The 138,849-nt window shown below is 41.8% G+C and overlaps 2 protein-coding genes across 2 annotated transcripts; both read right to left on the bottom strand.

Annotated features, from left to right (window-relative positions):
* Positions 1–47,770: 47,770 nt before the first annotated feature.
* Positions 47,771–78,671, bottom strand: LOC311063007 (uncharacterized protein; the record flags this gene model as incomplete). Its single annotated transcript, XM_084082224.1, has 17 exons — positions 78,233–78,671; positions 71,743–71,829; positions 71,086–71,235; positions 69,937–70,101; positions 68,743–68,892; positions 68,024–68,173; positions 67,351–67,491; positions 57,960–59,710; positions 57,265–57,582; positions 56,753–56,807; positions 56,280–56,433; positions 54,101–54,216; positions 50,640–51,232; positions 49,956–50,273; positions 49,339–49,393; positions 48,879–49,032; positions 47,771–47,912 (listed from the first exon to the last, which is right to left on the bottom strand). Exons 1-17 carry the CDS (start codon positions 78,480–78,482, stop codon positions 47,771–47,773), a joined length of 4,749 nt encoding a protein of 1,582 aa, XP_083938350.1. The 5' UTR covers positions 78,483–78,671.
* A 3,661-nt stretch (positions 78,672–82,332) lies between these two features.
* Positions 82,333–104,731, bottom strand: rhag (Rh associated glycoprotein). The gene is made up of 10 exons (XM_084083321.1): positions 104,389–104,731; positions 93,481–93,664; positions 92,878–93,028; positions 91,830–91,977; positions 89,923–90,089; positions 89,210–89,347; positions 87,437–87,558; positions 86,057–86,136; positions 85,856–85,929; positions 82,333–83,980 (listed from the first exon to the last, which is right to left on the bottom strand). The coding sequence occupies exons 1-10, from the start codon at positions 104,570–104,572 to the stop codon at positions 83,921–83,923; spliced, it is 1,308 nt and encodes a 435-aa protein (XP_083939447.1). The 5' UTR covers positions 104,573–104,731; the 3' UTR covers positions 82,333–83,920.
* Between the last annotated feature and the right edge of the window lie 34,118 nt (positions 104,732–138,849).

The raw sequence follows: 138,849 nt of genomic DNA, 5'->3' as shown, positions 1-138,849 counted from the left end.
CCTGTCAGAGACCTTTGCTCTGAGGAGCACACTTTTCTAGTTTATCCTGTAAAATAGGCTAAACGCACATTGAGATTGTCATCTCTTTTTTCACATGGGCCCTGTTCAAGAAGGCAAGCATGTATAGTTTTACATATAAAAACAACATTAAAACAAACACAAACAAAATCAAGATAATGATAGATAATAAAGTAGAGAATTTAAATAAAAACAGGAGCACTCCATGGCAAGCAGGTGTCCAATTTTGTTTTGTTAAAATAATAATTTCCAACAAGCAAGTCTAGATTCAAATTGTTTTGTAGTAGACTCCAAGAGAATGGGCCGCCATAGCTCAAAGCATGTTTCACAAATTCAGTTCTCAAAGTGGAAACATCAGATGAGATATACTTTTGTAATATCCAATCCACCCATTACTCTAATCAATGAGCAATGTGTTTATGTAAATCGATAGCTGCCCCGGGATAGCTTTATACAAACAAAGACAAATGTGTCTTAGACTCTTATGGTCAAAGTTGACTGACAATTCATACAATACACAATATGTGTAGGATTAACTATTTGTTACAAATCATAAGGCAGTAGGCCTATGACATAGTGTTTCTGAAGTAGGAACACTACATCATAGGCATTCATAGAATGTCACCACAATCCAATAGGCAAAAACGTAGCCGCTTTTGCTGCTTGAAAGCTGAAACAAGCCTTGATTTCAAAGTAAAAAAAAACAATAGCATTATGTACAGCATACATGGGCAACTGGCGGCCCGGGGGCCACATGCGGCCCCCACCTTCACTTAATGCGGCCCACAGGTTAATATCGGAATACTGATATATTGATTTCAGCTGTTTCAATTACAAACATGCAATCATGATCCGCTTTAATTACTTCAGTGAAGAAGTGAAATACAACTGCTCATCAAACCTAAATAGTTCAGATGAGACCACCCTGTTTTACATTGTAGTGATTTGAGACATAGTGGAACACTGGATTTTTGGAATAAGAAAAAACAGTCAACTATCAACAATCTTTATCCAAACACATTAAAACCGGTAAAGCATCTGCGTCATTTTATATTTTTGTGTTGGCTGTTGAAAAATAGCAGATCTACATCTGCTTTTTTTGAACATTCTGGAAAAATCTTGAAAGTATTAGAAGCACTGATTTAGAAGGCATTTGTAGAAACGGCCTCAGGTCTTAATGGGTTAATTTCGAATGTGTGAATATATTTTTGTCAGCTTATAGTATGGGAATCCAGTACACTGCCCTCACAAACATATATTAATAGGGATACAACGTTTCGGTCACTCGGACCTTCATCAGGCCTCAAATGTTGCATAATATGACACTGAATAATAATAACACCACCACCCGCCACCACCAACAATACAAACTAAAATGCATCAATTAATTCGCTTTTCTCAAGTTAATAGATAATGAATAGAGCAGTCACCTGTTTCTGATAACCTGTGTCTCTGTCTCTGTCTCCTGTATTGATGAATCTTTGAGTGTGTCAGAGTCTCAGAGCCACTGAGCTGTCAGGGCATTTATGAGATGGAATGCTACAGATCCACAAACAAGTTGCTGCACCAGTTAACAAAACTCAATTAAAAGTCTTACCTTTTTAAATATACTGTATTGGAATTATTAAGGGTTTACAAAATATATAAATACATTTACATGACATGTTAATAAGCATTTCAATACATATTAATAAGCATTTTAAATACAATGTCAATATGTGCCATGGCTTCAGCTTTTTTTGTGAGGAGTCAAGTGTTCTTTGCCTTTGTAGTTCAGTTTTAATTTGTTTGAAGACCACCTCTCCAGAGATTGACTCCTGATGTATGACCATGGCACATTTGGTTGACCACAGTGCACATAACAAACCAATGGAACTCCTGATCCATGGCAGACATTTTTTTCCTCAAAAACCCCATACATTGCAGCATAGCATTATACCTGACATTTACACGACAAAAAAATGTGTGCCATTTTCCACCAAACATATTGTGACCTCTGACAAATTGTGACAATCTACAAGCAGGTGTTCTATTAATTTGTCCTCATTGCAGTTCTCAATAGGGCATTTAACGGTTGTCACAAAGCAGCTCCATTTGACTACTGCTCTTACAGCCAGTCTCCTCACTGAGACCAGCCACATGACATCCCTCTTTTTTTCAGTAATGTTTTTACTCCAAATATTTTTTATACACACCTGCTTTTGAGGGTCGTCTAGACGTTTGTAGGGGGAAATGCCACCATAAAGATCATCACACAGCTTAAAGGAGACACACCATGAATAAAAATAAAAAAAAAGATATTTAATATCATATGGTGTATGTCCCTCAAACCATTTTCAAAAGGTTTGAGCCTAAATCAACACTCAGATATACTCATCCCAAGTCAATTCTCTCAGGCTTATAAAGCACTTTCAGCAGCAATACCAAAACGTCCTGTTGGGCAGAGGGGTGCTACTAAGCAGAATTGCTCAGTAGCACCCCTGTCAAAATACATGGGCAGAAAGTTTCGTGAGGTAAGCAAACTTGCCATTCTGAGATGGCCTGTTCAGACACGCCCATTCTCAAAATCTCTGAAATGAGAATGAATGACTGAATGTTAAAAAAAAATGTTTTTGGGGTACAAGAGACACTGGGGAGCCCAAAAAAATCAAAAAAAAAGTGAAATTCATGGTGTGTCTCCTTTAACATAAATGTTTTTTACTGGACCTTTCAGGACAGTCAATATTTAAATGTGCAACTTTGCTGACTAAGTCTCCATAAATCATTTTAAAATAAGGCACAGAGCTCCTTGCACGACCCTCATTTTTGTTCCAACTCAAGGCCTCACCTATCCAGAAGGCTCTTCTTTTCATACCAGATGCTACATTTTGGAAAATGAGATTCTTGATTTGAGTCCAAAGTCCACGTTCGCAAGCCCTCCATCTTTTTTGTTTTTATACAACAAGCTTCTTTTTGTATAACCTCCCTAGTAGTTCCCTATATAAAGTTAACTAACATTTTATTTTTTATTTTTTCAGTGTCTGGTCCTTAGGAGGAAAAATGGTTGCTAAGAATAAAAGTTTTGCCACAATACATGATTTTATAATTAGAATCTGTGTTCCATAACAACATGATTTGTTTTCCCATTTCTCCAATTCTTCCTATATTTATTTTTATTTATCTTCCCAGTTTTTCCCATAACAGTTGTTATTACCAAATGGTATGCCCAGAACTGTCATTGTGGCTGTATCCTTTATATTAACTGTAGGCCGAGCTTCACTCCCCCGAACCAGACACCTTTAATAGCCCTTTGCTACTCTACTGTAGGTAGCATATCATTAACATTTACTGTGTATGACTAGCTGCCATACCCGAAAATTAACTCTGTTCATGGTAGGTGGTCTCAAAGATAAAAGGTAAGTTCGGTATTATGTGTCAACTTTATGTGCTATCAACACATAATGGTTCAATTAATTAACCACTTCTCCAACCCTGTATCCGTAACTGAAGACATCTTGCACTCCTCAGCCCTTGTTACAGTAGAGTAAAATTGCACTCAAATGAAAGTGGCTCAAGTCATTATCCAAAGGTTGAATAGTATCTTGCTAATTGTTATGAACAGCAGCTTTCAACTCATCAACTTAAACTTGATAGTGTTCCAGTTCCAATTTTGCTTGGTCATTTCTTTGTGTCATCACTTACACTTTAACATATTTAATCTGTATCCTGTGTGAGTTCTCTGCCTTGATTGGATCAAATTGGTGTGTCCCGACCTAAAAATACATGTTCTGTTTACTAAAGAGCTGGGGAGACAGGGTGACTCCTGTTACTGAACAAACACTCTATAGTAATAAGTACTATCAGAATATAGAGCTATATTTGGCAACTCAAACAATCAATGTGTGTGTGTGTGTGTGTGTGTGTGTGTGTGTGTGTGTGTGTGTGTGTGTGTGTGTGTGTGTGTGTGTGTGTGTGTGTGTGTGTGTGTGTGTGTCTGTGTCTGTGTCTGTGTGTGTGTGTGTGTGTGTGTGTGTGTGTGTGTGTGTGTAAACTAAACGCGATGAAGTGCTGGCTGCTGGTTAACTTGTGTGATGCTTTAGGCTGACCTAGGATCAGGTTAGTGGAGCAGCGAGCCAGCGACATGAATGGCCGTGATTATGCTGGTTCAGGATCAGATTACTGCAATGCTACGCAATGCACATGCGTACAATGGAAGGCAAGCCAAGCCAGACTCATTTGAAAACACCGCCGTGCAATTTTGCAATGATGGATCCGTCGGATATTATCCTCAGCGAGGTGAAATCAAAGCTCAAAACAAATGAATACAAGGAGGTTAAAGTTACTGGTAACTCTTCTGCGTGGGCTCAATTCATCCAAATCGTGGATAAAGACGAGAGGAAAGTAGGAGCTGTTAAATGCATTACGTGTGGCGCGCTGTTAAAGTTCAACTCGGTCAAGACAGGCACATCGCATCTGTTAAAACATGTCAGGCTATGCTCCTCAACCAAGCCAAATGTCAATAACATCATTTGTCAAAACGGGTACAGTTCCGAAAAGAACAAAGCACCTTGTCTTAGAAAAATGCACAAAAGTCAGTGTGTAGGCTTTAAGGGCTTTTAGAATGTTTGAGTCACCTGCATTCAAGGAGTTGGCGCAGACAATACTGGACACAGTAGCACAACAAGCTCTGTGTGATGTGAAAGACCTTCTTCCCTCTGGTGTGACAGTGTCTCGTTTCACACATAAGAAATACGACAGTGTCAGAGCAGAGCTGCCAGTGATTAAGAAAGCCTTAGGCGATGGACTGGCATGGGGAGCATCCACAGACATGTGGACAGACGACTTTAGGAAGGTCAGCTATACCTGTATCACGCTGCATTACATAGATGACAATTGGGAGTTTAATAGTAAGATCATATGTACATGCGCATTCCCACTCGGTGCAAAGAAGACAGCCGTAAGCCTAAAGGGGGAATTGCTAAAGCAACTGGACGACTTTGGTCTTACCACAGAAGAGATCGAGAGACTGGTGTTTGTCAGTGACCAAGCAGCAAATATACAGTCAGCCCTCACCCAGTGAACGCACTGCAGCTGTGTGGCACACGTGTTGAATACTGTGCTGAAGCACACATTCAAGAAGTCTACTACGGAAGGTGATGGTGATGAGGATTGAAGATTTGCAGCAAGTAAGAGCCTGTATTGAGCAATGCAAGTCTCTGACAACATTATTTAAACACTCACGATTACAACTACGACTCAAGCAGTCTTTAAAGCAAGAATGCGAAACGAGGTGGAATACCAAACTGGAGATGATCGATTCTGTGCTCCGTGGATTTGATGACATCCAGAAAATTTTGGTTGAACGGGCAGAGATGCATCGCATGAATTGTATATCCAAAGACACACTTCAGAAGCTTGTATATTTTCAGCAACCTTTCAAGCAGGCTACCGGAGAGTTAAGTGGCTCAAACTATCCTACTATCAACTTGGTGGCCCTCTGGAAAACCACGCTGATCAACCACTGTCAAGTCAGCCCAGCCGATCCAGTACCCCTTGAGATACTGAAGCGCAGCTAACTAGAGACACCATGATTGATATACTGATATCTGTTTGGTGCATCTCATTATGTTTGGTAGTTGAAGAAACTCAACATTTAAAAGAACTGAAACAATGTCCTTCATTAGTAAACACTCCCACACTCTGTGTGCAGTGCAAAGGGCCTTGATCAACCAGATCCTGAAAAGACAGGAGAGGAGAGGAGGTTTATTAGAAAAAAATATATTAGGCAGTATCGTCTCAACACCCTAAGAGTCTCCATATAAATATAAACCCCTGTCTGCAGATTGTACTCTAGTTTAAAAACAATAAAAGACTAGGGGTCCTTTAGTTTAGGGTGTTTCAGAGTTGAAAACTTTATTAAATCAAACAACCAAAAACATTATCAACATGCATTTCCCCATGGTATAAAATAGTTTCTTTCAGTTCAGAAAAACAGAGCAAATGTAAATAAGTAATCTGTAAAAACAATTCCGTAAACAAGATCAAAAGTCAACTGTCTCTGGCATCTACCAAATATGTACTATGATCATTTAACAATCCACACAACACACATGTCAACACACAGTGAACAGCTAGACAAAACCAGCAGCTTGTCAGCACTGGACTGCACCATTATTGCATGCATATCAATGAAAATAATAATGCACAAGACTATTTTTAATCCTGACAAATGTGGACAGACAGTGGTGCTCAGTGGTTGTTCTACCAATAACCTATAAGCTGGAGGGAATAATACAAGATTATAAAAAACAAGCAAATTAAATGTCATCATGTTGAATGGATAATAAGATCCATACACAAGTCATGTTGATATTGTCAGATTATATGATTCCTCTGCTTTAGAATCTTTGTCACTGTCATCCTGGATTAGACTGAATGATATGTGTCTGTGTGTGACTAACTAAAGGCTTCACCCCCTGTATGTGTCCTCATGTCCTCATGTGTCTTTTTAGATGATCCATTACAGCAAAGCCATTACCACAAACTGTACAAGAAAAGGGATTTCACCTGTATGCGTCCTCATGTGTCTGTTTAGAGTACTTTTTTATCGCAAAGCCCTAACTACATTACTGTACTATAAGAAAGAAAAGGGCTTTTCGCCTGTATGAGTCATCGTGTGTGTTTTTAGATTACTTCTCTGAGTAAAGCCTTTACCACATACTGTAGAAGAAAAGGGCTTTTCGCCTGTATGAGTCTTCATGTGTAGTTTAATAGTACCTTTCTGAGTAAAACCTTTACCACATACTGTACAAGAAAATGGCTTTTCACCTGTATGAGTCCTCATGTGTGTTTTTAGATGATTCTTGTCAGCAAAGCCTTTATCACAAACTGTACAAGCACAGGGTTTTTCCCCTCTGTGAATCATTGTGTGTCTCTTCAGAGATCCCATTCGATTAAACATTTTGCCACACTCTGTACAACTAAAACTTTTCATTCCTGTGTGACCTCTCATGGAATGAGTTTGTTTCGGTGATTTCAGGTCATTGGAAAGCTTACGGCTCAAAGACAGTCTTTGTCCTCCAACATTTTGTTTGTTTTGTGATTTCAGTATGTTTAAAGCTGACTGATCTACACCACCTTTTGTTTTCATGTGTTCAGTTGAGGTGCCGGCTACAGGCTCTGTCTCTCTGTTTTCTTCATCATCATCTTCACTTTTTACTGCTAGTAATGTCAACGTTGACCCACCAGCCTCTTCTGGTCTTTGAAGTAGCTCCTCCTGTTCCTCTTTAATCTGTGGACGTTGTGGTTCCTCCTGGACCAGACTGGGGCTCCTCTCATGTTTTGGAGATTGTGGTTCCTCCTGGACCAGACTGGGGCTCATCTCCTCTTCAGGGGAAACCTCCTCTTTAGACACAGGGACATGCAGTAAGTCTAGGAAAAGATACGATGAGACTCAATAAAAGGTTTGAACTTTTCATGCCGTGTTCCCTCTGTTTTATGAAAAGATGGTGCTCACACATCAACTTTAGTACCCAGGTGCAGGACAAACAAGTCCAACAAAAGAAAACGTGAGTAAGTGAGGCTGAGCAAAAAAAGAAAAGCTCAGTTGTTTTAATTGCTTTATTTTCCTATGTTTCCTGTTTTATGTCTTTGATAGTTGGAGGGACTTCACCTGTAAATAGATTCTCCATTTCCAAACCTGAGTCAATCCTCATTTATCGCTGGTGCTCCGGCATCTGCCATCAGACCTCTGGAGCTTGTTCTGGTGCGGCTCGTCTGGTGTTCAACCGCCCCAAGTTCTCCCACACAACTATCCTTCTCCGATCTCTACACTGGCTCCCCATAGCGGCTCGCATCCAGTTTAAAACCCTGGTGCTATAGGGCAGTGAAAGGAACAGCTCCTTCCTACTTCCGGGCTATGGTCGATGCCTACACCCATGCCTGACCACTTCGGTCTGCCACCTCGGGGCGGCCTCGTCACTCAGTGGTCCTTCTGGCCGATCCACGCGGTCACAACTTTTTTTCTGTTCTGGCCCCACAGTGGTGGAATGGACTTCCCACTGATGTCAGGACTGTCATCAGTCACTGCCCATCTTTCGCCGCAGGCTGAAAACCCACCTCTTCAGGAAACACTACCCTTCCTCTTTGCCTGGCCTACTTGTTGTTAACTAGTTGTACGAACGCTTGTTTTATTGTTGTATTGTTTTATTAGATCTTGTTTAGTCGATACAATTATTTGTTTTAGCTCCTGCTCATTTGACTTAGCTATTTTGTCTCATCTGTTTAAGGAAGTAGGTAGCTGATATATTGCACTTTTACCTTAGCGCTAGGTATACTCTTGGTTGCTTGTTTTTGCAGGAAATGCACTTAAGACTTCTGGTGATTAGTAGTTTTGTTCCCTACCTATGTTGAATGCACTTATTGTAAGTCGCTTTGGATAAAAGAGTCTGCTAAATGACTGTAATGTAATTTATCAAAGACACTTGTTATTGGCCGCAAACATTCTAGGCAGCCTGAAGAGGAAAAAAAGGTCAAAACGTTGTTCTTTTGTTTGTTGCAGAAAATGAAGCTGGAGCATTATAAGTGAGTTGTGAGTATCCTTTCTTTATGATCCTGCTTTTTGCACAGCATTAAGGACGGAGGGTGTGTGTTATTATTGTCTTTGACCACTTTGACATGCAAATACAAACTGTAAAAAAAAAAAAAAAGAAAGAAAACAATATGGACGAAGGGAGCGTGGTGTCACCCATTGGTTTCTACAGACCTGTTTTGAAGCCTGTAGTTCAGTGAATTCATATCTTAGATTTCCGGTTCCAGAAACCTAATGGTATTACTTTGGAAGGGGAGCAACCCTTCTTTATAATACATTTTAAAATGAATGGGAGCATAATTTACAAAAACACATGTTCTTTGAAAGAAGACTTGAAATTAGCAAATGAAAGTCAAATCAAAGTATTTATGAAAAGGTTTTCCAGTAATAAAACCAAGAGTAGAGTTACATTCCCATTGACTTAATTGGAATTATTATTTTTCTTGCTGGAGTGGAATTAGCAGGAATTAGCACCACCTGCCAATAAGAGAAATGCAGCGGTTTCAAATTATGTCCATGACAGTGTGCTGACTACGCTCTGGTATGTACATAGTGTGGCCGTTGTCTGATACAATGGAAGATGCGAGACGAGCTGAATGAGAGGCGGTCCTTATTATTATTTTCAAAGTAATGACTTGTAAATGTTAGATCAGTGTGTCTTCTGCAGCAAGTTAGTTTATACTGAATTAGAATTAACTGCAAAGCTTCAGTGAACCCATTAATAATTTTACAACCAAACCATCATGGTACATTTAGATAGATGCAGGGGTCCATACATCGATGTAGTCACATTGTTAATGCTTAAGTCGATAACCGATTCATATCGGTTCATCATTACACTCTCAGAACCGGCCCACTTTCACCAATATAAGAAATAAAGAGAGAGTGCTTGAAACTTACTAAGATCCAAGTGGTCTTCAGGTTCCTGTTTAATAGAAACAGTCCTGGCTGGAGAACTGATCTTCACCTGCAGACTGGACTCCACACACTGATCTGGAATGAAGGAATACAATACACACTTTATAAACAGCTGCTATAATAGAACAGTGAGAATCATGTAGATCTCAGGATTCAAATGGGAACGGTGTGGCTCCAATGATGATCTCTGACTTCATGTGACCACATGGATTAAGATTAATTGTGGAGACAGATTTACATATTTATACCTGTAGAGTGTAGTTTGATGTTTTGTGTAACAGTCAGACATACCTGCAGTGTGTAGTTTGATGTTATGTGTGTAACAGATAGATAGATAGATAGATATTTTATTTCTGTGTCCTGCACACAAAGTGCCCAACCCTCATGGGTTTATAAGACACCATTTTACATTTATAACATGTTTTACAATGTATTCACGTAGTACATTCAATTACATCTCAGAATTATACCTCAGAATTATACAGACTGTTCTGTCTTCTCTCCCAAGCTTGACAAATAAAGTCTGCAACAACAAAAGCTCCTTTAACAAAACATATTTCAATTTTTTCATAATCATCTAACTCAAGGAAATTTCCACAAATAGAAGACTTACTAACAAATACCTCTCTTATATCATCATACTTTGAGCAATAAAACAAAAAGTGTACCTCATTTTCAATTTCCCCAAGTTCACAAAACAAACAATATCTCTCTTCCTCTGGAGTGGCATTAAACCTGCCAGTCTCCAGAGCTAATGGTAGTGTTCCTGAACGTATTTGTGCACATAGAGATCGTTCTTTTGCTTAAATTATACTTCACATACGGTTCTACAATGTACCTGTCTTTTATGAGACAATAGGTTCGTAATTTGGGCTTATACCATATATTACTACACCATTGCTCTTTATATCTGGAAAACATTGTACTTCTAATTTTGTGAACGTCACATATTAACTTATTTTGAAAAATAAAAAACAAATCATTTGAATAAAATAAAGATCTCAATTCTTTTGTCCAAGAGTGACCAAATCTAAAGTCCCAGTTAAAAATCTTTTTTGTGAGTCTCTGGTCAGACATCTTCACAAGCCTGTTCCATAGCCGAACCATTTCACATTTGTGTCTGATGCTTGGAGGTTCCCATCCCATATCCCCGTTAATTGCCAACACTGGAGTCAATTTATGGACTCCCAAAAAGGATCTAATAGCTCTATGATGCACAGTGTTACAACTTGTATGTTCCCGGAAACCCCAAACCCCAGAAGCGTAGTCAGACACCGAACATACCCCTGATTCATAGAGTTGTGTATAGGTGTTGAATCCTAAATTACCACAGTGTTTAACTTTGTTCATGACAGAGCCCAGTGCCCTGCCCGCTGACTGAGCTAGGACACCAACAGCATCATTAAATGTCATGTGCTCATCCAATGTCAATCCAAGATACTTATACTGGTCAGTATATGACAACCTTATTGACCCAAAATTAAACACAACTGAACTTCTCTGTATTGATTTTTGTCTGAAGTGTACTATTTGGGTTTTGTCCTGGTTTGTCTCCATTTCCAGCACCATTCTGCAACAATGTTCAGCATCTCGGCTAACATCGCATCAGTGACACGGTCCTGCAGATTCCTCCTCTACAACATCAGGAGAATTCGGCCCTTCCTCACGGAGAAGGCAGCCCAGGTGCTCATCCAGGCTCTTGTCATCTCCCGCCTGGACTACTGCAACTCCCTCCTGGCTGGCGCTCCGGCATCTGCCATCAGACCCCTGGAGCTTGTTCAGAAAGCTGCGGCTCGTCTGGTGTTCAACCGCCCCAAGTTCTCTCACACAACTATCCTTCTCCGTTCCCTGCACTGGCTCCCCGTAGCGGCTCGCATTCAGTTTAAAACCCTGGTGCTAGCCTATAGGGCAGCGAAAGGAACAGCTCCCTCTTACCTCCGGGTATTGGTCAATGCCCACAACCCTTCCCGACCACTCCGGTCGGCCACCAAGGGGCGACTGACTCCCCCGCCACTCAACGGTCCTTCTGGTCGATCGACACGGTCACGACTTTTTTCTGTTCTGGCCCCACAGTGGTGGAATGAACTTCCCACTGATGTCAGGACAGCAGAGTCACTGCCCATCTTTCGCCGCAGGCTGAAAACCCACCTCTTCAGGAAACACTACCCTTCCTCTTTGCCTGGCCTACTTGTTGTTAACTAGTTGTACGAATGCTTGTTTTATTGTTGAATTGTTTATTGGATCTTGTTTAGTCAATACAATTATTTGTTTTTAGCTCCTGCTCATCTGACTACTTTGTCTCATCTGTTTAAGGAAATAGGTAGCTGATATATTGCACTTTTACCTTAGCGCTAGGTATGCTCTTGGTTGCTTGTTATTGCAGAAAATGCACTTATAACCTCTGGTGATTAGTAGCTTTCGTTCCCTACCTTTGTTGATTGCACTTATTGTAAGTCGCTTTGGATAAAAGCGTCTGCTAAATGACTGTAATGTAATGTAATGTAATTAACTGCAGATCGCTCTCATGTTCAGCAAGTAAGACTATGTCGTCCGCATACAACAATATGCCTAAACTTTGATCATCAACAGTGATTCCCAAGCCAGAATCCTTAATTTTAAGGGCTAAGTCATTCACATAAATTGAGAACAATATTGGAGATAAAATGTCTCCTTGTTTCACCCCAAATTGTTGAGGGAACCATCCAGTTCTGTATTCATTAATCTGAACACAGGCAACAGGTGCTTGGTAAAGAGACTTGATGGCATTATAAAATTTTCCATTGACACCAGATTTTAACAACCTATACTGTAGAAAATCTCTATTAATCCAATCAAACGCCTTCTTGAAATCGATAAAACAAGCAAAGTTGGATTTATTCTGCTTAATTCTTGTATGTGTAATAGTAGAGACTACATATATGTGATCAATACATGCTCTTCCTTTTCTAAAGCCATTTTGCTCATCGACAAGCAAACCTGTCCTCTCAAGATGGTCTACAAGTCTACTGTTTAAAAGTGAAGAGTACAGTTTATATATACAGCTAATAAGACTTATACCCCTATAGCTGAGTGGTAATTTTGGATAATTCTTTGAAGACTTTGGGATAGGTTTAATGATACTCTTATTCCACTGTGTAGGAATGATGCCACTGTCAAAACAAGACTGAAACAATTCAAATAAAACATTAAACAACCTTGGTGACTTCAGCACCTCATTGGAAATTTCATCAATTCCCGTAGCTTTTTTCATTTTACATTTGTCTATTGCATTTTGTACCTCTTCTCTTGAAAAATTGGCATTCAAAAACATGTTGCTACTGGTTATATCAGAATTAATTTGAGTTTCCATTACCTCTTTTAAACCAATGATTTCTTTCAAAAAGGTTTCATCAAATAAAGTATTGCAACCAGAAAACAAATTAGCAAAATCCTGTCCCCATTTTTGCAAAACAACCTCTAATACTGAGCTACATTCACCATTCTCTAGTCTTACTTCCATTGGTATTTCCCTAGATTTTCTTGGTCCCAGCTTATTTATTTCGCTCCAAAACTGTTGGGGATTATGAGTGTGTAAATAATCAATTTGCAATGAAAGACCTCTATTAAAGTTGCGTTTTACATTATGTATCCTCTTGTCAAATTCAGTTTGCCTTTTCTTAAATCCTATCTTCAGTCCTTCTCTCAGATTTTTATTTTTACATCTTAGAAATTCTCTCTCTGCTGATCTTAAATTGTCCCACAAGGTCTGAAGATCTTGATTCCAGTAGGGTTTGTAAGATTTTCAGAACTTTTTATGACTGGCTTTCCGCTTACAATTTTGCAATTCTGTATAGACACATCCCCAAAGTTTATCATACCAAGCATCTAAATCCTTTTGACTAAACTTTATACCTCCCAATTGCTCAGTTAGACCCAACAGTATAGTGTTGTATTGTCTAGAGGCCAAAAACGACTCAGGGAGTTGCCTTGGTAACACATTTCTACTAGGATGCTGCAGTGAATCTTCTTTAACAAAATATGGTCTCACTTGGAACTTTAACAACAGTAAAGAATGGTCAGGTAATTTACACCTATCACCCAATAAAGAAAAACCCTCACTCCCTATTCTCTCAATTAACTCATTTGGGGTAAAAACACAAAATGTAACACAATTATTTAAACCTTCATGTGGAACAATAATATAATCAACTACTGCTTTACCTCTAATTGAGACTGAAGTAAAGTTGTCATTGCCCAAAGGCATTCTACCATTGAGTACACAGCCCTTAACATCTCTCAAAAACTCAATTAATATTTCCCCATAACTATTAACGGTGCTGTCTAAATTAACCCTGGTAGGAATGTTATCCACTTCATTAATAAAGTCATCAAGGTTACCAATTCGGCCATTTAAGTCCCCACACAAATAGATAGCGTCCACATCAGACAGTATAAACATCTGAGCTGTTAAGGACCCAAAGAAAGAATGAGACCCAGTTGATCTTGTAGATCCTTCTGGAGGTAAGTAGCAGGTGAAGATAACAAAACAGTAGTCAGAAAATCTATCCTTAAATTGTAGTGCAAGTATTCCTTCCACTGATTTATCCTTTATTTTAATTTCATAAACCTCAAATAATGTATTCTTAACGAAAAAACCAACACCCCCCGATCCTTTAACTGCTTTGATGTGCATGGGTCGATTGTGACCAAACCAAGAATAGCCCTGTAGTTCAATGACTTCATTTCGTTTTAAATGTGTTTCATTCAGTGAAATAATATCAGGGCTATAGTCAAATAATATTATTTTTCTAAGTTCACTGTTCCATACAGTCCAACCGTTTATATTCCAATGTACTAATGTGAGATTGTCCGCATTTCGCACTTTAAAACTATTTGGGGGCTGGGCAGTTACCTCTCAGTGGTCACCCCCGTGTTGGACCCCCGTCTTGTAGGTCCGTTGCCATCCAGGCTGGCACTGTTCTGGTGCTCCTGCTGGTCACGTTTCACCAGTCTCCCATTACCAGTCAGGAAATACTCCTTTCCAGACGGGAGTTCACTGAGAATGGTTCTGAAGTTCAAGTTGATCAACCTCTCTGTGTGTGACTTAGCAGAGTGAATGAAAACTCGGCCAAATCCTTCCTTGTCCCTCAGGTTTTTCTTACGACGCAACACAGCCACTTTGTCCTGTAGAGCTCGGAACTCCACCTTGATTACAGACATACCTGCAGTGTGTAGTTTGATGTTGTGTGTAACAGACATACCTGCAGTGTGTAGTTTGATGTTGTGTGTGCAATAGATACCTGCAGTGTGTAGTTTGATGTTGTGTGTGCAATAGACATAGGCCTACCTGCAGTGTGTAGTTTGATGTTGTGTGTAACAGACATACCTGCAGGGTGTAGATCGATGTCCATATCAAAATCAATGTCCAGCAGTTTGTTTTGTTTCTCCAGCAGAGTTTGTAGTGTCTCTATCTCTCTCTGGAAGAGGTTGCACATTAACTCTGCAGCCGCACTGAGGCGCTCCAACACAAACACTCTGACAAGCTTCACACAACAAACATCAGCACCACGCTGCTGTTTGTCCAAAACACACAATATCTCCTCTCCCACCGACGACATGTGTTCATTTATCTTCAGCCGTACAGACTCCATTTGACACGATTGTATCTCCTTTATGACACGTTTTTTTTCACCGAAATCACAACACACATTTACTTCTGGGTCAACGTGTTTCACACATGCGCATTGAATGACCCACGGTCACCCACCGTTGCCTTCTTACTGCCTTTTACCCCCTGCTGGAAGAGGTGTGAAAGTGAAGATGGAGCCTCCTGTAGCTGTGGAAAGACAGTCTGTCCTCCCAGAGTTAAAAATAAGGTCCTCCCTCACTGTGAGTCCTGAGAGTTTAACTGTGGTGTAATAGTGGAGAATTGGAGTGAAAACACCTTTTATCTTGATGTGGAGAAACACCTCCTCACATTCTTCCAGTTCACTGCAGTCAATGGCCATTTCAATGTGAAAGGCTCACAACAAAAGACAGTGTACATGACAATGGCCGCGTTTCCCAAACGAATTTGAGCTCCTGCGTAGCCTAGAAGCTGCGTAGGTGCCTCCACGCATCTGCGCAGTAGCAACCCCGCTGCGCACTATCTTCGTTAGTAGCAGCTGTGTGTGCCCAACGTCTCATCTAAATTGGCTTCAGTAGACACCATCTTCGTAGGTTCCGTTTCGTCTGTGCTAAAACTACATTCGTGAGACAGCATGCACGTGAAGAGATCCTGGACGTAGCCTACGTAAAGCCTACGTCAACTACGTAGTGCTATCCTACTATAGTTTAAACACCCTTTGCATACATATATCTATATATACAGGATTTTGCAAAAATACTAAGATAAAGTCGCACCTTTATCTAACTTACCTTTATATGAATTGGACACTTACATTTTTATAGGTACATTCTGTAATGTATGAAAATGCATTTTTTAAGGTGACATTTCAATGATCTTAAATAAACACTGCGGCCATTGTTCGCCGTTCCAAAACATTCAGAGGATAGAGGGGGCGTCCCCCTGCATGATTGACAGCTTAACGCGTAACGGGCGACGCCTCCCCAAAAAAACAGACATATATACAACAAACACACTGCGACATGCCGTGTTGATAGCTTGCAGATCTGTTATTTTGGGTAGGTCGAGCGGCTGCAGTGCTTCGTCCTCTATGCATGAACCCGAAGTTTACAAATTGTACAAATTGTGCTGTTGCGCTCGGCGAGCGCAACAGCTCGCCATGTTTATGAATGGTTAAAACATCTTTTGAAAATAGCAGATCTACAAGCTCACAACGTGTCACAAGCTTGTAGATGCGCTGTTGCGCTCGCCGAGCGCAACAGCTGTCACTTTGTGAGAGGAACTGCACTTTCATCATAACGTTTAACTATAAAACTTCGAAATCAAGGAAACATATTTAGCTCAGCATCATTTATATACCTTTAGTTAACTTGGCATGTGCTTAATATTTTTATTAGATGATCGGATCATCCGTGAGAGTACGATTTGTAAACTTCGGGTTCATGCATAGAGGATGAAGCACTGCAGCCGCTCGCCCTTTTACGCACCGGCCCGGCCCGGCCGTAATATATATATATATATATATATATATATATATATATATATATATATATATATATATATATATACATACACATACACACACACGTGTGTGTGTGTGTGTGTGTGTGTGTGTGTGTGTGTGTGTGTGTGTGTGTGTGTGTCGGTCTTTTCATAGATTTCATTGAACGATGGGTGTTACACGCGGCCCAGGGCGCTCGTTACAAAATGCTTCGTAGGACAGTACTCCCCTCCTACTGTGGGCGGGGAGTATGCTGCGCGCATTCTGTCTCACGAATGTACTTTTACCACAATCGCAGCCAGTTTAGATGGCACGCAGGGGCACAACCACCTGCTACTAATGAGGGTAGAGCGTAGGTTTGGCCGAGTCCCAGCTGTGTAGGAGACGCTTGCGCAAGCTGCGTACGGCCACGCATGACCTGAAATCTACGTGCCTGCTATGGTACTGCGAAGCATGTGACGTCACACGTTAGACCCGTCGTCGGAGCTGCGACGATGCTCTACGCACGAGCTCTTTGGGAAACCCGGCCAATGATGATTACAATGATACGCCATCATGCCACCCTTTTCCGTTTTAGAAAATTGAATTCTGGGTTTTATCAGCACTGCACACAGAGTGGGGAGTGTTTACTAATGAATTACATTATTTCGGTGTTTTTTTTCTTCTTTTTTACATGTTACATGTTTTAGCATGTGAATGAGTTTCATTCTTGAATTATCAAACATGTCTTTACTGACAGACAGACAGACAGACAGATGTACCTACAGCACATAGACTGTAAATGAATTCTGGACCAAATGACAAGACTGTGTAATATATTGCGGGCCCTATTTTCACCAGATCTTACCCATTATTTATCATTGCCATTTTTTAAAAACATTTCCAAATAGTTCAACTAGCTGATCTACATCGACACATTGTGAGCTTGTAGTACAAATAGTTTTTAAAAAATGGCAAAGAAGTTTAGGGATAGGCTAATGGTAAGGGACTGGTGAAAATAGGGCCCACAATATATTTACTGTGTAGCCTATAAATGTATGATCAACAAGTATCTTTTGTTTGTTTTTCTTTCGTCCTACACATTACTAGACTGGACATTGATGTGATTCTGATTAACTGTGACGTGACGGCTGGTCAACACAATTGTGTTGACATATGCTCTCCATTGTATCTGTATGTATACTCTTATTTTGAAGTGCAAAACAGGAAGTGCTTGTTACTGACACTATAAAAGAGTGACTAAATAAATATGCCCTAGTTCAAAGGGAATGGGTTGAGATGATGCCTGATGTCTCCTTGTCCTCCTTATTCCTCCGTTGGTATTCTTTTCACTTAAGTATTGTGGTACACATATGCAGTTGCTGTAGTGTTGCTCTGCCAACAGGTTATGGGCCCAGAGTGACCACATTTATTTCCGAGGTGAAATGTTTGTTGGCGTGCTAAAGCTAACAGGATAACAGCATGGCCATGAAGGGGGACTCCAGCAGTCGCTGGGCCAGGCTGTGTTTTGACGGAGACGAGCAGAGGTATGAGATTTGGGAGACGAAGTTCTTGGCCCATTTATTGTTATGAACTAATGCATGATCAATAACATGTAAACACTTTATATGAACTTTATATGAAGGCCTCTGAAGAGTAGGCAGAGAAGGGCTCTCTCTCTATTTCTCCATCTCTCTGTCTCTCCTTCTTGCTTCACAAGCACACACGCAGACTCATGACAGGAGTCAGGTAACAGAGCGGTGCCGTTCCTAAATAAGGGACATTCCAGAGCTGGTAGCTGGACAGAGAAGTGAGGTTAGACAGTGTTGCGATAGCATTCTGTATTGCTACACCGGTGAACGGGCGCATGATCTTGTTGTCTGTCTTCCAATCTGTTAGTTGATCTAATGACTGACCTTTTAGGTTGGTATAAAGTCTCTGACTTTAACCGTTGAGCCTTAAGCTTCCTTGGGCTGGTCATGACCAGTCCTTACTCTACTCTGCAAACCAGGCTGTGCTGTGAACCTTTTCTGTCTGCAAATAAACTGAAGCTACGATACAGTCGGTGTCCGCCTTTCTCTCTTTGCACGCATTCCACAATCTCATAACATTTGGCGTTGACGAAAAGGATTCACTAAGACGGAGGCAGGCGGTGGCAGGAAGTTCCGGCTTACATCTGAACAGGAAAAGATGCGCATCAAAGAATAGAAAAGGTCAGTTTATTGCTTTAGATATATTATTTATATATTTTTTTTACAATAAATAAAGAATAGACAAGGAGCAAGTGATAGTCCTGGTAAAGATATGTGGGAAAGTCCTGAACTGCCTAAAATCCGTTTTTAAAGTGATAAAACTGTGTGAAAGGATTATATAACCGTGATGTGGAAAATAATATGCTGGGGCTCGATACATAAGCAGTAGCAAATGTTTTAACCCTTTCAAAGGCCGAGCAGAGCTGTAAGATGATCATAAAGGGAACCCTGAAAATGGGTCCGTACAGCTCGGCACTATAATATACACAAAGCCTACTATAAGTCGTATCCATGCGCAACTGAATGGACAAGATTCCGGATTTATCGGAACGTACTAAGTAAAAAGTGCCTTCAGGATTTACGGGCCATATTGGTCAAGCGCGTTTGGATAAAAGTATAAAAATTATCTGACCTGAACAAAGGGATGCTACTGTTGTACGATAAGTGTTTAAAATTTATTGATAAAATGGGTATCGAGCCAGGGCATATTGTAAGAAAGGCTATAAATATGCTATAAATGTGCTATCAATGTGCTTTAAATGTAATGCCACAATTTGTGAAAGGGTAGCAGCACAGCCAACACCTGGAAGCCTAACCCAACCAGTCCCACACAAGCAACGCACACATAAACAGCCCATAAATCATACTCAAGAAGATGGCACGGTGTTAAGTTCGGGTTACCTGGTCCAGCACCGCGCCAGCTTTAAGCCAAAATAAAGTGTCGGGTAACTTACATAGCATTCCCGGTTTGGGAAAAATACCCATTAAAGTCTGTTAAAACACCTTTTCAACAGAGCAAAATTTAATTTACACTTACTCTGTGCCTAGCAAATTGATAAACCATACAAGGCTGCCTCCTGCTAGACACAGGGTGAAAGGACTAGTAAACTAAGTTACGAAACATAAACTGTGCAACGCTGCAGTACACCCGTTAACAGTGGCATATTGGTCAAAGAACCTATTATACGTCAAAGTGAAAATAATACATATGTTTAAATAAAAACATTTAACATACTAAGTGACAGATAACAATGTACTCTTCAAGCACTAAACATTGGGATTGTGTGCGCATCTTTTAAGGACATACAACATGCCCCAAAGTAGGGTAAAAAGGCTATCATATCCCAAGTACGCTTCTGGCAAACAGGCTGGGGCTATGGTAGAAAATCCTGGGTGAGGATAATAGTGTTACAAAGTTTAACAAACAAAGTCTGTATATAAAAAAACGGTTAACCAATTGTTTCAAAAATAAATAAATCAGGTAATGATTAATTAGAGATGTAAAATAAACTGAGTAATTGTCCTAAACTTAAGAAACAATAGTATGAAGTAATAACAAATATATAGCCTGTACCAAGCTAAGGGTAACAAGAATGTGTAGATATTGCAAGAATGAAATGGATAAGCTTTAATAAATGTCTACGCTTCAATAAATGTCTAAGCTTTAATAAAGGTTTAACAGCTAAAAACTTACATGCATGTGACATTCCTAAGTAATAAGAAATAAATAAATATTATATATATATATTTCCAGCCCATAGCATAAGAAATGAATGAGTTAATGTTCTAACATTATTGTCAATAATGCAGGAAAAAAGGGGCTGACCACTTTTTGTAAAAGACACAACTCGACCACATAAGGGCACATTAAAGGGCCGGGGGTAGCTGGCACCTGAAATAGATTATAAAGACCCTTGAAGAACAAAGAAAGAAAAAGACAGCGTCTTCTAAACAGTAAATTATACCCAAGTGTCTCAGTTAAAAATGTAATGGGTGTCATGTCACAAACCAAAGTAAAGTTTGAATTATGTTGCTGGTACTGTGGCAAATTTGGCCATGTACAAAGGAATTGTCGGAACCCAAAGAAATTGTCAAAGCACACCGACAAGCCTCCCACAGCCAGTAAAAAGGAGGGCCTGAAATTAATAAAAGATAATGAATCTCCAGGTGCTGATTGTTTCAAGATAGAAGTAGTTACAACATCAATAGCCACTAAGGAAGTTAACATAGTATTCACAGGAATCATGACAAAAATCTGTGAGACATAAACAGTAGGATCAATAGATCAATGATCGTAGATACTGTTTAAATCCCAGTAAGGTTTATTAAAAAGAGGCCACCACACAGCACATTAACACTGTTTAGGTAAAATGTATAATGACTAGAAGGTAAAATAATACAAGAAATGCATACATATTCATTAGTCCCTGATATATCTAAGCAATATGTTTATTAAATTAGATTAAAAAAGGCCAGTTAAAACATAATTTGGAGAAATTAGTGATAAAGGAGGGAGGGAATGGTGTCCCCAACAGGAAAGCGACGTTTCCCCCTGTGGGATGCGTTGTGCGTTTGTTTCTTTCTTGTACGTTTGATAGTTCTTTCCCACAAAAGATGGGATTGGATGGGATCGCCGGGATACCGGTCAGGGCCACTGAAGATTAGGGCCAGATGAGAAAGTTTAGATTTAATTAGGCAATAGAGCTAGGGGGAATGCCATTTTTGAAGGAATACCTGTTTCACCTGTTTAGTTCATTTGAAAATGTTCTGTTTTACTGTATTTCAGGGAGCACAGCCAAAAGACATAAGATACTGAAGAGATATATATATACACAAGCATGAATAGACGATAGAATTGTAAAATGCATTGATATATTTGACTGAAAACTGTTAATATTAACTGAAAATGGTACAACATAATGTTAGTAACTCTCTCTCTGTCCTCTAGAAAATCTGGGTCAGAGGGACGGTACAAAGAGACTAAGTGAAAATTATTAATGTCCAATACAACATTTTGAGAAATATCTGAATAAGAGTAAAGAGTAACGTAAAAATGTTTCTGATTTGTTTAGGAAATCATCATATGGGAGAGGAGCTGTAAAACCAACAGACAGACAGGAAACCCAATATTCACCAGGAATAAGTAATATCCAATTAAGCCAACCTAATACAGAAGGTGTATTAAAAATAGGATAATGGATCTCTTTTTTTCTCTCTCCCTTTTGTTGTTTTTGTTTCTAGATGGTGTCCATACCTCTAATGTGCCAAGATATTCATCAAACAGCCCCAGAATTCCACAAAAGTAGGATACGGTTTTTAAATAAATATTTACACCCAGTAGTGGAAGCATTCGGTGCACACAGAATAGCGTAATATTTAAGGAATATATATATATATATACAGTTAATAAATAAAATGGTTATAAAATAACATCTAAATTAATTAATTTGGAAAGGTTGTAAGTCAAACGCCAGTTGTCCACAGGCTGCTTATAAGTTTTCAAATCATGAAAATCAGAGTGCCTGAAGAAAAGTAAATCTGTCTACTACCCAAAAGCACATCAGCAAATCACGTGCTGATATATGCATCAGACGGAGGAGGTTCGTTTTTAGCCAAAAATCCGTCAAAAAGAGGGCTGCAAACATAGCACGTCACTCAAGAAAGGGGAAAAATTGTATGTGTAAAAAGGGAAAAGGCCCAAACGATAAGAGGGAGGGGGAAAGAGGTGGGGAATCCACAACAAATAAAGGGGTTCCCTGTAACACGAGGACCATGGGTGTCCCACGTGATCATGCCCAGATTCCCGCCTCTGGCCAGACATACCTGCACAACCACAAGGTATCCATTACGGCTGTTTATAGCCAGCTGTACTTACATACAAAAGGGACAGACAGGCTGAACAGGCAGCATACAGACCAGAGTTAGTTCTAAATGGTTGACAGAAAACTGGCATTTGAAACAACACAGTGTAAAGACAAATTATGGGAGTTTCATGAAAAGAAAAAATTATGGGATTTTCATGATATAAAGAACATTGACCAGGAGGGTACCCAATTTACACAAGGAGGGTACAAAGTATTGATAAAGATAATTATGATTATTACAATATTGTGTGTGCATTGGTTTAGGGGGCCATAAGCTAATATAATAAATATAAAGTTTTAAATAATATAATAACATTAGGTAAAGATCTGTGGAATGGCACACGAGCTAGAGGGACACTGGGATGGATTAAGGGGAAGATGGGAGAGCAAACTAAGAGCAAGAGAAAACGTATATAAATATTAATAATAAAATATAGATATACAGGATATTAGAGTATAATGTAAAATAATGTTTTTTTTGTTTTTCTTTTGTTTTCAGTCAAATACACATGCGTTCTAGCACAAGCAAAATGTGGATAAAGTTACACAAGTTCTAAAAGTAAAATGTTAAACAGAATCAAAACCCAGAAAAAATTAGCCTATATGACATGAGATATGTAGGTAGAGTATGGCTAACACTTTCCGAAGGTACATGATGACATCAGAAGTCAACACCTGAGCAAGAACAGATCCAACAAGTTGGTATGGATGTGTCCGCTGTAAAGAGGGTTTGCACCACGGGACCGGACATGGGACTACAGAGAGGCGTTCGGTCATTGGTGACACAGACGTCATAAGCAACCCAAGATGGGACCCAGGCTCCCAAGATGGGACCTCAACACAGGCTCCTCTAGACCCAGTGTGGCCTAGTAGTGGAGACTTAAAGACAAGAACTGTCTCCCCAAGGCCAGTGGGTGGATGACACGGATCATCTCACTGTCTCTCCAGAGAGGCTGGATGGTATGACAAGGACGATTCCACAGGAAGAGATGCGGTAACAACAGTCGGGACAATCGTTGTCAACAGAACTATGGAACTTCAATCACAGAATCATCTAACCGGAGATAACGAGGGGAGTCATTTCGCAAGTAAAGCGTTTTTCAGCGCAAGAAAAAAGCGTATTTCAGACCATCGACCTTCCAAGAATGTGATTAATTTATCCGTCATACTAACAGCAAAATGTGACACATGTGGCAAAAAGGGATTTTAGCCAAGGAGGGAGGTGAAAGATAGGCAAAACATTTTGAATAAGAAAATGACATATTGTAAACAAAATAGTTAAAGAAAAAATGTAATCCAAGGAGGGACATCATACATGTCCCAACATTCGGGAACAGCCATCCAGGTCAAAGGGTGCCCAGCTGGATGCCCCCATAACAGAGAAGTTGCAAAATGTGGGGAATAAGGTGGGGGATGATGTTTTGGACCCTGATAACAGTGATGTGTTGTCTTCATCACAGTATGCAGACCAGGACTCTGGGGCTGAGGAAGAAGGATCCAGGTGGGACAGTCGAACACGAATTTAACACGGCTGACTTCCCCAAAAATGTATTTCTCAGCAATCACTCCACGCGACAAGCGGTGAGCTAAAAATACAGATCATAAACAACGCAGCAGAAAACAAACAACTGACTACCAGGATAGATCTTGAATGTTTGGCAAAGGTAATTGCAGGAACGATTCCGGATGTGAAAGATGTTTGGGAGAGTGTGTTGTGTGGTACAAAGTCCAGAACAGTAACCAAGATCATTATTGGAGTGGATTGGACTACTGTAACACCACAACAGTGTGGTATGCAAGTGGGGTGCAAGGATAGAGAATGCATGGTTGAATGGCAGCAACAAAGGGCCGCTTGGCAGAGAGGCTGTCACTCAGAAAGGCTATTTGTACACATAATAGTATACGGCCAGCTAATTCATTTGATATAATCAATTTCCCTAACGAAACACCAGTACAAGTAATGACAAGGAGCGTTTAATGGATGAGATCTTAACATGCGATTTAAGCATGTGGGGAACTCATGGTCCAGCACAAATGTTCAGCAATGAATGGGTGTTTACATTAAAGTAAAAGCTAATGTAGGTTACATACTGGAATGGATGGGTGAGTGAGCTTTTGGGAAAATGGAGAATGATTCTCGCTAAGCTTGCTATGACTGAAATAGCATCTCTCGTGGTATGTGTCCTTGTTTGTTCATGCTGTATACCTCTAATGCGCGCTTTGGTAAGGTCCGGATTCAGATCTCAGGTGAGAGCTTTAAATGCTCCCCCTGCTCACGGACAATTGGTTCAACTGTATGACCTATACCCGCGTCCGGATTGGGCCCCTCAAGGACCCGGTCCGGAGGAACGTGAAGCTGAGCCAACTCTGAGTGAAACTGACAATGATCGTGCCCAAACCATGACAGTAGCCGGGATGACAAGGGCCCCTGCTGACTCCCCACGGCGTATGTACGCCAGAAAGTAACCTCAGATTCACAGACATTGATCTGAACTGGACAAAGGAGGGTTTGGCGGATCATTGTCACACTGAGAGTTTTTGCTATGTTTATGATTTCTTTGATTTGAATATTGAAGTGATTTGGTCCTTAAGGACATTGTCAACTATATATTTGAAGTCAGTTATTGCAGACAATATTATTGTTTATATCTAGGAAACATTGAAACAGAACATATAAGAGATGCATGCCTGAATATAACTATAGTAATTGTATTATACGGTAGTAATAAAATAAAATGATATTGTTCAAAGTTGTAAAGGTTGGAATACAGACTGGACTGATTCATGCCCTAGTAATGCCTAAGACCCGGTTGAAAACTAAATACTTTTAACAAAAGCATAACTCAATCATGGCAAGGTAACTCATAGGTAAGATAAACGGTTGAGTAAGGTAATGCTCAGGAAACGGTATTTCCATAGGGCAAGTATACAACACATCAGCCTCATTTGGCTGACTGATTAAACAGGGTTTCATCGGCAAGAGCAATAGTGTTGAACAGCAGGTATTATGGTAGTGAAACGTTTTAAATGCTGAACCATGTTAATGGTGCACGGGTGCCACTGAGATAAAGTGTCTCAGACAATGCTTCAGCTATTGATAATAGGGTGTCCAATTTCAATTGGACAAAGGAGGGTATGTTATGAACTAATGCATGATCAATAACATGTAAACACTTTATATGAACTTTATATGAAGGCCTCTGAAGAGTAGGCAGAGAAGGGCTCTCTCTCTATTTCTCCATCTCTCTGTCTCTCCTTCTTGCTTCACAAGCACACACGCAGACTCATGACAGGAGTCAGGTAACAGAGCGGTGCCGTTCCTAAATAAGGGACATTCCAGAGCTGGTAGCTGGACAGAGAAGTGAGGTTAGACAGTGTTGCGATAGCATTCTGTATTGCTACACCGGTGAACGGGCGCATGATCTTGTTGTCTGTCTTCCAATCTGTTAGTTGATCTAATGACTGACCTTTTAGGTTGGTATAAAGTCTCTGACTTTAACCGTTGAGCCTTAAGCTTCCTTGGGCTGGTCATGACCAGTCCTTACTCTACTCTGCAAACCAGGCTGTGCTGTGAACCTTTTCTGTCTGCAAATAAACTGAAGCTACGATACAGTCGGTGTCCGCCTTTCTCTCTTTGCACGCATTCCACAATCTCATAACAATTACTACAAGGATTAAAGGATACGATTCTAAATGATCCCGAGCCGCTCCTCGAAGAGAATGAGGAGGGTGAAGACATGCCTGACGAGGATAAAAATGCCTTGGCATACGCCGAGTTGATCCAGTTTTTGGACGACAAGAGCTTATCGCTGGTTATGCGAGAAGCAGCTGACGATGGACGCAAGGCACTCAGAATCCTGAGAGACTATTATGCAGGCAAAGGTAAGCCGCGGATCATTTGCCTATACACCGAACTGACTTCACTACAGAAGTCCTCCAGTGAAAGTGTGACAGACTATGTGATCCGTGCAGAGACGGCTATAACAGCCTTGAGAAATGCAGGAGAGATACTGAGTGATGGACTATTGGTGGCAATGGTTTTGAAGGGACTCCCAGAAACTTTCAAACCATTTACAATACATGTATCACAAAGTGAGGAGCCAGTGCCCTTTTCCGAGTTTAAGACTAAGCTCAGGAGTTTCGAGGACACTGAGAAGATGTGCAGAGCAGCAGCATCGGGCGACAACGTAATGAGGACCCAGGTGCAACCGACTGTACAACGAACGAGTGCAGGTGACCGGCGAGGATCTGGGAGCAGTGATGTGGTGTGCTACAGATGCGGCGTGAGGGGGCACCTAGCTAAAACATGCCGCGAGCAGCAGTGGTGTAACCACTGTCGGAGTTCTACACACCGTTACGCAGCCTGCAGAAGGAGACCGCAACGGCGAGATGACGTGCAGAGAGTGTCGGAGGAGGACGGCGGTAGCGAGTATTCATTCCGAGAGAGTGATGAATGTGATGCCGGGATTCAGCAAGTTCACGACGTTCGACGACAGATTCCACACACTGCATGGAGTTGGCTGACGGTACGAGATGCAATGGCGTGGCAGAGCGCAGAGGAGATGCTGAGGTTATCCTGATCGACAGCAGGGGGCAACACCACACAACCACCTTGACACAGGCATTGTACATCCCCACATATCCACAGGACATCTTTTCTGTGCAAGCAACCACCAGAGGTGCCACTGTCATCTTCACGAAAGGTAAAAATGTTCTGAAGTACAGAGATGGTACACAATTCAACATCCATGTGTACAACAGACTGTACTATTTGAACACAGTGAACAATGATTGTGATGATGCCCAGTGTAATGCATGTTACAATATGCAGACATGGCATGAGATCCTAGGACATTGCAATTATGGTGATATTCAAAAACTACAGAGTGTTGTTGAAGGAATGTCAATCAATGATAAAAATGACAAATCTGTCTTGCAATGTGATGTATGCACTGAGGGAAAGTTTGTTCAAACTAGGAGCAGGGAGCCAGATGTCAGAGCCAAAGCAGCTCTAGAATTGGTACACACTGATTTGGCAGGACCAGTAGACCCAGCATCTAAAGATGGCCATAAGTATGCAATATCATTCACAGATGATTATTCGAGTGCAGTATTTGTGTACTTTCTGAAAAACAAAAGTGATGCTGTACAAGCTACTTAGAAATTCCTTGCAGATACAGCCCCTTATGGGAAGGTTAAACGCATCAGGTCTGACAATGCGTTAGAGTTTATGGGTAATAACTACAAGTCATTACTCAGCAGAAATGGTATCAAACACGAGACATCTGCTCCATACTCGCCACATCAGAATGGCACAGCAGAGAGAAACTGGCGTACCTTATTTGACATGGCAAGGTGTATGCTAATAGAAAGCCAGTTACCAAAAGGGCTATGGACCCACGCAGTACAGACAGCCGCTATTATTAGAAACCGGTGCTTTAACAACCACACAAAACAGACACCTTATTTTATGCTGACAGGAAAACAACCAAATCTGTCTAGGATGCATACGTTTGGGTCAAAGTGTTATGCTTACAAACAGGAGAAGAAGAAACTTGATGCAAGGTGTGACAAAGGGATTTTTGTTGGGTATGACAAAAATAGCCCAGCCTATTTGGTTTACTATCCCAAAAGTGGTAAAGTGCAAAAGCACAGGTTGATTAAATGTGTGACACCATCCATTGCAGAGCGACAGACACAGACAGACAAGCCAGTTGATGATGATGATTTTGAGGTACGGAGATGGGCTAATGGGTCTAGTAAAAATCACCCACTCCTACCACCAGAACAGGTTCAGGAGCAGGTTCACGAGCCTGTAGTAGCTACACCTCAGGAGAGCCAGGTACAGACAGATGAGGCTAAACATCAGCCTGAACGTTACCCATCTAGAGTGAGGATGAAACCAGCTTATTTGAGAGACTATGTAACTAATGAAAGCGAAGACCAGGTCCAGATGAATGTAGACCACTGTTACAGATTAATGTCTAATGTACCCCTTACATTCGGGGAAGCTGTATCATCACCTAACTCAAAAGATTGGTCTAGTGCAATGGATGAGGAAATGGCATCACTGAGTGAAAATGATACATTTACCCTAACCAGACTGCCAGAGGGCAAGAAAGCAGTGGAGGGTAGATGGGTGTATGCTTTAAAAACCAATGTAGATGGATCTGACAAATTCAAGGCACGTTATGTAGCCAAAGGGTACAACCAAAAGCTTGGTGTAGATTGGTGTTCACTCTCCATTCCGACATCTCACCACTCCGACTAGTGGCTTCCGCGTGCGGTTAGGGTTAGGGTTAGGGTTTGGTATAGGGTTCGTCAACGTCGGAAAGGCGACATGTCGGAAAGGAGAAATGCACCCGTGTAGATTATGATGAGACCTTTTTCCCCTACTGCTAATCTTACAAGTGTAAGAGTGTTAATGCAAAAAGCAGCCCAAGAGAATCTGATTTTACATCAGATGGATGTCAAAACAGCCTACCTACATGCCCCAATAGATTTCGAGATTTACATGAAACAACCAGAGGGTTATGAAGTTGCATCTGAAAATGGTGACATGCTGGTGTGTAAATTGAAGAAATCTCTGTATGGTTTAAAACAATCGGGTAGAAATTGGAACAGGATGTTGCATGATTGTTTGACTGAAAATCAGTTTATTCAAAACCCAGCTGATCATTGTGTTTACACAAGGGAAATGGAGAACCAAAAAGTGTTCATTTTGTTTTGGGTTGATGATATCATTATTGCAACCAGTGATGAAAATGTGATGACAGATGTCAAAGAGATGCTCACAGCCAAGTTCAGAATGAAAGACTTGGGAAAATTGAAACATTTTCTTGGTATTGATTTTGAACAAAGTGACCACTGTGTAAAGATGTCACAGAAAAAGTATATTGAGAAAATACTTGCCAGGTTTGACATGCAAGATTGCAAGCCAAGAGTGACACCTTGTGAGGCAAAACTTAACTACACTGATAATGTTGAGGTAATGTGTGATGTCAGAAAGCAGTGATGTTGCTAGGTTTTCAATGTAATGGGTCCTGGGATGCAAGGGTGGTCTTTTAGATGGGTCCCAGGGACATTTTATGGGTCCCACAAAAATGCACAGCGTTTAACTCGTGTTTCATCTTATATGGTTATATTCATGTACATGTATCTGAAAGAAAAGTACACAATTCCAAATCCGACAACTAGTACTTGTAGTACTTGTAGTACTTGATTTTTTTTTTTACATTAACCACTTGAATCCTAGTATCCCTTTTCTGAGGAGAACTTTAGCCAAAAATAGCAGATCTACAAGCTCACACTTGTGAGCTTGTAGATCGGCTATTTTTGGAGTTATAGGTGTGTAAAGGGAAAAAATAGCAGCAAAAGTTTATCTGAAACACAATTTTATACAATATAGAGGGGGTCCCTGCTTCATCTCTCTCTCAACTAGGGGGTCCTCCTTGGCCTGAAAACACTGAAGACCCCTGCTCTACAGGGAATTATTTGATATCTGGCTGCACGGAAAGACACAAGAATCACAGCTGCCATTAATTAGTGCTGTTCAGTGTTGATTGCCTAGTGGTCAAATTGGGGTCAACGAGCCATCGTTAACTTGCTTTGAAGTTGAGCTGTAAGTTGCGCAGCACTCTGACTCTCTCCCTCTAGCAGCACTCGCACTGCCCTGAGACAGAGAGAGAATACTTCTCCATACGGCGGTGTTTTACCGAGATTTTTCTTGTTTTCTGCACTATGCCTTGTAATCCGCGGACGGCTTTGAAATCCACGGATGGCCTTCAAATCCGCGGTAATTTCCGCTAAATTGTAGTGCGTCCCATGGACGCAAGACGGTGTCATGAATGCGTCCTTTTTCAATATGGTGCGTCAGAGACGCAGGACGCAGGCCTATGAGCATCTCTGAGAAAGTACAGAGAGGCTGTAGGCAGCCTAATCTACCTGACCACATGTACCAGGCCAGATCTGAGTTTTGTAGTCGGTAAACTTTCTCAATACTTTTCTGAGCCAACAGAAGAACAGTGGACCACTGTAAAACATGTACTTAGATATCTGAAGGGCACCATTGATAAGCAGTTATGCTACAGAAAGAGTGACAAGCAACTAGGATTGCAAGCATTCAGTGATGCAAACTGGGCAGAAGATGCAAGTGACAGACGTAGCACTAGTGGTTATTGTGTCAGCCTAAACCAAGATGGTCCTTTGATTTCGTGGAGATCTAAGAAGCAACCAACTGTAGCACTCTCTACTTGTGAAGCAGAGTACATGGCTTTAGCAGCAGCCCTACAAGAGTGTTTGTATTTGGTTCAACTGTTACGAGGTATTGATGGGTGTCATTACATGCAGCCAAAGATTTATGAGGACAACCAAGGTACAATAGCTTTGGCTAAAAATCCTGTAGGCCTACAGAGACAAAGGTCAAAGCATGCTGACATAAAATATCATTTTGTAAGGTCAACTGTTAATGATGGGAAAATGGTTCTCGAGTATTGTCCCACAGAACACATGGTGGCTGATGTTATGACCAAACCAGCTACAAAGTTTAAGTTGAAGAGTTTTGAAAGATTTATGTTTGGAGAGTAACATACAAGTTTTGAATTGGATTATTGTATTTAAGTTTGATTTATTGTATTTTTATTTTCATGGAAAAAAAAGAAAGAACAAAAAAGAGAAGAGAAATCTATCCAATGTGAGATCAAGTGGGGGTGTTGACATATGCTCTCCATTGTATCTGTATGTATACTCTTATTTTGAAGTGCAAAACAGGAAGTGCTTGTTACTGACACTACAAAAGAGTGACTAAATAAATATGCCCTAGTTCAAAGGGAATGGGTTGAGATGATGCCTGATGTCTCCTTGTCCTCCTTATTCCTCCGTTGGTATTCTTTTCACTTAAGTATTGTGGTACACATATGCAGTTGCTGTAGTGTTGCTCTGCCAACATTGTGTGTGTGTGTGTGTGTGTGTGTGTGTGTGTGTGTGTGTGTGTGTGTGTGTGTGTGTGTGTGTGTGTGTGTGTGTGTGTGTGTGTGTGTGTGTGTGTGTGTGTGTGTGTGTGTGTGTGTGTGTGTGTGTGTGTGGACAGGATGGAGGGATGGGTGCTGTGGACTTTAAATGTATTTTTTCATTTTGTAAGTTGGAACAAAAAGAAGGGTTGTTCTAGGAGCTCTGTGCCTTATTTTAAGATGATGTATGGTGACATAGTAAGCAGATTTGCACATTTAAATATTGATATATAGTCTGAAATGTCCAGTAAAAATATATATGTTAATCTGTGTGAAGATGTGTATGGTGGCGTTTTCCCCTTTTTTAACAACAGAGATCATCACTTTATTTGATTCACATACCACCAGTAGACTAACCTTTTTCATCTAAACTGACCATTTTATTGACCAAAATAATTTCATCACTTTGGAAATAAACTGTTAACATCTTGAGGTTTGCGTTCTTTGTCGAAGAAAAACAGTCAGTGTTGATGAAGACATTAAAACTAGTCTATGTAAATATCACAGATGATGGTCCATCATCATCATCTAGGTGTCTTTTGTTATGAGCCTTTTACATTGAAATAGTCCCTGACTGCAATTAACTGGAGGAGGTGGGAGGAGGTCTTTCTCCTTTCCAAGACAAAAGTGAGGTGTTACTGTTTATACTCCCACATAAACACACTGCCAGTGTCCTGCTCAGACTGACCACAGCGCACGCACACACACACACACACACACACACACACACACACACACACACAGACACACACACACACACACACACACACACACACACACACACACACACACACACACACACACACACACACACACACACACACACACACACACACACACCTACCTTAGTGTTGTCTTATTTGCATTTTAAATGTGCCGGCCCACTTGGCACAGCACAGATAATCTACACACACTTTAGGTGTGTCATTATCTCAAAGTATCTCCCAATTTACACATTCTAGTATCTAGACTTGGTTGTTGTTGATCTACATGTGATTCTCAAACTCTCTCATTTCAAGGACCCCACATTAGATTTGCATTAGACCACATAACTCCATGTGACAAGATGTTTATCTCTGGAACCTAAATCTAAGGATATTTATGTTATTAGGAATGATTCAGTCAAATTGCCGGTCCATAATATCTACTGTCTATGTACTGTAGGTATGGAGATCACAGTGAAATTGTGATCAAATTCAATGACCCATGGAGGTCCCCAAACCCTACATTGAGATCCATTTATCTACAATATGGCACTTTAAGAACTAACAAGAGACACCATGATTGATATACTGATATCTGTTTGGTGCATCTCATGTGTTTGGTGGTAGTTGAAGAAACTCAACATTTAAAAGAAATGAAACAATGTCATTCATTAGTAAACACTCCCACACTCTGTGTGCAGTGCAAAGGCCCTTGATCAGACACATCCTGAAAAGACAGGAGAGGAAATGTAAAATATATATATATTAGGCAGTCTCAACAACCTAAGAGTCTCCAGATAAATATAAATCCCTGTCTGCAGATTTGACTCCAATTTAAAAACAATAAAAGACTAGGGGTCCTTTAGTTTTGGTGGAGGAAAACAGGGAGGGGGGACAGTCAACATAGTGGTTGACATATAGCATAAAAAGTATGGCTATTTTAACCTGTTTTATACTACTAGAGTTTCGGGGGGCTACGCCCCCCTCAACCCCAGCCGCGCACGGGGCCCAGGCGTGTGTATATAGGGGGACCCAAATCGCCGGAGTGAAACTGTGGAAAAGTTTTTTTGAAAAAGGAAAACATTTGAAGAAATAATATTTCTTATGTTTCAGGGGGTCCACAGGGGGTCCGCGGACCCCCTGATGGTCCACTGACCCCCTGTGGAGTGTTGGGACGCGCGGGGACACCCCTGGAACATTGCGGACCATTTTGGTGGTTTTTTTTTTTTCATGAAGGTGGTTGCTTGTTTCTGGCACAGGCTGTGCAAACCTGGCAACCCAGCGCATGCTGCCGCACGTTTAAGTGGCGTAGCGTCATGAGGGTCAGTGGGGCCGTGGCTCGGTCAGTGAAGACCCTGTAGTGCGGATGATATGTGGCATAGAGGGGCAGATTGTAAATCCACAGAGGAAACATCCGTGGGCTACCATTGGTTCAGCGATGTGTGCGGTCGCCCTGCGGCCCCTCCTCCTCCACCAATGTGCAGTATTGAGAGCCCTGACGTCACAACAATTGGAGCGATGGGCACTGCACTGTGGTTGGTTAGGGTACACCTAGGGCCCAGGTAGAACCCAGTTAAAGCCTGCATGGGCAAACCCAGTTAGGACCCGCCTTGGTCCCACATAAACATGGCTAGTTGGGGCCCACCTAAGGGCCAGGTAGAAGCTACTTATAGCCTGCATGGGCATCGCAGTTGGGACTGAAGTGGATGCCGCTGACATTGCTGACATGGGGTCCATATGGTTTAGCCCACCTTGAAACCATATGGGAACTACGCTGGCATGCTGGCTGTAATGCAAACGCTGCATCATACCTGCAGTGTGTAGTTGGATGTTGTGTGTGTAGCAGATATACCTGCAGTGTGTAGATCAATGTCCATAGGAAAGTCAATGCCCAGCAGTGTTTTTTTCCCCCAGCAGAGTTTGTAGTGTCTCTGTGTCTCTCTGGAAGAGGTTGCACATGAACTCTGCAGCCGCACTGAGGCGCTCCAACACAAACACTCTGACATTAAGCTGCTTCACACAACAAACATCAGCACCACGCTGCTGTTTGTCCAAAAGACACAATATCTGCTCTCCCACCGACGTCATGTGTTCATTTATCGACAGCCGTACAGACTCCTTTTGACACATTTTACGTCGTTTATCCAGCTCTCACTGACTCTCCACAGCGGGCTGTTATTTTGCTGCGATCAAGTCAACGATGTGAGAGAGTAGCTATCACAGACGGACGGACAGGGGGTGAAACATAGTCTTGCGCCATGCCTTTCGGCCTGGCGGAGACAATAAAAAACCGAAAGTAAAGGAAATGGCCATTTCTGCAACAGAAGTAGTCAATAAACTATGCTATGAAAACATGGGCCACATTGGCAAAGAATGTAAGAAAGAGGCAATCATGTAGAAAATAGCCGATCTCCAAGCTTACAAAGCCTCTGAACGTGAGGCGTTTCGAGCTTGTAGATCGGCTATTTTCACAATATTTACTTGTGGAACGGAGTCAAACAGAATGGGGGGGTCCCAGAGGGGGGGGGGGGGGGGGGGGGGGCGTGAAAGGGTTGATGAACACTGCTGTAATCGGAGCGAAATGATCTGAAATTACTACATGACCATAATGCAGGCAAACATGCGTTGCACGGGGCGGTCCTGCCATTACGTTAGTTACTGTAGTTGCTGTGGAGCTACATAGTTCTCCAGAAGACACACACAAACATACACCATCTACAATGGACGAACTGAGCAGCAATATAGACATTCACCACACGAACGTGCATTGTTGACAAAGTGATACACAGGCGCTGCAGGCATGACAACCAGGTTAGCGTTAGCGACATGGCAGCTATCACAGCGCCCTGTCCGTCGTGCTGCAACTGCCTGTGATGGCTACAGCAGTAACAGCAAGCTGTCTGCGATGCCATTGTCTGGAGACTGCTCTTAGCGTGACACGACCAATGAGAGTGAGCGCTGTAGTTGTTGCTAAGATACGGTGGCGTCTCTGCCCCATAGCTTGTAGATCTCTCACACATGATTGGCGTAGGCTGCGTTGCCAGGTCTGACTTTGTGTCTAAGCAATGGTCGGCTGATTTTTGCGCGCCTTTGGGCTCGTTTGCATTGTGCGCACGGCAGCGCTTGTTTAGCGTACGTCAGCGCGACGTGGCAACGGACGTGGCAACGTGAAAGGTGATTGGCTGGTGAAAAGAAACACCCGACGTTACACCAGAAATGGTGCCTGGAGAAAATGGTGACCAAAAACAAAAAGTTTGGAAAAAAAGGAAAAAAAAACCCGCAGCGGCTGCGTGCTGTTGTGGTGATGAGGTCGTGCGCACGGTAAACGGTACGAAGCTGCCTCCCCTTCCGTTTTGTCCGACATTTGGTGAGTAGAAATAATTATGTTGCGCGGTGGAAAAGGTGTATTGAGCAGTGAGATGTCCCCTACGCGAGGCGTAAATTCAGCGCGGCCGGCGTGGCGAGTCAGTTGCCGACATGTGGTCTGGCGGTGCGTTGTTTAGTCGATAACAGAGCTGTGGGGTGTGGACACCGAGGGTGCGGAAGTTGGTCGCCATTTATATAGTTAGATATATACACGTCACTGTATAGGTCACTGTTCAAAATTATTATTTTATAATTTTAATAAAAACAACTAATAATACTACAATGTATGCAGACTGTAAAATGAATACTTACTCATGTACCCTGTAGTAATACAAGGTATACAGGCTGTAAAATGACTGTTTTGTTCACAGTAGTTATGGGGTAAACTACAACACATATTTGATAACATTTCTGTAATGATAAAGCACACATAGAGGACATGTAGTGGTGAAACCTTTATTAAATCAAACAACCAAAAACAATACCAACATTTATTTTCCAAGGTATAAAAGTGTTTCTTTGAGTTCAGAAAAACAGAGTAAATGTAAATAAGTTATCTGTAAAAACAATTCCATAAAAATAAACTAAGTCAACTGTCTGACATCTACCAATTATGTACTATATATGATAATTTAACAATCCAAACAACACACATGTCAACACACAGTGAACAGCTTCACAAAACCAGAAGCTTGTCAGCACTTTAATTATGACCACCATTATGCATGCATGTGAATGAACAAGACTCTTTTTAATCCTGACAAATGTGGACAGACAGCGGTGCTCATGTTGTTCTACCAATAACCTATAGGCTGGAGGGAATAAGATCCATACACAAGATAAAACAAAAATCGTATATATACATGATTCAAATAATGTTTATCTTATTCAGTCATGTTGATATTGTCAGATTATGAGATTCTTCTGCTTTAGTATCCTTGTCATTGACATCCTGGATTAGACTGAATGATCATATGTGTGTCTGTGTGACTAACTTCAACTAAAAGCTTTCCCCCCTGTATGAGTCCTCATGTGTTGGTTTAGATTACCTGTGCTAGCAAAGCTTTTACCACAAACTGTACAAGAAAATGGCTTTTCACCCGTATGAGTCCTCATGTGTCTTTTTAATTGACCGTTTTGAGCATAGCCTTTACCACATACTGTACAAGAAAAGGGCTTTTCGCCTGTATGAGTCCTCATGTGTGTTTTTAGATCACACTTTTGAGCACAGCTTTTACCACATACTGTACAAGAAAAGGGCTTTTCGCCTGTATGAGTCATCATGTGTCTTTTTAGATGACCCTTGTGAACACAGCCTTTACCACAAACTGTACAGGTATAGGGCTTTTCACCTGTATGAGTCCTCATGTGTGTTTTTAGATGACTTGTGTTAACAAAGCCTTTACCACAAACTGTACAAGAAAAGGGCTTTTCGCCGGTATGAATCATTGTGTGTGCCTTCAGAATGGCCTTTTGATTGAACATTTTGCCACACTCTGTACAACTAAAACTTTTCTTTCCGATGTGACCTCTCTTGGAGTGAGTTTGTTTCGATGATTTCAGGTCCTGGGACAAGTTGCGGCTCAAAGCCAGTCTTTGTCCTCCAACATTTTGTGTGTTTTGTGATTTCAGTGTGTTTAAAGCTGACTGATCTTCCATGGACTCGTCCCAGTCATCACTGTCTTCAGTGTCTGATTCAGAACAGTGTGAAGAGAGGATCTGGTCATCACTAGTTGGTTGTGATGTTCCACAGTCCTCTACATCAGCTTGTGTTTTCATGTGTTCAGTTGAGGTGCTGGCTACAGCCTCTGTCTCTCTGTTTTCATCATCATCTTTACTTTTCACTGCTAGTAATGTCAACGTTGACCCACCAGCCTCTTCTGGTCTTTGAAGTAGCTCCTCCTGTTTCTCTTTAATCTGTGGAGGTTGTGATTCTTCCTGAGCCAGACTGGAGCTCCACTCCTCTTCAGGGGAAACCTCCTCTTTACACACAAGGACGTGCAGGAAGTCTAGGAAAAAGATACAGTGAGACTCAATAAAAGGTTTGAACCTTTCATGCAGTGTTCCCTCTGTTTTATGAAAAGCTGGTGCACACACACCAACTGTGCACACTGGTTTAAAAAAAGAAAAGCGCAGTTGTTTCAATTGCTCTATTTTCCGTTGTTTCCTCTTTTATGTCTTTGGTAGCCGGAGGAACTTCACCTGTAAATAAATTCTCTATTTACAAACCATGGGTCAATCCTCATTTATCAAAGACACTTGTTTGTAGGCAGCCTGAAGAAGAAAACAAGGTCAAAACGTTGTTCTTTTGTTTGTTGCAGAGAATGGAGTTCGAGCATTATAAGTGAGTTGATAGTACCTTGCTTTGTGCACTTTGTCTCAGCATTAAAGACAGAGGATGTGTGTTATTATTGTCTTTGAATACTTTGGACATACAATGTGGACAAAGGGAGCCTGGTGTCACCCATTGGTTTCTACAGATCCGTTTTCAAGCCTGTAGTTCAGCAAATTCATATCCACCATCTTAGATTTCTGGTTCCAGAAATCTAATGGTATTACTTGGGAAGGGGAGCGACCCTTCTTTATAATACATTTGAAAATGAATGGGAGCATAATTTACAAAAACGCATATCATGTTGTATGAAAGAAGACTTGGAATTAGCACCACTTGCCATTAAGAGAATTGCAGCGTTTTCACATTACTTCCACATTGGCTTCATTCAGAACAACAAAACCTTGATGCCTGTATCACTGCCGGTGAAACGTTGTCCAGTGTCTACTTGATATCTTGTATCTCTGCTGTAGCAGCTCGGTGCACAACACCAACACACAAGTACACAATCAGATATTAGACCTTGCATAGCTGTGGTTGAAAGAATTATCAACAGATTACTCTTCCACATTTTTTATTTGACAGTGTGCTGACTATGCTCTGGTCTGTAAATAGTGTGGCCGTTGTCTGATACAATGGAAGATGCGAGACGAGCTGAATGAGAGGCGGTCCTTATTATTATTTTCAAAGTAATGACTTGTAAATGTTAGATCAGCGAGTCTTCTGCAGCAGTTTAGTTAATACTGAAGTAGAATTAACTTCAAAGCTTCAGTGAACCCATTAATACTTCTACAATCGAACCATCGTCCGATTCATGAAACATTTAGATCGATACAGAGGTCCATATATTGACATAGTCACATTGTTAATGCTTAAACCAATGACCGATTCATATCGGTTCATCTTTACACCTTCAGTACCGGCCCACTTTCACCATTAAAATAAATAAAGAGTGCTTGAAACTTACTAAGATCAAGGTGGTCTTCAGGTTCCTGTTTAACAGAAACAGTCCTGGCTGGAGAACTGATCTTCACCTGCAGACTGGACTCCACACACTGATCTGGAATGAAGGAACACAATACTTTAATAATAAGGACTTTGTGACATGAATAAGAACTGTAATAATAAGACTAGATGCGACATATATAATGATTTTACTAAATAGGATGGTGTGTGTGTGTGTGTGTGTGTGTGTGTGTGTGTGTGTGTGTGTGTGTGTGTGTGTGTGTGTGTGTGTGTGTGTGTGTGTGTGTGTGTGTGTGTAAACTCAGCCAACAAAACAGAGCCTACTGGCTGATCTACAAGCAATGATGCCCAAAAACAGATCCACGAACTAACAACATATCAACATTCCAACACTACATCATACGGACAGTGTGTGGTTTGATGTTGTAGGGCGCCTATACTGTGGGTGCCTCGGGGCTAAAGCACCCAGGGGAATGACGAGCACCCATCACAACTTTTTTTTTGTACCAAATTAACCGCATTAAAGCAACAACAAAAAAAGGTAACAAGCCCGGAAAATAACTGCAATTTTCACACGCCCCAGACATACCTGCAGTGTGTAGTTTGACGTTGTTTGTGTAACATACCTGCAGTGTGTAGTTTGATGTTGTGTGTAACAAACATACCTGCAGTGTGTAGATCGATGTCCATATCAAAATCAATGTCCAGCAGTTTGTTTTGTTTCTCCAGCAGAGTTTCTAGTGTCTCTATCTCTCTCTGGAAGAGGCTGCACATGAACTCTGCAGCCGCACCGAGGCGCTCCAACACAAACACTCTGACAAGCTTCACACAACAGACATCAGCACCAAGCTGCTGTTTGTCCAAAACACACAATATCTCCTCTCCCATCGACGTCATGTGTTCATTTATCTTCAGCCGTACAGACTCCATTTGACACGTTTTTATCTCCTTCCTTTATGACACGTTTTTCACCGCGACGAGTTATGAGTTATAATTATATTTTATCGGCTATGACCACGCTGACCAATTCTATGGTGCGTTATGACACGCACTTAGTACTTCCGGGGCAACATGTTTCACACATGCGCATTGCACGATCCAGGAGCTGTTGCCATAATGCCTTTCGCCACCTGGTGGAGGGGGTGTATAACTGTCACTGAAAAAAGACAGGCAGACAAAGACAGACAGACAGACAGACAGACAGACAGACAGGCAGGCAGGCAGGCAGGCAGGCAGACAGACAGACAGACAGACAGACAGAATGACAGACAGTAAAATATTTAGGCTAAAAGGATAAGACAAAAAACGTCCACTCATGAGGACTTTCCATTGTGGTCCTATGTATTCAATTCATCAACAGAGCATTGAATATGAACACATTAAAACATGTCATCAACAAATATAAACAACTATATTTAAAGAGGAGAAAGAGGATCCAGGCACTGTTGCCTTCTTTGTGTCTTTCGCCCCCTAGTCGGAAGAGGTGTGTAAGTGAAGATAGAGCCTCCTGTAGCTGTGGAGGAGACGAATATAACTAAAATATTAGTTAACTTTATATGGGAAACTATACCAGGGAGGTCACAAATGTATGAAAATTAAAGTATGGAGGACTTGGTGCTGTGGCCTTGTAGCATCCGGTTGAAAAAGAAGAGCTTTGTGGATAGGTGAGGCCTTGAGTTGGAACAAAAAGAAAGGGTTGTGCAATTTTAAAATGGTGACTTATTAAGCAAATTTGCACATTTAAGTATTGACTAGTCTGAAATGTCCAGTAAAAATATGTATGTTAATCTGTGTGAAGATGTGTATGGTGGCGTTTTTCTAGATGAACGTCTAGATGACTCTCAAAAGCAGGTGTGTATAAAAAATATTTGGAGTAAAAACATTTCTGAAAAAAGAGGGTTGTCATGTGGCTGGTCTCAGTGAGGAGCTGCTGTGTGAAAACTTTTAAACTCCCCATTGAAAACTGTAATGAGGACAAATCTATTGAACACCTGCTTGTAGACTGTCAGAGGTCACAATATGTTTGGGGGGAAGATGGCACACATTGTACGTATAATGTATAATGCTGAATGTATGTTTTTTTTATGAAAACATTTCTGCCATGGATCAGGAGTTCCATTGGTCTGTTTTGTGCACTGTAGGTCAGCCAAATATGGACCACTTTGTGCCATGGTCATACACCAGGAGTCAATCTCTGGAGAGGTGTCTTTAAACAAAATAAAACTGAACTAAAAAGACAAAGAACACTTGACTCCAGACCAAAAAAGCTGAAGCCATTCTTTTTGCTCTATTTTTGTATGCAATTGCTTATAACCATGTCATGTAAATGCCAATTTATCGTAAACCTTGAATAATTTCTGATAAAGTATATTTAAAAATGAGATGAGTTGAAATGATATGAAGCAGTAAAGGTCTGTTCCTTTTTGAGACGAAATAAACCCATAAAATGTAACAATGTGTGTGTTCCGTAATGCAATTCCTATGGTGAAATTTTGTGTTGTTTCACCTGTATGTCTCTCTCAAAGAATAGCAGATCTACAAGCTACATCTCCGAGAAATATATTGTATGCTTCACTCCACTACAATTATTTGACAGCTTTAGTTACACAATACTTTACTTATACATTAAAAACATGCAGTAAACCCTTAAGCCTTGTAATCTGTGCTATTTGAAAATAGCTGATCTAAAAGGTCACAACCAGGGGTGCCAGATCCGCTTATTATAATTTCCCCACAAGATTTTTTTTTTAAATAGCCGATCTACAAGCTTACAACGCGTTGCATAGCGACGCGTTGTACGCTTGTAGATCTGCTATTTTCAAATAGCTGATGTATATGTTAAAGTGCACATGTGGCCCATGATCGCTTCTTTTGGGCTGGTTTTCCTAGACCTGGTTGCTTGTTTCTCTCACAGAATCTGGCAACACTGGTCACGACACTTCGCTAAAGTCTGACAAATTGGCAATTGTTAGTACTTTTGTTCTGTAAGTATATTTAATGACAATACCGGGACTCTCAGCGCTGACTGGACCATTACTTTCAGTAGGTGGTCAAAATTATTATTTTATAATGACGAGAAAAATGACAACTATAGGCCTAGTAATGATAATAATAATATAATGTATGCAGACTAAAATAAATACTTACTCATGTACCCTGTAGTAATAATAGCTTACGTAAAAGGTGTACAGGCTGTAAAATGACTGTATTGTTCACAGTAGTTGTAGGTAGGGGTAAGTACAACACAGTGGTGTGTTCTACCGTCAGATGCTGTGTACGGCGTACACCTTGAGATTATTTTTCGTCGCCATCGTATACCTTCAAAAACTGTTCAAAACAGCGTATCTGATACGCTGTGATACGCTCTGATACGCTAAATGCCCAAGGCAGGGGGGGCAGCAAGAATGTGGGCTAACTCTGAGTTGATGGCTTATCAAGAGTGAAGCTATTGTTCTTGAGGTGATAAGTAATGGCTGCGACGGAATTCACACATTAACAACGACGCGAATACTAATGAAGTAGGCTACTTTAATCAGGCAGTGATTAGAGTGCCCCATCTGATGCGTCTCCAGAACAGCCTCCGTCTGCTGCACCAGAGGCAGAGACACGACCACTGTCCCGGACAGAATCGCTCTCTGCTCTCATCTGCTGACACTACACTCAATAAGGAAAACCAGCCTGTCGATTCCAGCGTTGCTCTTGTTTTCACATTCAATGTTTTTGTGGGCCACACACGCGCGCGAAGCGCGCGGAAAATTTTCACATTCAATATTTTTGTGGGGCGCGTGCAATTTTTTTACATTTTGTGGGAGGCAGGGAATAATCATAGTATACCTTCGAAAAAAAGTAGAACACAACACTGGTACAACACATATTTGATAACATTTCTGTAATGATAAAGCACACATAGAGGACCTGTAGTGGTGAAACCTTTATTAAACCAAACAGACAAAAACATTATCAATATCTATTTTCACAGGTATAAAAGGGTTTCTTTTGACACCTAAATAAAGACAAAATCCAACAAATACGTACTATGATAATTTAACAATTCAAACAACACACAGTGAACAGCTACACAAACCCAGCAGCTTGTCAGCACTTTACTGCACCGTTATTGCATTCATATCAATGAACACAATAATTATTGAACGCATATCAATGAAAATCACAATGATTATGTATTATATTAATTAATAATATAATAATGAGCATGACTCGTTTTACTCCTGACGAATGTAGACAGGCACTGGTGTTCATATTAGGCACTGGTGTTCATATTGTTCTACCAATAATCTATGAGCTGGAGGAAATAATACAAGATAATAAAAGGGGTTTGACATTTGAATTTCCATCATGTTGAATCGAAAATAAGATCCATAGACAAGATATGGACAAAACTCTATTCACTAGAAACTAGAAATAGGTTAGTTTGTTTTATTCAGTCATGTTGATATTGTCATATTATGTGATTCCTCTGCTTTAGTATCCTTGTCATTGTCATCCTGGATTAAACTGAATGATCATATGTGTCTGTGTGTAACTTCAACTAAAAGGCCTCCCCCCCTGTATGAGACCTCATGTGTTTTTTAACATTACTTGTGCTAGCAAAGCTTTTACCACAAACTGTACAGGTGGGCTTTTCACCTGTATGAGTAAGCATGTGTGTTTTTAGATCACCCTTGAGAATACAGTCTTTACCACAAATTGCACAAGAAAAGGGCTTTTCACCTGTATGAGTCCTCATGTGTATTTTAAGATGACTTGTGCTAACACAGTCTTTACCACAAACTGAACACTTTTCGCCTGTATGAGTTTGTTTACATGATTTCAGGTCCTGGGACAGCTTTCGCTGTCCTCCCACCTTGTGTTTCTTGTGTGATTTCAGTGTGTTTAAAGCTGACTGATCTCCCCTCGTCTCCTCCCACTCATCACTGTCTTCAGTGTTTGATTCAGAACAGTGTGAATAGAGGAGCTGGAGAGGAGTTGGTTGTGATGTTCCACAGTCCTCTACATCAGCTTGTGTTTTCATGTGTTCAGTTGAGGTGCTGGCTACAGGCTCTGTCTCTCTGCTTTCATCATCATCTTTACTTTTCACTGCTAGTAATGTCAACGTTGACCCACCAGCCTCTTCTGGTCTGTGAAGTAGCTCCTCCTGTTCCTCGTTAATCTGTGGAGGTTGTGGTTCCTCCTGGACCAGACTGGGGCTCCTCTCCTCATCAGGTGAAACCTCCTCTCTACACACAGGTATGTGCAGGAAGTCTAGGAAAAAGATACAATGAGACTATATAAAAGATTTGAATCTTGTACCTCCACTGCAGACACTAATTGGCAGCCATTTTGGATTGATACCAATTAAACATAGTTCCACAACTAGGATTTCTTAGAACTTTTAGTATGTTGTTCTGGTGATCTAATAGATGTGGTCTGTGAAGAAAAAAATCTGTTACAATTACTTTGATGTGAAACGCTAGTTTGCCTGGACTAATTGGCCAATAGGAATATTTTGGCATATCGTCCAACCTTAATAACTATCCTGTACAACTTTACTACAGGTTTAAACTACCCGTAAATAAAACTGTATATACCTATCCTGTACAACTTTACTACAGGTTGTGTACGTTGTGGAGGTTGTGGTTCCTCCTGGACTAGACTCGGGCTCCTCTCCTCCTCAGGCGAAACCTTCTCTTTACACACAGGGACGTGCAGGAAGCCTAGAAAAAAAGATAAAATGAGACTATAAAAAGTTTGAATCTTTTACCTCCACTGCAGTACCTCAGTGCAGAGTAGTGGCTGGACTACCGATTACTCTTTACCCACATCTTAACAGATGTATGATCCTGAAATAGATAACACAAGTAGGTATAATATGTTTGCTGTCAGGCGGAAACCTCTTTTGGAAACCCCAAAACTGTCACTTTTCAGAATTCTAATAAAAAAAAGTAGCAAAAGATATCAGATCAAAAACTTGTAGATCGGCTATTTTCGCTGCTATTGTGACACTGTAGTATGATGAATTAGGGCATTAATTTACAAAAGAAAAAAAAACTAACTAACCCTAACATGAAAAAAGGTTAAAATATGGAGATACAAGGTTTCTGCCTGACAGCAACGATACGTAAAAAATGAAACACACTCTGCTATAATAGAGCAGTGAGAATCATGTAGATCTCAGGATTCAAATAGGATCGGTTCATCTTTACACCCTCAGTACCGGCCCACTTTCACCAATAAAATAAATAAAGACAGAGTGCTTGAAACTTACTGGGATCCAGGTGGTCTTCAGGTTCCTGTTCAAGGTGGTCTTCAGGTTCCTGTTCAACGGAAACAGTCCTGGCTGGAGAACTGATCTTCACCTGCAGACTGGACTCCACACACTGGTCTGGAATGAAGGAACACAATACATACTTTAATAATGTACATACTTTAATAATAATGTGACATGAATAAGAACTGTAATAATAAGACTTGATGTGACATAAGGACTTTAATAAATAGGATGGCTTCTCAATCGTGGCGACAGATTTCCATCATTTGGATTCCATATAAAGTGTGTGTGGAAGGGGAGTAAAACTCAGTCATCAAAACGGAGCCTACTGGCTGGTCTATTGATCTACAAGCAATGACAAAAACAGATCTACAACCTAACAACACCTCACCATGCCAACGCTGTATAATACCTGTACTGTGTAGATTAATGTTGTGTGTGTAACAGACATACATGCAGTGTGTAGTACATGCAGTTAATTTAAAACTGATAAAAGACTAGGGGTCGTTTAGTTTTGGGTCAATTGGGTGTTTCAGGGGGGCCCCAGCAAAATGAACTAATCACATGAACCCTAGCAACCCTATTCTGGGCATATCATAATAGGCAAACATTCACAGAAAATAGGCAATTCAACACATGTGAGCCTTTACATCAGCTAATTTGATGTAGATCAACATGAGGAGGCAGTCAACATAGCAGTTCATATAGCATCAAAATCCAGACTATTTTAACCTGTTTTATACTTTTATAAATATGTTTGAAAATAGCGTAGTGCATTGTGAGCTTGAAGATCAGCTATTTACAAAAAACATTGAACATGTGTTTAGATTTGGGAATAATCTTGAAGAATGTTAAAGGTAGGGTAAGTGATTTGCTTTGGTTAGTGTTAAATAGCTCTATATTCTGATAGTACTCATTGCTATAGAGTGTTTGTTCAGTATTAGGAGACTCAGTTTCAGTTTAATTTCCCATTGTATCCAACCAGGATATAGATTAAACAAGTGAAATAAGAAGTGATGACACTAAGAAATGAGCAGACACAATTGGAACTGGAACACTACTGTATACAGATTAAGCTTAAAAATGGGTACTTTCTCCTGATTGGCTGAGATTTTGACACCTACCTATTTTTTATTATTAAAATTATTTATCATTAGAATTACTATTAAAGAGCTGGAGAGACAGGGAGACATCTGTTACTGAAAAAACACTCTATAGCAATGATTACTATCAGAATATAGTATTTTAACCTTTTAACAAAATACTTTTTGTTTTAACCAAAAAATATCACTTACCCTACCTTTAACAGATCATCACTTTATTTTATTCACATACCAGTAGACAAACATTTTTAATCATCTGACCATTTTATTGCACACAAAACAAAATCTTTGGAAATTAACTTTTAACATCTTGAGGTCTTTGTTTTCTTTGACAAGCAATTCAGTCTCATACTGAGTCACCACTCAGTCATGAACCTTATTCATGTCTCCATTTTTGTCCAACATGATATCCTTGTGCTTAACAAGGATATCATTTTATTTGGTCTAGGCCCTGCTAGGAGCAGCACATTTATTAAATGTCACGCCTGCTGTCGTTACATGGAGAGTCACATGGATGAAAACAACTGTGTAGGGATTCACTGCTTGGCTAATATCTATTCCTTTAAGACATTGTAGAAAAGCAGCATGGATTCCATTCTGGAACACTTCAGTGTCGTCTATCAGCAGGTCAGGATACATATTTTTCTCAAGTCTGTCTGTTGTCTTTTTCTCCTATAAATCTGTGGTGACTCAGTATGAGACAGGCCACCCTAGCTGATACAATATTAAAAGTGTTTTATTACTATTACTCAACCTGTCAACACCACAACTGACCTAAACGTGTGAAGATATATAGAGGAGAAAAGGTTATTTCAGGAAGTAGTAGTGGAGTCCCAATATATCTATAAGTATTTCTTATGCTCCTTGGAGCATAAGAATTGCAAGAAGGTGGAAAAACTGACAGAGGTTCTTGCCAGCGATGATCTCAATGTGACCAAGGAGGAGACGGTGTTTGAGGCTGCCATGTCGTGGTTAAAACACAGTCCTGACCGCAAGCAGAGCTTTGAAAAGGTCAGACCTTTCAAAGTGTTTTACCTGAAGAAAGTCCATGGAGAAGTCAAAGCAATGTGACTGGCAAAGCTATCATGATGTAATTGTGTATTTCAGTTAGCTGTTGATGGTCACCGTACACAATAAAATACTTAGTAGGGTTCATTTGGTTCAATGTGTTCAATATTATGTCAAATGGACTTCACAACCTGTGCCTTGGACTTTTTTGAGATTATGCCTTGTTCTAAATGCACTGATGTACATATCACAGACATGTATTTTGTCGTCCAAAAGTGATGAAAAATAAACTGAACTGAAGGTTAACAGGTCGGGCTCTGTGTGTGTACATGTGCGTCTGTTAACCATTTCCTCCACAAATGTAATCGCAATACATTCCTCCCACTGTCTGCCACTGCAATTAGCACCCTACTGGCTCACCTGTCAGTGAGGAATAAGGAGCCCCCTCCAGGAGGATGTAGCAACTCCGTCCTACACCTCCCACTCAACATTCCCCGCTGACAGGCGCTGCCCCAACCAGTGACAAATATCACCCTCTCCACCCACCCGTGTGCGATTCAAATTCCTTCAGCTCAGTCACGAGCCTCGACAGTTTTAGAGGAACGTGGCGCTGTTTCTTTGCCTTCGCCTTCGCCTTGGACCCTCGGTCAGGATTGATTCCAAAGAAAACTCTAAGGAAACAGAAATATTTTTAGCTACACATGCAACTAAATGAATGAAACTGAACTAAAGAGTAACATGCAGACAAAGTTGAGACCCTACAGGAGTGGAGTCGTACAAATTAGCATACATTTGTTTTCTCCACCATGCCCCTGTGCGTGCGTGCGTGCGCTGACCCCCATTCTCTCACTGAAAGCCTGGCTGCCCGAGACACACACCTGACTAAGGCAAACTAAGGTAATGAGCAGACACACAGCAGGAGCTAATCAATCAACTACTGAAGGAAGTGGGACATCAAAACAAAGTGTGGGAAAAACCAAACAAAAATAAGATCAACAAGCTAAATATATATATTTGGCTCCTACAGTCACATTAACATTATTCACATACAGTAGCGTAACTGTTCTCTAGCCCTCAGCTCAAAGCATGTATCAACAGAATATCAGAAACAAGAAACAATTTTCTAAATTATATAATTAAGCTTTAGAGCTAAGCTTGTTGGAATGGCAGGCGGTTGCAGACTTTTGGCGTGTGTGTGTGTGTGTGTGTGTGTGTGTGTGTGTGTGTGTGTGTGTGTGTGTGTGTGTGTGTTTTAAGTTCCTTGAATGAACATATCAAAACACTTAAACATAAATGGCCATCATCCTGGACTCGTCTTTGCACATTATTAATAACAAAAGTGCAGGAGTAGCTTATGATTTTAATAAAACTGTTGGTTTATATGTGCATGTCAGAAACAGTTTAAATCAGGGCTCATCTAAATGAATCACTGATTATTCTTGAATGAAAGTGGCACATTAACACTAACCCTTGGATAGGCTGGCTGGCCCAAGATGAAAACGTGCATGAGAACGCACAATGCCATTGACAGACAGTAGGCTATAACAATGCAAATATTAAAAGATAACACGGTAGTCTGTCGTCTTGTAGAATGAATCAAACAATTGTTCAAATGTTCAAAACAATGAGTTTCTTACCTTTGCATGAATTCCAGGGTAAGAGACATCTCCTTTGGGTATTCTCTGTTGCATACATAAAACAAGGAGAAAGCGTAGCTCAGGGCCACGGTGGGGGAGGTGATGTGGTCATTGACAACTTCCCGATCGACAGCAATCTTGAATTGCTGGTCACCTTAAACATAGATCACAAAAAATATATATATAATAATAATTAAAGAAAATAATAATGTACACACGCGCCAAATCTTCCATACTGAGTCCATTCACAGGTTATGGTAAGAACAAGCAAAAAAAATGGCATTCCGCATTTTGTTTGTCAGACTTGTACATACAATTGTACTTACATTTAAAGATTTTGACACTAATAATCAACATAGTTCTGAGCACCATTTACACATTGTCTTATCAGTAAAACTAAAAACAAATGGAGAACATATCTCCAAGCTTACTAGGATGCAAAAACGATGTAACTACAAACCTCTGATTAGGACGCATGGGCTACGTGGGAGGCTGAGTTCAGCATCCGCAGAGTCCTGTTTTGGGGAAATAAAACAACAAAGATACACACATGAATGTGATGATGTTATGTTTCCAATGTACACAAACACAAAGACAGGCAGGCAAATATACTGTCTGCCAGTGTCTGTATCAGAGCTAAGCATAGACAATGATGTTAATAGTAGTTGTAAAAACATATTTTTCACACAAACAGAATCAATTAATGTTAGAATCAGAATCCTTTCGGTCAGGGGGGTAAATCTGTCCTTACAAGACCTTGTTTTATCAGGGGACGGACTTTGGTCCTTCAAGACAGAGGAGCTCTGTCTGGAAGTGTACATGAGGGATTCTCTCCTGGTCAGGAAAATAAATCAAAGATTTTACTGATTTATTTTTATCTTCGTTTCCAGGAGAGATGGTTTACCAAGTTAAGAGAATATCAGCAGCGCAAAGTTGGTCAACTATGATTGTTTGACTACGTGTATCTATACTTCGATATATAGTACCGAGTACTGTGGTTGAGTACTTTGTCCACCACTCGATATAGATCATTATGTTGAGATCAATGGGGTTCAAAATCCATAAAATGTACTGTACCTCATTTTGGTAGAAAAAGTGATCAGGGTTTTCCTTGAAGTATCTCGCAATGCCACAGATCAGCTGTACTGGACCTTCACCCATCTTCATCCCTTTGGAGTCAAGGAAGCTGCTGATGCCCTGTTCCTTTTTGGAAAGTTCCTGTGCCAGCTTATTTTGTACAGAAAAGCCAAGGAGTTTAGATGCATGATCAAACAGGTGATCAGCTTCAAATAGGAACGGCCACTCTTCCTTTATGACCTTTACAGTGGTTCCATCGTTGATGGTTTCACGCTGGATGGGATACGTTTCAGTCATCAATTTTCGAACGGATGACTCCTAAAGATATGAGGCAACAGTTAATCAAACTAATCAATTCAATCAATAACGAAATAAATTATCAATTTAAATACAAATAATCGATTTTGGGGGAGAAATCAAAATAAATATTGGAAATAGCCGATCTACAAGCTCACAACGTATCCCCTTGTGAACTTGTAGATCAGTTATTTTTGCTTTGTGTGTTGCACTTGGCCACTTGTATGACAAAGTATAAAATGGGGCTTAAGTAATTAGACCAATCGATTTAGTTTATTATACAAAACCAATAAGAATTGATATACAAAAAATACATCAAAAACTATCAAATATTTGCATACCTATAACTCAATCAAAAAGTAATCCATACAACACAAGCAGCCCTACCTGAGGATCATGGGTTTTGAAGGCACTTTTCAATTCATCTTGTTTAGACCGCAGTTCTGCTCTAAACTCAGTTCCCTCAACAGCAGCATCCCACTTCACACATCCATACCGATCTGAAGGTCTGGCCTTTTTCTTCCTCGGCTCTTCTCCCTCTGCTCGCTCCCTCTTTTCTGAGGTTGTTGCCCTCCTCATATTTTCAGCTCTGCTTTCTAGCTGGGCAAAGAGAGGACCACAACCATCGTTCGCAAACGGTTTATTTCCAAAGGGCTCCGTCTGTTTGAAAGACAGAGGATATTGTCCTACAATGTTCTTGGCGATTTCCATCAGCTTGGATCTACCAGGTCTTCCGGGGTGTTTATGGATGTAATCGTCAACAACGATCCGAACCATCTGTGATCTTTCTTTCTCCGCTACCCATTTCTTTTCACCCAATGCAGCGATGAGTTTTGAGGGCATTTTGTGCCATGGTACAGAATATGTCTCACAGGATGGAGAGTCGGCTGTCACAGGTGGTGTTTGGGGCAGATGATCACTCTGTGGCAGAGGTGTAGATGAGGGTCCAGGGCATGTGAACTGTGGTGCAGCTTGAGAATCTATGGATGACATACATCCCCATAAATTAACCATATCACCAATGTATGAAGCAAAAGTAGGACAGTAATACAATGTTTTATAATAATGCACGCTATTTGTCCTAACTGTAGTTGTCCTTTAGTATATCTCATTAAGACAAGCATACCATTTCTATATGGAGTGCCTTTAACCTGAACCTTCTCTGTGACAACTGAGTTACTCGAGTTAAGTCTAAAGATTATTCAACTGCTGTCCTTATGCTTTGGTCATAGAGCTCAGGATAGAACCTGGTGGAGTCTGAAATTTGAACCTGGGGGCTAAATAAATTACTGCAAGACTGATAAGCCTGAAACAACTGATGTCTATCAGCAAGTGACTTACAGTTACAGTAAGAACTTCAGAAGTTACATTTCTGAAGTTCTTACTTGCCCTAATACACCTTTAAACACATTGTGTGCCAAAAACGGCCCGACCGTTTTTGAGAATTCATGCGGGGAGTGCCATAAACGGTCCGGACCGTTTTTGGCCCAATTTTTTTTTTTATACGTAGGGCGCTCTAACGAAACTTTGGGATCATCCAAGGAGTCTCTGAGAAGGAGAGGCCGTGGTGGAAGTGAGCCGTTTTAGATCGGCGATCACTCTGCAATGGAGGATCGCGTTAGAAATATTATTGTTCCAGGCGTTAGTCCGGACCCTCCGCCGTCTCACACGCACACACGCTTTGTTTACATGCACTTCCGCGTCGGGGCTTCTACAGCTCGAAGCGTATCAACGTAAGTGGATGGAAGAATAGCAGGCACTGAACGTACAATATTTTAATAAACCTCTAGCACCCGATGTGTTAAAATAAGAATGTTTAGATTCAAGGGCATCGTCCAAGTATGTACGAGTGGGCCAAACTGTAAACTCAAGTGAGCATAGTGAAGCAGATAGTGGTGGTTTCGGTGTGGTGTTTAAAATCTTGGTAAAGCCTTTGCAAAGACCCACCTGGGTGTTGGAGTGGCAGCCCATTAAGGTGAATGAGCGAGCGGCAGAGCAGGGGGAGCGGCAGCGCGTGCAGCCAGAACACCAACGCTATCCAGCCCAAGTGAGTAGTAATACAGAGCGGCCAGACGAACACATCATGCCTCGGGGAGGCCGGTGAGAGAAGACGGCGATCAAGTACTGTGCACAGATGCTCTGTCTCGGACAATGACAATCGGCACTTGGTCTAGTGTGGCATGCCACTGTAAGACTTCGTAGAGTGTTAGGCCGTGCTTCTTCTCCTTTACAGGGACCAAGAGGACGGGCATGGGGACAGCAGAGAGGAGCCTGGACCTGATGTGCCTCCCGTCGCATTTGGCTCTTTTTAAATTCAGTTAGGCGCCTTCGTTTAGGATTTAGCTGTGTTTTATGGCGTTTTAGAGGCCACTGTACAAGGGTTTTTATTGAGTATTTATTTTGAACTTGGTCTTGTCTGTTTAGTTTTTGCCGGTTGCTTTTCATCTTGTCAGTGTACCTGTGTGTAGCGTTTAGTCAGTGAAGACACATACCTCAACACAAAGGTGGCGTAGTCCATTTTTAACTATTTACTATCTTAGATCTATCACTTGCACTTAAAGGAGCATTTCACCCCTGGAAGAAACTGCAATCACTCAATGGTAATAGTATTTGTAGTAGATAACAGTAGCACAATTTAAAATTTGCACCCTATGGCCATAAAAATAATGAAATCTGTGTGTTTGACTAGGTTTTGACTGGACTGCTTATTACTACAATGACCATAATGCTTTTGGTTTACTGCCCCTCCTTGTGGCAGGGGAGATTCTGTGTGGGTGTGATCTCCAACAACAACGTTGAAACAGCATGGTAGTGTTGCCATGTCTGCTTATTATAAGCGGCTTCTTTCTAAAATGTAGTTGATATTTGGGCTTGTTTCCAAATGTTTTGATTGTTGTTTAAACCAGTGGTTCTCAAACATGTTCATGTATTTTTCCACAGTCCCCCATCTGAAATTATAATTTGTGCCAGGGAGCCCCTAACAGATATTTGTCAAAAATATTCCACATTTTGCACTTTTTCCCCCTCAAGATGTTTTTGTAAATAGCAGATCTACAAGCTCACAATGGGCAGCGAAGCGTTGTGAGCTTGTAGATCGGCAATTTTCAAATATATAATATCCCATGTACATGTCTAGGTAAAGTTGGTCTAGTTATCCTCTTTTGGGTTTGTTTTCTTAGACCTGGTTGCTTATTTCTCTCACAATATCTGGCAACACTGACTGAAGAACGTCAACCTAGCACATGTTCATCTAGTTACATATATGTCCAAGGATTCGTTAGTGATGTCATATCACTGTCAAATCCTTGCTATCTTCATGCAGTTCTACTTCCGTGTCGCATAGTAGTGACATCACTGTGGAATCCTTGGTATTTTTATCCTAGCCTTTCGCGACGGTTTGTTTACCAGCTGCCTCTCCACGCTGTCTTTTTTTTTTCACGCTTGCGCTTATGAAACACTACACAGGATTATTATTTCATGTCAACATTCAAGTACAACTATCAGAAGATAACTCAGGTAAAGTAAAGTCTCACTCTGCAACGGGGGGCGCAGCTAATGGGAGTGACTGTGTGGGGACACCCCATTGGGGCGGTCTTTGGAGCTGGTCTGTGTGAGACGCGTCGAGACAACATGTAGTGCGGAAAAGGAATGACATAACATCTCGTGACGTAAATAACGTCACGAGAAGGTAGAAGATTACTAGATATCTCAAAACACAGATCATACACAAAAATAATAATAATTGAGTCCTAAACTTCATTACCATTGGGTCATTTTCTTCCAGGGGTGAAATGTCCCTTTAAGTTTTAGTGTCAGGTGTGGAGTAAAGAGGCTTTTTACACACTTACAATTTAATTCCTTCAGCTCAGTCACGAGCCTCGACAGTTTTGAAGGAATGTGGTGCTTTTTCTGCCCCTTCATCTCAGCCTTGGACCCTCGGTCAGGATTGATTCCAAATAAAACTCTGAGGAAACAGAAATAGTTTTAGCTACACATGCAACTAAATGAATGAAAAACTGAACTAAAGAGTAACATGCAGACAAAGTTGAGATACTACTTGTAGTGTGGCTCTACAGGAGTGGAGCCGTCCAAAATAGCATACATTTGTTTTCTCCAACATGCCCCCCCCCGTGTGTGTGTGTGTGTGTGTGTGTGTGTGTGTGTGTGTGTGTGTGTGTGTGTGTGTGTGTGTGTGTGTGTGTGTGTGTGTGTGTGTGTGTGTCCATCTACAGGTAATCTTGTAAACTATTACTACACTAACACTACTCAAAGTACTGTAATCTGAGCAACTCTATTGCATTCTAGTTGACCATCTGTCTTTGTAAAAAGAATATTTCATTACACCAACATTATTAGTGCTGGTGGTCAAGCTATCACTATGTATGCCTCTTCAACAATCACATGCATGCGCACCGCACACACAAATGTACAGACACACAGTGTACCTATACAGACATGTTTGCAAGGGAGCGACAATGTGCTGTTCAAAGTCTGCTCATCACCAACACACTATACTGGAAATGTCAGTATTGGAGATTACTGTGTTTGTGAATGTTTTGCTGGGACCTCTCTACCAAGGATAGATACTCTGGTAAAAGAGTAGACGACGTGGACTCCAGAATAGCTTTTTGTTGCATTTTATATAAAGAGTTGCAGCAGTAGGTGGATGACAGACATGCTTTATTGTTAAATTATTTTTATGTAATTGTATTCTTGCTCTGTAAAGCACTTTCAGCTGCATTTCATGTCATGAAAGGTGCTATACGAATAGAGATTATTATTATTAAAAGCAGCTCACATAGAATAGCCTAAATGTGTGTCTTTGGTTAAAGAGATAGCTCAGAGATACAGTTGAGAATTGTACAAAAGAAATCTCAATCACCCAGTGTCAGAGCCTGATAAAGGCCAAATGCCTTAGGACAGACCTCTTTTATGTACTTGGTGTAGTCTGAAGTTATAGCAAAGAGCATAGGCCTTCAAAAAGGGAGCTGCCAAATCTCTGTGTTATAGAAACATTTTTATTGTTGTACTTGACCCCTAACATCCCTATTCTGGGGGGATCATTAGCCAAAAATAGCAGATCTAAAAGCTCACAACATGTTGCGATGCATTGTGAGCTTGTAGATCTGCTATTTTCGGCAAAGAGGCTTGTCGTAGAGGGAAAAAAGCAGACCAGGTGCAGAGCCAAAGGTCACATTTACAAAGTATTGAGGGTATAGGTGTGTTTGATAATACACATTAACATGAAACCAACATATTAATAGAAAAGATAATGTGTAAACAAACAAGGAACTTTACACAACACTGGTGATAGTGCTGTCAAACAGGTCTATGAAATCTATGAAAAAGTTGAATCTGCAATACAATTTTAGGCAGTATGCGGGTCCCTGCTTCATCTCTCTCTCAGCTAAGGGGTCCTTGGACTGAAAAGACCCCTGTCAAAGAGCAATATTAGGCTATCTTGGCTCGATTGTAGTGTCAATGGGACAAAAAAACTGTATAAAAAAAGAAGTCTAAAGTGCTTTTTCTGCTAAAACAAGCAACCAAGAGTATACCTAGCGCTAAGGTAAAAGTGCAATATATCAGCTACCTACTATTTAAAACAGATGAGACAAATAGCAAAATCAAATGAGCAAGAGCTAAAACAAATAAGTGTATGGAATAAACAAGATCCAATAAACAATAAAACAAGAGTTCTTACAACTAGTTAACAAGTAGGCATGGCGAATAGGAAGGGTGTTTCCATAAGCATCCTGGAATTGAGCAAAACAATGCTAGTAATCTACGGCAGTGGTTTTCAACCTTTTTCATGCCTAGGACCCCTAAATTTATATGCATTTGGCCGCAGACCCCCATTTGAAAATGTTTTGTGCCAGGGACCCCCAGAAGCAAAGATATCAGTTCATTTTCCACTGATCTAAGGGAAGATGAGTGGATGCCTTTTTACATGCTTTGTATGGTGGGAAGCCCTCAGTCTCAGAATTTGAATACCCCAGCTAATACATTTCAAAACAGTGAGCTGCTTACCTTTGCATGAATTCCAGGGTAAGAGACATCTCCTTTGGGTATTTCATGTTGCATACATAAAACAAGGAGAAAGCGTAGCTCAGGGCCTCGATGGGGGAGGTGATGTGGTCATTGACAACTTCCCGGTCGACAGCAATCTCGAATTGCTGGTCACCTTAAACATTGATTACAAAAGATATAAAAATAATGTACACCCGCGTCATATCTTCCATTCTCAGTCCATACACAGGTTATGGTAAGAACTTTTACACTGTATTCAGCATTTTGTTTGTCAGTCTTGTACATACAATTGTACTTACATTTAAAGCTTTTGACATTAATAATCAACATAATTCTGGGTACCATTTACAAAAACAAATCAACAAACTCCATACCTTTTCATCACAACAAATTGTCTTATCAGTAAAACTAAAAACAAAGAAGAGAACATATCTCCAAGCTTGCTGGGATGCAAACATGATTTAACTACAAACCTCTGATTATGATGCATGGGGTACGTGGGAGGCTGAGTTCAGCATCCGCAGAGTCCTGTTTTGGGGAAATAAAACAACAAAGATACACATATGAATGGGATGATTCTATGTTTCCAATGTACACAAACACACAGACAGGCAGGCAAATAGACTATCTGTCAGTGTCTGTATCAGAGGTAGCGGCTAAGCAGACAAAAATGTTAAAGTAGTTGTAAAAAATATGAATTTACACAGACAGAATTGATAAATGTTAGAATCGGTATCCTTTCGGTCAGGGGGGGAAATCTGTCCTTACAAGACCTTTTTCTATCAGGGAACGGACTTTGGAAGTGTTTGGGTTTACCAAGTTAAGAGAATATCAGCGGCGCAAAGTTGGTCAACTATGATCGTTTGACTACGTGAATCTGTACTGAGTACTATGGTTGAGTACTTTGTCCACCACTGGATATAGATCATTATGTTCAGATAATTTCTTTCTTTATTTAGTTTAAAATCCATAACATGTACTGTACCTCATTTTGGTAGAAAAGGTGATCAGGGTTTTCCTTGAAGTATCTCACAATGCCACGTATCAGCTGTACTGGACCTTCACCCATCTTCATCCCTTTGGAGTCAAGGAAGCTGTTGATGCCCTGTGCATTTTTGGAAAGTTCTTGTGCCAGCTTGTTTTGTACAGAAAAGCCAAGGAGTTTAGATGCATGATCAAACAGGTGAGCAGCTTCAAATAGGAACGGCCACTCTTCCTTTATGACCTTTACAGTGGTTCCATCGTTGATGGTTTCACGCTGGATGGGATACGTTTCAGTCATCAATTTTCGAACAGATGACTCCTAAAGATATGAGGAAACAGTTAATCAAACTAATCAATTCAATCAATAATGAAATGAATAATCAATTTAAATACAAATAATCCATTTTGGGGGAGAAATCAAAATAAATATTCAAAATAGCCGATCTATCTACAATCTCACAATGTGTCCCAATGTGAACTTGTAGATCAGTTATTTTTGCTTTTAGTGTGCGAATTGTATGACAAAGTATAAAATGGGGCTTAAGTGATTAGACTAATCGATTTAGTTTTTAATACAAAAAAAATAGAATTTATATACAAAAAAATAAATCAAACTATCAAATATTTGCTTCTCCATTACTCAATCAAAAAGTAATCCATACAACACAAGAACATAATGGGTGGTTGCAGCCCTACCTGAGGATCATGGGTTTTGAAGGCACTTATCAATTCATCTTGTTTAGACTGCAGTTCTGCTCTACACGCAGTTCCCTCAACAGCAGCATCCCACTCCACACATCCATAACGATCTGAATATCTGGACCTTTTCTTCCTCGGATCTTCACCCTCTGCTCGCCTCTTTCCTGAGATGGTTGGCCTCTTTACACTTTCAACTCTGTTTTCTAGCTGGGCAAAGAGAGGACCACAACCATCTTTCGCAAACGGTTTATTTCCAAAGGGCTCCGTCTGTTTGAAAGACAGAGGATATTGTCCTACAATGTTCTTGGTAATTTCCATCAGCTTGGATCTACCAGGTCTTCCGGGGTGTTTACGGAGGTAATCGTCAACAATGATCCGAACCATCTCTACTCTTTTTTTCTCCTTTACCCATTTATTTTCACCCAACGCAGCCATGAGTTTTGAGGGCATTTTGTGCCATGGTACAGAATATGGCTCACAGGATGGGGAGTCGGCTGTCTCAGGTGGTGTTTTGGGCAGATCAGTGATGATCTGTGGCAGAGGTGTAGATGAGGGCCCAGGGCCAGGGCTCATCTCAGGTGGTGTTTTGGGCAGATCAGTGATGATCTGTGGCAGAGGTGTAGATGAGGGCCCAGGGCCAGGGCTCGTCTCAGGTGGTGTTTTGGGCAGATCATCACTATGTGGCAGAGGTGTAGATGAGGGCCCAGGGCCAGGGCTCGTCTCAGGTGGTGTTTTGGGCAGATCATCCCTATGTGGCTGAGGTTTAGATGAGGGGCCAGGGCCAGGGCTTGTGAACTTAGACATTTTCTTCCTTGGATCTTCACCCTCTGATGGCTTATTTTCTGAGGTTGCTTGCCTCCTTAAATTTTCAACTCTGCTTTCTAGCTGGGCAAAGACAGCACTACAACCATCTTTTGCAGACGGTTTATCTCCATAGGACTCTGTCTGTTTGAAAGACAGAGGATATTGTCCTACAATGTTCTTGGCGATTTCCATCAGTTTGGATCTTTTAGGTCTTCCAGTGTGTTTATGGAGGTAATCATCAACAACGATCCTCACCATCTCTACTCTTTCTCTCCTATTTACCCATTTATTTTCCCCCAACATATCCATGAGTTTTGAGGGCATTTTGTGCCATGGTACAGAATATGTCTCACAGGATGGGGAGTCGGCTGTCGCAGGTGGTGTTTGGGGCAGAGGATCACTCTTTTTCTTCCTTGGATCTTCACCCTGATTTCCTGAGCTTGCTTGCCTCCTTAAATTTTCAACTCTGCATTCTAGCTGGGCAAAGAGAGGACCACAACCATCTTTCTCAAAAGGTTTATTTCCAAAGGGCTCTTTCTGTTTGAAAGACAGAGGATATTTTCCTACAATCTCCTTGGCAATTTCCAACAGCTTGGATCTTGTAGGTCTTCCAGGGTGTTCATGGATGTAATCATCAACAACGATCCGAACCATCTGTGATCTTTCTCTCCTATTTACCCATTTCTTTTCACCCACCGCATCCATGAGTTTTGAGGGCATTTTGTGCCATGGTACAGAATATGGCTCACAGGATGGGGAATCGGCTGTTGCAGGTGATGTTTGGGGCAGATGATCACTCTGTGGCAGAGGTGTAGAGGTGGGAACAGGGCCAGGGCTTGTGACCTGTGGTGCAGCTGCAGGTGGTGCTTGGGGCTGATGATCACTCTGTGGCAGAGGTGTAGATGAGGGTCCAGGGCTTGTGACCTGTGGTGCAGCTTGAGAATCTATGGATGACATACATCCCCATAAATTAAACCACATCACCGATGTTACTAATTCATTAATACACTGGTTCTCAATGTCCGGTTGGTGACCATCAGGGGTACAAATGGACCCTTAAGGGTCTGTGAATCAGAGCGTACAAATGGAACCGTAAGGGTTAGAGTTGGAGATTTGGACAAACGGTGATCCTCAGACTTGACATTGAGAACAGTGCATTCATTTAACAAAAAATAAACCTTCAATTCATAACAACCTTGGCCATAGTAGGACTTGCAACATGAAATAAATAATATTTTTGACCAAATGTCCCAATATTAATATTTGGGGTCGGGGATGATATAGCATTTGGAGGGTAACTTCAGTTTTCTTTAAAATCTTTCTAAAATTCCCCAAAAAACAATCTACAAACACAAAACGTGTCAAAATGCGACAAGGTGTGAGCTTGTAGATTTGCCATTTTCTCTATTTTACCATTTCTTAAGTATAAAATCCCAGACCTAGGCCATGGTAAGTAGACCTACAGTTAACACATTGACTGCCAAGCCCGTAGTCCTACGGGCCGTTAAATCCAACCGTTAAGTGCCAAGGTCTTTTTAATGGTTTACATTAGATTAACCCCTCAGGCACTTTGTTGGTTAATCTCTTACATGAAAATTACGTAGAAGTAAAAAAAAAAAAAATCTGAACATGTGATCACACAAAACATCATCTAAAGCAGTGATCAGGGGTCCCAAACCTAAAGTTTAATCCCAGCGATCTCTCTCTCTCTCTCTCTGCCTCAGCTGCGCTGCAGTAATCAACAAAGCCGCATGGCAGGTTCGTTGAGGAAGCGTGTGCACATCACATTCCACACTGGTAATGTGCACGCGCATCCATGCACTCTGACTGCCTGTAATCACTGAATAGCAGCAGCTGGCTCTATGGGGGAAGGGAGGGTGTGCACGTCAATGCTCGCACTCGTAATGTAATAAAATAAAAACATCTGAACATGTGATCACACAAAACATCATCTAAAGCAGTGATCAGGGGTCCCAAACCTAAAGTTGAATCCGAGCGATCGCTCTCTCTCTCTCTGCCTCAGCTGCGCTGCAGTAATCAACAAAGCAGCATGGCCAGGTTCGTTGGGGAAGCGTGTGCACATCACATTCCACGCTGGTAATGTGCACGCGCATCCATGCACCCTGACTGCCTGTGAAGGGAGGGTGTGCACGTCAATGCTCGCACTCGTAACGTGCACCCGCAGCAGCCTTTCCCACACACAGGGACAGATCATAACACAAACACACAGCATGTTACCCCTTTGATAAACTGACTGATCGCGCCGCCAATATTGTTGTTTTGTAAATAAAAAATAAAAACTCTTCTGGATCCAGGTCATTGTGACCTCAGATCAAAGCCACTGTGGAAAAATAACAGGTGTCCTGAGATCGGAAACCTACAAAAAGGGCACGCGCGGAGCCCTCTTTCTGTGCATTTTCAAAAAGTTTAGTAAGAGCCGATCGTCATTGAGAGAGAGAGAGAGATAGATAGATTGATAGTTTGATAGTAGTAGTAGCAGTAGCAGTAGTAGTAGCAGTAGCAGTATAGTAGTAGTATTAGTAGTAGCAGTATAGTAGTAGTATCAGTAGCAGTATAGTAGTAGTATTAGTAGCAGCAGTAGCAGTAGTTGAGAGTTGTGATCGAGTGAACGAGAGATACGAGTGTGAGATACGTAAGTTAGATTGAACGAGAGATACGAGTGTGAGATACGGTGAGTGAACGAGTGAATTGTACGTGAGTTTGTGTGGGAGAGTTATATTGAGTGAAAGAGTGAATTGTTTGTACGTGAGTTTGTGTGTGTGAGTTGATATTTTGAGTGTAGTAAGTGTGAGTGATATATATATAAATCCTACTGAGTTTTATATATATATATATATATATATATTATAGATAGAGAGGGCGTGGAGGTAAGATATAGAGTGCAGTAATAGGAGTATTTATAGGAGAGGTGATCGGCGTTATAGGGAGAGAATAGGAGAAAATAGGTGGTAATAGAGAGGAGATAAAGTTTATATTAGATATAGTGTACTGTGAGAGAGTAGCTATGGTAGGGAAAAATCGCAAGAACACCCCCGGACCTGGTCAGCAGTCCATGGAGAGGTTCTTGGTTGGGGCTGGTGCAGCAGCCTCCCAAGCTCCGGTGGTTTATCCTCCTCCTGTGGACCTCCAACCAGGGCCGAATGTCGGCACCCAGGACCGCGAGGACCTGCCCCCCGGCCGTAGGAGCGATCCGAGCAGCATGGTCCTTCGTCCCCGTCCTCCTGCGAGGCCTGACCGGGCCGGGGCCGGTGGCAGTGTTACGGGGAGCGAGTTGGGGTCAGGGGTGGAGGAATCCGACACCGACGCCGACAGTGACGGCAGTAGTGGTGCCTCTGAGGGCTCGGCTTGGGAACCGGCGGCTCTCAGTCGGGGCAACAGTCCTTTTTCCAGTGGTAAGCATACTTTTTTTTATATCGTTTTATGTGTTACAAGTTGATTTGATCGAGTTGTATTCGTTACTAGTTCATCTGACCGTGCGTTTAGTTGATTCAATGCAGAAAAGTAAACTATCGTCGTTGCCAGGTTTGCTAAGCCATGGTTCACATGACGCTAGTATCTGTTTCAGGGCTAGGTCTGCTAAGCCACACTTGACTTGTTTTTCTGTAAATCTGCTTGGAAATGATGGTAATTGTGGTTGTGATTTTGTAGATGGACTATTTTCACCTTGTTTTAGATATGTTTGAAGTGCCCATGTGGCCTATACTCGGCTATTCGCTTCTTGTGGGCTCGTTTTCATAGACCTGGTTGCTTATTACTTTCCCACGATCTGGCAACATAGACGACAGGCTGTGGCCCGATTTTCGTTACTGTATGTGGCTGCGGTTCTCAACCTGTGGTTCGTTGGCCACAACGGAGCGAGCCTCGCACAACGCCAACTGAATAAAATGAACAGATCTACAAGCTTTTTGAGCTTGTAGATCTGTTCATTTTATTCAGTTTTCTTGTAGGGGGAAAATGCCAGCTGCATGCCCCCTCCCTCTGTCTGCACATTATGGCTGTCATAATATAAAAGACATCAAAGCATCCGTTCAGGTCAGGCCACATAATAACAACAACAAAAATCCTGTAGGTCAAAGGGGTTTTGTTTTTGTTATGTTGTTTTTCTGACCTGAACTGAAGCCTTTGATGTCGATCAGGCATGTCTATTTGATCTCATATGTGCCTTTTGTCAGTCGCTCTGTCTGGATAATGTTTGCTAAATGCATAATATTCACCAAAGTATTTGAAATTGTATTGTAGATGCTGAGGAGGAGGTACTGGTGGGTGCTCTGGAACTGGCGGTGTCTGCCATGGATGCAGATGATGATGATGATGACGGTAGTAGGGGTGAGTGAATTGTCAATTATAGCACATGAATGAAAAAATGCTAAAACCAGGGTAATGGTAAATGTATTCTCTCATATTTATTTATTCAGTGTATATATGCATGTGGTCTGTGGATGATAAATGCTTTGCTAAAGATGGACATAATATCTAAAAAAAAGTATATGTTATGTTACACAGGGTCGCATGCTAGTGGTGAGGAGGAGGTGGAGGAGGGAGCAGTTGGTGGAGCGGTTGGTGGAGCTGGTCGTGGAGGTAAGAATTATTATCGTGTGTGTGTGTGCGTGTGCGTGTGCGTGTGTGTGTGTGTGTGTGTGTGTGTGTGTGTGTGTGTGTGTGTGTCAAAGAAAAAAGTATTTTATGGTAATGATCGATTTCTATAATTCACAGGTGGTGCCAAGGGCAAGAAGGACAAGGGTCCTCCTCCTGTGTGGCATTCCACAGGATGGTGTCCTCGGGACATCCCCTTCACAGCTGGGACTCCGGGTCCTCAAAACGCCGCTGCTGCTCTGCAGTCTGATGAGCCCGTGGACTTCTTTGAGCTGCTGCTGTCGGATGAGTTGTTGGAGGAAATCCGCACTCAAACCAACCTCTATGCCGAACAGAAGCCGGCCAGTGACAAGAAGTATGGCAGAGCAAAGAAGTGGAAAGCGGTGGATCTAGACGAGCTCAAGCGCTTCCTGGGGCTCTTTCTTCTGACAGGAATCAGCCAAAAGCCTGAGCTCGCCATGTACTGGTCCACTGATGAGTACGTCAAGGACGCCGTCTTCCGGAAAGTGATGCCGAGGAACAGGTTCCAGGCCATTTTGAGCAACCTCCACTTCGTGGACAACACCATCCCCCGCCCTGTACCAGAAAAGCCCGAAGACGTAGACAAACTCTGGAGAGTCCGCCCAATACTGCAGTCCTTGCTGGCCAATTTCCAGGAGATGTACCTGCCGAGCGTGGACATCAGTCTTGATGAGGGAATGCTGTTGTGGCGGGGACGCCTGGAGTTCAAGGTCTATGCCCCACAGAAGCCGGTCAAGTACGGCATCAGGTCGTACATTTTGTGTGATTCAGCAACAGGCTACCTCCACAACATGCTGCCATACTGTAAAAAGAAGCAGACACTACCTGTCATCATAACAACACTCTTAGGCAGTTTAGCTGGATGTGGATATAGGCTCTATATGGACAACCTGTACAATTCAGTGGATACGGCCATTATGCTCCTGAACAAGAAGACATACGTCTGCGGGACCCTGCGTAAGAAGCGAGGACAGCCACCAGCCATCGCAGATGTTACCCCTTCAAAGCTGCCACTGGGGTCCACCATCTCTCGCCACTCCAGGGACGTGATGGTACTGGCATGGCGAGCCAAGAAAACAAAAATCGTCACGATGATCTCCACCTTGCACCCTCATGACATGCTGCCCGTGTCCAGGAAGGAGAAAAAACACAGCAAGAAGGTGGTCGAAGAGAAGCCTGTGTGTGTTATTGAGTATAACAAACACATGAACGGGGTCGACAAGCTAGACCAGAACCTCAGCTATTACATGTGTACCAGGAAAACGAGGAAGTGGACAAAAAAGTTCTTCTTTTATATGCTCCAGATTACCCAGTTCAACGCCTATGTGATCTACAAGGCCAGGCACCCAGCTGGCAAAATTCAGAACTTCTACTCGTTCATCTTGGCAGTAGTGAAGTCCTGGACCACCCGCGGGAACATTGGGGGAGTGGCCCGTCCTCAGCAGGGTAGGAATGAGGCCCCGCCTGCTGAGGAGGGGTCCGAGGAAGAGGATGAAGACGGAGAGGAGGGGTCCGAGGAAGAGCAGGAAGACGGCGCCGCCCGTCCTCAGCAGGGTAGGAATGAGGCCCCGCCTGCTGAGGAGGGGTCCGAGGAAGAGGATGAAGACGGAGAGGAGGGGTCCGAGGAAGAGCAGGAAGACGGCGCCGCCCGTCCTCAGGAGGGTAGGAGTGAGGCCCCGCCTCCTGGGGATCGCCCCGGAGCTGCCCGTCGTCAGGAGGGTAGGAGTGAGGCCCCGCCTCCTGGGGATCGCCCCAGAGCTGCCCGTCGTCAGGAGGGTAGGAGTGAGGCCCCGCCTCCTGGGGATCGCCCCAGAGCTGCCCGTCGTCAGGAGGGTAGGAGTGAGGCCCCGCCTCCTGGGGATGCCCCACGTGTTAGACACCCATTGCCACCAAACGTTGACCCCGAGTCCAGGCTGAATGACAGACTAGATCACGAACTGATCAATTTCCCCAAAGCAAGTTCTGCTAAGAAGTACCCACAAAGGTGTTGTAGGGTTTGTTCCCGATCGAAGCTACCGACAAAGAAGAAGGACGGGAAAAACATCCGGAGTGAGACAAGCTTTGAGTGCAAGTCCTGTCGTGTGCCCTTGCACCACCAATGTACACATCGGTACCACACTGTAAAAGACTACTAGAGTGGCCTCGAGAGCCGGGTGAAGGGTAGACGCACGTTGATCCGCTCAGGGTGCTGCAAAAAAAAGAACTTTATTTTTGTTTATTTATTTGCGCTGATTGCACTCAATTTATTGATTTGAATGATTAGTATTTATTATTATTTGATGTAGTTACATTTACTTTGAAAGCACTTTGTGAAGCAGCTGCTACTATGTTGTTCAACCTACCAACCTCAACCTGCCTATTCATACTGCTTCATGCCAGGCAGATATTTTACTTTTATTTATTTATTTTGCTCTAATAGCACCAATTTGTTGTTGTACTCCCTAGAGAAAAAAAAAAGGCAAGCTTGTAGATCTGCAATGAATGTAGTATTGAGATTTTGAATTGTGTGGGCAAAAAGTTTGGAAAATGACGCTCTCGATGAATATATTGATGTTGCACATCACCTTTGAATTATTATTATTTATTATTTGAAAAAAAAAATGAAAAAAAAAAAAATATTGTGAAAAATGTTGTTTGAATTGAGCACTTTGGAGCGAAACAGAGCAATAGATGTACAATCAAAAGCATTTTTTTTTTATTTTTTTTATAAACAAGTATTGTTTACATGACTGATGTCAATGAAGGCCCTAAATACATTTGAAACACTTTTGAAATCAAGTTATGCCTCTAAATGTGTGTCATTTACTAAAACGCTCATATCTCAGCTTCTGAAGAAAAAGGCCTCTTTTTGGTGAATACCAAGCTGTATTCAAACTCCTCTAGCTAAAGAACAGAGCATGGTATCAACTCACTTTTTTTTCCAGATGAAAGAAGAGATTCTAAGCTTTTTTTTTGAGATATTCTATGTTTTCATAGTCCTAGTACAAAATGTTCTGTGGGCCCTCAAAAATGAGTCAGAATGGTCAAAAACCTTGGCAGTGGGAGAGCCATTCTAGAAAACCCCTTGGCAGTCAATGTGTTAAAGCCACAAATAAGTCAACATGTTCATGAGATTTGCCAGGTGAAGGATAGACAGAATCAGAATCAATAGGCAAACTGTAAACTAAAGTCAGCATAGTGAAGCAGAATAGTCACGTTTCGGTCGTGTGGGAATAACTCTTGCCTCATTTACACTTCACTCTTCAATCAGTACCTTCAAATAAGCAATCTGCAAAAATTCAACTAGCTCCCTCATGTCATTTCAGCACTAAAATAGGCAAGAACCTCAATAGCCACCTGCTTTGGGCTGCATGGCGTCCAAGCTTTTCTCACTTATTGGGAATAGCATTTGGAGGTGGAACATTACATTCTATGATTTGTACTTAGCTTTTGGCTTATTGTGAGATCTTGTTGGGATTATCGCAGTTTATTGTGTGATTCTGTTGGGGTTATCGCTTAGATTGTTTTTAATCATTGCTATTTTGAGTTGTATGTTGTTCTTATTTTTTAGCTGTCCACCACTAACGTCAGGCCTGATTAAAATATTGGTAAAGCCCTTACAAATCGTGGAGAGAGGAGTGCACTGCCCAGCAGAGAGTATGCGAGTTTGTTTCGATTATTTCAGGTCCTGGAACAGCCTGTGCTGTCCTCACACATTTTGCGTCTTGTGTGATTTCAGTGTGTTTAAAGCTGACTGATCTCCACTAGTCTCCTCCCACTCATCACTGTCTTCAGTGTCTGATTCAGAACATTGTGAAGAGAGGAGCTGGTCATCACTAGTTGGTTGTGATGTTCCACAGTCCTCTACACCAGCTTGTGTTTTCATGTGTTCAGTTGGGGTGCTGGCCAGAGGCTCTATCTCTGTTTTCATCATCATCTTCACTTGCTAGTAAAGTTAACGTTGACTCACCAGCCTCTTCTGGTCTTTGAAGTAGCTCCTCCTGTTCCTTATTAATCTGTGGAGATTCTGGTTCCTCCTGGACCAGACTGGAGCTCCGCTCCTCTCCAGGTGAAACCTCCTTAAAATTACTCACAGGGACGAGCAGGAAGTCTAGGAAAAGAATTGCAATGAGACTCTATAAAAGGTTTGAATCTTGTACCTCCACTGCAGTACCTCAATGCTGGAAAAAAAGTCTCAACAGATTAGTATTTGCCCACATCTTCCAAAATGTAAATTTGACGGTGCAATGACTGCGCTCTGTGCTGTAAATAGTTTCTTTGTTGTTCGATATATTGCAGCGCTCTCATAGAAGATGCGAGACGAGCTGAATTAGAAGTGAATGAGAGTTGAATGAAAGTAATGACTTGTAAATGTTAGATCAGTGAGTCTTCTGCAGCAGGTTAGTTAATACTGAAGTAGAATTAATTGTGAAGCTTCAGTTAACCCATTAATACTTTTACAACAAACCATTGTCCGATTCATGGTACATTTAGATACAGTAGATGCAGGGGTCATTGCGTCGATGTAGTCACATTGTTAATGCTTAAATCGATGACCACTTCATATCGATTCATCTTTACACCCTCACTACCGGCCCAATTTCTCCAATAAAATAAATAAAGACAGAGTGCTTGAAACTTACACTTAGGTTCCTGTCTAAGGTGGTCTTCGGGTTCCTGTTTAAGGTGGTATTCAGGTTTCTGTTTAAAGTGGTCTTCAGTTTCCTGCTCAATAGAAACAGTCCTGGCTGGAGAACTGATCTTCACCTGCAGACTGGACTCCACACACTGATCTGGAATGAAGGAATACAATATTCACTTTAATAATAAGGACTTTGGTGTGACATGATTAAGGACTTTAATAATAGGGACTTTGATGTGACATGAATTAGGACTTTAATAATAAGGACATTGATGTGACATGGGATGTAGGTGATGATTGAATATGAAAGAGGGAACAGAGGTTTAAAGAAGTGTGTTCTTTGTGTCTTTTCAACACAAATTGTACAAGCAAAGGGCTTTTCCCCTGTATGAATCATTGTTTGTCTCTTCAGATTTATCTTTTTATTAAACACTTTGCCAAACTCTGCACAACTAAAACTTGTCTTCCCTTGTTTCGATGATTTCGGGTCCTGATCTCCCCTAGTCTCCTCCCACTCATCACTGTCTTCAGTATCACATTCAGAACAGTGTGAAGAGAGGAGCTGGTCATCACTAATTGGTTGTGATGTTCCACAGTCCTCTACATCAGATAGTGTTTTCATGTGTTCAGTTGAGGTGCTGGCTACAGCCTCTGTCTCTCTGCTTTCATCATCATCATCATCATCACATTTCACTGCTAGTAATGTTAACGTTGACCCACCAGCTTCCTCTGGTCTTTGAAGTAGCTCCTCCTGTAGCTCCTCCTGTTCTTCTTTAATCTGTGGAGGTTGTGGTTCCTCCTGGACCAGACTGGGGCTCCGCTCCTCTTCTGGTGAAACCTCATCTTTACACACAGGGACGTGCAGGATGTCTAGGAAGAAAATTGAAATGAGACTCTATAAAAGACTTGAATCTTGTACCTCCACTGCAGTACCTCAATGCTAGAAAAAAAAAAGTCTCAACAGATAGTATATGCCCACATCTTCCATATTCAAAATTTGACTGTGTGCTGACTGTGCTCAGTGCTGTAAATAGTCTTGGTGTTGCTTGATAAATTGCAGCACTCTCATAGAAGATGCGAGGCGAGCTGAATGAGAGGCGAATGAAAGTAATGACTTGTAAATATTAGATCAGTGAGCCTTTTGCAGCAGGTTAGTTAATACTGAAGTAGAATTAATTGTGAAGTTTCAGTGAACCCATTCATTATTTTGCAACCAAACCATCGTCCGATCCATGGTACATTTAGATCGATGCAGGGGTCCATGAATTGATGTAGTCACATTGTTAATCGATAACCTTAAATCGATGACCGATTCATATCGGTTCATCTTTACTCCATCAGTACCTGCCTCGGGGGTCCCCCGAAACATTGTGAACCCCTTGGGGGTCCCCGGAGACCTGGTGTGGTCTAGCTTTGGATTATGGGAGTACAAAAGGAGAAAAACGAAAGCTAAAGCAAAGTGCAAGATGCAAACGAATTGTGTGTGTGCATTGCTTGTTGGTCGTGCAAAACCTGGCAACACTGGCCTGAGGCAGACAGCTTGTTGCTCGCGCACCCAGGCAGATACAGACACTGCAGCCACAGCCACGCATGCGCAGCACTCCGCACCCAGGGCCACACGCACCCAGGCAGACACAGACACTGAAGCCACAGCCACACACACTAAAGCCACAGCAACGCATGCGCGCAACTCCCAAATGTATAGATAGATAGAACAATGAGAGTCATGTAGATCTCAGGATTCACATGGGAATCGTGTGGCTTCAATGCTGATGTGTGTGCATGTGTTTGCGCGCGTGTGCGTGCGTGTGTTTTTTGCCTCTGAGACCTTGGTATCGAGACCTTGGTATCAACCCCTGGTACCGGCCCACTTTCTCCAATAAAATAAATAAAGATAGAGTGCTTGAAACTTACTGAGATCCAGGTGTTCTTCTGGTTCCTGTTTAAGGTGGTCTTCAGGTTCCTGTTTAAGGTGGTCTTCAGTTTCCTGTTTAAGGTGGTCTTCAGTTTCCTGCTCAATAGAAACGGTCCTGGCTGGAGAACTGATCTTCACCTGCAGACTGGACTCCACACACTGGTCTGGAATGAAGGAATACAATACGCATTTCAATAATAAGGACTTTGGTGTGATGTGATTAAGGACTTTAATAATAGGGAATTTTTAATGTGATATGATTAAGGACTTTGTGGCATAAATTAGGACTTCAATAATAAGGACGTTGATGTGATATGACATAAGGCCTTTAATAATAAGGACTTGGATGTGAAATGAGTAAGGACTTTAAGACTGTAGGATGATACATGTGTCTGTGAGTGACCAACTTCAACTAAGGGCATTCCCCCCTCCACTTCCCCCCTGTATGTGTCTTTTTAGATTATCTACTGCAGCAAAGCCATTACCACAAACTGCACAAGAAAAGGACTTTTCGCCTGAATGAGTCGTCATGTGGTTTTTTTTTTAGATTACTTGAGCTAATAAAACCTTTACCACATACTGTTCAAGTATAGTATGTGGCTTTTTGCCTGTATGAGTCCTCATGTGAATTTTTAGATCACTGTTGTGAAAATAGCCTTTACCACATACTATACAAGAAAAGGGCTTTTCGCCTGTATGAGTCCTCATGTGTACTGTTAGATGACTCATGTGAACACAGCTTTTACCACAAACTGTACAAGTATAGGGCTTTTCGCCTGTATGAGTCCTCATGAGTACCTTTCTCAGCAAAGCCTTTACCACATACTGTATAAGAACAGGGCTTTTCCCCTGTATGCGTCCTCATGTGTTTATTTAGAGTACCTTTCTTAGAAAAGCCATTACCACAAATTGTACAAGCAAAGGGCTTTTCCCCTGTATGAATCATTGTTTGTCTCTTCAGATTTCTCTTTTTATTAAACACTTTGCCAAACTCTGCACAACTAAAATGTGTCTTCCCTGCTTGACTCCTCATGGAGTGAGTTTGTTTCGATGATTTCAGGTCCTGATCTCAGGCTCTGTCTCTGTGTTTTCATCATCATCATCATCATCATCACATTTCACTGCTAGTAATGTTAACGTTGACCCACCAGCTTCCTCTGGTCTTTGAAGTAGCTCCTCCTGTAGCTCCTCCTGTTCTTCTTTAATCTGTGGAGATTGTGGTTCCTCCTGGACCAGACTGGGGCTCTGCTCCTCTTCTGGTGAAACCTCGTCTTTACACACAGGGACGTGCAGGATGTCTAGGAAGAAAATTGAAATGAGACCCTATAAAAGACTTGAATCTTGTACATCAATGCTGGAAAAAAAAGTCTCAACAGATAGTATTTGCCCACATCTTCCATATTCAAAATTTGACTGTGCACTGACTGCGCTCAGTGCTGTAAATAGTCTTGGCGTTGTTTGATAAATTGCAGCACTCTCATAGAAGATGCGAGACGAGCTGAATGAGAGGCGAATGAAAGTAATGACTTGCAAATATTAGATCAGTGAGCCTTTTGCAGCAGGTTAGTTAATACTGAAGTAGAATTAATTGTGAAGTTTCAGTGAACCCATTAATACTTTTGCAACCAAACCATCGTCCGATCCATGGTACATTTAGATCGATGCAGGGGTCCACGAATTGATGTAGTCACATTGTTAATCGATAACCTTAAATCGATAACCGATTCATATCGGTTCATCTTTACTCCCTCAGTACCGGCCTACTTTCTCTAATGAAAGAAATAAAGACAGTGGTTGAAACTTACTGAGATCCAGGTTTTCTTCAGGTTCCTGTTTAAGGTGGTCTTCAGGTTCCTGCTTTCTCACCTGCAGACTGGACTCGACACACTGATCTGGAATGAAAGAATACAATACGCACTTTAATAATATGGACTTTGATGTGACATGGGTTGTAGGTGAAGAATGTATGAAAGAGGGAACAGAGGTTTAAAGAAGTGTTTTGGGTGTCTCACTTCATTAGTGCTGAGCAATATGGATGGACTACATTATAATAAACTTATTTTAATATAACATAATAACAATGTGCAATGGTGGCAGAGTAGTAAAGTACCTGCCCACCACCGCGGACGTTGTCAGTTTGAATCCACCGTGGTTATTTTCACTATTTCTATGTGACAATATAGTGTGAATTCATGAAAAAACATAAAAAGGTTAAAATATGGAGATACAAGGTTTCTGCCCAACAGCAACGATATCCCTAGAAAGAAAAACAGCTGTTATAATAAAAGGCAACAGGAAGAGTGGGCACTAAGGAAGAGTGGTCCAAAATGTTAAAACATTAAATATTTGGAATACAACATGATTGAACATTTGACAATTAAGGTCTAATTTTTCTACAATTGCTAGAAATTGCTACAAAACATGTTGTATATCAAATCCTTGTGGGCACAAACAGGGGGTTGAAGGGTACATTTAAGTCTGATAATGAGGTACCATAGCCTGGCTCCAGCCCGTGAATCGCTAGCCACGGCCATTAAAAAAATATGTTCAGGCGATTCTGGTCTGGTGACGCTCTCATAGGAGGTCTCAGCCTCGGTTGAAAATCTGATCGACGAATCGGGATCGGGATAATCCAGTACGAACCAATCGCCAAAGAGTCTTTGGAAAAAAAAACTTTGGCCACGCCCCCATCTCAGCAACCGGCTGCATTGAGAGGGCTTTCAGACTGAATAATGGAGTGAAACGAAATGAAAATTCAGGCTGAGTGTCAGGCTAGAGGTACCATGCATGTTAACTCATTGAGTGCCAGAACTTTTTATTTTTTTTTAACGTTTTGTTTATTTGTTTTTGTTCTTTTACATACTCATAGGTAGTACAATTGAGTGCCATAATTGCCAGATTTTTAAAAATATTATTTTGTCCCAGTGCTAGAGTTTTTTTCAAAGTAAAAAATAAGTGCTTATGAAGCGATATACATCCTTTTTCAGTTATACGCTAAACAAGGAGTGGATGGAGCTGCAAATCTTCAGATGATGATATCTTGGGTTCTGAACATGTTTTTCAAAAAAAAAACATGTTTTTCAAAAAATGGCCTGTTCAGACACGCCCATTCTGGAAATCTCTGAAATGAGAATGAATGACTGAATGTTAAAAAAAAATATTTGTTGGGGTACAAGAGACACTGGGGAGCCCAAAAATGAAATTCATGGTGTGGCCCCTTTAAGGCAATGTCAGGTTCCCACACTGGAAGATACATTGGCGACACATTCGTGTGCTACTGGTGCTGCGGGACAGTGGGTCTTTCATGATTAAAGGCATGAAACTAATCGAAGTCCCTGATTGGAGCTGCTGTGCTCACACTCTCAGCTGGTCATCAATGATGGCCTTGAAGCACAGAGAATGGTTGTGGATCTTCTTGCAAGGCTGAAGCGGTGTGCCACACACTTCAATCCTTCAGTGCTCGCCAAGCAAAGGCTTCACAAAATTCAAGAGGAACTTGGCGTTCAACAACAGAGTACCAAGTGGAATTCGTCCCTCCACATGATCCAAAGGATGTGGGAGCAAAGGCGTGCACTCACAGTTTACTCAGCTGAGTTTGGGCACTTCACATGTCCAAGTGCTGAAGAGTGGGACCTTGTCTCAAAGCTGATTGAGACTTTGGCTCCATTTGAAGAAATCACCTTGGAAATGAGCAAATCAGAGGCCAGACATGAAGCAGACTTCATGTATCATTCCTAGTCTGGCTGTGCTGAAGCGGCTGCTTCAGCCAGAGGGACCAAATACCAGGGGCATTCAGACCCTAAGGAGCACCATGCTGAAGAGCCTAACACAGCGGTTTGAAAAAGCAGAGAAAACAAAATAAGTGGTGTTGGCGTGCTTCCTTGACCCTCGTTACAAGAACCGTTCCTTCTCATCAGATGTGGTGCTTCGCAAAGCCAAAGCATGGCTCATGGAGGAATCGGACATGGACAGCCAAAGCGCAGACAGTCCAGAGGCACAAAACTCCACAGGAGGCAGAAGGCAATACAGATGGAGGAGACACAAAAAGATCAAGGGTGGAAGAGGTTCTGGAAGACCATTATGCCAGTGTACTGTCTTCAGAAACTGAGCCAGCTTCAGCCAGAAGCACTGGTGATGAGATTGACAGGAAAAGTGGCAACCCCCTTGAATGGTGGAAACAGAACAGTGGTCAGTACAAAACACTGTCAAAGACGACCAGGCGATACCTCTCTGCACCACCCTTATCAGTTCCCAGCGAGAGGGTGTTCAGCACAGTTGGGGGGTATTTATGATGCAAAGAGAAGCTCACTTCTACGTCACAATGCTGAAAAGCTCTGTTTCCTGTATTATAATCTGCCGCTGATTGAGTGGCAGTACTAGTTCATTTGAGATAAAGAATAGTTGACCTGAGCTGGCAAACAGCAACATGTTTTGTTTTGTTTCTTCTTCAAACTTATTATTTTGTAATGCAGCTTGGTGGAGACTGAGAACTGTTAATGGTGCCCCAGCTGCCAGACTGCTAAAATAGCAGGGCTTTGCATTTGTTTTCATACAACTTAAAAATAGGTCAATGCTGCAGAGTTGCAGAGAATGCAAACATACTGCAAGTTTACAGATAGTTGTATAACTTTTATTTTGAAAGGAGTTTGCCACATGTGTAGTTTAAGTTTACATTCTATGCTGTAAAGAGTCAGGGTGCATTGCATATTGAAATCAAGGCAAAAACATTGGCAATCGGTGGTCCAGGAATCTCCTAAATCGGTATCGGACCCACAAATTGGCATCGGTCACACGTGTTACTCGCACGCAGAGTTTGAAAAAGGGTTTTCATCTTTTTTAAATAAAAGTTAATTTTTTTGTGTGGCATTCATGCACCTTCTTGTAAATTACTACGGTTGTTATCAGTATTTAGTCAGATATTGGACAGTACAAACTTGTGTCCTCCTGCTCTCTGCCTCAACGAGTTAGAGTGTGCAGGCAGGCAGGTCACATGCAGGGCACAGAGCCACAGTGATGATTGTGGGGGAGGGAGAAAGAATGCCGCTCTAAACAAACTGCAGTTTACACAAGACAACAAACAATGGTGGAGGTGGGGGTTTGGTGTCAAAACCCAGGTCAAAGGTGCCTGTTTGGCGATATTTTGGTTTTAAACCCAATGCTGATAAGGAACCTGAGAATGGCAATCAGGTATCTGTGAACTGTGTCTGGGTTAGGTGCAAGCATCTGGAGGCAACACCTCTAATCTACAGAGTCACCCCTTATTGAAACATAAGAGGCTGCAAAATTGGGTCTTGCTGGAAAATCTAGGCCAAATGATTCACACACACAGACGTCCATTGCTGGAGAAAGGCACTAAATATAAGAAGGACAGTGTGAGGTGGAAAAGATGCACTGATGCGGTGAACCGCGGTGACAGTTGAAAAGCAGGCGTTCAGAGACATGTTGACCACACTCGACGGCCGGTACGAGGTACCGTCTAGGAATTATTTTTTCCGATACGGCCGTCCCAGACGCCCACTAATGGATTCGGAGGGAGCTGCAACATGACATATCTAAAGTTGATCACTTTTCCCTCACCACTGACATGTGGTCCAGCCCAAAAATGACAACGTAGATGTCACTTAATTTTCATTACATAGACAAAGAGTGGACCCTGTAAGCCAAATGCCTACAGACCAGCTTTTTTTTGCCTATCGGCAGTGTGGTCTCTGCAGGCTCTGCACGAATGGGGATTAAAAGTGGAAAACGTGTCCTGTCTCACGACCGACAGTGGAGCCAACATAAAGGCGGCTGCTCGTAAGTTGAGCTGCCCTGGTTGAGCTGGAGGGAGTAGTCCCTGAGCAGCAGCAGCCCAAAAGGGGAAAAAACGTTAGCTAGTTTATTCAAGCAAAAAGCAGGCGCTGCTGCCACGACCACACCCACCACTACTCCTGAAAAGGTAGTTGCAGAGATTGCCAAATATTGTCTAGAATCACCCCTGGACACAGAGGAGGACAGAGTTTTCCCCTGCTGGCAAATGTGTATAAAAAAAATACCTTTGCATATTGTGCAACAAGTTGCGCATCCGAGAGGCTGTTCAGTACCACGGGGAACATATGTACACCAGTAAGTGCTCTTCTTAAGCCAGAGAAGGTGAACCAGTTGGTTTTCCTAGCAAAGAATATGTAAGTTAAAGCACTGCAAAGCAAACTAATGGCAATATGTATGTAGCAGCCTATTAGCCCTGTAGCCAATTAATGCCAATGTCGTTTTATTCTGTATTTTATTTTTAAATCTGACTATACACGTTTGTTTTTAAAGTTTCGACTTGGGTGTGTTGGGAGGAGTTCAAATCCTGTGAGAGGCTAACATTGATTAATTTAGTATTTATTTTGACGCTTTAAATGGGCTGAATAGTTAATGTACGTGACACATGTTTACTCAGACTCCAATGGCAAATAGTTCATTTAAAAAACGTATAAAATGTATTGTTAGAGACTGCCACAAGAAGCAGTGGTTGTCTTACAATGAACTGTTTATCTAACCTATCATGCATCATATTTACTATTTCTAAGTACCCTGTATAAAATAATGAATAATAATAGATGATGGTGGTGGTGAGAGATTTCAGAAACAAATCAGCCGTGTTGGAAATCAGTGTGGTGAATGAGGTCTCAAGTTAATCTAGTGACCACTGGTCATGTTTGTTTTGTGTTTTAATGGCTAGTTTTATACTCTATGACAGGGGTCTTCAACAGGGGGTCCGGGACCCCTAGGGGGTCCTCAGAGTTACTACAGGGGGTCTACCAAATCTTTGTGTGATAGGATTTAGGTTTTTTTTACATTAACCACTTGAACCCTAGAATTCCTTATCTGAGGGGAACATTAACTGAAAATAGCAGATCTACAAGCTCTCAACGCCTCGCAGCGCGAGGCGTTGAGAGCTTGTAGATTGGCTATTTTTGGCAAAGAGGCTGTAGGTGTAGAGGGAAAAATGGCAGACTAAGTAATAAAAAAAAACTTCATCTGAAACACAATTTTATACAATATAGAGTAGGGGGTCCCTGCTTCATCTCTTTCTCAGCTAGGGGGTCCTTGGCCTGAAAACGTTGAAGACCCCTGCTCTATGATTTATCTATGGTTATGAGTTACTTGGGCAACTGGGGCAACTGCCCAGACAGTAAAGATCCTGCCCAGTCTAGCCGCTGAAACTCGTGGTCCAGATTCGCCAGAAGAAAAAAAGAATCAACATAACAACAACATTAGCAGCCCCTCACCCCTGTCGATACTATGGGAATGGCACACGGTGTATGCAAATGTTCTGTTGTAGCCAAATTGTAGCCAACCACAGCAAGTCGCCTTTGTTTTCAAATTGCCCTAATTTGCAATGAACCCTGCCAGGTACACAGTTTAAAGAAGGCCCAGAGACAACTTCCCTTTAATGTGTGTGCCTACTACTACCTACAACATAAAGAAGCCACCAACTCAGAAAGGATTAGTCCAGAGCACACATTGTACTTTTAGTCTGTCAGTGGCCTTCTTTTTGCAATGGTTTTCAATGTGAATGGAGCGGTTTGTTGCCTTTGCGCATCTCTCATCGTTGCCAGAATGTGCGAGAGAAATAAGCAACCAGGTCTATGAAAACAAGCCTAAAAGAAGCCACATGAGCACTCCAACCCTATTTGAAAATAGCCGATCTACAAGCTCACAACAAAAGTGTTGTTCCGCCGTAGGCAACATCTGCAGTTTAGGACAGGGGTCTTCAATGTTTTCAGGCCAAGGACCCCCTAGCTGAGAGAGATATGAAGCAGGGACCCTCTGAGGACCCCCTAGGGGTCCCGGACCCCCTGTTGAAGACCCCTTGTTTAGGACAACAGTAGACGCGGTCTCAAGTTGATCGGGTCTCGTTACAATCAGATACACCGGCGGGCAATCCCTGTAGCGGAGGCGTCATTGATGCTGATTGATTGATGTTCATTTTTTTGTAAGACATCATGAGAACAACAGTACATGGAAGTACAAAAAAATCACAATACAAGGTCTACTGAACTGGGAGGCTCATTAAGCACTAAGCTTATTTAAGATGAGATCTCCATGCACACAAATCATGATGACATAAGAGACAGACAGATATACACAACTACTATACAGAATGTCATACAATCAGCTTACAGGTTACTGGTATGAAGAGTGAAAAGAAATGTACAAGAGAAAAAAAGAAATGGGGGGGGGGGGGGTAGGTTAAGACTTAGACAGGGGCCATTTTCGAATTGCAGCCTCCTGAAGGTGTATCTGCTGAGTGTGTAACAGACATACCTGCAGTGTGTAGATGGGTGTCCAGCAGAAGTTTGTTTTTCTTCTCCAGCAGAGTCTCTAGTTCCTCTATCTCTCTTCGGAAGAGTCTGCACATGAACTCTGCAGCCGCACTGAGGCGCTCCAACACAAACACTCTGACCAGCTTCACGCTACAAACATCAGATGTTTGTCCAAAACACACGACATCACACAATATCTCCTCTCCCACCGCCGTCATGTGTTCATTTATCTTCAGCAGCACAGACTCCATTTTGACCAGTTTTTGCCTTCTTTATGACACGTTTTTCACCGCGACCGTAGAGTTACGAGTTATAATCGGATATAGTAAGTACTGTAACGTTTCACCCACCGAGTTGGAGTCGAACCCCGGTCTCCAGCTCGGCAGGTAACCAAGAGTAGCTTGGACTGGAGGAGCGAGTTACGGCCGGGTCTTTTGCGGGGTCGCGACGCTACACCACCTCATTTCTGAAGCGCGCGCGCCCTCGCCTCGCGCTTCTAGCTACTTCACTTCTCTAGTCCCTCACGTCCCTGAAGCAAAGGACCCGCTCCACCGGTCCTCAATCGCTTCTGACTCCAATGTAGCGACCCAATGAAATGGAGGCAGAGATGTAATCCACCGTTTATACTCTGTTTGTATTATAATAATCCCTTTACATTCAGTGCTAACGTAGCATGCTGTATATCTCACGTAGCCTAGCCACACACACACACACACACACACACACGACGACGACATCAACAACTACCTACGTCACTTCCCACACAAGTCCCGGAAGTCCCACCCCACAGTCTTCTTCTTCTTCTTCTCTTGTTTAATGGCGTTCGCAACCAACTTAAAGGTGCATATCGCCACCTACTGTACACGAGTGTGTAGCATCACATCAAATATCCCATTACTGGCATGTATTATGTATATATACATATACACATACATATATATATATATGTATACATATATATACACACACATCCTTTTTTTTTTTTTTTTCCCTCCCTCCCTTCAAATTCTGCTACTCAACCTAGTGTCCTTTAAAAACGTAAACAGTGCCTTTCTAGCCATACCTACTCCCTTTCCCTCTGTTCCCAGAATCCCCATACTATCCCATTCCCGTCCTGCTTCAAGAACTTTGTCACGAAATATTGTTCTTTCCTCTATATAACTTTCACATGTCAATAGAATGTGTTCTACATTCTCAATTTCCCCACAGTTCCCACATTTGTTACTTTCTGCCTTACCCATTACATATAATGTACTATTCAACCCTGTATGCCCTACCCTAAGTCTAGTGATAATAATTTCTTCCCTTCTGCCCCTTTCATTGTAATTCTTTATATTGACCGTTTTTTGGATTTTATACAACTTCCTTCCTTTCTGATCCTCATCCCACCTTCTCTGCCAAATTTCCATTCCTTTCTTCTTAGCTATTGCTTTCCCTTCACCCTTTCCTAATAATATTTGTACCTCTATTTCCTGCTCTAGTGCCCTTTTTGCCAATTTATCCGCCCCCTCATTCCCTGCCAACCCTTTATGAGCTGGCACCCAACACAACTGCACATCTATTCCACCTCTGTGTAATCCTAGTAAACACTGTTTTATTTCAATTATTAAATCCTCCCTCACTGACTTTTCAGTACTGCCAAAGAATCTGTGCACACCACCACCCGCTCTGGTCTAACCTCCTCCACCCATTGTAACCCAGTGATAATAGCCACACTCTCTGCTGTATACACTGATAAGAAATCTGGTACTCTTTTTGTAATTGATACATCAAATTCTGGGACATAGACACCAATTCCCACCCTGTTCTGCTTATCTTTTGACCCATCTGTATACATTTGCATATAATTATAATAACTCTGCCTGAGATACGCACTTGTTTGTGCTCCTATCTCCTCTTCTTGCCATTCTCTTTTCTTTTCCACAATATTAATATCTATACTCGTTTCCGGAAACAACCATGGTGGACTAGCACTAATTGGAGTAGTCAATGAAAACTCCATATTCTCCATACCATACTCCCTCACTTTCTCTTGCCAAGTCCATCCAAACCCCCTTCCTTGAAACCTGGCATACTCCCAACAATCCTTTAATGCCCTCTTTACTGGATTCTCTTCCCCCCCACCTTTAATTCTAATCCAGTATGCCAATGTGAGCTTCTCTCTCCTTAACTCCAGTGGCATTTCTCCAGCTTCTATTAATACTGCGTTTATTGGGGTTGATCTAATGGCTCCAATACATAACCTTAATGCTTTATACTGTACTCTATCTATTATTTGTAATGATGACTTAGCTGCTACCCCATACACTATACACCCATAGTCTATTGCTGACCTCATAATTGCCCTGTATATGCCCATTAAAGCTTGTTTATCTGCCCCCCACTCACATCCGGCAACAGCTCGCATCAGGTTTATTCCCTTCTTACATTTCGTCTCTAGATTTTCCAAGTGAACTTTCCATGTATATCTACTATCTAACCAAAGTCCCAAATACTTAAACTCTTTCACCCTCTCCATAGGCTGACCATATAATGTCAATTCCTCCTGGATTTTACGTTTGTTTGTAAACACCTGATAACAAGACTTGCTAGCTGACATTTTAAAACCCCACTCATATGACCATTTTTCCACCTTCTCAATTGCATTCCTTATGTTTTTAAACACATATGGCACATTTTTCCCCCTCATCCAGATAGCCCCGTCATCTGCATATAACGCTGAACTTATGTTATTATCTACATTATCAAAGATATCATTTATCATGACATTAAACAATATAGGACTAATTACACTCCCTTGTGGAATACCATTCTCTATACCATAGTCCTTTGACTCCTCTGCACCAACCTTAACACAAAACTTCCTACCTGTCAAAAAATCCATTATAAAGTTATACATCCTCCCCCCAATACCCATTTTACTTAGCTTGATTAGCAACCCATCCCTCCACATAGACCCACCCCACAGTCACTGTCATTGGCTGACATGACAACCCCTAGACTGCAATACACCAGCAATCCGCACCGGGCCGCTACAATACATTGCTTATGACCATAGATAGAGTTATGAGTTTAGTTATAATTATAGAGTTATATTGTATCGGTTATGGCCACGCTGACCAACTCTATGGTGCGTTATGACCATAGAGACATAGAGTTATAATATATCTTCCAGCAGAGGTGAGTCTCTGTCTGTCTGTCTGTCTAACTCTGAGAATGTACAAATGGAACCAAATGGACCCGCAAGGTCCATTTGGTTCCATTTGTACACTCTCAGAGTTAGACACCCACCATAAGGGGCCATTTGGGAACCAAAATGGAGTGTTTCTAGTGAGCCAACATGCACGTTATCAGCACCCTGACCAGAATGGAACAGAGCCTTCATTAGTATCATTGGTAACACCTGTGAAGGAAGTAAGAAGAGGCCCACTTTCTTTCCAATATGGCAGCTATGCATAGAGCCTATTGATGGTAACATATGTGTGAACTCATGTTACAGGTGCATACAGAAATACTTGTGTAATCATTTTGTGCAGGTCAGGATGTGGCATTAAAACGTTTTGAAAGAACATTTGATCTGGAGACAGTCATACTCCTTTTTGAACAAGAGCACTTTCATGTTTCAAGGTCTCTTCTTAGAACAGAAAGAAACAACCTATTGTTTAAGGCATGTGAAACACAGTTTTTCAATAAATACATTTTTTGTTCTTAGCACTTATATATTTTCTACAACCACAAAGCTTACGAAAATATTATAATTTTATTTTATTTTTTTGTGTTTTATTAATCACAAAAATAGATCAATTAACAAAGGTATTGGATAAAACCACGTTAATGTACGACAGTATTAGTATACTAAACAAAAAATATTATACAAATGTTTTAAAAAAACACAAAAAAACAGATTTTCGATGTTTTGCTTGTGTTAGTATCATAAATGAGTGAAATATGAAATATTGTTTCATCTGCAGTCAGTTTGGTTCTGGTATCTGAAATATACTTAAATATATGTCTGAAATATACTTAAATATGTCTGAAATATACTCAACACCAATTGTTGGTACCTTGTTTAAAAATGCAGGGATTGAAACAAACTGACAATGTCTATTTATGTATTTATTTATTACAAAACAAAACAAAAAAACGGTGCATATGATATTAAACATGTAAATAGAATACAAAAAAAATAACTTTATTTGTCCAGGAACAACTCTAATAATGTCAAATACATGGTTTGGAAAGCAGTCCATGCACTTCAGGCAAAAGTATTTATACAGGTAGGTACGCAATACAATTCTCAGTGTTTTTTTTTCATTAAAATTAACAACTGAGGAGTGTACTGTGCAGAAAACAGGGACAAGCGTAAAACTGATAAGCGATAAGAGCGTTTTGCACTAACTATCCTTGCCCCAGGTCAGAGCCATGATGATTCTGCAGCTGATGTCAACCTCATAGACCTGGCATGTGATTCCAGGCGGTTCCAGCAGAGGGCTTCAGTCAGCTCACCTAACGAAGCAGGCCAATGCAAGGAAAGCTTAAGTTGGCACCAATATTTGTCAGTTCTATTCATAGACTGTAAAGGTTCTACTGCATTTTTTTTAAGGGAAAAAAAGTAATAAGAGGAAATAGACACCATACTAATGGCCTAAAACCATAGTTTTACACTTTGGATATTTAATATAAAAAGAAGGAAAATAAGAGCTTATTGGTGTATTTGGTTGTCAGCGGTGAAACATTCTATATAGCCTATGTTTTGTACATTGACTCGAATCAGGACTGTTGCAAATTACTTTAAAAAGTCCTGAAAGTTACTGTTCTGTAAAGACAACTTTGACTCTGTACATATGCTGCTTATTACTGCTCTGTTCATATCCAAGGTTGTTATTAAAGGACCACTTTGCCCATTTTCAATCTATCTTCATATAGTTGGTCCTAGCTGATGCTCATTATACAATGGCAACATTTCTGTCTACTCTCCCTGTATCTCAGAGGAGGTCTGTGGACAGTTCTGAAACCTGCCTACCAGTGACATAATCGATAGGCATATTTGGTCATTTTCTTATTTTATTGTTTTATTAATGCAAGAACAATGGCTTTGTTCGCTTTGAATCCCTATCGATGCTGCCATTGGTAGGCAGGTTTCAGAACTGTCCCCAGCCCACCAATGAGACACAGAGTGAGTAGACAGAAATTGTGTCATCTTAGGACCAATTATATGAAGATAAAGTTGAAAATGTGTGAAGTGCTCCTTTAATTCCTTGAGTCACAATCTGTAGCTGCGTCAGTCACATTCCAAGATACTACTAATGTAAAAGTGTCCAAATTGTTTCCACTCACAAAACCACGTCTGGATTGCAGGTTTTGAACGACAAAATAATGACATTTCATAGAGACCTGATTATGTTGCACAAAAAAAAGGTGCAAACCTCCCTGATCAATGTAGTTGAGAAGAGATGCATATTGATAAAACGGTGGAGAATATTTGAGCAACAATCTTTTGCTTTCGTTTAAAATTATCTTTTAATAATTTGTTAAAAAAATAGCACATCTACAAGCTTGCGAGCTTGTAGATTGGCTATTTTTGGAAGATTTGTTTAATAGGGCTTAAGTGGTTAAGCACTGTAAATGAACTTGTTGGCATGAGTGGTGCTGAATTGATCTCTCTCAGGTGGCTGTTGGGTTCAGATGTTTAAACCTCTGCTTTGTTCTGGGCCAGACTCTCCTCACCATCTGTCTCTTCCTCAGGCACCTGACACAAAAACAGACAAAAACGTATTCAAGAATAACTGAAAAGTGTTTGTTTTCAAGCAGTGCCACATATGGGATTGGGGTTACCACGGTTACCACACAGCCGGACAATCAAAAAATGTTAAAACAGTCAGGAAATTGTGTGGGTGCACTTCACCCATTTTTCGACCAATCTTCATATAATTGGTCCTCACTAATGCTCATTGTACGATGGCACCATTTATGTCTGCTCACTGTCTCAGAGGAGAGCTTGTGGACAGTTCAGAAAGCTCCTATCAATGACATCATTGTAGGCAGGTTTGGTCATTTCAAACAAAATGTTTTTGTTTGTTTGTTTGTTTGTTCAAATGTCATTGGTAGGCAGGTTTCTGAACTGTCCACAGCCCATATCTGAGACAGAGTGAGTAGACAGAAATTGGTTCCATCTTATAATGAGCATTAGTGAGGACCAATTATACCTGTATGATGAGGTTGAAAATGGGTTAAGTGCTCCTTCACTCAAATTACTATAAGAGTAGCCTCGATCTCCAGGCTTTTATTGTTTAGTTTTGCTAAAAAATAAAAGCCTGGACCAGCGTGTCAGTGTACCCGATATAGGAAGTGTTTCATTTCCCCAACCAACCAGAGTGCAGTGGGCGTCGCTCGTAATGTTGTGTTGACGGGGCGGGGGCTGACGGACAGATCGGTGAACCAATGGGATCACACGCATTCTCTCGCCGGAGATGTTAAACCCGCCCCTCTAGGTACGAAAACAGGAGGGCTAGTGCAGCCTACTATAAGAGTTGACCCCTAAGCGCTCGGCTGGCGCAGTGGTAAAGTCCCTGCCCACCACCACGGAGGTTGTGGAATCGAATCCACCGTGGTGCAAGCGGCTTTGTCGGGGCGTCTATGCAAACACAACACTGGCCCGTGTTTGGGAGAGGGAAGCCAGGCGGGGGAGGGTGATATTGGTCATTGCACGTACTCCTACGGACTGGGTGGCGGCACCTGTCAGCAGGGAGTGTTGAGCGGGAGGAGTAGGACGAAGGCTCTACGTCCTCCCGGTGGGGGCTCCTCACTGGCGGGTGAGTCAGTAAGATATAACAGCAGTGACAACACAGAAATGTGTGTGGGGAGGAATCAATTTAGCCTGGTAAAGCCCCTCTTTCCGGAAAATCTCATTTACATTTGATTTCAGGAAGGAGTCTGGCCTGATGGCTTGTCTGGGCGTTTCTAGCCCGTTCACCAAATGGACGAGCCTATCAGCGTCGTCGCTCATCGTTCTGTGATTGACAGCGAAAGTTGGCCAATCAGGTGGCGAGTTCGAGTGAGCCCGAATGGAGCCGAGTGCAGCCTGAGTGCTGCCGACCAAAAACGAACGGCAGCCATTGTTTTTTGTGCGTTGTCTTTACTTCTTACTTTCGGTTTTAAAACGCTCTCAAACTTATTTTTTGGGGCACGGAATGTACTTTTAAGATATCGTTTGAATAGTTGTTTAACTTCATATATGTGGTCAAATAATCATGACAGAGCCTATTTAAAAATAAAAATTCAGAGAACCGGCAGGGGCGGGCAGTGACACGCATGTATCCGAATAAGGCAACCTATTTTGGGCATGGCCGTCTCAAAAGTCCTGTTGCGTCACATTAGTCTGGAGGTGGTAAAAATGCACTGGCTGAAGGGGAACACTACTGATTGGCTGAAGGGGTTGTCAGTCAACAGTATTACTCCCGCCCAACTCCAGCCCACAGCCAAAATTGCAGAATGGGCGATAATGCCAGACTCACTCCTGAAATAAATGGCAAATGAGATTTCCGGAGAATCAATTGGCTTCACAACTAAATTGGGGAGAAAAGGGGGGTAAAAACATGCTATTTAGAGCGGTGGGATTTCTCACCTCCCAGTAAAGAGAGTCGTCGAAGCAGTTCTGGTCCGGAGGCTGACCCCAGAATGGAAGCTTCATTATCAGGCCTGGAATGAATACAAAACACATTGAAATCCATACAAAACACCTGACTCAAGACACAAGAGAGTTTGCCTTAAATCATAAACTAGTGAATAGGGAGCTACTGTATAATGTGTGCGTCTGTCCACCCACCTGTGACTGCCCCCCCGACCAGCGCGAAGCCAAGCGAAGAGGCCAGAGCAGCGGCTTGCATGGCAGCCGAGTTTCTGTTACTGAACAAGAGAACACACACACACACACACGTATTAGCTTGATTATGAAGGCTTGCAGACAAAACACTAGATCAGTGGTTCACATCCTTTTCTGGATCAGGGCCCGCTGCTGCACGTGCATTTTCTTTTTAACCCATTAAGACCTGAGGCCGACTCTACAAATGCCTTTTATCATTGGTTCTCAAACTTTTTCATAATTCATAATTATTCTAGATTTTTCAAACGCTTTCAAGATTTTTCAATCTTGAAAGCTGCGAGCTTGTACATCTATCTGTACATCAGCTTGTACATCAGCTATTTTTGAATAGCCAACGCAAAAATCTAAAATGACACAGGCGCTTTCCCGGTTTTAATGGGTTCATGATCAATCTATCTATTGTCTACCAGTAAAAGTATTATTATCCCAACCATTTTTCTTTTTTTTAAAGGTTTTAAAGAAAAAAATAAATACAATTCACTTTTTAACATTCATTGTTAAAGTGTTTTGCCAAATGTTTTGGGGCCCACTTGTGACACCCTTACAGCTCACAGGTTGGGAATCACTGCACTAGATCAACTCCAGAATTCATAACAAAATGGATCTGTAGATCAGTGGTTCTCAACCTTTTCAGGCCGCGACCCCCCAAAATAATCATATTTGAACTGGGGACCCCCCAAAATGATCATATTTGAACTGGGGACCCCTCAAAATAATCATATTTGAACGGGACCCCCCAAAATGATCATATTTGAACTGGGGACCCCCCAAAATGATCATATTTGAACTGGGGACCCCTCAAAATAATCATATTTGAACTGGGGACCCCCCCACTCTGACACACACTTGGAATTGTAGGAGTTGAGGCATTACATTTAGTTTGACTCGGTTCCACAGTTAACAGATCTACAGGCTCACAATGCCTCACAATGTGAGGCATTGTGAGCTTGTAGATCGGCTATTTTCACGATTTTATGCCTCTTATCATTTTGAGAATTTGGGCAATGTTTGACAAGTTTTTATAGTATAGTTTGTTGATTACTTTTCATGCAGTCATGATCTTTTTTATCTTCGTTCCTTCTTGTTTGTTTTGGTATTAAAAAAGGTCTTAAAAGTCCTTAAATTGTCACTTCACTGTCATCTGGGAACCCCCCCAAAAATCATTCAATACCCACAGGTTCTGTGTGTGTGTGTGTGTGTGTGTGTGTGTGTGTGTGTGTGTGTGTGTGTGTGTGTGTGTGTGTGTGTGTGTGTGTGTGCGTGTGCGTGTGCGTGTGTGTGTGTGTGTGTGAGCTGGCTGATCGCTGAGAGAAGCCCTCTTACCCCGAATTCTTGCCCATGGCCACGGCCACGATGCCAGCCAAGCCTCCCAGGATGCCAGGCATGCCATGCAGGTTGTGAACCCCACAGGTGTCCTGGATGCCCAGGTTGGATGCCAGGATGGGCTGCCGAGGAGCAGAGAGAGAAATATCACTTATCGGTGCATCAGTAATAGAGCACCGAAGTCTGACGTAATTTACATCGTTTGTTTGTCTACCTGGTTCGCGGTTTTCCACCCCCATTCTGAATCCCCATAGACGTATTTAATATCGCGTCAAATAAGAACTGTGTTCCCAAAATAAACAAATGATCCCGGCGGTTTTACTCTTATGGATATGAAGCATCAACTGACGGTGAGAAAACGCTAATGTTACTTCCGCCAAATTAGTTAAATCTTTGTCAGAAACAGACTGTATCAAATATGAGTGACTGACTATCATAAACGATACAGAACCTCCTCCCTGACAATATCGCCAGGACAGTTTGTTTATTTTTGGACCACAATTCTCATATGAGACGATTCTATGATGACCCAATGTTATTCTCCATAGCGAAATTACTTTACGAACCTGGGGATGAACGAGTGACGTCATGACTTCTGTACTCTATAGCCTCTATGTACAGCAGCCATATTGGGAAAAAATTACCAATGATAGCCTACTAATGAAGGCTCTGTTCCATTCTGCTCAAACAGAGTCAGGGTGCTGATATTGTTGCATGTTGGCTCACTGGAAACACTCTGCTACAACAGTGGGGTCTCAAAGTGTGGTCCAGGGACCCTCATGGTTCCTTGAGGGGGTTCCGAATGGCCCCTTATGGGTGTGTAACTCTGAGATTGTACAAATGGAACCAAATGGACCCGTAAGGGTCCATTTGGTTCCATTTGTACACTCTCAGAGTTATGGGGGTCCTTGACATTAAAAGGTTTGAGAACCACTGTGCTACACTAAATGGAACAGGGCCTTCATTAGAATCATTGGTAACACCTGTGAAGGGAGTAAGGAAGAGGCCCACTTTCTTTCCAATATGGCTGCTGTAAATAGAGCCTATTGTGACGCGTTGTGAGCATGTACATCCATAGATATATATAAAGGCTAGATGGCCAAGGGGGCGTCGCAAGCGTAGCTCAACCGCGACCATCTTGCGACAGTCATTCATAACATTATGTCTATGGTGCATGTACTATTGAAATAACCATAGCGTGCTCAATTTTCATCTGATTTTCAAACGGGTTGGTGTGTTGTAAACACCAAAAATATAGTTATGATACTGCATACTTATAATTATAATCATGTTTTTTTTTTTAGATAACATTAAGTATGCAGTATCATAACTGCATCTTTGGTGTTTACAACACACCAAACCGTTTGAAAATCAGATGAAAATTGAGCACGCTATGGTTATTTCAAAGTACATGCACCATAGACATAATGTTATGAATGACTGTCGCAAGATGGCCGCCATGTGGCAGCGTCGTACTCCATTGGCCAGCAGCGTGGGTGAGTCATCTAGCCTTTATATATATCTATGTGTACATCTGCTATATATTATTATTTTTGTGTGTGTATTTTTGTAAGTGAATGGGAAAGTGGTTTTGTGTGTCCAGACTGTCCGCCAATGAAAGGCCTTAACAAGAGCTTGTGACGATAACAATAACTACATTGGATCCATTGGAACACAGATTGTTTTTTGTTCTTTTCTTGAAAAGTAACAGTTTTGAGCGTTCAATAAAATATCCAATGAATCAAAGACAAAGCTTTGAGCTGTGTTACTCACAGAGAGGAACTTGAAGCCCAGGGTGGAGATGACCCCGGCCACCAGGCCGATCAGCATGGCCCCGAACGGTCCGATGCTCATGTCAGCGCAGGTTCCCACGGCAACGCCTCCAGCCAGGGTGGCGTTCTGGATGTGCACCTACAGGGTGGGGGCAAAAAATAAATAAATAAAACAACAAACACTTTCTTTGTTATTGTTATATATCGTATATATTAGTACACAAGAGTAAACACAGTGGTGTAAAGTAACAATTTTGAGGTACTTTTACTTTACTGGAGCATTTCAAATTTTCTATACTTTTACTTCTACTCCACTACATCTCAAATATTGTACTTTTACTCCACTACAATTATTTTAAAACTTTAGCTACTAGTTACTTTGCAGATATAAATTATTAGCCTACATTATAAAACATACATTAACCACTTTAGCCCTATTTTATACCTAGGCTATTTGAAAATAGCCGATCTACAAGCGTTGCGATGCGATGCGTTGTGAGATGTACTTTTACTTTTGCTACTTTAAGTACATTTGAATACCAATACTTTTGTACTTTTACTCAAGTAAATGTTTTATTCCGGACTTTTACTTAATATAACAGAGTATTTCTATATTGCAGTATGGATACTTTTACTCAAGTGAAAACATTTGAGTACTTTTTCCACCACTGTGTAAAGTAACTATTGCAGTATTGATACTTCCACTTAATGTACCATGTCTAGTTTCCCTTTGTGCTCCACCAGGCTGGAGATGGCGTAGGCGGACAGGACGCACGCAGACAGAGAGAAGTAGGTGTTGATGACGGCGTGGAGCTGGGCCTCAGGCGTCTCGGCGATGGCAGAGTTGAAGCTGGGCCAGAACATCCACAGGAACACCGTTCCTGTACAGCAATGTGGTTAATGAAGACAACAGTCATGTTTCAGATAAGTGGTTCTCAAAGTGGGGTCCGGGGACCCCCAGGGGTCCTCTCGGGGGGTACCAGGGGGTCCTCAGCTAAATGAGTTAACATAGTGTCACAATCATTTTAAACATTTAGCTTTGGCTATTCAAAAATAGCAGATCTACAAGCTCATAGTGCGGCACAGAGTGCCGCACTATGAGCTTGTAGATTTTCTATTTTTGAAAATAGTGAAAGTTTGTGCAAACCTTTGAATATATATATATATATTAATATTATATATATATATTTTGTTTTACGTAAGCTACGCGGCCAAATACTTATCATTTTGGGAGGTCCTTGAAAAAGTTTGAGAACCACTGTTTTAGATCATTGATTGTCAATCTTTTATTCAATTCAAGGACGCCCACTTTGATATGCATTAGGCCAGTTGGTTCACAACCTTTTCAGGCTCTGACCCCCCAAAATAATCATATTTGAACTGGGGACCCCCCACTCTGACAAGCACTTGGAATTGTAGTAGTCGAGGCATTACATTTAGTGTGACTCGGTTCCACAGATGAAAATAGCAGATCTACAAGCTCACAAGGCCTCGCGTTGCGAGGCCTTGTGAGCCTGTAGATCAGTCATTTTCACAATTATTTGACAATTAGGCCAATGTTTGACTAGTTTTTATACCATTGGTTGTTGACCCATAGTCACACAGGTTGAGAACACAGGCCCACAGGTTGAGAACCACTGCGATTAGGCCACAGACCCCCATTATATAGGATTTGTATCTCAGGGACCCCAATCTAATAGAAAATCTAAAATCATCACCTTTCATTTAACTCTCAGAGTGTTCTATAACACTGAAACCCCGATCAAATTTACTAGGCTACTGCATGCAAGTATGGTAATTGATTAACCATCATTCGTTTAGCTGGGGACCCCCAGGAACCCCCTCAAAGAGCCCAGTGGGTCCCCGGACCTCAAGTTGAGAACCACTGTTCTGGTTGCTCTGTATGTGCTGCAGGACTAATTTACTCCACCAGGGGGCATAATCCAACCATAAATAATGAACTGCACTCTGTGAGGGAAAGCCAACACCAACATTATGTTAATGTGCTGTAAATCAGTGGTAAGTTAGTAATCAACAAACTATACTATAAAAACTGGTCAAACATTGGCCAAATTGTCAAATAATATAAGAGGCAAACATTGTAAAAATAGACGATCTACAAGCTCACAATGGTTCGCTTTGCGAGGCGTTGTGAGCTTGCAGATCGACCATTTTCACAATATTTATCTGTGGAACCGAGTCAATGAAATACCTCAACTCCTTCAATTCCAAGTGCTTGTCAGGGTGGGGGGCCTCCAGTTCAAATATGATTATTTTGGGGAGTCCCCAGTTCAAATATGATAATATTTGGGGGTCCCCAGTTCAAATATGATCATTTTGGGGGGTCCCCAGTTCAAATATGATTATTTTGCGGGGTTGCGGCCTGAAAAGGTTGGGAACCCTTGACTTAGGCCTACACCACCTTTAATTCTGTCCATAGACAAGTCATACAAATCAGTGACTACAAAGTTAAAGTCGTGGTCACAGTAAGTTGCAGCACTTACTTTGAACTGGGGACCCCCAAAATTAATAGTATATCCCCCCCACTTGGGGATCTCAACCCACAGGTTGAGAACCACTGAGTTACAGTACCATATACATTTACAATGGCAGACTCTTACCAATCATGGCGAACAGATCGGAGTGGTAAACGGACCCGTCGTTTTCGTGTCCGTTCCTCAGGGCGGGACGGTAGAGCACACGCGCCACCGCTAGGCCGAAGTACGCCCCGAACGCATGGATGATCATGGACGCTCCCACGTCGTTGGCCTGCAGAGACACAAGGGTCATCATCACGCGTTCAGTGGTAAAGTAACTAAATACATTTACCCAAGTACTGTATTTAAGTAACATTTTTAGGTATTTTTACTTTACTGGAGATTTCCAGTTTTCAGTACTTTTACTTCTACTCCACTACATTTCAGAGGCAAACATCATTTGTAACAGAGTAATTGTACAAAGTGGAGGAGGGGGTTATACAAAGTTATATAATAGCTTCTACTAGTCGTGTCACACAGGTGATTCGTGAAGATGTTGAGGGGTTATAGCTCCGACTAACCCAGGGGTCATCAATGTGTCCATACAAACACGACACAAACAAAATGTGTCCGTGGCAAGACTTGTCCTTGTCCGTGACAACTCTTAGTTTTAGTTTTTACATAACATAATGTTGTTATTTTTATCACAAAACCCAATTACTGAATGTCAGTCTCCAGGTTGTCTTCAGAATATGGATGACAATGATTTATTTATGACACTATGGCGCATTGGGAGTCCACCGGTACAGTTGTTCTTTAACTTTCGTTTATTCCAAGGACCACCTTAACTCCGAGAGTGTACAAATGGAACCAAATGGACCTGTAGCATTAAAAAGCGCTTCTGACAAAACCAGCTAACTGCATTGGATCCTCAAACTTTCTGCTAAACCAGCTAACTCCACCGGAGTTAGCTGGTTTTGCTGACTCCAGGCTCCACCCCCTTTGGACCTCCAACCTCATTGTGAGCTTGGAGGTCCATTCAGCTGTTCTTATCAATGATGAACAAAACCTCCTAACTCAATTTTTTGTCCATTTCCTGAAAAAATGAACATTTTGGAAATGTCCACCAAAAGCCAGCATGGCGATGAATCCTGTACTAGCGGCGTCACACAGCGAGGGGGAGGGTACTCACCTTGAGGACCTCGGCCACCAGGTGCTCGTTGACGGAGAAGATGGAGATCTCCAGCACGGTCATGATGAGCAGCTGAACCGGGCTGGTCTTACCCAGGACCGCCCCGAAGGAGATGAGCACCGTGGCCGTGCTAAAGTCTGCGTTGATCATTCTGTAAATTACAATGTACAGGGCAAAGCATTTAGCAGATCGCTCTTATTATCCAGAGTGACTTTTTATTAAAACCGGGAAAGCATCCGTTGTCATTTCATTTTAACCACTTTGACCATTACTTTATACTTTGGCTATTCAAAAATAGCAGATCTACAAGCTCATAGCGTAGCACTGACTTTTTTTCTATCGATTAGTCACCCCATGGAGACTTGAATTCATGGATATTTTTTGTCACATTCCTAAGCCAATAATTTGATGACCGGCAGTGGTTCCGGTAGGAGACACAAAGAGTCTCCTTTGTGTCTCCTACCGGAACCGCTGCCTACCGGTACACGCTAGTCATCAAATTATTGGCTTAGGCTTAATGAGACAAAAATAAAAAAAATATCCATGAATTCAAGTCTCCACGGGGGAAAAGGAAGAGGAAAAGGAAAGTAGCATTTTCTTTACTTAAATATGTCGACTTTGATCTTGCCGTCAGTCAAGTGCCAGATGCCCTGCATGAAGAGACCCCACTGCAGGCCGAAGGCGGCCAGGAGCATGTTGACCCCGACGCTGCTGAAACCATATCTCTTCAGGAAGGTCATGAGGAACCCGAAGCCAATGAAGATCATCACATGGACATCCTGGAACACTGCACGGAGGACACACACAAAGAACAGTTCAGTTCATATTCAGCATTTTTTGGACCTTTTTTTTTTTTTTTTTACATGTCTATGTATGTACAACAGTGCATTTTTGAACACCGTAATTTGGTGCCATGGTGGCACAATCTCAAATAAGTCCATGGTACAGGTAGTCAAGTCCATTTGACATAATAGTGTCCAAGATGCCAAAAAAAAAATGTTAATGCTGTGCTTACAAAAAAAAGTTACATCTCAGGTGCCGGAAGAAGGAAAGTTTGTCTTTAAGGGATAGTTGGCCATTAACCGCCAAAATGACTTTTTTCACCCCATGGAGACATGAATTCATGGATATTATTTAATTTTTCTCACATTCCTAAGCCAATAATTTGATGACCGGCAGCAGTTCCGGTAGGAGACACAAAGAGTCTCCTTTTTGTCTCTTACCGGAACCGCTGCCTACCGGTCCGCTGGTCATCAAATTATTGGCTTAGGAATGCAACAAAAACAAAAAAATATCCATGAATTCAAGTCTCCATGGGGTGACTAATCGATAGAAAACTTTTTTTTTTTTTGGGTGAACAATCCCTTTAAGCCTTAATGAAAGTGGTTGTTATTGTGGAATATTTTCTTTTATTCTATACGTCTGATCCCCACCTACGCACCCGTCTCTGAGCTGATCAGGTGTGCATAAGACCTTGTTCTTCCAAAGAAGTGACATAAGAAATGAGCTGGAGATTTGATCTCAGTATGGAGCAGAATGAAAACATCAAAGGCAGGCACAATTCATATATCTTTGCTGTTGGGCAGAAACCTCATACTTCTTCATATCTCATCTTTTTTTTTGGGGTAAATGTATGCCCTACAGCTTGGACAGCTGGCGTAGCGGTCCAGGCACCTAGGCTCAATGTAACCTGAAGTGTCGCAGGTTCGAGTCCCGAGCACGACGACCTTTGCTGCATGTCACTGTCTGGCAGAATCTCTCCCCCCAATTCCTGTCAGCCTAATGTCCTATCAATAATGGCATAAACGCCCAAAAAAATAAAATAATGCCCTACTTGATCATACTACAGCATCACACAAAAGCATCAAAAGTAGCAGATCCACTGCTGTGGACAGAAACCTGCCTACTAGTGATGAGCGGGCCGACACGTAACCCGCGGGTACCGCGGGTCAACCCGCGGCGCGGGTGGTCGCGTTAGGATTTCAGAGGCAATTATGCGGGTGAGCGGTCCGCCGCTCTCACACGCAAAAAGAAAAAATTCATGCTCTTGTTTTGTCTTTATTCCTAATAAGAATAAGAATAATAAACAATAAAACAGTTTGAATACACTTGGGGTGTATACTTGAAGATTATTTTCTAACCTTGATTTTACAGAATTATAGGTACGACCCGCAGGGCTCAACCCGCCCCGCGTGAGCCATAGATTTATATATGGGTTCGCGGGGCGGGTTGAGGCGGGTTGGGTTCCGTGGCGGGGCGGGGTCATTAAAAAACCCGACCCGCACATCACTACTGCCTACCAATCATCAATGGGGATTCCAAGATAATAGAAACTACAGCCTTTCTCTTCTTGGAAAGTTAGCATTCTGAAATTGATTTTTCTTGCATCAATTTTCCAGAGGTTGTAGTGTCTACAGCCCTCCTCTGAGACACAAACCAGGTTTAACGTTCTGTATATTGAGCCAGTTTTGAGTGCAAGAAATCTCATGTCATAAAAGTCAACATTATTGTAACCACAGTAGAAGTTTTCTGATGTGTTTTAATGGCTGTGCATTATGGAGTACTCATAGTGACTCATATTGATGATGATGATTAATTAAGGACTTCAGCTCTGATGTTTGTCCTAGAAGATATAAACTTCTTGTTTAGTCTGCCATTCTAGTACAAAGGCAAACGATCTAAGATCTCTGTCCACAGAATAATTTGGGGACATCTAAATTCAATGTACTGTATGGGCTGGAACGTGGCACGATCCTCCAATACCCCATGATATACAATACACCACAACATACACTGCTTTTGTAAACCAATACTATCACCGTCACAATTTGAAGGATTTGCAGTGGTTCTGTAATGCTGCAGTTTATGTCCCTATTCTGGGCATGCCGTCATAATTAGGCAAGAAGCATTCTGCGAAAATAGGTGAACTCTCTGTGAAAATAGGCGATCTGAAAGCTCGGAACACATCACAGCGCGTTGTTGCGTGGTGAGCTTGTAGATCGGCTCCTGGAGGATCCCGCTCAACAAAGTATAATAGGGTTTAAGTGTGATTAAATCTCTGAACGGTTTCCACCCAGTCCTAGCCGGACGTACATTGAATTAAATGTCCCCTGGCATTTGGGTAGGTGGAGATCTCTGATCGCCTGATAGTCTCTTGAGAGACAGACTTGTTGCTTCCGCCTAAAAGTCGCAATGGAACAGCGTGCAATGACTGAAAATGGAAGGGCTGAAAATGAGTAGTTCTGGACATACAGTATGAGGTTTCCACCCGACAGCAACGATATCTAGCTTAGATAATAGCAAAAATGGGAATTCAAAAATACGTTTTAAAGACATTTTAAGATGTATTTTCGGAAATGGCAAACAGATGACGGCTCCCTGTCAGAACTCTTGCGTGGCTCAGTTACAGACTCTGTAGCGTTAGAAGATTGTGGAAGAGTTGCCTGGCTTGATACTGCCATTCTATCTCATATCGTTGCGGTCTGGTGTAAACCTTGTATGTACATAACGGTTCCTTTTTTTATTATTCTTATGTTATTAAATACAATTGTGAAAATAGCCAATCTACAAGCTCACAATGATGCGATGTGAGCTTGCACCTCTGTTATTTTCCACTACTTTTTTGTGACACTCTTGTAACTATGATGAAGTAGGGCATTACTTTACGAAAACATAAAAGGTTGACATATAGAGAGATACAAGGTTTCTGCCTGCCTGACTGACAGCAACGTTAAGCGTCTTTGTCTTTATAAAGCACTTTACACACACGCACACGCACACACGCACACGCGCGCGTGCGCACACACACAACAAACACACGCACGCATGGTATATGGTATATTTACTTTACTTGAATATTTCAATTTTTTGACACTATATACATAATCAATACAATATTTCTTTTCCACTAAATGTATTTGCCAGCTTTAGTTACTTGTTACTTTGCTGATTTAGACTATTATTACGAAACATACTCAAACCACTTAAGCCCTATTTCACACTTCAGCTATTCGAAAATAGCCGATCTACATGCTCACGACAGACCGTGACGTGACACATTGCATGCTTGTAGATCTACTATTTTCAATAAAGTATTTTTTTTTCAATGGACAATTCTGTATAATGACTAATACTGTATATTTTGAGGCCATTGCTTTTGTACTTACTCAAGTAACATTTTAATACACAGGCCCTTTTATTGAAACAGAACATTTAATACATTATGCCATTTTTACTCAAGTAAAAAAATCTGAGTACTTCTTCCATTACTGAATGTCTTGCACCAGAAATAGCCGATCACAACATGGTGTCGCTACGTGACACGTTGTGAGCTTGTAGATTGGCTATTTCCGGTGTGCGACGTGGCGCGCGACCACCTCCACCTCCTCTAGGGAGGGACTGTTGTTTTCCTGTTCTGACACCTTGATGTGTTTAACAGACGACAACTTAATGTCCTTGTGGGACGATGAGGAGACGCACTTCCTGTTAATGCTTGGTTCTTTGTTTAGGATGATAATGTCAATTAATGATGTCTGCATTGTGTGTGTGTGTGTGTGTGTGTGTGTGTGTGTGTGTGTGTGTGTGTGTGTGTGTGTGTGTGTGTGTGTGTGTGTGTGTGTGTGTGTGTGTGTGTGTGTGTGCGCGCGAGCGTGTGTGTGTGTGTGTGTGCGTGTGTATGTGTGTGTGTGTGTGTGTGTGTGTGTGTGTGTGTGTGTGTGTGTGTGTGTGTGTGTGTGTGTGTGTGTGTGTGTGTGTGCACCAGTGGTGGAAAAAGTACTCAAATGTTTTAAGTTAAAGTATCAATACTGCAATGTAGAAGTATTCTGTTAGAAGTAAAAGTCCGGAATTCAAAATTGACTTGAGTAAAAGTACAAAAGTATTGGTATCCAAATATACTTAAAGAACTAAAAGTAAAAGTACTAAAATGTTTGAAAATAGCTGATCTACAAGCTCACAAGGCATCGCGATGCGACGTGTTGTGAGCTTGTAGATGTAGAGAAGTACAATATCTGCCTCTGAGATGTTGTGGAGCAGAATTGAAAGTATAGACAATTGGAAATACTCCAGTAAAGTAAAAGTACCTCAAAATTGTACAGTACTTACAGTAAGTACAGTTCTTGAATACTTAGTTACTTTACACCATTGGCGTGCACACGTGCGCCCTAGTCCCAAACAACTCTCCCTGCAAACACACAGTTCTGACATTGAATCATGCATGTATTTAACAAAGATGCTTATAAAAATTGGTCGATTTGACCATGCAATTAATCGGTAATGAGATATCAGCCAACATTTCAATAACGTGCGTGCCTATTTACAACAACAAGCATTGAGCATAAAGAAGCTTGCCTGAATGGGGTGAAAAGAAAACACATTTTCATTTAGGTCGGACGGTCATCTCAATAACATTTCACATCAACTCCAAAGGGGTTCCCGCCTTTGGAATCTTCTAACAACTGAAACTAATGGTAAAGAATGCGTTAAATGTCCCCTATACGACTGGAATCTAATAAGCTTAGATTTATTAACCACTTAAATACTCTGTTGATCTGTATCCGCGCACCCCACCACCCCCCCTCTACAAAACCTCTCTGCCGAAAACAGCCGATCTACAAGCTCACAAGGCAGCCGCGTCGCAACGCCTTGTGAGCTTGTCGATCGGCTGTTTTTTTGCGGAAGGTTGGCCTTGTTTTGTGCAGGAATGTGGGACTACTATGACATGCCCAGAATGGGGATGCTAGGGGTTTGATGTGGGTCATTAGATCATTAGATCATGTGGAGTTAATGGAGACATGTGAGACCGCAGACCCACCAAGATGAGTAGGCTCTTCGCCTCTTCCCACACTAACATTCACCCACTGATTGAATTGCTTTGACAAGTTAAAGGAGTATTTCAGCCCCCAAAATGACTTTCTCTCCCCTATCAACTATACTCACCCCACTACCCACTCTCTTTTCCGTTTTTGTCACATTCCTGAATGAAGAATCCAAAAATGAAGAGAATGTTTGATGAACATTTATTCTCTTTGAAAGAGTTTAGCTGTTGTTAAGCTTGGACCCTTATTTGTTTTTGATTGATCAAATGTTCTCTTAATTTTTTTTGATTCTTCATTCAGAAATGAGACAAAAACTAAAAACTAAAAATCTCCATGAATTGAAGGTTTTATTCAATAATATATACATTGAACATTTATAACAAAGAAAAAGGTTCCAGGGAAGAACTATTCCTTTAAGGATTTATAATCCAGTCCCTTTAAGAGAAAGACTTGTCCTGATCAATCAATCAGTTGACCTACAAACACAAAAGGAGACAAACCGTTTACAGGAATGTTGTCAAGTTTTCACAGGGACAGCAAACCCCAATCCGGAAACACTGCATTACATCGCACGACATCGTTTAATTGTATTAAACTTTGTAAGTGTCTGTTCTTTGCCATCAATTAACCAGTTAAACCCTATATACTAAAAAAAAATAGACCCAAGGGGGGACTCCAGTCAACAAAGTATATAGGTTTTAAGAGGTTAATACTATGGAATGCCATTCTAGTGGCTGGGTGCGCTGCTATGAAGAGAGCAGTTGGACAGCAGCCATAGTGACTGGCGCTACGCCCAGGTGTTACTGCAGGTCATACTGGGCAATCCTCTATGGATTTGGGTGAGTCTGGGGGGGGCGGGGGGTTAGGGAATCCCCTCTGGATCCTCTTACTCTGTATGCCCCAGACATGTGTAAAGTAAAAAAGTACATGTACTCAAGTACTGTACTTGAGTACACTTTTTTGTATTTTTAAACAGGTATTGTTTACTTTTTCTTCGGTATGTACAATTGTCAAAACTTTTACTTCTACTCCACTACATCTAGAAAAAGTGCTCCTCGGAGCACAGGTCTCCGCCAGGTCAGGTAGGTTATTGTGGCCTCCTGGTGGCGCTATAATAGGCCAATGTGAAAAGGGTGCCATTTCTTATTAGGCCTTGCACGGCAATCGGACACTGCATTCATGGCTTGGGGCATTTTGTGCAAAAGATGTGTTTTTGCTAAATTATACCTGCTGGTGGCGCTATAACAGGCCAATGTTAAAAGGGTGGCATTTGTTCCTCAACATAGTGTGAATGTGAGTGCATAGTTTGACCGCAATCGGACGCTGCGTTCATGATTTGCGGAATTTTGTTCAAAACAAGCCACTACTGCAAACTTTAGATGTCAATCTTAGCCAATGAGAATGGAATATGAAAAATCAAACACATCCGTCTTGATCACATGACTATGGAGATCATGTGTACCGATTTGCGTGAAATTTGGATAAAATCGGAAGGAGTAATATAAAAAAAAATGTTTCACGTAAGTCGCCCTCCTGGTGGCGCTATAAAAGGCAGATGTGAAAAATGCAGGGCAAAGGTTTTTCCTTGACCTCTAGGGAGTGCGCATACAAAGTTTTACACTGATCGGTGCAGTTATAGGTACAAACATCAGCCTGTTATAGCGCCACCATGAGGCTGATTTGTGCCATTTCTTCCTTGGCATAGTGGAAATATGCAAGCAAAATTTCATGGAAATTGCATGCTGTGTTCATGATTTGAGGCATTTTGTTCAAAAAGGAGTACTCCTGCAAACTTTGGAAGCCATTTTTAGCCAATCAGGATGGAATATGGAAAATCTGAAAGACCCGTTTCGTTAAATGACTATAGAGAAACGGTGTACCGATTTGCGGGATTTTTGGACAAAATCTGTAGGAGTACTGTCAAAAAATATCTTTTGCACAAATTGGCCTCCTTGTGGCGCTATAAAAGGCCGATGTGAAAAATTTGGGGCAGAAGTTCGGAATTGGCATCCAGGGAATGTGTGTGCACAGTTTCGCTGCGATCAAGGCAACAGTGGCGGATTAGCTGGTCACAGACGGACGGACGGACAGACGGACGGACACACGGACGGACGGACAGGAGGTAAAACATACTCTCTCTACTCTTATTACAAAACACACTAACCACTTCAGCCCTATATATTTCGGCTTGTAGATCAGCTATTTTCAAAATATGTTTTATACATTTTGAACTTTAAGTGTATTTTGATGCCTATACTTACTGTACTTTCACTCAAGTACATTTGTAATACACGTGAGTACTTCTTCCATCACTGGTTACAGCCAGTGGTGGAAGAAGTACTTTTTCAAGTACAGTTTCACTTACTGTAAGTAAAAGTATCAGTACCAAAATGAAATACTCTGTTACAAGTAAAAGACCTGCATTCAACTTTTACTTGAGAAAAAAAATAGCCGATCTACAATGCATTGCTTTGCTATTCAGCTGTTTCCGTAGAAGATCTTAGGTATAAGATAGGGCTAATGCCATAATAAGGGATAAGTGGGGTAATGTCCTAATAAAGGATAAGTGGTTAATGTATGCTTTGTAATAATAATCTACAAAGTAACTTGTAACTAAAGTGTTCAAATAATTGTAGTGGAGTAAAAACAAAAAGGGTAACATTTGCCTCTAAGGTGTAATGGAATTGAATTATAGTAAAGTATTGAAACATGGAAATACTCAAGTTAAGTAAAAGCACCTGAAGACAGTAGGCCTACTTACTATTAGCATTATGTGTGTATAGTGCATCAAATATGCCTGCCTCTGATGTTTTCATTCTGCATATCCAGATCAAATCAGCTCATTTCTCATGTTACTTCTTTGGAAACAGTGTTTCATCAGACTAGACCCAACTATTTTTTTGCTGGGTTGGATTTTTTACAGCTGATGTGTGCCTTGATGTTAAAGCCATGCCTGTTTTGACCCCCCCAGGGGACCGCATTCCTTATTACTGATTTCCCTCGCTTCCTCCTAATCGTAGCCGTCTGGAATACGCTGCATAAGGATTCATGTATGCAACAGCAGGCACCTGGCGTGGTTTACATCATTTATTCTAATGTTCTGTGTGTATATGTGTATAAGTGGTCAAAATAAAACAGTATAATGGCAAATAAGCATGGCTTTCTATCCTAAGGGGTATTTCACTTTCAAACAAGTCTGGGGTCATTTGAATGTCTACTCTGGCTTTTGTGTACACCCCAGACAGTTTTAAGTTGCTTGATTCAATATTTAGATATTTGATTAGGAAGGAGGGGGTATATCAAATATCTAAATATTGGATCAAGCGACTTAAAAACTGTCTAGGGTGCACACAAAAGTCAGAGTAGACATTGAAATGACCCCAGAAGTGTTTCAAAATGAAATACCCCTTTAAAGGGGTAATTCACCCACAAAACTACTTATTTTCTATCAATTGCACACCCCATGAAGCCTTGAATTCATGGAGATTGCATTCCTAAGCCAATAATTTGATGACCGGCGGAGACTCAAAGAGTCTCCTACTAAGTTTCCTATTGACCGATGTCAGATGACAGTTGTGCTAGTCAGATATATGTTTATGTAATGTAGTTGAACACTTTACAAATCAGCAGGTTCACACAAAGTATGTCAATGAAACAACAGTAACAAATGAATCTTTTTCATGTTCCACTTTCTCTCATGTACCTGGCGTAGTACCTCCTCATACCCCTAGGGGTACACGTACCCCCATTGGACAAACACTGTGCTGCTCAGGGTTCAGATTGAGCCCAGAGCTAATCTCTTTGGCTCACACCTGCCACACCCATATATGAGCAAACCACCGTGCTGTCGTTGGATTATTTACCAGACGGCCCCAAATTACTATCAAAATGCAAATGACCACAACAAGCCAAAAACAAGTCCAATCTCAAAATATATGCACAAATTATCTCTAATTGGATTCTGAGTGTGAGAATTGAATCTCTTTATGCAAATAACTGTTTACACTTCATCTTCAGGGGATACGCAGTGTTGATTTATCCATTTATAACTCTAAAAGACCCACACAGTTTGGTGCGTCCGTTTGGCCTCAAGTAGGCTACCTCACTGTTGAGTTGAAAGTCAACACTGTAAAATCCTGAGTTGGTTAGATTTGTACACTCTCAGAGTTGCAGACCCATAAGGGTCCATTTGGTTTTGCACACTCTCAGAGTTACAAAAGGATAAATGAACACTGAGGATCTGTGAAATAGGGAAATCTATGCACATAATTCCAATATTTCAGTCCATATCTAGTGGTGCAATCAACATGTATCAATATTCAACATCAATATCAACCTGTTGCTTTCACACAGGATTAAATGCTTTTTTTCCTTGAATTGCAAAGTTCAGAATAAAAAACATCAACATCTTGCCCTGACTGCAGTCACAGCCTTCACAAAGCTGCATGTCTCATTCCCTATCTATTAGTAGTAAACAAGTATATGGACTTTAATGTGACATCCACTGATGTGCTTTAAACATTGTCTCACATTAAACCAATCACAAAAAACACATGTTTTACTCAAGTAAAAGTAGAAATACCACAATAGAAATACAAGTACATTGCAAGCATTCCAAACATTTACTTGAGTAAAAACACTTCTGCAGAATGGCCCATTTCACCATCATATTATTGGAATAGTAATGCATGTTGCAACTGATAAAGGTGGGGTTGATCTGCAAAGTAACTAGTAACTGAAGCTGTCAGATCATTGTAGTTGAGTGAAATGTACAATATTTACCACTGAGATCATCTCAGTGGTACTTCTTTTCCACTACATCTCAGTGAGATGTAGTGGAAAAGAAGTATAAACTGTCAAAACATGGAACTACTTAAGTGAAATGCATTAAGTTATGTTCAACCACTGCATACAACCCTGCAGAGAGCAGCCAGGTTCAGGTTGGTGAGGTGGAGAGATGAACATTCTCTCAATATGAATACTGGATATTGAAAGTTAAAGACTGGCAGAATTAAACCACATAAAAACAACTTATTAACAAGCAAAGTCTTGGTTGGACTAAGACCAAACCAACCAATTAATCCATTATTACACTATAATATATGACAGACAGCCTTAATGACCAGCCATTATTTTTTATTTTTTCCACCTATGTCCACCTTTTAAAAAAGGTAGACTTCTCTCCAGATCTCCACATGTGCACACAGTGATGAAAAGTGCATTTATTCAAGTACTGCACTTAAAGGAGTAGTTCACCCAGAAAATAACTTATTTTCTATCAGTTACACACACCATGAAGCCTTGAATTCATGGATATATATATATTTTTTGTGTTATTCCTGAGCCAATAATGCTCAGATATGGCTTAGGAATGCGACAAAAACAAAAACATCTCCATGAATTCAAGGCTTCATGGGGGTGTGTAATTGGTAGAAAATAAGTCATTTCTTGGGTGAACTTTAACTCCTTTAAGTACATATTGGAGTACTTCTTCCACCACTGACTATAACTATCTACAGCCGTACTAATAATGAGCCATCATTCTTTTTCTTCTTCTTTTTTTTGTCATCAGATGTCCACTTTAAAAAAAAAAAGGAAGACAGCCTCCTCTCCAAATCTCCACAAGTACAGATCAAAAGCTTTGCCGGTGAGGGAGCCGCGTCCGCCACAGCATGCAGGACAGGTGTCCACTTACTGGGGTAGAGGGCCATGGGCTCCCAGGCGTGCTCCGGCTCCGTGCCATTGGCCGGCTTGGCGTGGTCGTCGCCCTTGCCGTCGTCATAGGTCACAAACACGGCGAACAGAATGATGGTGATAATCTCCAGGGTCAACGCCACAATGGGGAACTTGAGCCTCATGTTGGTGGAGTACGCAGGCATGCTGGTCACACGACACACACACTAATGTTAACTCTCTGTCAGTCTGTCTGTCTGTCTATCTCTCCCTCTCTGGCTCTCTCCCTCTCTCTGACACACACACACACATACACACACACTCTCTCTCTCTGTGTGTGTCTATCTTTTGAGGTGGTGTGATAGGGGGGGTCGAGGCTGCTGGTGGTTTTAAATTGGTGCATGTTTTCCTGGTGACCAATGACAGTACAGAACAGAGGGGGGGTGTGGGAGGTGGGACCCTGCTCCTCCTCCCCGCTGTTGCACTTTGCCTCGTGGGACGGGTTTCCTCTCTGGAGGAGTGAGCTTGTTTTAAAAGAGGGGGCCAAAACAAGACATATAGGCAAAACATACAGTAATGACAGTATACACAATAATGTCACTGAGTGGACAGGAGACCCCCCCCTCTTAATGAGCCGTTTCCCCCAACTCATTTTTCACTGTCAAGTTCAGGGTTGGTGTTTTTTTTTTCTTAATAGTTTTTTTTGTTTTGTTAAAGCAGTACCTTACCGATTTCAGGCCAGGACACAGAGATTATGTTTTTGCCCTTTATGCATGATCCGTCTGACAGTGGACAGCTAGTCTCGGACACCGCTGGACCGTTCGGTTGAGAAACCTTGCATGCACACTCCTAGCAGACCAGTGGCGTGCACAGACATTTTGAGGGGCAGGTGCTCAAGTAAATAATAGTTTTTTTTTGTTTACTTGGTCTGCTCTTTTTTCCCTCTACACCTATACCTCTTTGCCAAAAATAGCCGATCTACAAGCCCACAACGCCTCGCAGCGCGAGGCGTTGTGAGCTTGTAGATCTGCTATTTTTGGCTAAAGTTTTCCTCAGAAAAGGGATGCTAGGTTTCGAGTGGTTATGGTAAAAAGAAAAATCATATCACATAAAGATTTGGCGGACCCCCTGTAGTAACTCTGAGGACCCCCTAGGGGTCCCGGACCCCCTGTTGAAGACCCCTGCTGTAAAAAAAAACAAAAAACATTTTTTTCTTTTTTTCAAAAGGGCACTTCTGGTCAAGAGGGCAAAGGGCAGGTGCTCTAGCAACACCTAGAGTCTATCTGTGCACGTCCCTGCTTCCACCCCAAATGTTTCAAATCGGCCCCATGGTTGGCGCTAATGCATGCTGTTTCACGTTTTGGTCGATATGCCAATATTGTCATTATGGTAAATGACATTTTTTGAATGGACTGCATTTTTATGTAACGCTTTTCTCCAAAGCGCTTTACAATGTACTTCACATTCAACGATTCACACACCGATGGTGGAGGAAACCAATGCGAGACACCAACCTGCTCATCAGCGTCTTGCTCAAGGACACTTCCGACACTCCAACCATGAGGAGGGAGCCGGGAATCGAACCTGGAACCCTTCAGATCCCAAGACGGCCCGCTCTATACCTCCTGAGCCACTGCCGCCCCAGTTAGCTGTGCCAATATACTGGTGGGCCATAAATACATTGTTTTAGGAAGGAAGCCGTAGGCCATATAAAATCTGCCCTCGTGTCACGATTGAGGGCCGCGCTGTGGACATGTCTGCTCTAGAGTGTAGAGCAGACTGAGTTCATTCAGCTTTATGAATGAAGGAGAAACAGTGACATGTGACATGTGTTTGTTTTGGAGGTCAGCTATCAGTGGAGCTGTTCCCAGACCTGCCCCAAATCACTCCCAAATGTTGAGAGATTTCACTAGTAGTATAATCACCCACTTTACCATTCTAACCCCCCCCCCCCCCCCCCCCCTCTCTCTCTCTCTCTCTCTCTCTCTCTCTCTCTCTCTCAATCTCTCTCTTCCCCTTATGAGAGAGAGAGAGAGAGAGGGGGGGGAGAGAAAGAGAGAGATCATCAAATGAGTGGACAACCACATACATGTCGTACTATGAATAGCGGGAAAAAAATAGGCAATTTACAATCTCACAACGTGTTGCATTGCAACGCATTGTGAGTATGTAGATCTAAAAAACCCTAAGTCGCACCGCCGATCCGACCACTACTACGTCTTGAGTCATACGGTGTCAGGGGCTTTGTCAGACTACCCGTTGTACCCTCTGTCTGAGTCCCTTTTGTGCCCATAATGGAGATCTCTGTATCTGTTTGTCTACAGGGCAAGGTTGGAGCCAGGAAGGGATATGAGACTCTGTCCCTGTCCAACACTATAGCCAAGAAGACACCAGAGAGAGGTGTAAAGTAACTAAGTATATTTACTCAAGTACTGTACTTTACAATTCAAGTACTGTACTGTACACTTTTGAAGGTACTTTTACTTTACTGGATTATTGCCAATTTTCAATACATGTACTTCTACTCCACTACATCTCAGAGACAAATATTGTACTTTCACTCCACTCTAATTATTTGAAAACTTTAGTTACTAGTTACTTTTTTGATTTTGATTAATATTACAAAACATACATTAACCACTTAACCCTATACATTTTGGCCATTTGAAAATAGCCGATCTACAAGCTCACAATGTGTCGCATCGCGACACATTGTGAGCGTGATTCTGCACAATGAGTACTTTCTACTTTTGGTACTTTTAAGTACATTTTGATACCAATACTTTTGTACTTTTAAATTTTAACTTTATACATTTTGAATTCTGAATATTTACTTGTAACAGAGTATTTCTACATTGCAGCATTGATACCTTTACTTAAGTAGAACATGCAAGTACTTTTTCCACCGCTGCACTATTAGCCAAGAAGAGACGGACATGGACTACTTGTGGTCCGTGGACCACTAGTTGAGAAACAGTGCACTAAATGACCTGGTGACCTAAGATGAAGCGTCAATGTTGTCATTTACTGGAAAGTCTGAGGTCAAGAAAAGAGAAAAGGGAGTTCGATATTCTCAAGGAAGGGAGGTGTACCGGATTGGTTGGTTGAGTCATCATTTTTGGGAAATATGCCCATACAACCACAATACCGCATGTGTCTGCTCATTTATAATCAGTATATCAGTTAAGATGAGTTTAATAAGGAAGGTTGGATAAGGTAAGAGAACAGAATAAGGGTAACCGTGGGATAGGAATAGATCAGTGGTTCTCATCCCCCCCCCCCCTCCCACAACACGCCTATTAATTAAAAAAATGTTCTTACATTTGATTGCCAAATGCAATTTCCGCATCGCCCATCAATGGGCCCTGGCATGTCATGTTGTGGTTGTTTTTTTATATATACATTTTTATTGTTTTTTATAAGACAAACAGTAACAGACATAAATCAACAAGACAAACACCAGACTGGTGTCTGTCTGTCTCTTATATGTCATCATGATTTGTGTGCATGGGGATCTCATCTTAAACAAGCTCAGTGCTTAATGAGTCTCCCAGTTTAGTAGACCTTGTATTGTGATTTTTTTGTACTTCCATGTACTGATGTTCTCATGTCTTACTAAATAAAGTACATCAATCAGACTATAATGCATAATAAACATGAGTAATTAACGTTGTTGTTGTGGTGTTTTTATACGTGGGACTACGGAAGGAAATTGGCCTCTAGCTAAATAAATCCGGCATGTTCACATGATATCATGTTCAATTGATTGAATTATTGTCTCCGCCAGGCCGAAAGGCATGGCGAGAGAGCATGTTTTACCCCCTGTCTGTCCGTGTGTGTGTCTGTCTGTCCGTCCATCCGTCCGTCATTCTGTCATTCTGTGTACAGCTAATCTCTGGCACCGTTGGCTTGATCGCAGCGAAACTGTGCACACACACTCCCTGGATGCCAGAGCTGAACCTCTGCTCCTCTTATTTTCACATGGGCCTGTTATAGCGCCACCAGGAGGCCGCTTTTTGCAAAACACATTTTTTGACAGTACTCCTACAGATGTTATCCAAACATCACGCAAATCAGTACACAGTATCTCTATAGTCATGTGATCAACACGGATCTGTCCAATTTTCCATGTTCTATCCTGATTGGCTAAGGTTGGCTTCCAAAGTTTGCAGGATTGCTCCGTTTTCAATAAAATGCCTCAAATCATGAACGCAGCTTGCGATTTCCGTGAGATTTCACACGCACATTCCCACTAGGCCGAGGAATAAATGCCACTTGCCACAATTTTTCAAATCAGCCTCATGGTGGTGCTATAAAAGGCCGATTTGCGTTTTTAACTATATAACTGCACCGATCTGCGTGAAACTTTGCACGCACACTCCCTAGAGGCCAAGGAAAAACATCTGCCCTGCATTTTTCACATTTGCCTTTCGTAGCGCCACCAGGAGGCCGACTTATTTAAAACATTTTTTTTTAAATTAAGCCTTCAGAATTTATCCAAATTTCACGCAAATCGGTACACATGATCTCTATAGTCATGTGATCAAGATGGATCTGTTACATTTTTCATATTCCATCCTGATTGGCTAACATTGACGTTTGCAGGAGTGGCCCGTTTTGAACAAAATGCCACAAATCATGAACGCAGCGCCTGATTGCGGTGACTCTTTGCACACACATTCGCACTACGTTGAAGAACAAATGCCACTCTTTTAACATTGCCCTATTATAGCGCCATCAGGAGGCCAATTTTTGCAACACTTTCTTTTTTATATTACTCCTACAAATTTTGTCCAAACATCATGCAAATCGGTACCCATTATCTCTATAGTCAAGTGATCAAGATGGTTCCGTCCGATTTTTCATATTCCATCCTGATTGGCAAATTCCGAACATTGCTGCCCCACAATAACCTACCTGACCTGGCGGAGACCTGTGCTCCGAGGAGCACATAGTTTTTCTAGTTGTACATGTATTGCACTGTCTCGTAAATAAACAAATAAAGTAAAGGTTGAGAACAACACGTCAACTGTGTTAAGTTAATGTAATTAGATTAGCCTGCTACATGAAAGCAACAAAGCAAATAAAACAGCCGAGCGTGTTTATTTATCATTATTGCATTTTCTTTTATCAAGCTCAATTACTTTGAGCTTGATAAAATCACTGGCCTCTCTGTGAACCTCACAGGAAAACCATTAAGCAAATGATGAGAGCTCACAGCCCGCCGCAAAGCATAGATTTAGTGGAATATAAACAAGCCTAAATGTGCTCCATCCTTTGTCTCACACCAGTGTTCATTTCGTCGACTAAAACTATGACAAAAAATGATTGTCGACTATCTTCTGTCACTGACGAAAACTAAATGAAACTAAGCTATGAAACTAAGACTAAAATATATTGACAATTTCATCAACAAATTAAAAACAAGACTGAAACGGTAGTGAGGGACTAGTGGAAAAGAGATCCAGTAGAACTAAAAGACAAGTCATTTTATGTTTGGTTGTGCTCGGGTGTTCCGCTAAGAAAATAGCAGATCTACAAGCTCACAACGCGTCGCAGATCTACTATTTTCAGCATGCAACTAGTGTAAAATCAGTCATTACGACGCCATCAAGGCACCGTCAAAATACATTTTAGTCGACAAAATCAAGTGTAGATTTAGGCGACTAAAATCTTATGGATTGATTTTAAAATGATTTTACTAGTAAATAGTTCTAGTAGTTATAAAGCTCTAAATGGTCTGGCACCTTCCTACCTCTATGACTGCCTAGAGAGATATGTTCCAAACCGGCCCCTCAGGTCTTCAAGTGCTGACCTGCTCGAGGTGCCTACAATGACATATAAAAAACACGGTGAAGCAGCATTTTGCTTCTACGGGCCGACAGCGTGGAATAAACTCCCATTACACCTAAGACAGGCAGCCTCTGTCGATAGCTTTAAAGCACAGCTCAAGACCTACTTCTTCACTCTTGCTTTTAGCTGATTTTTTTGGTTGATTTTTAAATCTCTGTGTTGTTACCCATGTCCTCACTGTATTGCCTGATTCACTGCCTTTTGCTATTATTTTAATGTTGTTTTATGCTTTTGCTTTTCTTTTTTTGCTTTATTGTTAAATTGGTTGTAACTGTAATTGTATTCTTGCTCTGTAAAGCACTTTGAGCTGCATTTCATGTCATGAAAGGTGCTATACAAATAAAGTTTATTATTATTATTAATTTTATTGTTAGTTTTGCATCATTGTCAAGACTTGTTTCCATTCATCTGTATGAATTCATGTGTCGAAAAGCTGCTCCGTGCAAGTTCTGTGTACAAAGCCTGAAAGTACATTTTATTCACTGTATATTTTCCCGATGTTCAACGTCCAAAACACAATGAAATCGCCAATCGCAATTTGTACGGCAATTAATGGTCAACAAACCATGTCATGATTGTGAAATGCTGCGGAGCTTTGACTTTGAAATCAGACCTGCGGTGCCGTTGATACATGGAGCCTACAGCCTATACTTGATATATGTGCCTCAGACCTGAACTTCAGTGCAAACTTGGGTTGGGAGATATGAGCGGCTCAAAGGGCGTGGAGAGGCAGGGGGGGGTGATCGATGGTTAACTGTAGTGCTCTCTCCCAGGGTCAGGACATTCCTCAGTGGGCCGGATACCCCCCGGTTCACATCTTTGACTGGAGGGGTCACAGAGGGATTTGGGGCTTGGTTTCATGACGGAAAGTAGTTACTCAAGTACATGTAATTGAGTACAATTTTGAGGTACTTTTACGTAGCATTGACATTCTGCATACTGAGCTTTTACTTTTGGTAAAAGTATATTTTGATGCCAATATTTTTTTATGATTGATTACCAGACTTTTACTCCTTGATGATATCGTCCCAAACATCTGAACCAGTACCACTTTATTCAGTATGAAGAGATGTTTACAGAGACACCTGAGGCCATGGAGTTATGGGCAGCCTGGGTTAGATTTGTCAAGAAAAAAGACAGAGGGCGGGACATTTTCTCAAGCTCTTAAAGGACCAATTTGCATTGGGATAGCTTGTAGATCGGCTATCTTAACTATTTTTGAATGAACGACTTGACTAATAGAGTACAGAAGTCCTGAAGTCACTCGTTCAAGTCATTTCTCTATGGAGAATAACATCGGGTCATCATAGAATCGTCTCGTATAAGAATTATGGTCCAAAAATAAACAAACTGTCCCGGCGATATTGTCAGGGAGGAGGTTCTATATCGTTTATGATAGTCAGTCACTTATATTTGATACAGTCTGTTTCTGGCGAAAATTTTACTAATTCGGCGGAAGTAACATTAGCGTTCACCGTCAGTTGATGCTGCATATCCATAAGAGTAAAACCCCAAGGGTCATTTGTTTATTTTTGGAGCACAGTTCTTATTTGACGCAATATTAAATACGTCTATGGGGATTCAGAATGGGGGTGGAAAACCGCGAACCAGGTAGACAAACCTAGGATTTGTAAATGACGTCAGACTTCGGTGCTCTATTCAGATTTTAAAATTTGCCCATTTACATTCAATGACTTAGACCCTCAATACTTTGTAAACTTGAGTGTTAAAGTGATTAACTGCTCATTATGCCAGGCTCAGGGTAGAGGACAGAGTAAAGCAAACTTGCAATGGTCATGGTCTTCAAGATACGCATTAAAACAGGGATACCCATGTACATGTTACACTACTTCAATAGCATAAAAGACACACACAGGCACAACACCAGAAGGAGCCCCACTGATCTCACTGAACAACACAGTCTCACTCCCAAGAAGGCACATATTACCTTTTGGTCAGAACCCCAGGCACTGAACCCAGTTTCGGCCCAAGAAACAGGGTCAAATTCGTTCTACTGCTATGCCACCAGAATGTGGAATGCCCTACAAACTACCTTACTCAAAAATATCGTTTTTGAAAAAAAAAAAAATATATATATTTTTTTTTTTTACAATCATAATAATCAGTGAAAAGAGTGACAACATGTTTTTTTTCGGGTCAGGTGTCATGCTATTTGGATTCAAAACGGCTATTGTAGCTGAAAAGCTACAAGTTTGCATGTCTGAATAATGCAAAAACAGAATTATTTGTTTGCATTTTCTTTTTTTCTCCTCCATATATTTTCATAATAAAAATAGTGCGTATCGTATCGTATCGAAATCGTATCGAAGTTGTGAGCCAAATATCGTATCGTATCGTTTCGTGAAATTAGTGTATCGGCACACCCCTACTCCTTACCCTCCTTCAAAACCGCTCTAAAAGATCACCTACAGGTGGCTGCAAATAGGCTCTATGCACAGCAGCCATATTGTGAAGACATTTACAGGTGTTACCAATGATACTAATGAAGGCTCTGTTCCATTTAGTGTAGCACAGTGGTTCTCAGATTTTTCAATTCCCACGACCCCCATAACTCTGAGTGTACAAATGGAACCAAATGGACCCTTATGGGTCCATTTGGTTCCATTTGTACACTCTCAGAGTTACACACTCGTAAGGGGCCATTTGGAAACCCCTTAAGGAACCATGAGGGTCCCTGGACCCACATTTTAGAGCCACTTGGTGTCGCAGAGTGTTTCCAGTGAGCCAACATGCACAATATTAGCAACCCTGACTCTGTTTGACCAGAATGGAACAGAGCCTTCATTAGTATCATTGGTAACACCTGTGAAGTTCTTTACAATATGGCTGCTGTGCTTAGAGCCTATTGTAACTGCCCCCCCTGTAAAAAGTCTAAGCTTATCACACAGAAATGACTTTTCCCCACACCCCCCAACTGTTTACTGTACATATCTTAAATGTGTTATTACTACTTGTGATGTTTTGCATATATTACTGTGTATATTATTGTTTGTCTTTAAATTTCTCGATGAATTGAATACACAGGACCTTAATGGAAATCTGGGTCATCCTTTTAGAATTATTTTGTATAAATCTGTACCACTGAGCCTTTTTTTTGCAAACTGTTAATAAAGTATTCAATCAAACAATAAATCAATAACATGCATTGTTTTTTATTGATAATATCAAACATAGTCTACATTTCCCAAAAAGCAAATGCATGAATTGAATTCAGTCTGACCAGAAGCAGGGATAAAACATGATCCCCAACGGCCATACAAATGAATGATTAGAGATAGTCCTGTACCTGGCCTTTAGACCTGCTCGCAATTTGGTGTTTGTGGAACTTCTCCCTTGAACTGAGTCAGTGGGTCCCTAGACATGAGCAATCACAGAGGTGCCACAAATGGCCAAAGTGAGAAATTCCCCCAACACCAACTTGTGAACCTGTCTACAGGCCAGGTACTGGACTAAGAGGGGATATCAAAAGCAGAGGCATGGACCCCCACCCCCAGGTTATGGGTCATACTGTAAATTCTAATCATTACACAGCTCCTCCATAACTCGTTGCGTGGAAGAGAGGCCGCTGCTCTCTAGTCATCACTGACTGTGTGTGTGTGTGTGTGTGTGTGTGTGTGTGTGTGTGTGTGTGTGTGTGTGTGTGTGTGTGTGTGTGTGTGTGTGCATGCACACGCATTCCTTGCGGGCTCTGTTTGTTCAGCCCTTTTCTCTTTCTCACATGAGCGTCCACTCCAGCTGTATCCTCGTGTGTGACCTTAAACCCTGAAGAATTAGCTCTTATCTCCCCCCGGTGACAACCTCCATCTTTCTCCTTTACACTGCAGGTTAACAGCCAGCGTTGCCAAGTCTGCTTATTATAAGCGACTTTGGGCTTGTTTTTTTTTTCCTGTAAAGTCGCTTGTAAATATTGGTAGTTAAAGTGTAGTTGGTTAAACAACAATAAAATGTTTCTTTTTTGAAAATAGCAGATCTACACCAGTAGATATGCTAAATTGTCGACGTAGGGTTCAAGTGGTAATACTGATGTTGATGCTATATTAACCAATTTTGCTGTGTGGCCTATAGTCGCTTCTTTTGGGCTTGTTTTCGTAGACCTGGCCACTTGTTCCTCTCACAAAATCTGGCAACACAGGTTACGGCCCCTCTACAGCTCTCGTGAGGAGCCTCCAGTAAACCCCTGACTGGAATTTTGAGGGGTTCCCCTCCCCGGACATTCCATGTCTTTGAGGGAATTCGTGCTACATGGCCGGAGCTGTTTGCCTGAGGAGAAACAGGACCTGGGGAAAGGCCAACATCACAGAGTCAGGTCATTATGATGATGTTACAATTTAGGGACCTGAGAAGCACCACACTGCTTGTTTGCTGATAGGGGATCCTCAGAGATTTGGGCCGCCAAATCTTTGTGTGATAGGGACTTTCTTTTTTGGGCGGTGTAACCACCCCTATATGTGAGGTTGGGACATTGACATTTGCTGCACTGTGATTGGCCACCCATTGTACCCCCCTAACCCTGCACTGTGATTGGCCACCCATTGTACACCCCTAACCCCTACACATTCAATGCAAATATATACTTTTCTTTAAGTGAGCTTCCATCACTGTGATGACCACTAGCTGCACTGTGATTGGCTGACTCTATTGGCTGACTCTATTCAGCACTGTGATAGGCTAGCGAGACACATGACACATGTGCATAGTCCTATAAATAGGACTATGCACTTTAAAAAAAACACATTTATGTTTTTTTTAAGTGAGTCATGGGTCTGTGATGACCACTGTGATGACCACTGTGATGACCACACCGCCCACTTCACACTGGGTGTGATTATTAAATGTTAACCACCACTTGAACCCTTGCATCCCTATTCTGGGGGGAACATTAGTTGAAAATAGCAGATCTACAAGCGTGTAGATCGGCTATTTCCAGCAAAGAGGTTTGGTGTACAGAGAGCAGACCAAGTACCGAGCCAAAGGTCAAGTTTACAAAATATTGAGGGTTTAAGTCGTTAAATGTCTGAAAATACACATTAACATGAATCCAATATGTAGTGAGGGTCCCTGCTTCATCTCTCCCTCAGCTACGAGGTCCTTGGCCTGAAAAACATTGAAGACCCCTGCCCTACAGTATATCTCCACTCTGGGTGATAGTGTATTGTTTTTTTCACCTACTCTCATTGGCTAGCCGTAATCATTAGGGATGCACCGATATACAGTATATCGGTATCGGCCTTAAAAAATGCAATATCGGGATTGAACCAATATCAAAACAACATCGTTATTTTTTACGGTCCATTTGGTTCCACTTGTACACAATAGAATGTGTACAAGTAAAATAAACTGTGGGGATTTTACAGTGTAGAATGGGGTCCCAGAGAGAATACATCATATCAAATGGGGGTCCGTGCATGTGGCCCAGGCCTGGAATTTTGTCATTTTAGGGGCAAGGCCACTTGGCCTTTGGTGTTGTTAATTTTTTGAGGGCACAAAGGCCGAATGCCAGAGCAGGAAGGCCATCAAATAAAACAAGATTTTTTTCCATTGACATAATTAATTGAATTTAAGCGTTAAGGATGGCCACCAATCAAAGTCACTGGATTGGTTTGAAGATGGGGACTCAGGGGAGTTAAGAATTCAGAATTTCAAGAAAAAAACACTGGTGTCTACATGACAAGAAAGAGACACTGGTGTCTACATGACAAGAAAGAGACACTGGTGTCTACATGACAAGAAAGAGACACTGGTGTCTACATTAGTGGCAGCGGTGGCCTAGTGGTTAGAGGGGCGGCCTTGATACCGGAAGGTCCCTAGTTCGATTCCCCAATTCATCACATCAATCATGAATCACCGCTGAATAGCCCTTGAGCAAGGCTTCCATGCAGGGTCCGGCTGGAAACAAGCTTCGTGCTTAGTCCGACACCCTGGGTAAACAACAAACTTTGCTTTGCTTTGCTTTGCTTTGCTTTGCTTTGCTTTGCTTTGCTTTGCTTTACATGACAAGAAAGAGACACTGGTGTCTACATGACAAGAAAGAGACACTGGTGTCTACATGACAAGAAAGAGACACTGGTGTCTACATGACAAGAAAGAGACAGAGGGGGAAGTGGTACAGTCAACTGGGGCACTAAGGCCACTGTGGCCTCAGGGCAGTTTGAGGGGCACAAGGCCAAACTGAGGAGCAATGACGACCATGGCCTTTGTGGCCTCCCTGAAATTCCTGCCCTAGTGTGGCCTAATGCATATCAAACTGAGGGTCCTGGAAATGATAAGGTTTGAGAATCACTGCTGTAACCTATAACCTACAGTAGAAGTACATACTAGCTGCCATTAAGTAGGACTAACAGCATGCTAGCCCTACAGCGTGCTGTCATATACGTAGCTCGTGTTCTGTAGTGATGCTAGCCCTGCAGTGTGCTGTGGGTCATATAGCTGGCGTTCTGTAGTGAAGGACATTCCATACATAGTGATGCAGCAAAGGGAACAACAAAGCAGTGTTTGGTTTGATGTGTGTTGTCATGCAAGTGGGCTAGAAAACACACAAATCCCAAACATCTGAAGACGGGCTGTCTATAGCAAGCATGTGATGTTATCATGTTCCAGCGTAAACATTCAGAAACCCCGCCGCCCCGACACAGACGCACGCACACACGAGCACGCTCGATCTGCACACAGATCCTTTTCATGTCAAGGACCCCCTAATGTATATGCATTTTGCTGTAGACCTCCATCTGAAAAGATGTTGTGCAGGTCTTCCAAGCTCACGTCGCATCATATTGTGATGCGCTGTAGATTGGCAAAATCTTGGAAATTCAGGGAGTGGGTAAGTGGAGCGGTGGTGGAAAATATTGAGGAGTGTGGGTGGAGCTGGGAGCCACAGTAGTCAACAGTAGCGGCAGTTCTCAGCAGCTTATAGAGCAATTATTTGTTTACAAACATTGAGACTGGACGCACATGTTTCTTGTAATCAATTCCCAACAGATCCCCAAACCTGCGTTTTTTGGGAGCACTGGTTTCAGTTCATTCAACCTCCTCTTGTGTGTTGGCTAGTGAGGCGCTCCCTAGTGAGACATATGGTATTGCACGCCGAGAATAGCTGATATACAAGCTCACAACCGTGTCGCTGATCCGACCGTTGTGAGCTTGGACGTCTGCTATTCTGGGCTCTAATCGGGTCTAATGACAGAAACTGGAGGTGGGGTGTGGAGGACAACTGCATTGAATCACTATTATTGTCTACACACAGCAGAAACCAAGGATTATATATTTCAAGAGCAAGAGATCACAGTCAAAATCATTAGCTTTATTCCTCCATACTGGGAGAAAAACTGCATCTGAAAGTTTGATGGGATGCATTTTTACACTTGAGTGCAGTGACCACTTTTCTATTGCATCTCATGAGCGGTTCTTTTGGTGCCGGCCCGTGCGTGCATACTGGTTCTTAACAGTGTGACATTGTCTGATAAGGAGTCTATATAGGCAGCTTGCTCTGATGGCGATGTGGAGCAGCTGGGCTGATTGGTATTACCCTCACCTGAGCTGGCTGCTGGCTGAGCTCTATGACGTCGTGCAGAGGAGGGACTAAGAACGTGTGACACAACAAAACAGTCACATCAGGGACAAAACAGGGGCACACTGTACGCAGACAGAGGTTGTGATCATGACAGATACTACATGTTGATAGCTCGTATTTCTGCCCTTTTTACCCATGTGACAACCCCTGATAGGCATAAAATAGTCTATCTGGGTCAAAAACAAAGCACATTCATTGTAACTTAGTATTGCAACTTAGTGAGTTACTTTCTTGGATTAATAAATGTTAATGTTTTGGCAATTGCAATAAGTTACACTATTACTTGGCGGGGAAAGCAATAATTAGAATATATTATATTACATTATACGGTACATTATATATTACTGCCCTGATTCCAATCATAATGGGCCAACATTTTGATTAGGGCTGCAATAAGTGTGAACATAGACATTATGAGACAGAACACAGACTGAACTCACTAACTTGAACATGCAGTAGTGATATGTGGTTTGTGGTGATTCATGAGGTGTGGTGTTCATGACAGAGGTGACAGGTGTAGAGGAGACCATAGTATAGAGATTATTCTTTCCTACAATGTTTGTTAATTACTATTTCAAAATATTTGATTTTTTTTTTACAGAAATGTTGGCTGGTCAATTCATTCCTTTTTCAAAAGAATTTCAGATAATCAAAAAAATATATCCAATAATTAAACAAACTTAAACCCCAGCCTATTCTGGGGGGAACATTTGCCAAAAACAGCAGATCGATAAGCTGTCAACGTGTCGCTTTGACACTTGTAGATCGATTTTCACAATATTTATCTGTGGAACAGAGTCAACTTGATTGTAATGCCTCAACTCCTACAATTCCAAGTGCTTGTCAGGGTGGGGGGTCCCCAGTTCAAATTTCAAGATCATTTCGGGGGTCGCGGCCTGAAAAGGTTGAGAACCCCTGGTGAACAGAGGACACTAGAGATTCTTCCCTCTCACGTGCACATGCCCCCCCCCCCCCCCCTCTCTCTGAAACTGTACCCCACCCCTTCGTTTCCTCTTGCTCAAGCCTTACACCCTGATAAGAGAGGCAGGAGGAAGGCCTTACGCAGGAGGCTAATCAGCATGGTAGATGTTGGTAATCAAGAAACAATCACAAGCTCTCATGGTGTTTATGTTGCTGCCACGGCCCCCTTCATGCTATTTACGTCGCATTGCATCCACTTCCCTATACAGCCACCCGGCTAATAAACGCTCCATATAGTATGTTCAGTGTTACGCAACGTTGCCGGACCAGAAACCTTGTATCTCCATATTTCATCTTTGCATGTTTTTTTTTGTTATTTATTTCAAAATTAAAGGTAGTGTATTACGTGCTTTTTTATGTTTGACCCATTAAGACCTGAGGCCGGTTCTAAAAATGTTTTCTAAATCCAAAACGTTTTTTGAAAAAATATTTAAAAGATATCTTTTCACGATTTTTCAAAAATAGCAGATCTACAAGCTCATAGCGCGGCACTCGGTGCCGCGCTATGAGCTTGTATATCTGCTATTTTTGAATAGCCAAAGAAATCTAAAATGACACAGACGCGTCTCCCTGCCGCTCCAGATCTTTACATTTTCAGGTGGGTCGCCAATTTAATCCAATCAGGAAAAAGAACCCATTCATCAGCTTAAATGTTAAAGTGTTGCAGTTAAAAAAACTGTGTCTGCTCGTTTCTTTGTCTCATCACTTCCAATTGTACTTGTTTATCCTGTATACGGTATGAGCTCTCTCTCTCTCTCTCTCTCTCTCTCCTGACATCAAGCACGTGACAAGCGTGGAGGTTCCGCATAAATTCCACAGACTAATGTTCTGACCATCTGTATCATATAGCGCTACTGTCCGGCAGAAACCTTGTATATAGACATACAAGGTTTCCACCTGACAGCGATGATCTATCTATAATATATTTTTTGGGAATCAAACGGTTTTATAAAACAAATTTATAAAAACAATATTATGCAGTAATTATATAGTTAAACATGTGTTTAGCTACATATTAGGGCCCAGTAGAGAAGCTATACAGTCATGTGTACTTTTATGGCCGGGCCTGCTGTTTGACATGCTGGCTGTTTGACAGGTGTGTTGCAGGATTTACTGTGGTGGCGTGACTCTGGGATGCACAGCAGACACACATCATCATCAGACACAGAGCAGAAACAGGTTCTGTGTGTCGGTGATCCTCACACATTTTTCATGTCAAGGAACCCCTAATGCAGTTGGGCGCGGACCCCAACATAAGAGAAGATCTCAGTTGTTATAGATTAGATTAAGTACATACTGTACATCTACAAAATGGCCAATAATTCAATGACCGGGTGGCTGGTCAGTAGGAGACTCAATTGAGTCTCAATTGAGTAGACTCCGCAGGTCATCAAATTATTGTCTCAGGAATGCAACAAGAACAAAAACATCTCCATGAATTTAAGGCTTCATGGGGTGAGTAATTGATAGAAAATAAGTCATTTTTTTGGGGGTTAAGCAACTTCCATCCATATGTTTTAGCCTACACCCTGAAGAATGAAGCCTGTGGATTCAGTAAAGTCAGTTAGTATGGCTATAGTAGTCCATTATTTATCTCCCCTATCACTTCAACTACACTCTTTGGTGGACTATAGCCACTACAATAACATTCCATAGTATTAACCACTTATAAACCCATATACGTATACTAGGTTGACTCGGATTCACTGCGAGGCGTTATGAGCTTGTAGATCGGCTATTTTCACAATGTTTGTGTCTTTCTTACGTGGCCTAATATTTGACAATGTGGTATTAAAAAGGTCTTAAAAGCCATTAAATTGTCACTTTAGAAATATACAGAAGTAATACACTTATACTGTATGTTGGTTTGTTTACTGATGAGTGAGAAAACAATGTTGCACATTAAGCTAATCATCTGGGGACCCCCCAACATAATTGGGGGACCCCCCCGGCGGGATCCCTACCCCCAGTTTGGGAACCACTGAACTATAGGGGGGGGGGGGAGTGTACTTGCAGTTTTTTCTTTTTTTCCCCATTGTGTTACATAACAGCTCTCCCTCCTGTTGCGTGCAAACCAGGCTCCACTGAGACCCATGGTATGTTACATGACACACAGCTGGATGGATGGTTGCTGCTTCATGGCACTGCTTCTCAAAGTGGGGTCTGGGTATTCCATGGGGTCCCCAGCAAAATGTGTTAATATAGCATCAACATTAGTTTTAACCACATCATAGCCCTAATTTATGCTTTGCCTATTCAAAAAATAGCAGATCAACAAGCTCTCAATGCTTGGCGACGTGACGTGTTGCGTAGACCCAGACCCAATAATCTTGAACCTCTTGAGGTATTACTGTAGTGTAGGGTGTCACTGGCACAACATATTTACAGATGGGGGTCCATGGCGAAATACAATTTGGGGTCCTTGAAATTTAAATACTTGAGAGTGCCTTTATGTGCTTTTTATATTTCTTCGGAAAGCAAACGTTGTGAATGGCAGCCTTTTGTTGGTTCAGATCCAAAAGAGAGTGAATGGCAGTGGTGTAAAGTAACTAAGTGCATGTACTGAAGTACTGTACTTAAGTACAATTTTGAGGTTTTTTTTTTTACCTTACTGGAGTATTTCCAATTTTCAATACTTTTACTTCTACTCCATTACATCTCAGAGGCAAATATAGTACTTTCACTCCACTGCAATTACTGGACAACTTTAGTTAGTTATTAAATATTATTACATAACCTACATTAACCACTTTAGCCCTATAAAGACTTCGGCTATTTGAAAATAGCCGTTCTACAAGCTCACGACGCGTTGTGAGCTTGTAGATCTGCTATTTTCAAATGATTTTATACATTTTGAAAACATGAAATGGAAGATTTCTGCACAATGAGCACTTTTACTTTTGGTACTTTCAGCACATTTTGATGCCAATACTTTTGTATATACTTTTACTCAAGTGAATTCTGAATACCAGACTTGTAACAGAGTATTTCTGCTTTGCAGTATTCATACTTTTACTTAAGTAAAAAAAATGTGAGTACTTCTTCCACCACTGGTGAATGGGACATGTTATCTGCTCCCTCAAAGCCACTGTCAAGGTTACTAGACGTTCCAAGTGCTTCAGGAAGCCCTATGACACAGTGGTTGAACTTGGCAGTCAGTGTGTTTGTAGCTCTCATGGTCTCTCAAACCAGACAACTATTCCACAATCTTCGAATCGTTCCTGTCGGGCAGAACTGTTTATGTTGTTTTTTTGTAAATGAATGCCCTACTTCATCATACAAGAGTGTCACACTAAAGTAGTGAACATATATGATCTACACCAGGGGTCTTCAACAGGGGGTCCGGGGCCCCTAGGGGGTCCTCAGAGTTACTACAGGGGGTCCGCCAAATCTTTGTGTGATATGATTTTTTTTTTACATTAACCACTTGAACCCTAGTATCCCTTTTCTGAGGAGAACTTAAGCCAAAAATAGCAGATCTACAAGCTCACAACGCCTCGCGCTGCGAGGCGTTGAGAGCTTGTAGATCTGCTATTTTTGGCTAAGAGTTATAGGTGTAGAGGGAAAAAAAGAGCAACAAGTGTTTATCTGAAACTCAATTTTATACAACATAGAGGGGGTCCCTCCTTCATCTCTCTGTCAGCTAAGGGTCCTTGGCCTGAAAACGTTGAAGACCACGGATCTACAAGCTCACAACGTTGTGGCTATTTTCACTGTTATTTATCATGTTTATGATAACAAAAAGAACAGCTTTGTCCACCCGACAGCGATCAAACGCTAGTCTGTAACCACAACTCCTGAATGCTGCCATCTGTTCGCCCATTCCAAATATAATAGAAAAAAATATTTAAAAGATATAGCCATTTCTACTAAGCAGCAAGCCACTGTATGCTTACTAGACTAATTTGATTTGCAGTAGGACAGATTCACACCACTGCAAAGACCAGATATCCGGTGTAGTTTCTTTGCGTTTTCAATGCTTCCGTTGCACAGACTGGTAGGCGGAAGCATTTTATTTGAATATTGTGTGAGCCAAAACAATCCGTCTCGAGAGAGACTATAGCTCTCCACCTCCGGGGACAGAAGGATTGTTAAGTGTTAGTTTGTAATCATGTTATCTTTACGACAGCAGCCACCAATGGAAGAATGTAGGCTACCGGTATAGCTAATGAAGAAAGCTTGCAGTTTGTGAAAAAGGAGGGTTTGTCAGGGGGGCGACTTAGGTCTTAGGAGGTGTTGACCCCAAATGCATGGCATACAGTCAGAGGCAGCTGCATGTCAAATGCACAAGGATTTATTCTTCTAAACTCGGACCTCAAAACTTCCAGGAACAAACGCAGGAGTGTACTGAGAACATAACTGGAACAAAACACCATCACAACATTTGGGAACTGGCTGCTGACAGAGAACACAAGGAACTGAGGGTCTAAGTACACACAGGGATAACCAGACAGGTGAACACAACTGACAATCAACACAGGGATAGGCTAGGAGACTAACAGGACACAGCTGGAGATAACTAATAATCACAGGGAGGCGAGACAACACAGGCAACAACTACAAGGACAGGAAACACATTACTACAAAAATAAAAGTACACAACACACAGGTCATGACATTGCTTCTGGTCTGAACGCATTATAAGATGATGCATTGTGAGCTTGTAGATCGGCAATTTTGTCTCTTTGACATACAACAAAAGGATTGAAGAGGTTATAGCAGCACCGTGTAACTTTCCTGTTCTACCCCGTCTTTGAATTTGAGATTTTTTTTACTTTACTTGAGTATTTCCAATTTCCAATACTTTTACTTCCACTCCACTACATCTCGGATTCAAATATTGTACTTTTACATTACAAGACACACATTAACCACTTCAGCCCTAAACATTTCGGCCATTTGAAAATAGCCGATCTACAAGCTCACAATGCATCACAAGCTTGTAGCAAAAGATCTTTTTATACATTTTGAACTTGTGAAATGGGACATTCTGAATAATGAGTACTTTCTACTTTTGGTACTTTGAGTACATTTTGATACCAAAGTAAGAAATGTGAATACTTTTTCCACCACTGATTATTATACACTACCACAGTGGTTCTCAAACTTTTTCATGTCAAGGACCCCTAAATTGACACTTATAAGCCAGTGGACCCCCATTTGAAAAGTTATGCCAAGGACCCCCATAAGAGAAGATTTTTTTACGGCTCTAGCAGTGATTCTCAACCATTTTAATTTCAAGGACCCCCAGTTTGACATGCATTAGACTACGGACCCCCATTTAATGGCATTTCTATCTCTGGGACCCCAATTTATATTGTAAAATCAATGTTAGATTTAACTCTCAGAGTTACAGACCCATAGGGGTCCATTTGGTTCCTATCCATCATTTAGCTGGGGACCCCCTGGTACCCCCTCAAGTACCCCTGGGGGTCCCCGGACCCCACTTTGAGAACCAATGCACTACCATACAGATGGGACAAAATAAAAGTTCATTCACAAAATAAAAGTTACATAACACAGCCTCTCATCACTCTCAAGGGAATGACAACACTAAACACAGTCATGGTGGCGACAGACTCTTATCGATGAAGCCTTGGAGTGGGTGGAGTCACACGGCTACAACATACTTCCCTATATTGTCCTGGGTAGACCCTATGGTTCCGTCCTATGTTTGGGGCCCGCTCACATGGGGGCCCCTTTGTATGTCATTAAGTGGAGGCGGGCACGCATTTTCATGATTGTGTTTTTATGAGTGAGAATGATTGCTAGGAACTCAACTCTAAACATGAAGCACTTAAACACTAGAAGAAGGACTTTTTACTTAACCCATTGAGACCTGAAGCCGATTCTGCATGTCTCCTAAATCTCAACAGTTTTCTGAAAAACGTATGTTTCTATATCAGTGGTGCTCAATCTTTTTCATGTTAAGAACCCCCAAAATTATATGTATTTGGCTGCGGACCCCCATCAAAATATTTTGTTCCAGGGACCCCCAGAAGCAAACATTTTATGTAAAAATGTTCGCTTTAAAAATATATATATTCAGAAGATTTGCACACATTTTCACGATTTTTCAAAAATAGCAGATCTACAAGCTCGTAGCGCGGCACTCGGTACCGCGCTATGAGCTTGTATATCTGCTATTTTTGAATAGCCTAAAGTGTAAAATAATGCTTTTTAGCTCAAATCTAAAAATGACACAGTTCCAGGTCGACTTCACCCGTTTTCTTCATAATAATTGGTCCTCACTAAAGCTCATGATAAAATGGTAAAAAAAAATAATAATAATAATCTGCTCTGTATCTCAGAGGAGTTCTTGATTAATTGTACTTAGTTACTTTCCATCACTGTGTTATGAGTGAGAATGATGACACAACGATGGAGCGCTTAACAATGTTGAGCGGAGTCTCTCAGAGCTCTATACTAGTATCTTTTCTGTTTTCACTTAACATTCAACGTGCCACTCTGAAAAGAGAAAGAACTTCTTTACACTTTGAGCTGGCATAGAGGCATCGTGTGCCAGAAATGTTACAATACATTTCAAGACATTTCAATAAATATCTTGTTCGCTGAAAATAGCCGATCTATAAGCTTGCAGATCGTCTATCTTCTGCAAAATGTTTCCCCCCAGAATACGGATGCTGGGGTTTAAGTGGTTAAAGTGTCTGGTTCACATCAAACCCCGGCAAACGATTTGTTGTTCTTTCCCTGAGACGGGGCCCCTGAGATCTGGGGCCCCCGAATGATGGCTATACAGTTCTCTCTCTCTCTCTCTCTCTCTCTCTCTCTCTCTCTCTCTCTCTCACACACACACACACACACACACACACACACACACACACACACACACACACACACACACACACACACACACACACACACACACACACACACACACACACACACACACACACACACACACACACACACACACACACACACACACACACACACACACACTGTGGCCCCCGGCTAAACGCACATTAAAACAAACACACATTTAGACTAGGCTAACGGTCCTTGAGCAGGAAATGGTTTGAGTGGGTGTAGACAATTTCTGAACGCAAAACACTCCGGCATCCCCAAACACCCACACACTTACAATACGTAGTGTTCCTTTAACCCAGAGAGTGTACAAATGGAACCAAATGGACCCGTAACAGCGGGAGCAGTGCCTTGCTCAAGGATACTTCAACACTATAGCCCAGAGGGAGCCAGGGGGATCGAACCGGGGAACCATCTGTTTCCCAAGCGGCCACTCTACCTCCTGAGCCTATTGTAATAAGTTACACTACTGGTTATACTGGGGAAAGAAGTAATATTACAGTATATGTTACTTGTATATTTCTTAGTATCAAATAAGTTACTGCCCAACACTGATTACAGGTTCATTTTGTTGCATAACACTGAGGATTTTACAGTGCACAGTAAAAAAAAAAATCCTTATAGAGCAGGGGTCTTCAACAGGGGGTCCGGGACCCCCAGGGGGTCCTCAGATATACTGTAGGGACAAATGTTTGTGTCATAGGGACTGAGAGACTTTACTTTTTTTTGTTTTTTACATTAACCGATTGAACCCTCGGATCCCTATTCTGGGGGGAACATTAGCCGAGAATAGCTGATCTACAAGCTCATGAGTTGTGAGCTTGTAGATCGTCTATTTTCGGCGAAGAGGTTTGGTGTACAGGGAAAAAAGAGCAGATCAAGTACCAAGCCAAAGGTCAAGTTTACAAAGAATTGAGGGTGTAAGTGGTAAAAACAACACACATGAATCCAATATGTGGTGGGGGTCCCTGCTTCATCTCTCTCTCTCAGCTAAGGGGTCCTTGGGCCTGAACAACATTAAAGACCCCTGGTATAAAGTGAGATTAGACCTAAACCGACATGGCTGGAATTTCAAGTATCCGTCAGTGGGTTTTCTGAGCCGGTATCGAGTTTGCCTCCACCGTGAGCTATAGCGTGCGTTTGGTTTCGATAAACATGCCATGCGTCAACGCCATGTCAAAACTTCAAGGCAGCGTCTATCAGCACCACCAAAACCAACTCAATTTCCAGTTCTCCCCCAGCTAAACATTACTCCCTCCATCCTACCCTCCCACGCAGCCCTGCTTCTCTGTCTGTGTCCAACCATTATAAATCAGTGGACATTTCTTTTGATTGATTGATGTTTTTATTAACAAAAGAAATGCATACCGGTATAGCCATGACCATACATACTGTACAGTATATTTGTACACATCTGTCAAAAGAGTAGAACACACAAAAAGCTCAAGAGCTCATTTCCTTTGTGCTGTGAGTGTGTATACGTTGAAACTGAACTCCATGTGTTTGTAAAAATGAACCTGCTACAAGTTGACGTTTAGGTCCAGCTTCTATTCAGCCAGCTCTTTATGGCACTGGTTCTCAAAGTTGGGTGCGGGGACCCCAAGGGGTCCTTGGGGGGGGGGGGGGGTACCAGGGGGTCACCAGCAGAATTGTGTCAATAAGTGTTAATACACTATCATTTTAACCACATTTTATACAGTCGCTATTCAAAAATAGCAGATCTCCAAGCTGTACAGTGCGCCACTTTGTGCCGCGTTATGAGCTTGTAGATCTGCTTTTTTATTTATTTTTCATTATATTTGTTTTAAACTTCAAGCACCCCGGGACATGTACAGTATTTCCAACTTGCATCGTTCACGAGCAGGCTGGTGCCAAACGGGCATGTTGGGCACCGGCATAGTTTGTCAAAATGATGCTACATTGTAGTACTGGTTCTCGACATGCATGGAGGCCGCGGACCCCCGGAGGGTCCTCGAGGCGGTTCCAGGGGGGGGGTTCAACTATCACGTTTCACAAGGGAAGCTGAAAATGAGCGGCCGGCGAGCCTGTGAAATACTTGGAAAGAGTACCTGGCTGTGAACATTCACAAACATCATGCCTGGTATGTTAACACGCGGGGAGGCCCTAATGCCATTCCAAATATCGCATGAGAGCAGGTTATTTTCTCCGGCCGCGCTATTCTGGTCGCCGTTCCCTTGCCGCTTTCCCCCCTCCATCCCCCTTCCCCATCCCGCTCTTTGCCCCTCAATAATAAATAAGCCCCACGGGTCTTTACATCTGCTTATCGCCGCTGCCACGGTAATCTGACACAGACATTCACCAGGCCGGACATGTACACACACACACACACACACACACACACACACACACACACACACACACACACACACACACACACACACACACACACACACACACACACACACACACACACACACACACGTATGGAGAACACTCCCGTTTCTCATGGTGTTCAATGTGTTTGCCATTAGGCTGTGCCGTACACGCATGGAGCACATCCATATGCTTCACTCAGGAATGGCCTGCATGGTCAGGCCGGGGTCAATCAGTCACGCGTCTTAGCAGCAGCAGCAGCAGCAGCACAGCGCTGCAATGCATTGTGGGCACTGCGGTTTTATGATGTGAGCCCAGAGCGCAGTCACCCTGCCTGCTTGCAGGATCTGAAAAGACTAGCAGAGAATCTTGAAAAGAGATCACTGATCACTCTGTGTCTCAGATGTGGACAGTTCAGAAACCTGTCTACCAGTAGCCTCGATCTCCAGGCTTTTATTATTTAGTTTTGCTAAAAAATAAAAGCCTGGAGGAGCGCGTCAGTGTTTCATTTCCCCAACCAACCAGAGTGCAGTGGGCGTCGCTCGTAATGTTGTGTTAACGGGGCGGGGGTTGACGGACAGATCGGTGAACCAATGGGATCAGGCGCAATCTCACCGCGCCTCTATACACCCGCCCCTCTATACACGAAACCGGAGTGCTAGTGCAGCCTAGTCTACCAGTGACATCATCAGTAGGCAGGTTAGGTCATTTCATACAAGATTTCAAACTTCAGGGGTGGCAGTGGCTCAGGGGTAGAGTGGCCGGTAGAGCGGGTGCAATACGTTAGTCCGACAGCGCATTCCTCCGACAGCGCAGTGCTCCGACATTAAACAGTAAACCCGAACCAAACCCGCACCCTAACCCTAACCCGCACGCGGATGCCACATAGTCGGAGAAAAGGTCTGTCGGATTAACGCATGCCTCCCGGTAGAGCAGCCGGATGGCATCCGTGAGGTTCGATCCCGAATTCCCCCAGAGTTAGTGTGGAAGTGTCCTTGAGCAAGACACCGATGAGCAGGTTGGTGAACTTGCATGGTTTCCTCCGCCATCGGTGTATGAATGTGTGTGTGAATGGGTGAATGTAATGAACAATCTATGTATGTAAAGCGCTTTGGATAAAAGCCCTATATAAATGCACCATTTACCATTTACCTATAGGCTCCAAATTTGCCTGACAGTGCGTCGCCGGTTCGAGTCCCGATCCCGATCCAGCCTTTGCTGCATGTCACTCCCCCATCTCTTTCCCCATTTCCTGTCAACCTTCTATCCTATCAATAAAGGCATAAAAAGCCCCCCCAAAAAATGGCAATTTTCCAGGTAGTGAAAGGCTGTAGTGTCTGTTAGTTTGGAAGGGCACAACTCTTAGGTCCAGGGGGAGGTCATTCCACAGTGGGGAGGGCAGTGCACGCAAAGGCCTGGTCACTTTTGGTCTTTAGCCTTATGCGAGGGACAACGAGCAGGTCCTGGGCGGAGGATCTCAGTGACCTGCTGGCGACGTTATGGATGGAAGAGGTCACGTCGTGTATATATGCAGGCACCTGATTGTAGAGATCAATGCACACACAGGGGGCCCTGTCTTGGGCGCCACCTTACCCCATATCCCTATAAACTTATTAGACATTTTTTACTATTTCTTAAAAAATAGTTCAACGAGCCGATCTACATCGACAGGTTGTGAGTTTGTAGAGTTTAGGCTATTTGAACTATTTGAAAATGTGTTTTCAAAATCGTAAAAAATGGCAAAGAAGTTTAGGGATAAGGGGTAAGGCGGCGCCCAAGATAGGGCTTTAGCGTCACTTCCCACAAGGGAGACCTGGGTTCGAATCACGGGATGTCGAATCTGTATGTGTATGTGTATGTGCACGGACACACAAAAAAAAAGACACACCCAATGTAAAAATTAGAAATAATGTGTCCCAGTACAGTGGGTTGGTACAGAACTCGGGGACAATGTTGTGTGAAGCCTTACAGCCCATTCAAGGGCCGTTAAGTTTGAAATTAACCACTCCTTTCCCAAATTAATCTCCTGTTAGTTTCTATTAGCATTCTGACCTCGGGCATTAAGTGATAATGATGAGAAAATCTTTACAAGGAGAATACAGGCATGTGGTCGCTGTGGTGAGGAAACCGTGTATGTAAAAAACAAAAAAACGTTACTGTTCAGTAAGTGGGGGAAAAAAACTGTGTTCCAACTTCAGTCACAAGCTCCAGTTAATACTTTTAATTCGTTCAATATTTTATTAAACCAACTGACGGACTTTCACTTTCAAAATAATACAAAAATATATCTAAAAAGACGTTCTATGAGCTTGTAGATCGGCTATTTTAGCTGCTTTTGTGCGACACTCTTGTGTGATGAAGCGCTCTAGTGTTTACGAAAATTGGAATATGGAGATACCAGGTTTCTGACCGACAGACAGCCACGAATTACGGCCCTCCGTTCGTTCCCAAGGAATGACAGTGAGATCGACTTACAGTAATACGCCCCATCTGTACAGCCCTTAAGATAATTACAGTACCTCTAATTACTCACATGTGGGCAAATATTTGAACAGCTGGAAAATCACAAATAAGCAGTTGTATTATATTCTATGAGAGAGGGAGAGCTGAGAACTCCTTTGATGTGAATGGCTGTAACATACATGAGTTTTCTACAGCAGACCCAAGGAAATTAAAATATAAAAAAGTCACTTTTTGCAGTTTGTTAGTTCGCCAAACTCATGTCTCTATGTGTCAACATTATGTTTTTAAAAACAATGAAGTTTGAGGTTTTAACGAGATTCATACGCATGCTTCCTCCTTATTATGCTGCGTTTGCGTGACCAGTGGGCTTACTTACTCGTACTGTAATTATGAATGGTACAGTATGTATGTACATTAACCCACTGGTTCACAAACGTTTTAGCTCAAGACGCTCAAAAGATAAATTAGACGTTTGCCCGGGACCCAAACTAGTGAAAATATCAGATTTACAATATCAGAGCTAGTAGATCGGCTATTTTCACTACTTCTCAAAAAAAAAAAAATCTAATTATCTTTGTCATATCATTATTTACTTATGAAATTCTTTTGAAAAAAAGCTTATTTTTTTTAAATGTTTTATATTTTGGGATCATACATTACATACTGTACATGAACCAATTAAGCTCCATTTTACTATTTTTGAAAAATGACAACTAATTTTGAAAAAGTGTGTGAAATGGGATCTTCTGCAAACTGAGTACTGGAATATAGTTTGATACCAACGCTTTTACTCAAGTAGAAATACGAATACAGGACTTTACTGTACTTGCAACATTGAGAATGAGTAGTTCTACATGGTACACAATTAGAATACTTATTCCACCACTATTCATTTGCCAAATCTCAATATGTGAAAAGGTTTCTTCTTTCTTTCTTTCTTTCTTTCTTTCTTTCTTTCTTTCTTTTCTCTCTTTAAAAAAAAGAAGTTTGAGGTTTAACAAGATTCATACCTACTCCCTCCTCATATTCCCTCCCTACAATATTTGGCTGCATGTGCGTGACAAGTAATTTGCCTCCCTCCCTAACTCCCTCTCTCTCTCTCTCTCTCTCTCTCTCTCTCTCTCTCTCTCTCTCTCTCTCTCTCGCTCTGTCTTTTCTTAAGCGACATGCCTCTAACGATCCATCCCTCTAACATCCTGTGCATTGAAAGCCCACTCCCCACATCCATCACACCAGGATGTTGTTCTTTTTCGCTGGCGTTTCTTTCCCTCCCTCCTCCTCCTCCTCCTCCTCCTCCGCTCCGCTCCGTGTCGTTCTGGATGGGAAGTCCTGGGTTGTGGGCCAATCATTGTAGTTTTTATTAAGATGCTGTGCTGATAACGGGCGGCAGGTTGATTACCAGCGTGGAGCCACACTAGGAAAGGGTGCGGCGCTGAAGGACCCTCAATTAGGAGTCATTTGAAGATGCCTACTCTAAATAAAGCAATTACGCATCGCTGAGGTCGCAAAGCCAGCATGACATCATTCACAAGTATTCTATGTATGTCCTCGCTGTAGGGTGGAAATTTTAGTCACAAGCTCACGCTGTGACACGTTATAAGCTTGTAAGATCAGCTAATTTTGCTACTTTTAGCTTGACACTGTAGCACGACGGAGAACATGAATTCCTAAATATTCCTAAAAATGTTTCTGCCCAACAGCAACGATTCGTAATCGTGTCCGAAGACATGTTCTACTTATATTTCTTAAATCTATTTTTGCAAGGTGTTGGTGATTGTATACTTTTAGGCATTCTCCATAAGCTCAACTTTCCAAGTCATCATCATCATCATCATCATCATCAGTCATATATTGTCTTTGTCGAGTGGAAACCTCTTCTTTCTTTCTTCAAAATTAGTGGCTACCTCATACTAAGCTCTGCTATGTAGGCCGGCAAGCCATGGTTTGATTCCCGTGCCGGTAATGTCACTCCCCTCCCCTACTCTCTCGCTCTCTCCCCGTTTCCTGTCTCTCTACACTGTGACACTATCAATAAAAGGCAAGACAAGCCTGAAGAAATAGCTTTGATCCAAATAATTCTGTTAGACTGGTGTGTGGTTTGGGTGTAAACTGGAGACTGACGTACATGTGACTGTGGGAAACCACAGAGCGTTCTCAATGTGTTTCAGTGGACTGTGACCCGTACGTGTCACACTGTACTATGTAAACATGTCACTGTAGGTTGCCATGTTCTGTTCCTTCTGTCACATCTTTTTCTTTTTATACATTGTTCACTGTCAAATGGAAAACGTCATAAGATGAAAAAGGAAAGGTGAAAAAAAGAGCATGCATTCCTTGATTGCAGTGGTCTGAGACCTGCTTTTTGCTGACGTTATCTTCGTAATTGAGGAAACTCCAAAGTAAAGCAGCGCTTTATCTGTGTGTGTGAGAGCAAATAGAAGGGGTCCCAGGACACTGCAAAGTAACCAAACTATACCCCCACCCTCTCTACAGCTGAACAGCCACACTCACTCACTCACGCACGCACGCACGCACGCACGCACGCACGCACGCACGCACGCACGCACACACACACACACACACACACACACACACACACACACACACACACACACCTTTGTACTTACACATCAACATTTTAGGAAGGTGATTTCATGAATTTGTTAAATGTTTACACATTTTATTTTAACAACCTGAACCTGAAGCCAGAAATTGCCGATCTACAAGCTCACAACGTGTCTTGAGCTTATAGACGGGATATTTTTAGTGCATGACATCAGCGTGCAACCAAGTATAATCAACTGTAACCCCTAAACCTAACCTCTAATCCTACCCTTAACTGAATATTTAAAAAAATTGAACCCTAACTCTAACCATAACCATGGAACAACATATTTTGGGATGGGTGGTCTGAATCTCTTTCATCATGATTTGTGTGCATGGGGATCTCATCTTAAACAAGCTCAGTGCTTAATGAGTCTTCCAGTTTAGTAGACCTTGTATTGTGAATTTGTACTTCCATGTACTGTTATTCTCATGCCTTACTAAATAAAGTACATCAATCAATCAATCAATCTGGTCCCTCAAAATTATATGTTTTTGGCCGCCGACCCCCATCAAAAGATGTTGAGAAGAAGCAAAGACTTGAATTAAAAATGTAGTTTAAAAAAATATAGGAATTCAAAGATTTGCACATATGTTCAAGACTATTTCAAAAGTAGTAGATCTACGAGCTCAACTATGAGCTTGTAGATCTGGTATTTTTGAATAGCCAAAGTGTAAAGATAATGGTTAAAGTGGTTAAAATCTAAAATGACGGATGCTTTCCCGGTCTCAAAGGGTTAAGGGCTAAGTGTCTTGCTCAGGGACACTTTGACACATTGCAGAGAGCTGGAATGGTACCTACAGTATAGGCGGGCTCACTAACCACTCAGCTATGGCTGCCCTGTTGGTCCAGAGGGAGCAGGATGACAGGCAGCAGATAACAGCTCAGACTAAATGAACTCTCCTCGGTCTCTGGACACACTGATCAGCCAGATAGAGCAGATCTCCCAACAACGTCATGCCTTCCCCTCTTTCTCTTCCATTTCAATTCAAGAAAACACACATGTACATTGCCAAAGCAAAAGTGGAGCAAAACAATTTACAATTTAGGCATAGAAATAAAACAAGATTTTAGTCCATTGAAATAATTAATTGAATTTAAGGGTTAAGGATGATTTAATGTACATGTAAATGATTAAATGTAATATGTAGACTATCTGCAGTGAAATAAATGAATTATGGTATCCATGCTCAGACCTGCACCAATCAAAGTGACTGGATTGGTTAAAGATCGGGACTCAGGGGAGTTAAGAATTCAGGATCTCAACAAAAGACACTGGTGTCTACATGACAAGAAAGAGACACTGGTGTCTACATGACAAGAGAGAGACACTGGTGTCTACATGACAAGAAAGAGACACTGGTGTCTACATGACAAGAAAGAGACACTGGTGTCTACATGACAAGAAAGAGACACTGGTGTCTACATGACAAGAAAGAGACACTGGTGTCTACATGACAAGAGAGAGACACTGGTGTCTACATGACAAGAAAGAGACACTGGTGTCTACATGACAAGAGAGAGACACTGGTGTCTACATGACAAGAAAGAGACACTGGTGTCTACATGACAAGAAAGAGACACTGGTGTCTACATGACAAGAAAGAGACACTGGTGTCTACATGACAAGAAAGAGACACTGGTGTCTCCCTGAGATCCTGCCCTGGTCCCTAGCATAAAATATTTTCAGATGGTGGTCTGCAGACAACCCGCAACTACCAATATTCACAAGCGACATTACAGAAAAACAAGGCCAAAGTCACTTATAATAAGCAGACATTACTCTGCTCTTTTCACATTTACATTTCCTTTGCTGTCTTTTTTTCTTTTCCTTTCTCTCTCTATTCTCTCTCTCTGTCTTCCTCCCTAATACTCAAAACCAACGTTGTCACATGATGAAAAAAAAGTGGGTGAATTTCTTCTCTTTCTTTTTCTATGCAAGCTCCAGCACTGCAGTTTCAAGAAATGTTGAAAGAGATAGAGAAAGGAAAAACAAGTCAGCTATCAATATCAATATGGGCAGTGTGAAATACATACGGTGCATACTATACAGTATAATGTATAAGGTGCGTGGTTAATTTGAATTAGAAGCAAAGGAGCGGTAATATCTCTCTTCATCACGCCTCTGTCTCTCAAAGCATGCAAGGAAATGACCTGTACTGTACATGTCCCGTCCTTCAACCTTCCTCAGCTTGCTTTCCTCAAGCTCACGTACATGTAATGACATGCAACCTGCTTTTTTCACCAAATATAGGCCTATTGTTTGCATATTCTGACATGCCCAGAACAGGGTTTATGTATGTAGCTAAAATACAACTTGTAAATATTAACCCATTAAGACCTGAGGCCGATTCTACAATTTTTGAATAGCCAACTAATGTCCTATATATATAACACATTGTATAGCACACCTGTTTTAATGGGTTAACCTATTATGCTTTAATGAAAACAAGCCAACATTCAGCAAGAATATCCACGATAGGGTTCAAGTGGTCAAATCTACAAGACAACATGAACTCTCTTCTCTCAATCCTCAATATAATAAACATAATCTGCCGCTGCAGGACAAGACAGCCTGACGCCAGAGTCATAAACACACGTTCATGTCCCAGCAGGGGTTTAACAGTCGAGGCGCGCTGGCATTGGCTGATAAGCCCCACAGGATGGCACGGCCGGCCCTTATCGTGCCCGGCCATGAGCGATGCCCCCCTGCTATCACTGGCCCCCCCTGGCAGAGGAAAACCTCATCAGCCTTATCTGCCCTCCTCCACCGGAGGGAAGAGCACTTCTTTTGACTTCTTGTGCCCCTCGCAGCGCGGCAGTATATGTCCCCCCTGCAAGCAACTAGGGGTCTATGAAAACAAGCCCAAAAGAAGCGGCTATATAGGCTACATGAGACCTTTAAAACCTATATGCATCGGCTATTTAAAAAATTGCCGATGTGACGCGTTGTGAGCTTGTAGATCTGCTATTTTCATGTGTAATATAATGATAATATTGAAACATTTTACAGACAGACAGACAGACAGACAGACAGACAGACAGAGAATGACAGAAAGAGAGGTCATTGAGTTGATGGTGGTGTCTGCTCAGTGCAGGTGACTGACTGCAGCTCACTGGCTCCTCCCTCTCCTTGTTTGACCTCATGGGGATCGCCCTGACGAGTCCATTTCTGGTGATAATATGTGGGCTTATTGTTTTTTTGTTTTTTTTCGTTTACCCTAAATGTGTGACATTCGGGGCATCCGTATAGCTTTGTGTGTAGAGCAGTGTTTCCCAACCTGGGGGCTGCATGGGGGGTGTCAAGGACTGGGCTACTACTGGCATCCCTATTTTGGGCATGTCATTATATTATAAAAAAAATTAAAGGCAAAAATATTTTTCACACAAGTTTAAAAAAACACAATGTGTCACGGTGCGACGCATTATGAGGTTGAAGATCAGCTATTTTCAGCTGTTTTTTATTTTATAACTACAGTATGCGTGTGTGCGTGTGTGTGTGTGTGTGTGTGTGTGGGGGGGGGGGGGGGGGGGGGGGGTGGCAGCTTTACTCAGATGTAAGGAGGGGGCTCCAAGGAAAAAAGTTTGCAACCACTGAGAGGCTGTCTGATCACCAGAGGGTCACCGGTACGCCCCCTGGTGGTGTCCTTGAGCAAGACCACCCCCCCCCCCCCCCCCCCCACAGCCATCAGCTGGGTGAAGCTGAAACAGAATTCCCCCCTGTGGGATTAACAAGGTCCTCCTCTCTCTGACCACAGACACAGGGGGTCTTCCAGTATGACACAGAGCCTGACTTTTCTTTGGCAAGCATAACGCCGAAATGCAGCCGGTGTTTATTATTCAGTTTGAGAGGTTTGTTATCGCTCGGACAGGCAGCTAATTCCAACACAATAGCGCAGCATGCAACACTTAATACTGATAGGAAATCTAAGATGAAGTGCAAGTGGACTATATAACAACTGTAGATGACAACCAGCTCCTTGTGGCATGCAGTGAGCAGAGAGCCTAGAGAAATACTACAAATAAAAGGCCTGTAAAAAATGTATTTTTATGTAAAAGTACAAAATAATATTGGTCTCAATATATCAAAGTACGTAAAAGTGCCTCAGAATTAAACTTAAGCAAATTTTTACTTGAGTAAATTGACTTAGTTACTTTCCACCACTGCAGACCGCAATCTCTGCAATGTACAATGAATAAATATAATTAACCCATTCCATGCTGGACGCAGCTGTGTGTGTGTGTGTGTGTGTGTGTGTGTGTGTGTGTGTGTGTGTGTGTGTGTGTGTGTGTGTGTGTGTGTGTCGGCCCCTCGGCCTTGTAATTATGGGTAATGATGAGACAGTAGAGTTTCAATACTGATGCTGTTTATTCTCTCCGTAGCACCGTGAAAACTATAGAAAAAATATGACAAAATATACATGGACGTCAAGTCCCAAAATATCACAAAATACAATAGTCAATACACAAACAGTTGACCAAAATAACACTAAAGTTATCTAAATAAGCATGAAATTGACAATAAACAAATAATATACATCTTAAATGGGGCAAAAGGCAGTCTTAGGACAATAACACATCAGTAGGCATGAAAATAAACTTGGTATACAAATCCTATGCCTTAGATAGACTTAAGACTTAAGACATCAGACTGTTGCATTAAAGGCATCAAATGTGGTTACATTAGAGCAACAAAAACGATCTTTTTAACCTAAAAATAAACACACACACACTCTTGTCACTCTATGAAATGTTCATCTTACAAACCTCAATCCGCCTTCCAAGGGGTGTTAAACATTAATTAAAACGTATTATTTATTTATATCTCTCTGACAAAGGTTCGTTTGGTACTGGCTGTCGCCATCTTGGTTTTATAGAAACTCTCGCGAGATTTCCACAACGTGACTATATAGTGACTGAAAGCACAGAAGAAATGGGGAAACACTGCCACTCAGTGGACCTTTTTGTGAACCACACACACATAAAGCAGTCTAAAAAACGTAGCAACAAAACCAAACACCAAGGTAAATAAACAGCTATCAAATCAATAAAGATGGACAACTATAACTGTATAGCACATATCGAAACCCTTCGGTTGGTGGTCATTTACACTCCCACCAAATCCTGCTATGATGAATAAGCAGTTAGAAAGACATGAATGAATCATACAGGATTTTTAGATCAACAATTGACCACTCTCATCATGTTAGAACTGCAAAACAATGTGAAGTACAATACCATTTTTTTTCCCTTCTCTTTTCATCAACAATAATGAAATGAACGTCTCTACTCATCACTCAAGGAGGTCGAGTGTCGCTATTGTCATAGTCATGTGAATTGTAGCATCTAGGGATTGCAACTTCCCTGAGCTTCTGAACGCCATCTTTCCACTCCTCCCACCGTGGCTTTAAGTCGTCTAGCTGTGGATCATCCTGACGGGTTGAAGGCTGGTCTCCCATGTCGACATCGATGCTGAAGGTATCATCTTCTATAGGCCGCTGAAGACCGAGTGCATGCTCTGTTTGAATTGCACCTGGTTTGAGCTTGACAGGTTCAGTGGCTGTAGCCTTTTCTGAGGGGTCTACGTCGTCAAGGGCTACCTTGTGGTTCAAGTTGAATTTGTGCAGACGTGGGCTTTCTCCTTTGCACAAATCCCGTGCTTCGATTCGTTGTTTGGCCTCTTTACATGATGAGACACTGGCTAACTCTTTCTGTCGAATGTTGTCACTGGGAAATTGTATGAAGCGAACATCATCCTGTGACTTGCCTTTGTTGTAGGTCTTTTCCATGAAGTCTGACTCGGTTTTCAGGATGTCAGTGGTCGATGGGGC

This window comes from Gymnoscopelus microlampas, assembly GCF_963454915.1.
Source record: "Gymnoscopelus microlampas genome assembly, chromosome: 16".
Classification (NCBI taxonomy): domain Eukaryota; kingdom Metazoa; phylum Chordata; class Actinopteri; order Myctophiformes; family Myctophidae; genus Gymnoscopelus; species Gymnoscopelus microlampas.
This window is presented reverse-complemented; position numbering and strand designations above follow the sequence as displayed.

Coding starts and splice junctions, on each gene's coding strand:
- rhag (XM_084083321.1), bottom strand. CDS start 104,572: ATGCCTGCGTACTCCACCAACATGAGGCTCAAGTTCCCCATTGTGGCG. Junction 93,665..104,388: donor GCCCATGGCCCTCTACCCCA/GTAAGTGGACAC, acceptor TCCTCCGTGCAG/TGTTCCAGGATGTCCATGTG. Junction 87,559..89,209: donor TGGGCTTCAAGTTCCTCTCT/GTGAGTAACACA, acceptor GCTCCTCGGCAG/CCCATCCTGGCATCCAACCT.